The sequence below is a fragment of the Oryctolagus cuniculus genome, chromosome 12, assembly GCF_964237555.1.
Source record: "Oryctolagus cuniculus chromosome 12, mOryCun1.1, whole genome shotgun sequence".
Taxonomy (NCBI): domain Eukaryota; kingdom Metazoa; phylum Chordata; class Mammalia; order Lagomorpha; family Leporidae; genus Oryctolagus; species Oryctolagus cuniculus.
Genome location: NC_091443.1, coordinates 51,562,230 through 51,695,718, shown reverse-complemented (window position 1 = coordinate 51,695,718; position 133,489 = coordinate 51,562,230). Strand labels below are relative to the sequence as shown.

Sequence of the window (133,489 nt, the reverse complement as noted above, 5' to 3'; positions counted from 1 at the left end):
GTGATAGGGGCACAGGAGGGAGTGCCGGGACTTTGATCTCGGAGAGAGGGTTGCTGGTCAGCAGGCATGAGGCCAGTAGTTGGCACAGATGGAGCCATCCCCTTGTGCGGAAGAGGTATGGAAGGTGTAGTTCTTGTTGGGGGGTGAGGCTGAGGCTAGCCTAGCTCACTAGACAGAAGTCCAGAGAAGCCTGCAGGGTCCAGCGAATGGTCCTCCGCCCCCCGCGGGACCCAGCTGCTTGGGCCAGCTTCCCTGGGACCTCCTGGTCCACCAGCCCTGCCCCTCAACAGCCCTCACCTGTCTGCGGGGTAACCCAGGAACAGGTAGCCGGAGGCAAAGCCCAAGATGAAGAGGATCTGCTCCAGGATCACCTGCCAGCCCAGGTCACACACCAGATCCCACTGGGGATGGGAGAAGGGTGCAGAGGGCATGAGGCTCCGCCTCGCGGCGCTCAGCCCGCCCCGGACCCGCGGCCCGCCCGCGGCCTCACCTGGCCGATGGCGTTGGTGGTGAGCACGGGCAGGCCGTTATAGTCCCAGTCTTTGAGGCAGTGGTTGAAGTCCGGCGGGGCGAAGCCGCTACACGCAGGGTCTGTGCTGGTGGCGACGCGGCTGGCGGCGCTGGCTGCTAGGGCCGCGCTGGCGACGCCGACGCCGCTGGCATTGGGGGGCTGTTCCCAGCCAGTGGCATTGGGGGGGAAGCCGCCGTAGTGGCAATGCAGCGGGGGCGCCAGCGTGAAGATGGGGTCCGAGGCCATCCCCAGCGCCACGAAGAGCACGGGCAGGCAGCAGAGGCCGAGCTGGAGCTGCTGGCCGCCGCCCAGCGCCCCCACCTGGGCCAGCAGCGCCTCGAAGCTGAGGGGGCCCGGGGGCACGGCCAGGGACAGGCTGCTGCCCAGCCCGCCGCCGCCGCCCGCCGCGCCCTCCCCCTCCCGCTCGCGCTCGCGCTCACCCTGCAGCTGCTCCGCGGGCACCGCATCTCCCAGGGTCCCGACCTGCTGGGGCGGGGGCAGGAGGCTGAAGCGCAGACACCCGCAGAGCACGGGGAGGGGGCGGAGGGCCGCGGGGGGCTTCGGGGGCTGGGGGGCGCGGAAGGAGGGAGCCGGGAGCGCCGGCGCGGGCACTCACTCCGTTGGAGCCGGGGGTGATCTCTACAGAGCTGTCGATCTTGCTGCTGCCCCCGCCATTCGGCTCGGGGGTCCCGGTGGCCACCCGGGGAGCCAGCTTGCCGACCGCAGGGGCCCTGCCGGCCCGCGCCGAAAGGATGGGCTGTCCTCTGGCCCAGCTGCGCGCCGGGGCCGGACGCGAAGAGCGCGGAGAGACCCCAGTCCGCAGCTCTGCAGCTCGGTCTCCGCGATCTCTGCGCTGCTTTCCCCTCCCCTTCCTCCAGACTCTCCTCCCCTTCCCACGTCAGCAGAACCTTCGGTCCAGACTCTTCGTCAGAGGGGGAGGGGCTGGGGGCTCGGCCGTCGGTTCCGTGGGTCTGCGGGCCATTGCGGTAAAAACGAGAAAAAAAGCTGAAGGATAGCAGTCAGCCCAGACCGATGCCAGAGATTCCTCCTTTGCTGCCGGTTCTTCCCCGTCATTCATTCATTCGCCTCTCCATCCACCAACTCATTTCTTCATCAGTGAAATCTTTCTTCTTTTTAAAAGCATATTGTATTTTTTTGAGCTAATGTGTGTGTGTGTGTTTTAGATTTATTTATTTCTAAGGCAGAATTACAGAGAGACAGAGGTCTTCCTTCTGCTGGTTCACTCCCGAAATGGCCACAGTGGCTGTTGCTGTGATGATCCAAAGCCAGGAGCCAGGAACTCCTTCCGGGTCTCCCATTTGGGTTCAGGGGTGCAAGGACTTGGGCCATCTTCCACTGCTTTCCCGGCACATTTGCAGGGACCTGGATCAGAAGTGGAGCAGCTGGCGCTAGAACCAGTGCCCTCATTGGATTCTGTTGTCACAGGCAGCGCCTTTACCCGCCGTGCCACACAACACTGGCCTCTTCATCCGTGAAGTTTCCTAAATGCCCACTCTGTCCCAGGCCTTGTGCTAGGCTTTGGGGCTAGGCCTGGAGGAGGTTCTGGGAGACGTAGGCACGTATACCCGCGTTTCCAGGCAGCTGATGCACACGGAGACTGGGTAGGCATCGCATGCGACTTTAGTTTCGGGTCTCTGCAAGGAGACTTCTTTGGGTCCCACCACCTCCGTGTCGAGTGACTCTTCATCAGTTCTCCGCGGCATTGGGCACGGTTGACCACCCCTCCCCCTAAACACTTTCTGCCTTGGCTGCCAGGTCTCATGTGCTCCTGGCTTGCTTCCTCCATTTCAGACTCCCTCTGCCCTTCCTCACTGCCTTCATTGTCCGCAGCCCTCAGAGGCTTGGTCCCAGGCCCTCCTCTCACCACACACTTTGTCTTCACCTTGGGACTTGGCCCTCGCCCACAACTGCCACCACGATGCAAAGCCGGCTCCTAGATTGACATCTGCAGCTCCCACCTCTCTCCTGAGCTCCATGAAAGAACAAGCTCTTGTTGGTTTCAGCGTTGCTGACCCACAGGGGCCTCAAACTCAGTATGTGCAAGACCCAACTCACGCTCTTGCTCTCTGCAACCTGCTGCTCATGCTTCCTTCTACGGTGCTGCTACCTGCATCATCCAGTTGTGGGCAGAGCCTCAAGCAAGAGCCCCGGAAACGCCTTCCTTACTCCACGTTGAGTCCTGCCCATTTGAACCCCCAGCTCTCGGTTTGTTCCTCTCCATCCTGACCACTTTCTCAGGCTGCGTTGGGCTTCTGATTCCTAACAGGTGTTCCGCGTCCACTTCCCATCATCTGTTATTTATAGTGCAGTGCAAGTGGAACAGTCTTTTCACGATGCAGATCGGATCACGTCCCTTTCCTGCTTCCCTGCCTGCAGCGGCTTCTCCTCACCATCAAGCTAAATATTAACATTCAAGAGGCTGCACACGTGGTCCTGCACACCTGGGCACAGGCTCTCTGCAGCTCCATCTCACTCTTCTAGTTCTCTACACTAGAGCCACACTGACCTTTCCCCCAGTCTTTCCTACGTTACAGGACCTTTGCAAGACCTGGTTCTTTAAAAAAAAAAATACTTTATTTGAAGGGCAGAGAGAAAGAAGTATTTTCCACCCACTGGTTTACTCCCCAAATGCCTGCAACAGCCAGGGATGGGCCAGGCTGAAGCCAGGAGCCCAGAACTCAAACCAGGTCTCCCACATGGGTGGCAGGTACATGTACTTGTGCCATCGCCTGATGCCTCCCAGGGTGTGCCCTATCAGGAATCAGGAGTTGGAGCCGGAGCTGAGATTGGAACCCAGGTATTCTCACTGGGGATATGGGCACCCTGAGTGATATCTTCGGTGCTGTGCCAAACGCCCATCCTCACCTAGCTCTTATGCCTACCAGGCTTCTTGGCCAAATCTTCCTCATCCTTCAGCTGTCAGCTCAAGCATCTTCACTGCAGAGAATCTATCCATAACCCTTCGAATTGCTGCTCACAGTTGGCTCATGGCCGGCAGCATCTTTATGACCTTGTTGGAAGTGCAGAACACTCCCCTGAGACTCGGGTGCAGTGTTCATGGGTGCGTGTACGCACTTCTCTGGGGGACCTGGTACCTGAGAGGTACATTCTGCTCTCATGCCAGGTGAGGGCTGGCAATGGGAGTCGTGTCAATCTAAGCCGAGCAGTCCACCCAGCTCTTCTACACTGACCCACAGCATCAGCTTGTCTCCTCTGTTGAGAAGTTTCCCGAATAGGAGAAACTTTTTTTTTTCTCCTAATGCATCAAACTGCCTCCCAGCATTTCCCCTCCTTGAATGCATTGCAGCATCTCTTTGGGATTTATTTCAGTAACGTTCCCTGGGAATTCGTTTTTCTGCATCATTCTACCTGTCCTGGAAGATAATCCCTGACTTTTACGTGGTACCAGGTGGCTCATATGCAGTATTGTGTTAAGTCTTTGTACCAACCGTGTAAAACCATATTAAAAAATATTTTATTGGGCACGGCGCTGTCGTGTAGTAGGTTAAGCCTTTGCCTGTGGCGCCAGTTCATGTCTTGGCTGCTCCTCTTCCGATCCAGCTCTCTGCTAATGGACTGGGAAAGCAATGGGAGACAGTCCAAATGCTTGGGTCCCTGCACCCACATGGGAGACCCAGAAGAAGCTCTTGGCTCCTGGCTTTGGGTTGGTCCAGCTGCAGCTGTTGCTGTATTTAGGGAGTGAACCAGCTTTCTCCGTTACTCTACCTCTTAAATAAATAAATAAATAGATTTTATGGAAAGGCAGATCAACAGAGAGATTTCTTCACTGGTTCACTCCCCAAAGAGCTGCAAAAGCTAGGGCTGGGTCACCCATGTGGGTGGCAAGGGTCCAAGTATTCAGGCCACCTTCTGCTTTCCCAGGTGCATTAGCAGGAAGCTACACCAGAAACAGAACAGCTAGGACTCAACTGGGCTGTGCCATGCCAGCCCCTGAAAACCATTATTAAAGCTGAGACCAGGACATGGATGGACCGGCACAATCATCCACAGATACAGAAGTACACGGCAGACCTGAGATGTGAACTGAGACCTGACTCCAAGCTAAGTGCTTGAAATTGTTTGGAAGATGATGGAGGATGGCCTTCAACGCATAGCCACGAATTCTGTTGGCCCCAGGGTATGGCAAATGGGTTTTCCTTTGCCAGGGAAATGAGAAAGGAGATGCATCAGGCTGCCCAGAGACTAAGACTGGGATTGAAATTGGGGTGCCCCTAATCTGTTTATCTAGGGAAGACAAAGAGTGGGTCCATGGCTTAGACCTTGTTCCTCTTGGAGTGGCCCTCCTCCCCCGCCCAGCTAAGCCATAGATTCACCAATGTCACCCAAGTCCTGAGGCCCCTGGACAGCTGACACCTTGCACGGGTCTCCTGCCTCAGCCCCTCTGAAAGATGGTTTGTCTGAGACGGCCAGCAGGAAGTGGCCACTAAGGGGCTAGTTTCTCCTGGGCCAGCTGAGGAGGCAGCCGGGTTGCCTACAGTGTGGAGCTAAGAGGCTGTTGGTGCAGGTGACCTCTGCAGGGCAGCATTTTTGGAGGGTCTTGTGTGTGCAGCCTGTCCCCATCTGCACCTAAAACAAGAAGTCCTGGGGGAAGGCCTCCATGTCAGCCAGCGGTGTCTGCTTCCTGGGACCCTAGTCCTCGGCCGCTCTGGGCTGTGTCCCCTCTGAGTCAGCATCCACAGTCTGAAGTCTCCCTCACTGGCCTCCGTCCTCCCCGAGGTGGTCTCTTCACTTCATCCTATTGCTCCCAGTCACCAGTGCCGCTCCAATCTGGGGTCGGTTGAGTTTTCATGTGCTTCTTTTAACAGACTTATTGCTATCTAGGCCATCCTCACCAGCATGGCCCACTCACCACACACCTGAGAACCAGGCCTGGTGCATCACGGGAATGAAAAGTTGCTGAAGAAGCAAGCCAAAGTCCCCCAGGTTTGTGTGTCCTACAGGCATGGCTGAGGGCTGCCGGGCCCACCTCCCAGGCTCCCAAGAAGCAGAGTCAGGGAGTCAGACAGCAGAGTTTATTGAAGAGCATCCGCCAGAGGCCCGGTCCTCCTGCCTTCAGCAGGGAGGGGCGCTGGGATCTCTCCCAGACTTTCATTCTGGGGACTCCGCGTCCAGCCCTTGCTCCCTAACCCGGAGGCACCGATGCTGGACAGCTGAGTAGCCACGGGTTTCGGCCACGAGACTGTGTGGCCTGCTGAACTTCCAGAGGCAGGTGGCAGGACAGCAACCTCCACCGCCGGCTGAGGGCTCGAGAGGCCAGCTCCTCCCTGCCCATAGGGCCTGGTGCCTGCCCCTGACGAAGCAGGGGATCATATTAAATATAAATAATTTATACAAAATGGCTCGTACAAAAAGCTGCAGGTGAGGGGAGCAACAGACGCCTTTGAGAGGCTGAGATGGCGAGAAGGGGCAGGAAAGATACCTCCACTCTCCTGGCCCCTAGCACAGAGCACCCCCCCCAGGACCTGGAGGAGCTCTGCAGGCCGGGAGGTGCCGAGGGGTCCTCAGGGGGCCAGGCTGGTGAGCAGAGTGGTGAATCGCAGGGCCTGCCCTGCCAGCTCTGCCACGCACTGCGCCATCTCTTGGACGGCAGGGCCAGAGGGGTAGCCCAGGGCAGCCCCCTTGACGGCCAGGACGGTGGCCCGCAAGGCCTGGCCCAGCGCTGTACCTGCAGCCCCAACCTGTCCTCGCAGAGGTGCAGAGGCCGCCAGGCGGCCCAGGGTGTCCCCCACAAACACCAGGCGGTGGGCGGCCACCAGCACCCGCTTGCTGTGAGGCACGAAGAGGCGCGGCGGCTGGTTGGCCTGGGTGCTGCGCATCAGGGCCGCCACCGCCGTCTGCAGCGCGGAGAAGTGGCTCTGGCACTGGCCTGCGTAGAACTGCAGCAGCTGGAGATCTGCAGGGGACAGAGCCAGTGGCTCCCCTGGGCACGGGGCCTCCTGCGGGGTGAGAGGCGTGGTCAGTGCCTGTTCTCTCCGCTGCTCCCTTTCTCCTTCCCTCTTCCCTTTCTTCCTTCCTGTCTCCCATAGGGTATCCCTTTAGCTCGTAGCTCAGCCCATCAGGAAACTTAGATTCTTAGAATCCAGGCTTGATGTCAGAGAGAGCTGTGTTCAAAGAACCTCAACCTGAACTTCAGACAAAACCTCTGAGCTTGTTTCCTTCTCTCCTGGGAGTCGAGTCCTGCACTGCTCAATGTAACATGAAGCACGGAGACACTGCGAACTTCCTAGCAGCCCCTTTAAGAAAACTGAAAAGAAATGAGCGTGTTTTATCCAACTCCAAGTGTAAGGAAATGCTCTCCTTTTTTTTTTTTTTTTTTTAATTTTACAGGTAGAGTTATAGACAGTGAGAGAGAGAGACAGAGAGAAAGGTCTTCCTTCCGTTGGTTCATCCCCTAAATGGTTGCTACTGCCGGCGCACTGCGCCGATCCGAAGCCAGGAGCCAGGTGCTTCCTCCTGGTCTCCCATGCAGGTGCAGGACCCAAGGACTTGGGCCAACCTCCACTGCCCTCCCGGGCCATAGCAGAGAGCTGGACTGGAAGAGGAGCAACCGGGACAGAATCTGGCGCCCCAACTGGGACTAGAACCCGGGCTGCTGGCGCCACAGGTGGAGGATTAGCCAAGTGAGCCATGGCGCCGGCCAGAAAATGCTCTCCTTTCAACATGCAACCAAAATGAAAATTAGGGGGTCTTCCCCATAGGGAAGCTCATAATCTGGTGTGCGTTTTCCATTCACAGCCCTACTGCAATGAGATAATACGCAGCAAGAGTTCAGCGCTTGCCACTGCACACAGCACACACCACAGGAGGGATCGCTATCAATCTGTGCTGGTGCGCACCATCGGTAAATACCCGGTCAATGGCAGCTGTTGTGTTCCGACCACTGGACACAGGGTCAAGGAATGCACCTCGCTTTCCCGAGGCCCAGCAAAATTAACTGACAGCTCCAGAGCCGCAGGCTTCTCAGCGGTGGAGCCGGGATTAGGAGCCAGGTCTCTTAGGAACCCAAGAATCCACACTGAAACGAGCCCGGCTCTGACCCGCAGCCCAGAAAGTCTTTCAGCTCCCCTGGCTGCCTGGTCTCCTGACTCCTCTCCAGCGCATTCTTTCCCCTCTTTCTGAATTCCTGATATCCTTTTCCAAGTTCCAGCTCTTTCCTGTCGGATTCTGACTCCTCTCCACTCCCTGCTTCACGCGAACGCTCACCTCCAGTCTAATCAACTCCCTGATGGCTCAGCTGCAGACGCTCCTCCCAAGTGCCTGCTTCTCCTTCCCCGTCTCCCCAGCCCCCCACTCCACCTCGCCCCCCAGGGTTACCTGCTTCTCCGGCAGCTCCCTCTCCAGCAGTTCAGGCTCCCCTGGGAAGGCCTTATCTTGGGGCCTGGATCCCTGAGCTTTATCCATGCCCTGCAGAGGGGAGCCGGCCTCAGTGCAGAAGTGGGGAGCAGGGCAGTGTGGCCTGCATGGCCTCTCCACCCCTCTGCCTTCCTGCCAGTGCTTTGTCCCTGGACTCCAGGTTTGTGAGCCCTGGTGGCCCCAGGCTAGGTTTAGGGAAGGAGTGGGGCACCAGGCCAAGCAGCAGGGTCCCAGGGCTGGGGGACAGGGAGGCAGGGAGGCTCTGCCTCCGTGGCTGGCCCGCTTCTCTCTGCACAAGTCACCTGGGGCTCTCATGGGGCTGCCTAAGAGCTCACCTTCAGGTGGACGTAGTCATACTCCTCGGCCATCGGGATGCCCTCATACTCGTTGTGGGGTCCTGTGGGGTCGTCCTCCACCTCCCCACCCTCTGGGTCCCCCTCCATCTTGGGGCCCCCGTAGCCAGGCAGGCGGGGTGGGGGTGGAGGCAGGGGCCGGTCCTGGATGCTGCCCTTGCGGCCTGGGGCAGGAGAGGGAGCTGGAGAGGGGCTGGGGGCCTCTGGGACAGGCAGGGCGGGCAGAGGGCGGCGGGACAAGCTCTCGGCGGAGGGCAGCCGGGGCCTGTGTTGGGGTGGGGGGCTTCTGGGCAGAAGCTGGGACAAGGTGTCCAGGTCTTTGGAGGCCGAGGCTCCTGGGGGCTCTGGAGAAGGAGGTGGCTCGGGCCCCAGCAGGGGCACATCATAAATGCCCTCATCGGTGCCTCCGCCCTCCCCGTCTGTCAGCAGTTCCTCGGGTGCTTCGTACAGGTTGAGGAGCGCTGAGGCCCGCTTCAGGTTGGACGGTGCAGTGTAGAGGGGGGGCCCGGGTTCTCGGCCCCCCTCCCACTCTAGGTCGGGCTCCAGCTCTGTTGGTGACTTCGGGGCCAGCGGCACATCATAGGGGGCTTCCTCCTCTCCAGTGGGCTGGGGGGCACCCCGGGCCAGAAGGCGGGAGAAAGAGGCCGGCGAGTCGTAGGGGCTGCTGGAAGGCACACGGAGGGCGGTGGGGGGCACATCATAGACCTGCAGGGAGGAAGCCGGGAGTCACTCTCCAGCTTAGGGAGGGACCGCTCCCCCCAGGACACACCCCATCCCAATACACGTGGGCCCTGGCTCTCACCTCCAAGGCGTCTCCTGGGGCGGCCAGCTGGGTTGCGCTGCCTCTGGGGACCTTGTAGATGGAGTCAGGGGAAGGTGGGCAAGGTGCAGTCAGAGGCCCCGGGGCAGGACAGGGTCGGGCTGGGGGTGGCACCACGTACACCTGGGGATGAGGAAAAGTGGGTGGGAGAGGAAGAGTTTCGGATGAGGGAACTCCGACAGCAGTGGCTCAGAGAGGGTGGGGACAGACTCCAGGCAACACAGAGCCGGGGAGAGAACAGGGCTGTCCTGGCTGGGGCTGGGATGGCTCCCCACTCTCACCTCCTGGTCCTCTTTGCTGGGCTGTGGGGCTTGGGGTGCTGCGGAGAGGCTGGGCTTGGGTGCTGGCCCGGCAGGAAGGAGCTTCACTCTGTTGGCAGGCACGATGCCCTGCTGGCCGTGCAGGGAGCAGAGGCACCAGCCGTCCAGCCCGCCGGCGCCCTCCCTCTGCAGCACTCGCAGAACGTCCCCTCGGCGGAAGGACAGCTCCTGGGGGGACTCGGCCGTGTTGTCGTATAATGCCCTGGCCAGCTGGGCCTGGGGGATGAGGGCGGAATGAGGAGAGGGGTCTTCTCACACACAGCGGCTTATGTCACCCCCTGCTCAAGACCCTGCAAATTTCGAATTCCCCATTCCCCTCCAGCTAAAAATATGAACTCCCGACTGGGCCTGCCCTGTCTCTGGTTCATCACCTGTGTCCTTCCTCTTGCTTTCTATTCCTTCAACTACACAAGGTTTTTTCCTGCCTCAGGGCCTTTGCACTTGATGTTTCCTGTACCCAGAATATTCTTCCATTGGCTGTTGATCTGGCTTTTTGTCATCCTCCTGTTCTGTTTAGGATGTCTCCTTCTCCAAGAGCCCTTTTCTCCACTCTTGTCTCTATTCCAGCTGTGTCTGCCTCCACCCCTCGTTTCCTTCATAACGTGTCACATTGTTCATCGACTGACTTTTTCACCATCAGTCTCTGCTCCTACGTAGGACTGCTGTCTTTCTCGGCTTCTGCCACAGAGACCCACCCCGGACACTTCTGCTGAGTGAATTTCTTCCAAAGCACATGATCAAGTCCTGCCAAGTCCCCTCCGTGCCCTGAATCTCCTCTGCCTTCCCCGAGTCCCCCAGCCATCATGCCTCCCAAACAAAAGGGTTCCTGAAGCAGCTGCAGAGACCCCTTGGAGACTGGGAAGCCCGGTGCAGACGTAGTGCTGAGGCATAATAAGAAAGAAAACAGAAAGCGAAGCAAGTGTTTTGTTGTCAGTCTCAGCGAATAGGGCTCTACCAGAAGAGGCGGAGGTTGCCATGGAGAGAAGTGTGTGCTTGTGTGAGTATATGGGCATGTGTGCAGGGACTGGCAGACTGAGCATGCCACATGCTCATGAGCCTGCTTCGTCTGGCCAGAGCAGCTGAGCGTTCTCCACTGAGGACTCCAGCCTGGGGAATAAGTCACAGATGCAAAGTGGAAAAGATTTCTTTAGACACCGTGCAAGTCTTGGCATTGCTCAGCTCATCCCATTTCATTCTCACAATGGCCACTGTGGGACGAGCCATCACTACCCCACCCTGGGAAATGGCATACAGCTGGCACAGCTGGCAATGCACGATTCGAACCTCAGGCTGTTTAACTGCGAACCTGCACTCTCTCAGTCTCTCACTCTAGGGCCTCCCCGCAATGACAGATGTACCAGGGTATAGAGAGGGCGTGGCGCAAAGCTGAGCCAAGTGCATGCGAAGCCTGCCTTCGATCCAGCTTCCTTTTGCTGTCACCCTTCCCAGCGCTCTGTCCAGGGGGTCCTTGTATAGACTCAAGCTGAAAGGACTCAGCGCGTCAACTCAGCGTCAGCTGCAGTTATGCCTGCTGAACGGCCGAGCCTGCTGGGAGCACCCCTGGCAGTGGCGGCTTCCACAGCGGGGCTAGAGGGCACTGCCGGCCAGCAGCTGCATGGACTCATTCAGTAAAAAATCTCAAGCTAGGGATCTCGGCAGGCTGCCCCAGGCAGGGGCGCCTGTTCCTCCTGGCCACTGCCTCCCTCTGGTGGACGGTTTAACCCCCGGCTCTTGATGGGGGTTTTACCATCAAACTGACTGCTCCTGACTGGTTCCAAACTCACCAAAGCCCCTTCTCGCAGTCTCTTGGTGTTGTCCCACTGCAAAAAGGCGTGCTAACCAGATGACACAAATTCCCGGTTTGCTCTGCACTTTTCCAACTAATTATAAATCAGGGCTTTTGGCTCTAGTCAAGGGGTTAAAAACACAGTTCTCGAGGCAGGCAGACCCGGGGTTGAGTCCCAGCTCTGCCCCTGTTGAGCTGGGTGCCTTTGGCCAGGTTGTGTAACCTTTCTGAGCACCAGTGTCCTCTGTAGGATCCCGTATCCATCTCCATCCCCGAGCATCTATTGTTGGCGAGGAACGGCACTAGCCTCATGAGGCTGTCAGGCCTGGACGAGGTGATGTGTCCAAAATCACAACAAAGCTTAGCACGAGCCCATCACGAATGCTCAAGAAATACTAGATGGGGCCGGCGCCGCGGCTCACTAGGCTAATCCTCCACCTAGCAGCGCCAGCACACCGGGTTCTAGTCCCGGTCGGGGCGCCGGATTCTGTCCCGGTTGCCCCTCTTCCAGGCCAGCTCTCTGCTGTGGCCAGGGAGTGCAGTGGAGGATGGCCCAGGTGCTTGGGCCCTGCACCCCATGGGAGACCAGGAAAAGCACCTGGCTCCTGGCTCCTGCCATCGGATCAGCGCGGTGCGCCGGCCGCGGCGGCCATTGGAGGGTGAACCAACGGCAAAGGAAGACCTTTCTCTCTGTCTCTCTCTCTCACTGTCCACTCTGCCTGTCAAAAAAAAAAAAAAAAAAAAAAAAAAAAAAAAAGAAGAAGAAATACTAGATGCTATCAGGATTCTGTAAGTTGGATTAACAGAGTCCCTGCCTTTAAAAAAGAAAAAATAGAAAGAAAGAGGGAGCTGCCTTCTGGGACTGCAGAGCTGACTAGCTGACCCCTGAGCCTACGTCTCCAGGTCAGAGGCCCCCAGAGGGCCACCCCTTCACAGCCCTGAGCCATCACACAGACTGAGGAACTAAACAGAGCCCGGTCTGAGGAGGGGCCACGGGAGGCACTGGGGGCGGCTCCGTGCTTTCTCACAAGTCTCCTTCTGAGTCCCTGCACAGAGGCGGGCAGAGAGCAGGTGGCAGCCTCCCTTCCCTGGGAATTCCCAGTGGGGCCTAGGGAAGACTGCCGAGGGGCCAGCGTTGCCCGGGTTCAGACGGCAGAGCGCCGAGGTGTGGCTGTGGGGAGCTCCTCCCTGCGCTAGGTTTGAATTCTGTCCAATGGGGCCACACCTCTGGGCCTTGCAGGAGCCCAGACCAGAGCTGCTGATAGACTGATTGATGATGGGTGTGGCCACCCTTGCTCCACCCCATCCTGGGGCCCCAGCTGACTTAAGCCGGGAAAGCTGGCTTCATGTGGGGTGGCAGCGGGCCACAGCCGCCTTGGGAGTCCTCCGCCCACTGTCCCATCATGCCAGCTGTCTCCTCCCTTTGTCCCCAGTCCCCGGAAAGTGGCCTGAGGCTGGCTGACATCACCTCCCCTGTTTTCTCCTTCTCCCTGCCCGGGTCACCCTCTTGCACTCTGTTCCTCCCTTTCCTCCTCCTCTGGAGGTGGGCTCCTTGGGTCCTGTCCTTTCCCGGAAATGCTCCCAGCCACTTCGGCCTTTCGGCCCCCTCCCAACCTTTTGCTTGCCTCCCAATCACAAGCCCCTGCCAACCACCAGTGGCCATCTGTTCTTGTCCAGAAAGAGTAGAGAGGACTCCGACTCCACACACCCCCTCCCCTCCAGGCAGGCGCAGCCTTTAGAAAGAAAAAGGAGAAAGGAGGGTGGGGGAGGAGAGGAGGGGCGAATTGAGCATCGGGAGGAGCAGGGGCTAAGGAGTGAGAGGGAGAAGGGAACAAAAGTGAGAGGAGGGGGGCACAGTTTTCCTAAAGACAGGGGCCAGCCACAGGGACAAAGAAAGAGCAGAAATAAAAGTGACAGCAGCGCAGGGCAGGCGTGCAGGTCTCCGCACCCAGCCTGCTCTCGCTGGTGGACTCACCGACGTGGCAATGGCCATGGCCTTGGCCTCCCGCGCAGCCTGCTTCAGGCTAGGCTGGGTTTTGCTGACTTCAGCGGTGGCTGCCTCGCACCATGGTCCGCGGCCTCCAGGCGAGGAGGCCGCCCCTGGCTGTGCCGCTTGAGCAGTGGCCTCCGCCAAGGTCGGAGGAGGAGAAAAGAAAACCCAAAAAACTTCCCAAATGGGAGGCAGCCTGGCCAGGCAGGAGGAGGAGCGGGGCGGGCCGGGGCGTCACTGCGGGACCTCATCCAAGGGTGCGCTCTCTGTGCTGTCCCCGCGGCCCCCCGGGGGCCGCCGCTTTGGCCCGGCCCCCGGAGCTGCCCCACCTAGGCCGCCCAGGCTCTCTGGGCCCGCATGGTCCGAAAGCTGCCTCCCAGGGCGAGCGCGGGGGCGGGAGCTGAGGTTGCGCTCGACGCCTCTCCAGGCCGCTCGGGGCAGCCCCTAGGGCTGGCAGAAGCCGCTGAGGCGGTTGGGCCGGACGAGCGAGTTTTGGGGCCCAGCCTTTCCTCCCGGCCCGCACGATGCGCCGGAGAGCGGTGATCCCGAGACCGTGGTCCCGTGGTCGCGGTAGCCCGGGACACTGCGGCGGGACCCCTGAGATGGAGGAAGAGCGAGCCCTGAGTCTCTCTTCGAATTCGCCCAAAGTTGGCGAAAGGGGGCCAGGCTGACGCCAAAGGTCTGGGACAGCGTGGCTGTTGGGGCGAGGGTGGCCGGAGTGGTTGCTTTCTGTGCAGGCGCCCGCACCCCTGGCGGTGAGGCGGTTTCGCGCTCAAGCACGAGGGCGCAGCGTGTTCCCGGGGCCTCGCGGCGGGCAGGGGCCCTGCCGTAGGCGTCACCCAGGCACCACTGTAAGAGGCGCGCGGCCTTCCCCACGCGCCGCCCTCTCCCAGGCGGCAGGGGAACCCAGTCCCCCTTCCAGCCCTCGGCCCTGGGGCGCTGAGCCCCAAGCTGGCTCCCACGCTCGGCCCTCGAGTCCCGCACCGGCCCCGCCGCCCCCGCTCACTTGCACCCTTGGCAGGGCCCCTCGGCGCGCCCCAGAGCTTGGGGGAGACTCAGGTGCCTCTGGGAACGAAGAGAAAGGCCACAACGCCGAGGAAGGAGCCAAGAGAAGGCGAAGGAGGCGCAGGGGCCCGGGTCCGGAGGGCTTGCCTGGGGTGGGGGCACAGAGCGCGCTGGGAAGGCGCCCAGGTTCCCCCCAGCTCGCGGCTCCCTTTCCCGCCCCTTCCCGGGCTCCCGCTGCCCCACCGCCGCGCAGCTCCTGCCTCCCCTCGAGCCCTCTCCTCTCCGGCGCGGGGCTCGGTCCTGGGGATTAAGAGAAAGGAGGGAGGGGAGGGGAGAGGGGAGGGGCAGGGGCGGAGGAGAAAGGGGGACGGCCCTTCCCGAGGCGGGTGTTGAGTTTCAGCCCTGGACCCTCGGGCCGAGCGGCTCGGCCCCGGCCGGCGCCTTCTTCCTCTGGACTTCGCAGAGACCTCGGGCGCTGGGGTCCGCCCCCGCCTGGGAGCTCACCTCTCCCCGCGCCGGCCCGCGCGTCTCCCTGCCTCCCTCTCAGTAGCCCCACGGCTGGCTCTCCGCAGGAGGGAGTGCGCGCCTCTGGCCGGCTTGGTGCTGCGGCTTCAGGGGTGGCGGGGCCGCTAGCCGGGCCGGTCTTGCGGGGGACTGGCGCGGAGTCTGGCGCTGGTCGTGCTTCTGGCTCTGGGGAGGCAGCTTGAAGCCGGAGTGTCTGGCCTGGGAGCTGCTGGCGGGCGGACGGGCGGGGCGGCCTCTTACCCACCTCTGCCAGTCTGGGCCTGCTCCTCTTCCTGGCCTGGCTCACTCCCTGCTGCAAGGAGCAAGCTTGGGGACCGTGGACAAAAAGGGGAGCACTTCTTTCGGAGGGAGTGGCGTGCAGCCCCCCCCCCCCCGATTTCAACGGGAGCACTGGACTCTGCCTCCCCCACCCTTCTGGCCCTATTGCAACGCCTTGGTTACCCTGCCTCCCTCCAGGCACCCCGCCTCCCAGGATCTTCCTTTGGGGGACACACAACAGAGCCTGTTAGAGACGTGAGGGACTCCTGTGGCCTTCCGCTTCTGAGGTGTTGGGAAGCACCATGCGGCACCGGGTTGAAAAGCTGTAGTAGATTCTCAAGGTTAATATTGAGCAAATGAATGCTTCAGCATATAAAGTAGGCAGTACAACTCTGCATAAACTCATTGGGAGATGACAGCAGATGTCCCACTGAAATCTCTTAGTGAGTCTGAGACCTCAGACAGGGACTAAGCCCCCCTCCCTCCCTGGAAGGCCCTGAAGACCCCCTTGGGGGGATGTGGTGCAGGTCTTGGCCCTGGGCTTGGCTCTGAGTCAGGGAGTGCAGACTGGGTGTGAGGCTGGCGTTCCTCAGTAGACGCAGACTCTGCTGGGACCACAGAGGAGGTTTTACATGTCCAGATTCATCCCAGTTCCTGTCTGGTGGGTGGGGACCACCGTGGAGACTTTCCATCCTCCTCCAGCCCCCAGCCCCGGGGCTGTGTGTGTGTGTGTGTGTGTGTGCTTGGCTGCCTAGCACACAGACGTCCTGCTGCTGGGGACCTGCCGTGGTGTGATCTTCGCTCAGGGGACTGCCAAGGCAAATGGGGGACCAAGGTGGAGGTGGGCAAGAAACACTGTCCCCAAGATGAATGATCTGACCGCCATAAGGCAAATAGATGAGGCCAGAAAAGGCTGAGCAGGACAGCAGCTGTTGGGGCCAGGCGAGATGGTGGGGCTTGGGACATGGACAGTGGGGCTCCGGTCCTCGGCTCAGAGCCTGGGAAAGCTCTGTGAGAGACAGCAGAGCCCAGAGCAGCAGCAAAACAAGGCTGTGCTGCTGGAATTCCCGGGCCTGGCAGACGCAGGCGGGAACCCTGGCTCTGAGTGTCACTGCCTCTTCTGGGACAGGAACTCTGCTGAGCAAGAAATACACTCAAAGCATCTGGCACACTGCTCTAACGCCTTTCCTCTTTTCCTGGGCTCCTTTCTTATGCTTTCTTGAAAGCTCAAAGTGGTTTTGCTGTTTTTGTTGTTGGGGTCAGGAGGAGCCTTTCCTGTGTCCCTATGCCCCTGCCTGTGCCCTCTCCTTTGCAAGCAGAGGTTTAAGGGGGTTCTGAGTGGTTCAGGGAGAGATCCAGGCTCCAGCACGGATGGAGAAAGCCAGGCTGAGCAGGGAGCTGAGACCCAAGTTGTGCCCTTGTGTATTCAGGCAGTGGAAACCAAGGGACCTTTCCATTGGCTCCCAGGTTCCCATCTTCTCTGCTGCCCTTTTCTTCCCAGCACTGTCCAATTGGCTGTTCTCTTTCACACTCCAACCTGTGACTTCCCAGACCCACCTTCTGTCCGCTACCCCAGACTTCTCCAGCGCCCACTAAATGTTTCCAGCTCACTTCTCTTTGGACTCACAGCACCCTGACTACCTGGGTTCTAACCAAGGTCCCAGCACTAGCTCCTGAGCTTGGCCGGCCACATGGCCTCTGCATAGGTTTCCTGTCTGGCCTATCATAAGGGATAAGGGAATCCTGAGAACAATGTCTGGCTCATGATGCGTGTGTCAGTGTTGGGCCAAAGCAAGTGTTAGTATTGCTATTGGGTGCCAACTCTGTGGAGGCCCCAGGAAGTCAAGGACATGATGCCTTCCCTTGAGAAACTCATATCAGTCATGTTCGAATCCAGTCAGTGCCTTCCCAATGACCTTGGATGAAATCCCAAAGCTGCATCATAGCCTGTCAGATCCTGGCTGATCTGGTCCCTGCCTGCCTCTTCCATCTTCTCTCACCCCACTCTCTCATTTATCCTCTGTTGTATGTCCACCCTCTGCTTCCTGTGTTCCACCTTGGGGGCTTTGCATGTCCTGCTCCCTCTGCTTGTGATACTCTTCCCCCAGACCCTCTCCAGCATCAAGTCAAACATTGCATCCTCAGGAAGACCTGGCCCGGCTTCCCAATGTAGAATGGCCCTCCCATTCTCCCCACTTGCCGGCATCTACAGCCACTCCCTGTCTCCCAATACGGTTTCTTTTTCTTCAGTAGCACTTCTCATGATCCCAAATGATCTTGATCCCTTGTTGATCATGCCTTTTCCTAAAACCTAAGCTTTGGGGCTGGTGTGGTGTAGTAGGTTGAGCCTCCTGCAGCACCAGCAATCCATATGGGTGCTGGTTTGAATCCCGGCTGCTCCACTTCTAATCCAGTATCCCTGCTGATGGCCTGGGAAGGCAGCGGAGGATGACCCAAAAGCTTGGGCCCCTGCATCCACATGGGAGATCTGGAAGAGGCTCCTAGCTTCTGGCTTTGGATCAGCCCAGCTCCAGCTTTTGCAGCCATATGGGGAGTGAACCCGCGGATGGAAGATCTCTCTCTCTCTCTGTCTCTCCCTCTCTCTGCCTCTCAAATAAATAGACAAATAAATCTTTATAAATGAGGAAACTAAAACCTAAGCTTCATGAGGCAGAGGCTTCTTCTGACTTGTCCTCCTCTGCTTTCCTGGCAGTTAGAACAGTAGTGCCTGGTGAATAGCAGGCACTCAATAAATATTTGGTGAGTGGACAAATGAACAAAGACAGCCATGACTGCAGGACAAAGCCCTGTAGCTGAGGGCCCCACTTGGGGAGGCCTCAGTCTTGGGGGCTGGGGGTAAGGGGTTGTTGGTCTCTTTGTCTTGCTAATTCTGATTTTCCATGTGTCTGTGTATGTGTGTGTGTGTGTCTCAGGCCAGACTGGGTTCTCCTTGAAGTCAGGCCCTTGAGCCTAAAGCATTTTTTATAGCTAAAGATGAAACTGAAAATTATTTCCAGCCAGTCTCATCATCACTTCCCAGTCAGAACTTGGGAGCAATGTCCTGGAGGCTTCCGTCTGGTCCAGGCATTCACCTTCTAGTTATTGGGCACGGGAGGTGGGGGCACTCTGAGCTGAGAGCAGCATCTAAGTTAGCAGCAGGTGCAGAAGCGCTGCCGCATCTCTATATCATGGCATGTTCCTGTCTTAGACAAAGGCAGTGCACGTGAGCTTTGACAGACCCTGCTGAGTCCTGGGGAGCAGGCATCAGTCCAGCAGCTGAGGGCCAGAGCACCTAAGCCCTTTGGCACCTTGTGGCCATCCAGGCCCTCTCCACTCCCACCTGTCCACACACCCTTCTACAAACGTGGAGGGAAGAGCAGAAAGAAGGCCCAAGGCCAAGAGCTGCTCAGAGGCTGGACCAAGACCTGGAAGCAGCAGGTACGAACTTTCTGTTCTTACATCTTTCTGAGAAGGGACAGGGCAGCCATGGCCTGACCCTCTGCAAGCCCAAGAGCATGTCCACATTAAGGGAGGGAGAAATGTTCCATCATACCTTCCCTGTCCCTCCCTGGGAGGTACTGACCTCTTTTTCTAGGGGCACAGGGGTCGGAATATCCCAGCCCTGCTCGGCTGCCAGGTCAGGCCCAAACAGGAAAAATAAGTGTTGGGAGGGCACCCTTGATGCCAGGTGCTAGGCAGACTTTCCTTTGCTCCCACCTCCAGCATTCTCCCCATTGCCACCACCGGCTCTCACACCCCCAGGGATTCCCTGGAAGCTAGAATGACTCAGGGATTCCAAAACTAGCCAGCCCAGGAGGAAATCCCTCTGGAAAATGTTTCTCATGGAAAGGAGTAACCTGAAGGAATCCCACAAAGCCGCTGCTGAGATAAGGGCAGAGGCTGAGCAAATAGGGCATGGGTGGGGGGGTAGGACATGTGACTCAGAGCCCAGGTTCTCAGGTCAAGCCTGGTCATCATTGGAGGCAGGGCAGTCGGGGGACTGTGTGCTCAGAGGGGCCCTCCCTGTGGCTTTCAGGGGTTTCCTTTGCCTTGAGATGCAGAAGTAGGGATACCCCAAAGGGCAACATCTCGAGTAACCCAGGTTGGGTCCACTCTGTAGCTGCAGCAAGGGGAACAAGTAGCTAGGATCACTTCTGGCTCCTTTGAGTACCCCCTCCTGCACAGGGCTAGAGATCGGGAGATCTGGCCAAGGTCAGACTCCAGTTCTGCTCCCTTGGCCCAGGTTTAGGGGGAGATCGTTAGGATTTTAAGTCTTCTGGAAGAGCACTGCCCTCTTAAGAGCCTGCTCTGGGGTTGGAGGTAGCTGAGGAACCCCAGAAACCACCTGGAGGCTTTGCAAAAGGCCAAAAGCTGCGGAACAGGAAGCTGGAGCAATGAATCCCAACCAGCAGGGCTGATGCCTAAGTAGGAAGGAATGCCCTGTGACCTCGGGCAGGTGTAGCTGAGACCTGTCTAGCCCAAGCCCAGATGAAAGGGAAGCAGACAGTGTGGGGGCTTCCTTTCCATGCACAGCCAACTGGGGGCCATCACAGTGTGGTACCTCCCCGCCAGGAGCTTAGATTTGGAGTTGTTCAGGAATATATTGGGAAACCAGCTCAGCTTCTCTCTAGCTGTGGGAACTTGGGTGGGTTTCTACATTTTGTCTGGTTTTGGTTTCCTCATTCATAGGATGGGGATAATGGCCTCCAAGTCTGGTTTTATTGTCAGGGTAAAGATGAGACCGGTGCATGGCTCAGCACGATGCCTGGCTCTTGCAGGTACACAGGAGCTGAGGCCAGCAGTGTACAGATCGAGCGGCTGTTCAGGGGTTCCGGGGCCAGAGGTGGGCAGTGAGAGCTGGGTGATGATGCTACTGGCCTCATTGCTTGCTTGCTTTCTTTGAAAGATTAATGAATTTATTTGAAAGGCAGATTGGCAGATTGGCAGAGAGGGAGAGGCAGAGAAAGAGATCTTCTATCTACTGATTCACTCCCCACTGATGGCTGGGGCTGGGCCAGGCTGAAGTCAGGAGCCTGAAACTCTAGCTGGGTCTCCTGCTTGAATGGCAGGGGCCCAAGTATTTGGTCCAATTTCCACTGCCTTCCTAGGAGCATTAGCTGGGAGCTGGATCGGAAGCAGAACAGCCGGGACTTGAACCGCTGAGCCACTATGCCAACTCTATGGCCTCAGTGTTCCACTATTGTCTCCTGTGCGGTCTCCCTTCACCCCAAATCCCATAGCTCCAGGACTTCAGGGTCTCACTGGAGCTGCACTACCCCATCAGTCCTCTCCTTTGGGGTTGCTTGGCCCCAAAGCATCGAGGATTCCCCTTGCTCTGCTGTCAGGGTTATTCCTGGTTCCCTCTGTTTGTTGACTGAGTCCTTGGTTACTAGAGTAGTATTTTCGGAGGGTAAGCATATGCAAATCAGGAAGCTATATCTTAAAGAATATCTGTGTGCAGGGATGGGGATGGAGGGAGAGAGGCACCCAGGGGCCAGGACAGAGAAAGACTCAGAGGGAAGTGGGCTCTGGCCTGCTGCCAGTCCAGTGCCTCCCAGCAGACTCTTCCCGGCTGGCCCATGTCTTTGAGGATAGGCCCAACTCTGGGCCATCCTGGGGCTGACAGCTGAGGCCGCATGGCCCAGGGGCTGCAGCTGTCCCTGCCGCAGGGCCGCTGGCCACTGCCCTGTGGGCGGGGTGGCGCAGGTGGGTCCTCGGTGTTAGCTTGACCCCTGGTGCTTCCTCAACCCCTTTCTGTGTGCAGTGGGAGCAGTCACCTACCACTGCTTCCATCAGGCCTGGCCCGTCCACCACCAGACTCGGGATCAGAGCTTGCCTGGCTGTAGCATGAGGAGGAGGTGAGGGGAGGCGTGGTGAGGAAGACGGGATGGCAATGGGACAGAGGGGAGAAGTCACCCAGGGTGGGGGTCTCAGACCTCAAAGCTGGGGTGGGATCGAAGGTGCTGGAGGGGAAGGGAAGTGCTCACTGATATGGAGAAAAGGGAGCAGAGGAGACCACGCTTGTGGTGGATAGGAGACCTCTTGAAAGGATGCCAGAGGCGGCAGCACCATGGCACAGTAGGTTAATCCTGCGCCTGATGCACTGGCATCCATATGGGCACTGGTTCTAGTCCCAGCTGCTCCTCTTCCAATCCAGCTCTCTGCTGTGGCATGGGAAGGCAGTGGAGGATGGCCCAAGTGCTTGGGCCCCAGTGGGAGACCTGGAGGAAGCTCCTGGATCCTGGCTTTGGATCGGCACAGCTCTGGCCATTGCAGCCATCTGGGGAGTGAATCAACAGATGGAAGACCTTTCTCTCTGTCTCTCTCTCTTACTGTCTGTAACTCTACCTCTCAAATAAATAAATAAAATCTTAAAAAAAAAAAAAGAAATAAAAGATGCCAGAGGACAGGCCCTAATTTCCGTAGTACCAGTTCACAAAGACACAAAATAATAGAACTGATTGCTGTGACCTCATGTGCCTCCCACCCCCCTCCAGGGGGCAGGGGGCAGAGTTGGGTGGGGAGAGGAAAGAGCAAATGTACCCAATCAGCCACCAGGCTTGTAACGCTGTCATCCCGACTTCTCTGAGTCCAGCATCTTCAACAGTGTTTGGAAAGGTGGTCAGGTTTTTTTGGTTTGGTATTTTTATTTTTTATTTAAATTTTAATTTTTTTGATTTTTTAAGGAATACAAATTTCAAAAGTACAACTTCAGGAATATAGTTATTCTTCCCACCACACCTGCCCTCCCACCCACACTCCCACCCCTCCTCCTCCTCCCTCTCCCCTTGCCAGTCCAATTCTACAATAAGATTCATTTTCGGGGCCAGTGCTGTGGCGCAGCAGGTTAAAGCCCTGGCCTGAAGCGCTGTCATCCCATATGGGCACTAGTTCTAGAGCCGCTGCTCTTCTGATCCAGCTCTCTGCTGTGGCCTGGGAAAGCAGTAGAAGATGGCCCAAGTGCTTGGGCCCCTGCACCCACGTGGGAGATCTGGAAGAAGTGCCTAGCTCCTGGCTTCAGATCGGCACAGCTCCGGCCATTGCGGCCATCTGGGGAGTGAACCAGCGGATGGAAGACCTCTCTCTCTGTCTCTACCTCTCTCTGTAACTCTTTCAAATACATTAAATAAATATAAAAAAAAGATTCATTTTCAGTTAACTTTGTACACAAAAGACCAACTCTATACTCAGTAAAGATTTCAATAATTTGCACACATACACACACACACACAACAGTTTGAGAACTAGTTTTTCAGTTAACTCTCATAATACAACTCATTGAGGACAGAGGTCCTTCATGGGGAGTTAGTGCACAGTGACTCCTGTTGTTAATTTAACAATTAACACCCTTATGTATGACATCAGTGACCTCCCGAGGCTCTTGACATGGTTTGGTATTTTAAATTTCCAGTTCCTCCCTACAAGAGATAGTGGAAATCAATTTGAATAAACAAAACAGGTTTGCTGAGAATAAAACCAGGACTCCTGACCTGAGGCAGGCAGGCTGCTCCGAGGGCCCTGTCAACCAGCACAGCAGCTGCGGAGAGGGCGAAAGGGCCAGCATGCACCAGGTGAGTGCTCCGTGCTCAGCGGAGCAGAGCTGCCTCAGGTGTGGGGCTGGGGTAGCCAGTGGGATCTTGGTGAGCTGCTGGGGGCAGGGCAGTTCTGTGGGAGCAAAGGCCCAGGCAAAGTGAGAGCTGTTCTCTCTCTGGCCTTTGCCCACAGGTGGTGGCGTTCCTGGCAATGGTCGTGGGGACCCACACCCTCTGTTTGGAGCTTTGGAAGGACTGCAGTCACAGGTCTACCTGCTGCACCAGTAAAGGGCAGGCCCTCCCTGAGGAGTGGCTGCAGTGGACTCCTGTGCCCGTGACTCCCCCAGAGCTGGAGCTCACCCACCCCCAAGAATCCTGCAGGGCCAGCGAAGACGGACCCCTCAATAGCAGGGCCATCTCCCCCTGGAGATACGAGTGAGTCTGCTGTCGCCTCCCCAGTGTCTGCCTGTGCCCCGCCCTGGTGTGTGTGTGAAACCCCACCCCCAATTCCAGCACACCTCCCCCTTCCCATCTCAGACAGGTCTCAGAGCGTTTGGGGCTTCAACAAGACCGGAATCTGAGTCCCAGCTCTGACTCATTGGATGTGTGTGGACCAATAACTCAAGTTTTCAAAGCTCAGGGTTGGTTAGTTTGTTTCAATTCCAGTAGGCTAATATGCAGATCAAATGAAATAATGGATGTAAAAGTCTATTCCTCTTCTTCACTTTTGATCCCTACAATGGCCCCTGCTTTTCTAACTAAAACATTGGGGAGTAATGGCGTGATGCGGGCACAGAACAGCCCAGCCTAATGCTCCTGGCCTGGGCCATGTTAGGTTGCAGGTGCACTAAGACAGCCAAGGCCTCAGCTCTTGGGGGCAGCTTCGTGGCTGGAGCCCTGGGCTGGTTCTCTTTGATCATGATTGTGGCCATTTTATTTTCCACTCTGTGTGCTACAGGAATATTCTAATTCTCTGTGCCAGGATGTGAATATTATTAGGAAGCACTGAAAAAGGGATGGCAAAGCAAAACATTAGAAAGGAGGGCTTTGGGGATCCCGCACATCTTGTGTGTGTGTGTGTGTGTGTGTGTGTGTTTTAAGATTTATTTTTTTACTCGAGAGGCAGAGTTACAGACACAGAGAGGGAAAGGCAGAGAGAGGTTTTCCACTGCTGGCTCATTCCCCAAATGCCTGCAAAGGCCGGAGCTGTGAAAATCTGAAGCCAGGAGCCAAGAGCTTCTTCTGGATCTCTTCTCTGGGTCTCCCATGCGGGTGCAGGGGCCCAAGCACTTGGGCCATCCTCCACTGCCTTCTCAGGCCATCAGCAGTGTGCTGAATCAGAAGTGGAACAGCCGGGACTAGAACCAGCGCCCTTATGAGATGCCGGCACCACAGGCAGATACTTAACCTACAGCGCTGGCCCCAACACATCTTGTTTTGTGAACTCAGCAGCCGTCTCTGTCCCCCAATGCCCCCCACACCATAAGCCCAGTTCTACTTCACCTGGGCTTTGGGGACGGGTAGAGACATTTACTGGGGTAGGGAAGGGGTCAGCTTTAGTGGAGATTAGACCTAGGGTGGACATGGCAGGTCACGATGCGTGGGGGCTGTCCCAGAAGGCTGGCTGGGGGACCTCTGGCCTGAGCTTGGCTGACTCAGCTGCGGTCCAGACCCCTCACGGGGAGGTTGTGGACCCCCACATAATCACTCAGCTGGCCTTCCCCAAAGTGCGTCCCATGGAGCACTCAGAAAAAATGATGGGTGGGTTTGGGAAAGGCTGCTCCAGCCCCTGCCCCGTAGATTCATAACATCTCAGCGTGGGAAATTCCGTGGTCCAAACTCATGGGACCACGGAACCCTTTGCTTGCAGGGTGTTTATCTGGGAACTGCGCTGGCTGCACCCCAGAGAATTGGGTTTCACAGGGGGCATAGTCCTCCAACCTGGCAATACAGTCTAGAATGCAATAATTACAAGAAAGCTCGGGCAGAGGCCAGCGGATGTGTCACAGGGCAGCAGAGCTAAGGCAGGAGCCCGCTGCCTTCCCCACCTCCCTAATGGACCAGCTGGGAAACCTCTCTTCACCCCTTACTCCCATTTCCAGTGGGAAGATGAATTCCGGGGTGTGTGTGCGTGCGTGCGTGTGTGTGTGTGTGCAGGGGACTTGCTCCAAGTCACACAGCAAGGGGGGGTGTCTCAGGACTGAGGAGCAGCCAGGCCTCCAGCGGCCGTTCGCTCCTCCCCCGCCCCGCCCTCCCTGATCCGGCCCCTCCCTCCCGCACAGGTTGGACCGGGACCTGAACCGGCTCCCCCAGGACCTGTACCACGCCCGCTGCCTGTGCCCGCACTGCGTCAGTCTCCAGACGGGCTCCCACATGGACCCCCTGGGCAATTCGGAGCTGCTCTACCACAACCAGACCGTCTTCTACCGGAGGCCGTGCCGCGGCGAGCGCGGGCTCCGCCAGGGATACTGCCTGGAGCGCCGGCTCTACCGCGTCTCCTTGGCTTGCGTGTGCGTGAGGCCCCGGGTGATGGCTTAGTCGTGTGTCTGCCTGAGGCCGACCCTTGGCGGGAAAACTGGAGCTAGGTGTCCCGTCACCTGCCACGGTGGCCAGGACCCCTGAGCGCTCGTCCTCTCCAAAGCACCCCGGGGACCAGCAGGTCCTTGGCTCGGCGTGGGGGGCTTTGGCGCCCTTTTGCACTTTGGGAAGCACTTTGTGAAGGCAGCAGCTGCGGGAAGCTGGCGTCCTGGCCTTGCTGGAGATGAGCACTCCTGTCTCTGCCTTCCGCCCTTCCCCCAGCTGCCCTGGCCCAGCACAGGCACTTTCTTGATAATCACCCCTTTGCCAGGGGAAGGCCCTCATTTCATTTGTTCATTCTCTCGCTCACTCACTCGTTCACGGGGGCATCAAGCATTCGGTGGACGTAGATCACTGCACATGGGCAGATTCATCCAAATAAACATCTGTATTTAAAAATGATCTAGTTTGTCTCTGGCATGCATCGTGGCCCCCCACCTGGGTGCCTTCTCCACCCGCCCCCCACAATGCTCCCCTACCACCCACTCTCTGGCCCCCCAGAGTTTCTGCTGCACCCTCCCACCCCTCCGCTCTCGGGACCAGGGTGGGGGTCAGGCTGCGCTCCCAGCATGCTGGAGACACAGAGGCCCATTGAGGCACCACAGCAGGCACACAGCGCCCCCTTGTCCCTCAACAATCCGCCTTTGTCTCTGGTCCTGGCTACGGCTTTGCCTGGGTCCTGGGGGGTGCAGCCTGAGCCGGGCTCTGGTCCCACCCTCTCTAAAAGGAAAAGGGAGACGGGACTGGCATAGGAAGGGGGTTAAGGTTAGGGGAAGCGGACACATACAGCACACATACAGCTTCAGGCTTAGGTCGCCGGGCACTCCTCGTCCAGCCCCCACCTCCTTATCTCCTGGCTCCTCCCATTTGTTTCGGGACCTCCCCTTCTCCCCCATTCCTTCTGCCCCTCTCCAGGCTGGGTTGGGCTCTGAGTGAGGGGAGGGGCTAGCCACTCCGCCCTCCTCCCTCCCCTTCCCTGCCCTCCCCTATGCCTCCCAGGGTGCTGGTTCTGCCACAGTGAGGCTCCGGCACAGTGGGGTGAAGGCTCGCCTCTTCACTTGCAGGTTTCTCAAAGTGCCTTCTCCCTCCGGCCTGCTTCCCTAGCCTGCCAGGTCTCCTGGGCTGGTGGCGGTGGGGGGCCGTGCCCCGTGGGCCCCACGGAGAGATGCTGGGTGCCTGGGACCGCCGAGACCGGCCCTCCGAGGAGGGGGCAGCTGCCGCGCTCCAGGGCTTCGCCGTGGACAAGAGCTTCCTCTCTTCCCTCAAAGGCATCCTGCTGGAGACCGAGCTGGTAACAGCTGCCTCCCCCACCTGGTGCCTCCGTCCCCCCTCCCACCTATGCCCCAGGCTCAGCTGTCAGCAGCCCCCTGCCCAGGCTCCCTGCACACCCCTCTGTCCTGGCTGCCCCGCTCTCATCTTCAGAGTTCCGTTGCAGCAGGAAGGATTGAAGTTAGACTGAGGACAGCCTTTGGGGACATTGGGGGAGTGGGAGACAGTGGGGTCGGGCCAGCCTGCCTTTCCCTGGCTGTAACATGGCCACTTCTCACCTTGTCCCTGGAGTCCACCTATTAGAAAGGACGGACTTCCTGCCAGCTGCAGTTGATGTGGCATCTGCTGCCCTTGACCATCAGTCCTCAGTTACTTAGTGAGACCACAAGGCCTCCATAGAGCTGCCACCCCGTACCGCCAGAGCTGAAGGCTCACCCAGAGCCCACTGGGTGGCACCTGTCTTCACTGGCCCTTGTCAGGGGAGTTTTGGGCATCTGGGAGCAGGGAACACGTTCTATAGGATATAGGACTGGGGTGGCTTCTGGGCTGTGGGGCACATGGCACTCTCCGCTCCTGGGGACATGTCCTGGTGGATCATCATAGGCCAGCCCCCTCCCCCCACCCCAGTCATGCAGCTTGGATGCACTGCTGGCTCTGCTGGGACCCTTGAATGGTGGCTCCTGACCCTGGGGAGCAGGGGTGGGGTGGGGGTGGGGACTCTCCAGGCTCTTCCTTCTCTCCGAGGACGGGGCAGCTCCTGATGAGTGTGAGGCCTAGGCTGGCCAGTGCCCGTGTCCCCTTCCTGGCAGGCGCCCCCTGCTCCGTCCCGCAGGTCCTGGTTTTCATCATCTTCATCTGCTTCACGGCCTCCATCTCTGCCTACATGGCCGCGGCACTGCTGGAGTTCTTCATCACGCTCGCCTTCCTCTTCCTCTACGCCACCCAGTACTACCAGCGCTTCGACCGGCTCAACTGGCCCTGTCTGGTGAGGAGCCTGCCTTCCCAGGACCTTCCTCTCCTCACCCCCACTGCCCGCCTTTTCCGCACTCCTTGTGCTCAGAACTGTGCCGGGACTCACACTGACTTCTCAGCCATGGGGTCCCGGCATCGGGGAAGAGGCACACCCTTGGGTCCTCTCAGCAGGGGCCCAGCCCCAGCCAGCCCTGCCCTACCCGGCCCCCCTGGCTGCTCTGCGTGGGTCTGTCTCAGCTTCTCATCCTCGTGGCTTGTGGGTCCCCCTGCTTCCACACCCCGGGTGGCCATGTGGGTTCTCGCTCTCAAAAGCGCTTCGTGGTGTGTCGTGTCCAGGGTGTGTCCCCACACAGGGATTCAGAATGCCTCAGAGCCAGGCCGCTGACTCCCTGCCTTGGGACGTCCCTGTGACCCTGCCCCCGCCCCTCCCACTCCCCCAGGACTTCCTCCGCTGCATCAGCGCCATCATCATCTTCCTGGTGGTCTCCTTTGCTGCTGTGACCTCCCGGGATGGAGCTGCCATTGCTGCTTTTGTGAGTCCAGCTTGGCAGGGCTCGGCCACCCCGCAGGGCTCTGGCTGGCGTTTGCACACTTTGTGCAGCGCCTGCCTCGAACCTCACCCTGTACCACCCACCCCACCTCTCCCCTAACCCAGTGGCCCAGCAGCCTCTGTTGTACCGTCCCTCAGGTTTTTGGCATCATTCTGGTTTCTGTCTTTGCCTATGATGCTTTCAAGATCTACCGGACTGAGATGGCGCCCAGGGCCTCCCAGGGTGAGTGCCTGTGCTCCGAGTGCCCATGTCCCCTCCCCTGCCCCAGCCACGTTGGCCTGATGTGGCTTCCCTCCCTGGTTTCTTCTCCACAGGGGACCCGCAGTGACTCTGGGGCTAACTGGCTCCTAGCTGCCGCCGGACCTGCACTAGTGGGGCCCAGCCACGTCTCCTTTGGGTTCATAGCTCCTGGCCCAGGCCTACAGAGACATCTGCCTGAGAAGTCACTGGAGACGCGTCTGTGGAGCCTGACTCTTGATGAAGCCCTGGCCAGGAGAGGGGGACTTAGGGAAGGAGGGGGTGGGCAGAGGAAGCTGGCCCTCCAAGGGCCCCCAAATTAAAAGATTGGAATCTGACCGCTGAGTCTTTTCTTCCCCAGAAAGCAGGCAGACCAGGGATGCCAAGAAGCGTCCTTGGCAAAAGTGCCCAGGACACACTGTCCCTCCCTGGGGCTGGGTCTGAGCAGTGACGATGAAGACATCCTTCCACGCAACACAGAACTTGGCTGTGTGCAGAGGTTAAGCTGCTGCCTGTGACACCCGCATCTCATAGGAGTGCGGGTTCAAGTCCCAGCTGTTCCACTTCTGATGCAGCCCCTGCCACCCATGTGGGAGAGCTGGGTGGAGCTCTTGGATTCTGGTTTCAGCCTGGCCCAGTCCCGGCTGTTGCAAGCCCTTTGGAGAATGAATCAAATGTAGTAGATGGAAGATCTGTCTGCCTCTCTCTGTCACTGCATTTCAAATAAATAAAAAATACATCTTTAAAAAAATATAAAAAGTAAAAACCTTGGCCACTCTGACATATCCTGGTGGCTGGGTGCCTGGAGTTCTGTCTGGAACAGCGCAAGTCTTCCAAACATCATGTCCCACCCTGCACTGGGCACGCAGGTTTGTCCATGAGCTTGTGTGGAGGCGCCTGCCTGGGGTGTGTGTGTAGAGCTCCCCCTGGTGTTGTGGAGGAGGCTTTGGCCTGCAGGCCGCAGGGGTGGCAGAGAGGAGAGATTCCCAAAACGCTGGTGCCAGCAGGGCCCTTGGTGACCAGCTGGGCCGATGCCCTCATTCCCTCCAGCGGTTATGGGACGTGACCTTCCTATACCTGTGACATGGCTAGGGCTGGCACCCAGCTCTCCTGACACCTGGACAGGTGTTCTGGGTACTGTACTGGCCCAGCCTCAGCCACAGGCCCATGGCAGTACAATGCAGCCAGCAGCTCCTTCAAGCTGACTTGCTAACCCTTCCCCCCAACACTGCTTCTTCCTGCTCTGAAAGACCTTCCTTCCTCTTCCTCTGGGGACCTCCTGCCAGGTATCGCCCAAGCCTCTTGGTAGTGTGAACATTTCTCCCTTGATCTGAACTTTCCTGCCTCTGGTTTCCTTTCTTAAAAAAAAAAAAAAAAAGTTTATTTATTTGAGATGCAAAATGACTTCCATTTGCTGGTTCACTCTCCAAATTCCTGCAAGAGCCAGAGCTGGGCCAGGCTGGAGCCAGGAGCCCGGAACTCCATCTAGATCTCCCACATGGGGGTCAGGGTCCCAGGCACTTCAGCCATCATCTGATGCCTCCAAGGCACAATAGCAGGAAGCTGAATCAGAAGTGTGGAGCAGCAGGGACTTGAACTAGGAACTCTGATATGGCATGTGGTTGTCCTAACCCCCATGCCACAATGCCCACCCGCTGCCCTGGTTTTCTGCCCTCAATCCTGGCTCTGCTTCAGCGCTGGCAGTTCTCCCGGGCTAGAACCAGTTGGACTGTTTGTTTCTCAGAAGGTGTCTGCTTGTGGTTCTTAGGGTTGTATGCACAGTCTATTTGCAGGACTAGCAGGCTGGCTTTGGTTGGGGCAGGGGTGGGTACAGCCTCAGAGGAGGCAAAGAAGAGGTTCAGCTAGGGGAGTTGCCAGAAGGCTGCCAGGTAAAGGGATGAGATGGTACGAAGTCCAGCCCAGTCCCCTGAGCGGCTGTGTACCCTGGGCTGGACTGTCCCAGTAGCTCAAAGAGAGCAGAAATGTGATGGGTGGTGTGAACCTGTCTGTGCTCCCAGGCTTGTCTGTGTCTGGGTGGGAGACTAGCAAAGCCCAGGCTTGCCCCACGCTGCACGTGGACTCCAGGAGCCCTCATGGTGAGACCCCGGCCCACAGAGGTGAGAACTGACAGCAGGAGCTGACAGCCAGGCTGGGACCTGTCCCCCACTTCCTTGTATCCTGGTCCTCATGCAGCTCCAAACCTCTCCTGGCATCAGTGGGAAATTAATTGCGCAGAGAACAGGGGTCCCAGAATAACTTCAAGCCCTGCAGCCTTGAGGTGCAGCAGGTGCAGGGCAGCTTCAGCCTCGGCACCAAAATCTGCCTCTTGGCATCTGGAATTGGAGCCTTGCTGTTCTCCACTTTGGAAACGCCCCCTTCTCTTTGCTTGGGTGCATACTGAGCAGAGCTGGGTCTCACAGCTGTGCTGCCGCAGGTGGGACACCTCACTTCTCTGGGCCTTGGTTCCCTCCTCTACAGCTGTGGGAGCTTTGGCTGCCTTGGCTTGCTCACAGGGGCTGGGGCCACCCCCTTTCCTGGGGCAGCAGCCTTCCTGCTGCAGGCTGGACAGCTGGTGGGAAAGACAGATGGGCGCAGGCGGAGTCAGGCACTCGTGTTTATTGCGGGTTAACAAGAGCGGGGTTCCGGAGGCGGCGTCACTCCTCGTCGTGCATTTTTTGCTGAGAAAGGAAGGAGAGATGTGAGTGGCAGCTGGCAAGAGAGATGGGGTGTGGGGAGCATCCCTAGGGTTTCCAGTGGCTGAAGGGAGATGCCCACAGCATGGGACTGGCTGGGCCGCTGGGACCTTGGGGTCCCTTGCTAGGGGTGCTGTGGTTTAGGGGAAAGACGGGGCATCCAGCAGAGACTCCAGTCTTTGGGGGCTGCCCTAAGCAGCTGCTGTAGGACCCTCAGGGCTGTGAGGGCTGCCCACCCCGAGGGGCACTCATGTCAGGGGGTGTGCTGATTCGGGTGGCTACTGGAGCCCCTGGGGGAGGGACCCACCTTGGCGCCGATGTCGCGGCTCTTGGCCCGCAGCTTGTTGACCTGGGACTCCGCGATGTCTGCCCGCTCCTCCGCCTCGTCCAGCTCGTGCTGCACCTTGCGGAACTTGGACAGGTTGGTGTTGGCCTGCTCCTCCTGTGGGGGTGGGGCGCGGGAGGAACCTCCTCAATCGTGTCCTGCATGGCCACCACCCACTTCCCAAAGTGAATCCCATGCTGCTTGGTAGGGAGCCCCCCAGAACGTCATCCCATCTGTCCCAGCATGCCTCGGAGGGACGCCCCCCAGCCCAGGTTCTCCATTAGCACCTCACATGCACTTTCCTGTCTGCTTGGAAGTCTTCCTCCACTGGGAAGGAAGTCACCTGCTAAGCCCAATGTCAAGGCCGCTGGCCTGCCTTAAGCGTCATCTGCCCCCTGTCCTGCATCAGTGTCCCCACTGCCTTCACGTGGACTTATGGTGCATAGGTTATATGCGTGGGGGCAGGTGCCTTGCTTCTGCTGAGTCAGAGTGCCTGACATAGCTCTGACCGTACCAGCTATTATAATAAATGTTCACATTTAGAGCAATCCTTTGTCCGAGCCCCACCATGCGTGGTGGACATGCATCGATTCTCGCACATAATAAGTGCGTTGATGAACGGCGAGAGAGAAAATCATGAACTCACCGCCTCCTCGGCCTGGCGCTTGTAGGCCTTGACCTTCAGCTGCAGCTTGTCCACCAGGTCCTGCAGCCGCAGCAGGTTCTTCTTGTCCTCCTCCGTCTGCAGGGGGAGAAGGAGGTTTCAGGGAGGAGTAAGCGCCATCGCCTTTCTGTTCCCCATTGTTCTAGCTCCTCGCCATGCCTCAGCTGCCGCCTTCCAGGCGCCCAGGGTAGAGCGCGGTGGGGGAGATTCCATCTCTGACGCAAAGAGGGCAAGGCAATGTTCTCAGTCCAGGATCCACCAAGCTCTGGGGGCTGGGTGTGTTGGGGGGGGGGTGCGGCTCTGAACTTCCTGAGCAGGTAAGAAAGAGGCACTGGCTCTGTTCCAGCCCCAGCGTGGGGAGCAGAGCAACACACGTGCTCTCGGCCAGTGGCTCAGGAGTGACCAGGGCTAAGGAGGAATGCAGAAAGAAGGCGCACCCTCATGGCTCACGTTATTCTGATCTATGATAGCCCAGTACTCTAACACGACAGTACTGCAGTGGGCCAGGAACACTGGCTGCAATACCTAACCAGTCATCCCCCTATCAGCTCCTGGTGCGTGCTTCTGTCCGTGCCAAATCCACGGTTCTAGCACTGCACCCTGTCTTGTCTCTGGGATCCATCTGTCAAATGGGCCAGTTCCCCTGTCTCCTTGGTCTCTCCCCCGACAGGCACACTGTGATGAGTACAGAGTACAGGCAGAAGCTCTGACCTAAGCACACGGAGGTCTTGGAACATGCTGGGATCTTCTTTCTCTAAAGCCTTCCCTTGGCCGTGGGGAAGTTCTCTGCCATTTCCCACCCCCTGACTCTCCTCCCTAACGCGCCCCACAAAGGTGGAAGGGGCCTCTGGACCGCTCTGAAGCTGTCCTGGTGGAGCTCTTAGTTCTTGAAAAACAACTTTGAGGAAGTAGTAGGTTCTCCACTTGCTAGAAAAATCCACAGACTCAAGCCACACGGACTCCCGAGAAAGAAAACGAATCTACGGACAGCGTCTCAAGGCGCAGGTGGCCTGGGGTCCCGGAAGGCAGCCAGGGCACAGCGCGCGCACCTGGTAGGTGAGCTCCTTGATGCGCCGCTCGCTCTTCCTCATGCCCTTCACCGACTCCGCGTTGCGCTTCTGCTCGGCCTCCAGCTCATTCTCCAGCTCCCGCACCCGCGCCTCCAGCTTCTGCAGCTGCTTCTTGCCGCCCTTGAGGGCGATCTGCTCGGCCTCGTCCAGCCGGTGCTGCAGGTCCTTAATGGTCTGCTCCATGTTCTTCTTCATGCGCTCCAGGTGGGCGCTGGTGTCCTGCTCCTTCTTCAGCTCCTCCGCCATCATGGCGGCCTGCGCGCGGGGGCGGGGCGGCACACGCTGGGGTCAGGCCCTCACACACCGGCCAGCCCCTTGGCGCGGGAGGGCGGGGTGGGGGACTCACGTCCGTGATGGCCTTCTTGGCCTTCTCCTCGGCGTTCCTGCATTCCTGCACCGCCTCCTCCACTTCCGTCTGCAGCTGGGTCAGGTCCGACTCCATCTTCTTCTTCTGGTTGATGAGGCTGGTGTTCTGGGGCGGGAGGAGAGCAAAGGGTCACACCCACTCGTGGACTTGTTACCTCGGTCCACTTCAGAGAGCATAAGTGGTTGTTTAGGGGCCAGCGCTGTGTGTAGTAGGCTAAGCCTTCGCCTACGGAGCCAGTTCCAGTCCTGGCTGCTCCTCTTATGATCCAGCTCTCTGTTAATGGCCTGGGAAAACAGCAGAAGATGGCCCAAGTGCCTGGGCTCCTGCACCTGTGTGGGAGACCCGGAAGAAGCTTCTGACTCCTGGCTTCAGATTGGCCCAGCTCTGGCCATTGTGGCCATTTGGAGAGTGAACCAGTGGGTAGAAGACCTCTCTCTCTGTCTGCCCCTCTCTGTAACTTTGCTTCTCAAAGAAATAAATCTTTTTTTAAGTGACTGTTTAGTCTTAAGTTCCAAGCCCCGCTTCTGAGAGAGCCCTCGTTTTGTGCCAGTGTTCCCTTTTCCTAAGAGAACAACAATGTCCCGGATGTTCTTTGTGCAACCACTCAGCCTTGAAGACAGACTTCAAGCACCAAAGGCTGTCGGGCTCTTCAATCACAAGTTGATGCAGGGGCATGGAAATGGAAACAACTTGTTTCCCAGAACAACGTTCTGGAAATGAATATGGTTCTAGAAAGAATGCTGAGTGGTAAGGAAGAGGGGACGAGGTCAGTGGATGACGGCACTCTCACACAGCCTAGGTTACACAACCCACCAGGCACTGCAATCAGTGGGCACAAGAGCTCGTGGCAGAGTGTGGCTGAAAACAGTCTGGGTGGGACTGCAAAACAAGCGGTGCTCTCCCAGTCTGGTGCACAAGCAGATGTGGCTGTGCTTCTTTAAGGTCCCCGACTCTCATCTTTACAGAGCAAGCGGAAGCCTGTCTTCTGGATCAAGGCTATCAATGACAGCAGGCATTCCACTGCCCCCAGATTTAGCAGGCACCACCCATGAATCACCACCCTCTTCACTTTTAAGTCTGGACTTCCTTCTCAAGACAGCAGAGATGAGAGGTGGCCCAAGAGATGAACTGATCTGTGATCCTGGGCGGACACGCTCATTCAGACACCTGGTTTCAGTGGATGTACTGGGCTCTGATGCTTCCCCGCGGAGGCCCCTGGCGCCCTCACCTGGGAGTGCAGCAGCTGCACCCGCTCGCTGGTCTCGATCAGCTCCTGCTCTGCCAGCTTCCGAGACCGCTCCGTCTGCTCCACCACGGCCCGCAGCTCCTCCAGCTCGGCCTGCAGCAGCGCGTTGCGCCGCTCCACGATGGCGATGTTCTCCTTCAGGTCGTCATTGGCCCGGACCGCGTCATCCAGCTGGATCTGGGTGTCCTGCCAGGGGAGGGATGACGCTGGGATACCTGACCCCATACCATCAGGGCCTTTCATCTGCGGTCTGACACACACCTCACCTAGCGTTCAGTATCCTCATCAGTGGGAAGCAGGGAGGCACACCCCTCATCGACACGCTAGGCTGGAGGCTGGAGACTGGCCCAGGACACACGCACACCGTAGGGCCCGGCCAATGCTCCATCCCTCCGGCCTCCAGCCACTTTCTCCCATGTGTTGCCCCAGTGCCATGCTCTGGCCTTCATCATTCCTCTGAGCCCAGCCCATCCCGCCCACCCACAGATTCTGCCCACCCACCGGCTCCCAAGAGCCTCTGCTTCTGTTACCTTCAGGTGGGCTTGGGCGTTCTTCAGGTGCTTCTGGGCCTCGGAGGCCGTCCTGTTGGCCTGGCTGAGCTGGATCTCCATCTCGTTGAGGTCGCCCTCCATCTTCTTCTTCACCCGCAGGGCCTCGTTGCGGCTGCGCGTCTCTGCATCCAGGGAGGTCTGCAGTGAGTCCACCACCCGCAGGTGGTTGCGCTTGGCCTGTTCCATCTCCTCGTCCTTCTCCACCAGCTTCCGCTCGATCTCCGCCTTGATCTGGTTGAACTCCAGCTGGGCCCGGAGGATCTTGCCTTCCTCGTGCTCCAGGGAGGCCTGGCAGGGGTGGGGAGAGGAGGGTGAGGCTGACCGTCAGGGCCCAGGGAAGGAAGGGGTGAGACAGGCCCAGAGGGTGCAGAGTGTCGGCCAGGACTGTGGCCGGGAGAAGCAGGGTCGAAAAGAGGCAGGGAGGTGGTACTGTTCCCCAGGCCCTCGGGCTGTTGGACTCCCTGGGCTTCCGGAATCCCTGGGCTATCTCTGTCCGGGAGTGGATTTGGACCTCACACCTGCCAGACCCTCCAGCATCTACATCGTACCTATGTTTGACCCATCGAAAATACTATGGAGAAAAGGAGGAATTTTCATAGCCACAAATGCAACTATGTCTTTGTTTCCCAGGACTTCACTCTTTAGTGGGAAAAGTCAGAAGCCCCCAACCACAGGGCTATTCCTGGGTTCTTAAAAGTGAACAGAAGGGGCCACTGTTGTGGCATAGCAGACTAAGCCTCCACCTGCAGTGCCGGCATCCCATAAGGGTGCTGGTTTGAGACTTGGCTGCTTCACTTCCGAGCCAGCTCCCTGCTAATGCGCCTGGGAAAGCAGTGGAAGATGGCCCAACTCCTTGGGCCCCTGCACCCACATGGAAGGCCCGGAAGAAGCTTCAGGATCCTGGCTTTGGATCAGTGCAGCTCAGGCCATTGCGACCATCTGGGGAGTGAACCAGTGGATGGAAGACCTCTCTCTCTGCCTCTGCCTCTCTGTAACTCTACCTTTCAAATAAATAATAATAAATAAATCTTTTAAAAAAGAAGTGAACAGAAATAATGAGCTCACATGCTTATTTTACCTTCATTCGATCTTATTGGGTATGCACAGTTAATCCCATCTTACAGATGAGAAAGCCGAGGCACAGGGAGCTTAAGGACCTTGTCCAGCCACACATTGGAGGTCCTCAAATCAAGCTTGTGCCCCAGGGCTGTTTGATCCTGGGCCAACATGCCCCTCTCCCATCTGAGCAGTGTTGGGGTGCCAGGTTGCAGCTTTGACAACCTAGTGGGAACCAAGGCCTCTGGCTTACAATCTGACTGTGACATTTCCCCTCCTGCCAACTCTGGCTTTGGACGTGGTCACAGGTAGTGGGTATATGACCTTGAACTAAGAAAAAGCAGCTAAGAGTGAACGCCAGGGGTCTGGCTGGTCGGGAGTGGCAGATTTCACTGCAAACTCTATAAGTGCAAGATTTTTGTCTTTGTATAATTTGTATTTTTCAATGGAATAAGAGCATTTTATACCATCAGGGAAAAAAAGAAAAAAGGAAAGAAAAAGAAAAAGGAGTGAAAAGATCTTGTCGTGGGGCCAGGGCCCCTGCCAGGTGAGACAGCCGGGCAGACTGGGCGGCTGCGGGCCTCACCTCGGCCTCCTCCAGGGCCGACTGCAGCTCCAGCTTCTCGGCCTCCAGCTGCTTGCGGACCTTCTCCAGCTCGTGCAGATTCTTGCCTCCTTCTCCCAGCTGCTCCGTCAGGTCAGAGATCTCCTCTGGGGATCAGAGGGCCGGAAAGCTCAAAGCCTGCGTTCCCCTGACCCAGCCTGGCCGTCCCTGCCACCACCCCTCCCTGGCCCCTCGGCCCCCAGCGCACCCTGCAGGTTCTTGTTCTCCCGCTTGAAGGTCTCCAGGTGCTCCAGGGACTCCTCGTAGGCGTTCTTGAGCTTGAAGAGCTCGGTGCTGAGGGAGCGCGCCTCCTTCTGCGAGGACTCCAGCTCCGACTGCGACTCCTCGTACTTCTGCTTCCACTCGGCCAGGATCTGCCCCAGACCAGGCTCATAGTGCGGGACCCCCAGCCCCTGGTCCCAGCCCCGCCTCCAGGGAGGACGGGCCTGGCCTGGCCCCGATGCCCAGCGCCCGCCCGGGCCTGTGCGCTGGCTGCGGCCCCACCCCGGGGCCCACCTTGTCGAAGTTCCTCTGCTTCTTGTCCAGGGCGGCGGCGGCAGCGTTGGAGCGCTCCACGTCCACCATGAGGTCCTCGATCTCGTTCTGCAGCCGGTGCTTGGTCTTCTCCAGTGAGGAGCACTTGGCGTTGACGGCCTCCACGGCCTCCTCGGCGTCCTGCAGCCGCTGGGCCAGCTTCTTCCTGCCGGGGGAAGGGGGTGTGCGTGACTCCACTTGGCAACAATGGGGCCCCGGGATGACCACTCCCCACCCCCAACTGCTGAGGCCTCCTGCCTCCCCATAGCTCTTGGGGGGTGCTAGAATCCCAAGCTGGAGGAAGCCTAGGCTTTGAGGGCCTGGAGCAGAGCCCCCAGCACAGATCACCCAGGCCTGTTCCCTACGGGTAGCCGCAGCTGGGGGACCCTTCCCCCAAGCCAGGCTCATCGACGGTAGCTCCTCTGACCAACAAGCTTTTTGCTCGTCTTATACGTGAGCATCAGGTATAACCCGGGCTAAAAGCTCGCCTGTCACAGGAAGTGGGTCAGGGCCAGCCAGGACTCAAAGAGTTCGGGATCCAGACTTTCTTCCCATCACCTCTCTCTCTCTCTCTCAACCCCAGCTGCTTTCCTACAGGCCCTCTGCCTGTCCCCACCGCAGGTCCTTTTGCTTCTCCTTCCGAGAGTCACGGCGGGAGCTGCGGGGCACTCACTTGGCCTCCTCCAGCTCCTCGGTGCGCTGGATGGCGTCCGTCTCATATTTGGTCCTCCACTGTGCCACCTCCGAGTTGGCCTTGGACAGGACGCGCTGCAGCTCCGCCTTGGCCTCCATCTCCTCCTCGTACTGCTCCCGCAGCAGGTCACAGTCATGGCGGGCCGACTGCAGCGCGTGGGCCAGGGCGTTCTTGGCCTGGGGAGAGGCGGGCGCCAGATCAGAGGGCATCCCTGTCCCCCATTCTCTGCACCCTTCCTACATCCACTGCCTTTGGCCGAGCATCCAGGAGGAATCTCCAGGTCTGTGAGTAGCTCCCCGGTTTGCCCAACCAGGATCCTTACAAAGAAGGACAGAGGCATTAACTGACTTTGGGGTGTCACAGAGCCAAAGGCAGCAAGCCTACATGGAGCGGGGGGCTTCCCTCCAGCGTCCAGGCCACCGCCAAGCCTTCTGCACTGTCCCCCGGCCGGGCCCTCACCTTGCCTTCCTCCTCCAGCTGCCTCTTGAGGTCCTCCATCTGCTGGGTGTAGGACAGCTTGCCCCGGGTCAGCTGGGAGATCAGCGCCTCCTTCTCCTCCAGCTGCCGGGCTAGCTCTCCTGGAGGTGGGAATGCAGGAGTTGTGGGTCTCCACGCCCCCTCCCACAGGGAGCAATCAATGCCCTTCCCAGGGGCAGGCAAGCGCTGGTCGGGCACGCACCGTTCTCGGTTTGCAGCTTGGCTCGCTGGGTGGTGAAGTCGTTGAGGGAGCGCTGGGCTTCCTCCAGCTTCATGCGGTACTCGTTGGCCTGGTCTTCCAGCGTGCGGGACACTTTCTCCAGGTTTGCCTTCAGGCAGGAAGGGACGCAGGGAGGGTGAGTGGGGGCAGGGGCTGGGTCGATCAGAGAGGGAGGAGTAGAGGGCAGAGGTGGGGGAACTCAGGGACAGGGAAGTGGCCTGGGCAGTGTGGGAGGGGCATAGTTCCAAGGAAGGACATGAATTATAGGAGGGAAGACGTCTGGGAGACAGACGTAGGCGACGGTCAGGGCAGAGAGGAAGAGAAGGCCACCGAGGGTGGGGCCCACCTTGGCCTTGATGATCTGCTCCATGTTGGAGGTGACGTCATCCAGCTCCAGCTTGAACTCGCTCTTCTCCTTTTCCAGCTTCTGCTTCACCCGCTGCAGGTTGTCGATCTGCTCGCCCAGCTCGGCCACGCTGTCCGCGTGCTTCTTGCGCAGGGCGGCGGCCGTGGCCTCGTGTTGCAGCGTGGCCTCCTCCAGGTCCCGTCGCATCTTCTGGAACTCGGCCTCGCGCTTCTTGTTCATCTCAATCTGCACGGACGTGGCCCCGCCGGCCTCCTCCAGCCGCTCGCTGATCTCCTCCAGCTCCCGGGACAGGTCGGAGCGCAGCTTCTCCACCTTGGCCCTGGCAGTGCGCTCGGCCTCCAGCTCCTCCTCCAGCTCCTCGATGCGGGCCTGGGCCGGGGCACAGAGGGCTCAGGACCCCACTGCCCCCACCCCTCTGCCGGAGTCCCCCCACCTCCAGGGCACTGAAGGACATCCTGGCCGTCAGGTTCCTCATGGGCAGTGGCTCTCAGTTAGGGCAATGTCTAGACACAATTCTGATGACCACGACTTGTTGGGGAGTTGCATCTTGTGCGTAGAGGCCAGGGATGCCGCTGTACATCCCACAGTGCCTAGGCCACCGAGTGGAATCTGATGGAAACCAAACCTTCAAGGCATTTCCTGAGGGCATCCCAGATCCAGTCTAAGCATGTGCAGCCCTGGATCCTGGGAATCTATGCTGGAGGGGGACCCTGAGATCTCGTGAGACCGCGAACCTCAGAGTCTACAGACTCGCTAGGCCCTGCTCTGCTCTCTGTAAGGTAGGAGTGTGGGTGTTTGCATTTTATCAGTATTGGCAACAATATGCCTGGAAACAAATATCTTCGAGAGTTTCTGAGTGAGCCGCCAAGTTCAGTCCGCTCTTTCCTCACTTTCCAGGGCCTGATTTGCTTATGCCTAGGACTGGGTCCCAGCTCGACTGCTCCATTCCAGGCCAGGTGAGTGCTGGCAGAGCGTCCTCCTCTTCCTCACCTTTCTGGCTTTAGCCTTGGTCTTGACTAAACCTGGAGAATTTCTGACTACCATTTTTGAGCTGTTGCCTGGCTAGCCAGGAACAAAGGGGGGCTCCCAGGATCCCCTTCATCTGGGGTTATGGCCATTTCCCCTGTACTGTGCATGGTGGAAGCTGTAAGCAGGAAGACCCCCATGCCTCTGCTCCCAGGATGGAGAAGGTGGGACTTGTGTTGCAAGGCTTGGGCTGGAAGAGGGAGGACCAATGCCAACACCGCTGTGTTGTTTTGGGTCCAAGAGGCCAAAGATTCAGGGCAGAAGAACCTGAGAATGGCTCATTATTCTCAAAACCAAGAAAAGGCATCCAAGAAATGGGAAGGCGAATTTTCACGGGACACGGGCCAGCCCCTGGGCAGAGGAATCCTGCTAAATGTTACTGGCAGCCTGGGCCTTGGTGACAGGGAGACTGGTTCCTTCTTCTGTCCACAGTCTGTCTGGAAAATGAGAGCTCCTGCCCCCAGTAGCTGAGAGCCTGTTGCCCTTGGGGTCTCTACATCCAGACCTGGCCATGCAGCCTCTGCAGCCAGAAAGTGGGGATGACAGTACCTGCCTTAGTGCTCCCAGGGCTGTGTAACCCAAGACTAAAAGCATGTTAAAGTCCGAAGTACAGCGGCTGGCACTGTGGTGCAGCAGGTTAAGCTGCCACCTGTGACGCGGGCATCCCATATGGGTACTGGTTCGAGTTCTGCCTGCTCTACTTCTGATCCAGCTCCTGGCTAATGTGCCTGGGAAAGCAGCCAAAGACAGTCCAAGTGCTTGGGCCCATGCCACATAAGCTCCTGGCTCCTGGCTTCATTGTGGCCATTTGGGGAGTGACCTAGCAAATGAAAGATCTCTTTCTCTGTCTCTGCCTTACTTTTTTTTTTTTTTTTAAGTTTGAAGCACACTCAAGGTAAGGAAGACTATGGTGTTCATTTAATCTCATCTTGCAGAGAGACAAGAGGTGTGTGGAATACAAAGAGAGTCCCACCTGGTTGAGGTCTCCAACCCGAACTACATTAAAGCAACCTTTATAGAACGTTTCCTAACACAAACATTGTCACACACGCTATCTCCTCTGGGCCTGTCACTCCCATTTTACAGATGAGGAGAGAACCTGAGATTCAGAGCCTGGCTAAAGGCTGTAGGTATTGACTGCTTGGCCACAGGGGGACCGCATGCCCATGGGGTGCCCCGGGGGCTTCAGTCTGGGTTGGTGGCTGGAGTCAGCACCAGGAAAACCATGAGCAGAGCGGCCCATTAGGAAGGCACTGCAAGAAGGTTCTTTTACTCCCCCCACGCCAAGGGCAGCAGTGGCCAAGGAAGGAGACCCCCTCCTTTGTCCCAGCACATAAAGCTGTGAGGCAGGGTATTATCTCAGAAAGAGAGGCCCCTCTAGTAGGTAGGATTCTCCCCCAACTATAATTTTTCTGAAATAATACATTCTTGCTCTCTAGGGGGAAGTTGGTGTTCACACGTGCCTGGGAGTCACAGAGGGCTGGGTCTCTGAGTCTGCCTGGAGTTCAGATGGCATGCAGAACCCAAGCGGCCCCCGCAGCCTGGGTCACCTCAGGGCCCCTGGGCTCCAGTCTCCCCTCCTGCCTGCCCTGGGCTGCGCTGGGAAGAGCATCACCTGGTTTTCCTTCAGCTTCTTCTGCAGCTGGAGGGCCAGTGCCTGCTCATCCTCGATCTTGCTGTTCAGCTGACTGATGTCAAACTCCTTCCTGGAAAAGAATGGGGGCAACAGTGGTCCTCCTCCCTCTGGGGTCATCCTCTTCTCTAGCCTCAGAATGCCAGAACCAGCTCCCTCCCCTGGCCCAGAGAGCCAACAGGGAGGGCCGTGGTGGACCTCATTTCCCGTGTGTCCAGGGCAGCTGTGACCAGTGGTGCTTAGCCCCCGGCACTCCAGCTACGAAGCCAGACACTCTCATGAGCGCCCGCTGCAGCCCCAGGCTCTTACTTCTTGAGCCTCTCCTCCAGCTGCAGCTTGTCATTCTCCAGGTCCATGATGCTCTCCTGGGTCAGCTTCAGGTCACCCTCCAGCTTCCGCTTGGCTCGCTCCAGGTCCATGCGCACCTTCTTCTCCTGCTCCAGGGATCCCTCCAGCTATGGGAGAGAAGACAATAGACAAAGCGTGGAAAACCTGAGATCCACAGTGCATGCTCTTCCGCTCCGTTCACTCGAAGGCTACAGGGATTGGAAGTCAACCCAGCAGAGAAATCCTGAAAACACAAAGGATTTAGAGACCCAGCCTGGAGAGGAACTGCAGAGAGCAGGGAGGCTAGAGGGATTGTAAAAGCTAATTTCAGGGATCAGGAACCCCTTGGCTATTGCTGTTGGCTGAGAGACGGAGCATGGTTCTTACTACTCACATCGTCCACCTGCTGCTCCAGCTTGAGCTTGGCCTTGGTCAGAGTATTGACTTTGTCCTCCTCAGCCTGAAGGTCATCTAGGGCCTGCTGGTGGGCCTCTTGCAGAGCTTTCTTCTCCTTGGTGAGCTTGGCGATGATCTCGTCCAGCCCAGCCATCTCCTCTGTCAGGTTCTTCACCTGCCAACCCGAAGACCCATCCCCGTTAGGGCCCAAGGTCACCAGCCCAGGGACATCCCTGTGCCAAGGATCAGGACCACATTCTGGTCTGGGAATCCTGCAGAGCCCCCGGCTGGAGGCAGCGGGTGCTGCCCTCACCTTGTTCTCGGTTGCGTGCTTCTCCTTCTCCACCTTGGCCAGCGTCAGCTCCAGGTCGTCAATGTCCTTCTTGAGCTCGGAGCACTCGTCTTCCAGCTTGCGCTTCTTGGCGGTGAGCTCGGCGTTCATCTCCTCCTCGTCCTCCAGCCTCTCGTTCATCTCCTTCACCTTGGCCTCCAGCTGGATCTTGTTCTTGATCAGCTGGTCGCAGCGCTCCTCGGCATCATTGAGGTTGTCTTGTTCCTGGAAGAAGAAGAAGAGAGGAGAGGTTCAGGGACTGCAGCATGGCTGGAGCTCCTGGGCTCCCCGCCCCTGGAGACGAGGTGGGCTGGAATCTGCGGGAGGAGGGCAGAGAGCTGAGGGGTGAGCAGGTGGCCTCACCGCCTGCACTTGGAGCTGCAGGTCATTCTTCTCCTGCAGCAGCGACACCATCTTCTCCTCCAGCTCCTTGCGGCGGGCCTCCGACTTCTCCAGGGACTCTTTGATGCGCCCAAACTCCTCCTTCATGGTGGCCATCTCCTTCTCCGTCTCTGCACTCTTCAGCAGGGGCTTGATCTTGAAGTAGAGCTTCATCCAGGGCCAGTTCTTGACCCCCATGAAGGCCCGGATGTTCCACTGGATGACCAGCAGGGCATCCCTGACGGGGGAACAGGGGGCCAGGGAGGGGCACTGTGTGAGAGCATTTCCCAGCCATGGGACCAACTGCACCCAGCTTACCCCCCATCTCCGTGGCTTGTGGGCCCTGGAGGGCAGCCTCAGCCTCTGTGTGCACTCCCACTCCCAACTTCTCTCCAATGAGCATGGAGATGGGAGTTGTTTAATTAATCAGTTCAATTGAATGGCAGTTCTTATCATTCCTGCTGGGGCTACAACAGTAGCGGAAGCTACCACTTACACAGCCAGCTAGGGTCAGTATTTCCACGCTCATACGAACCTAAGATATGTTAAAATCATGTAGCGTGCTACATGTCAGAATGTCTACTATGCATGTAAGTTATGAAGCATGAAAACAAAACAACTCTCAAAGAACCCACAGCCTCAGCAGGGGCCACTCCCAGCCTTTGGATCCACCTGTGGGCTCCTCCCTGAACCCCTTCTGCAGGCACCCGCCAGAAGCAGCCACTAATCTGGTTTTCTGCATCCTTATGTTTACAGGAAACACTTTAACCATACATGTGTGCATCTTTAACGAACATATTGCTGGGTTTTATTAATTCTGAGCTTCATAAAAATTGTACCAAAGTATACAAACACTTGTGTGACTTGCTTTTTGTTCACTCAACAATTTGCTTTTCTAGTTCAAACATACTGTATCGTGCAGTTGTAGCTCATTCATGTTCCTGCTTTCTAATATCCCACTGACTGACCACACCAGTATCTCTCCATTCCCCTGTGGATACGCATTCGGTTTGTTCCCAGATGTTTGCTATGATGATCAGTGCTGCTCTGAAGATCCTTTCTCGTCTCATGGTGTGCATGTGTAGGAGTTCTTCTGTGGGAATGCACTCAACAATGGATTGGAAAGCATGTCGTTGTTCAACTTTTTTTTTTTTTTTTTTGACAGGCAGAGTGACAGTGAGAGAGAGAGACAGAGAGAAAGGTCTTCCTTTGCCGTTGGTTCACCCTCCAATGGCCGCTGTGGCCGGTGCACTGCGGCTGGTACACCGCGCTGATCCGAAGGCAGGAGCCAGGTACTTATCCTGGTCTCCCATGGGGTGCAGGGCCTAAGGACTTGGGCCATCCTCCACTGCACTCCTGGGCCACAGCAGAGAGCTGGCCTGGAAGAGGGGCAACCGGGACAGAATCTCCAGCGCCCCGACCGGGATTAGAACCCGGTGTGCTGGCGCCACAAGGAGGAGGATTAGCCTAGTGAGCCGTGGCGCTGGCCCTCATTGTTCAACTTTAATGATAAATTGCTGTCCATAGAGGTTGTGTTAATTTATACTCCCCTAAGCAGTGGGTCAGACTTCTTAATTTTTATCAACCCAGAGTGTTAAGTGGTATCTCACTGGAGTCGTCATTTTAAAGAATTCCAAATGAGGCCCAGAAGTAGCTTGTGAAGGGCAGAACCAGGGCCTGCAGCCGCATCTTCAGATCCACACTGGTTGGCACTGCTGTCTGCCTCGGGTCACATCCTGGGGCGCCTGTTCCTTTCCTCCCTGACTCACCTGCGCTCCAGGATCTTCTTGAACTCAGCACGCATGAGCTGGCCCCGGGACTGGGCCTGGATGCGCGTGATGATGCGGCTCAGCCTCTCGTCTCGCATCTCCTCCAGCAGCCCCAGCAGCCCGGCCTTGAAGAACACCTGCAAAGGGCAGGGGGTGGGGCGCAGCCTCAGAGAGGGGTGCCCTCGGGAGAAGCAGGAGTGGCTCCCAGGGACCTGTCACCCATGCCTTCTAGACTTGACTGTGAAAATGCAAAAAAATAATACAGAAGCAAAGCTGGGGTTCCTGTCCTTGGGTTGAGAGAGGAAGTCAGGAGCCTGGGTTCAGTGTCCTGTGCTCCCAGCTGCTCCCCTCATCATGGCCATCCGCCCTGGAGCCATCCAGTGTGGCTCCAGACTCACCTTGGTGTGGCCGAACTTGTACTGGTTGTGGTCAATGTCCAGGGAGCCCAGCAGCTTCTCCGCCCCCTTCCTGCTGTCAATGAACTGGCCCTCAGGGATGGCCGCTGGGTTCAGGATGCGGTACCTGCAGAGGGAAATGCCTGGAGTCACCCCTCTCCCCTGCCTACAGGATTTTCCAGGCCCACCTGCAGACGCCCCTCCCCTACCCCAGCCCACCCCTGTCCCCTGAGCCCTGCTGCGCCCCGGTGGTGCCCACCTCTGCCGGAAGTCCCCGTAGAGGATGCGGTTGGGGAAGCCCTTCCTGCAGATGCGAATGCCCTCCAGCACGCCGTTGCAACGCAGCTGGTGCATGACCAGGGGGTTGTCCATCACCCCTGCGGCAGGAGAGGATGGGGAGGGTCAGCCTCGGGGCAAGTGAATGTCAGGCATCCTCCCCAAACCCAAGCCTCCCCATGGCTCACCTGGAGCCTTCCGCTCATTGGGGATGATGCAGCGCACGAAGTGAGGGTGGGTGGTCCTCAGGTTGGTCATCAGCTTGTTCAGATTTTCCTGTGCGTGCATGAGGCAGGGGAATTAGCAGACACAAGGAGCATCCTTTAGGTCCCTGAGCCCTGGGCCCCAGACACCCTGGGGCCCCTGGAACCAGCCAAGGGACAAGAGCTTGATACATAACTCATGATATAAGCGCAAGCCCAGATAGACTTTACACCAAAAATGATCATGAAGCTCTAGCGTCTCTCCTACCCGGCTTGGAGCATCAGGAAAGATTCTGGCCTGCGGCACCTGCAACAGGGCCCCTGCTTACCCGGTGGAGAGCTGACACTGTCTGGAAGGACGAGCCCTTTTTCTTGCCTCCTTTGCCTTTGCCAGTGTCCGCTAATAACAAGAGAAAGGACAATGAGCATGGGCTCAACATCTGAGGAGCCTACGGATGGGCAGGGCTGAGCCATGCAGCAGCTGGGTGACTTTGGGCAGGTCACTGCCCAGGTAAAGGCGGGTGGATCAGGGCAGGCACGAGGGTAGCTCACCAGTGCTTGCTACACAGTAGGGACTGAGGTCATGTCAGAGTCCTTACCCCCACCCCTCCTATCTTCTAAGCCTGCCCTCCACTTCTCTTCTTACACTTCATCCTCTCCAACTCACATCTTTTCTCTCTCTTCTCTGAACTGGAGGCTCCCTTGTTCTATCATTTGTTGGGGAACCCTCTCAGTGTTCATTGAGAACTCCTGCACGTACAGCTCCCTGCTGGATGTGGCACTGCCATGCAGGTGTCACCCTCATTGACCACTAGTTGTTCACAACTGGACATGCGCACCAACATACATAGAAAAAGGTGGAAATGGCAGGTATGACAGGAGAGATACAGGAGGACTGCCTGACTCTGCACCCTAACTCTTTGCACTCCCAGAAGCTCCCTGGCCCAATGCAGTGTGCCCCTTACCAGTGTCGGCAGAAGCATAGGTGGCGAAGAGGGTGGCCATCAGCTTGAGGGAGGACTTCTGGTACAGGCCCACCACCGTCTCATTGAGAGGGTCCTTGTTCTTCTCCAGCCAGCCCAGGATGTTGTAGTCCACGGTGCCGGCGTAGTGGACCAGGGAGAAGTGGGCTTCCTGCTTCCCCTTGACGTTGCGTGGCTTCTGGAAGTTGTTGGACTTGCCCAGGTGGTTGTCGTATAGCTTGGCCTTGAAGGTCATGTCAGTGGCCTTGGGGAACATGCACTCCTCCTCCAGGATGGACATGATGCCCATGGGCTGCAGGTGGGGCAGGGAGGTGGAGTGAGAGTCACTGAGCACACTCGCGGCTTTTCAGGGTCCCACGCTTTGACAGAGAGAAGACTCTGCAGCCCAGTACCGCAGAGGTGCCAGAGGCAGCCTGTGCCGGCTCCTCCCACCCCAAGATAGCAGGCCCATACTCCTTCAGTTCATCGAAATCCTCTCGTGTCTGACCTTTCTGCCCCAATGGACCCAGCAACAAACTATGCACTCCTAGACACCCCTGAAGGCCCGCAGTGCCTAGCAATAGAATCCCTTCTTCCTGACGGCCCAGGGCCCCAGGGCCCGACAGATGTGTGTTGGGGGCAGCAGACTACAGGAGCTGGCTACACCCTGTTAAAGGAGACTGACAATTTTTCAAAGCACAGTTGGAGGGATCCAAGTTTGGCACAACACTCTGCCCTCCAGAGCTCGGGGACAGGAATCCTTCTGTGCGTCTGATTAAGCCACGGGCCGTCTCTTTAGGAAAGCACAGGTGCATGCACACACACATGTACACTTTTCCCTATAGAGTTTCAGGGGAGTCTGAGGTCTCTGGGAGCTGAGGATCCTGGTTGAGAATCTCTGAATAATGATCCAAAGCTCATGGGTCATTTTCTGAATGCAGGGGTGGCCTGGGTGAAGGTCAGATCCTGAGGGCCCTGCACCGGCAGCAGTCTGCACTGGCACGAGGGGGAGCTCCCATCAGCCCCCTCCCCCATCCCTTCTAAGGAATGCCTGCAGACAAACGGGGCTGGACACTGGCTTATTTCTCAGCAAAGAGGAAGGGGATGGGAAGCCAAACGTCTCTACTTTCAGCCTGGGAGTGTTTCCATGAGTGACACCTCTCACAGGTGCTCAGAGGGGCCAAGAGTCCTCTCCTTCCCTGCACCTTGTTCTGTATGACGGGAGGTGACTGTCACACAGGGGACAAGGTGCAAGGCGCTAGCCCTCACAGAGGGTAGAAGGTGGGTCTATAGAGGGGCTTGGGATTCTCGGGGATGGAAGGAATGGGGTCGCCCCTGTGACTGGGATGGGGCAGAGGAGGGAGACCCGGGCGGTGGGGCCAAGTGGCACCTTCTCAATGAGGTCGATGCAGGCCTGCAGGTCCATGCCGAAGTCGATGAACTCCCACTCGATGCCCTCCTTCTTGTACTCCTCCTGCTCCAGCACGAACATGTGGTGGTTGAAGAACTGCTGCAGCTTCTCGTTGGTGAAGTTGATGCAAAGCTGCTCAAAGCTGTTGAACTGCAGAGGGAGGGGGTGAGGGAGCCGGTCAGGGGGTGGGTGTCCCTGTGGCACGGAGCTGAGCTGTACCCGAGCCACGCAGGGGTGTGGTTTGTCCCCTCCCAGCAGATCCGCCCCTGAAGACAGGGATGCCGACCGCCTCTGTCACTGCTCCATCTGCACTGCCTACCGGTGCCCGGCCCACAGCTGGGCCTCCCTAAGTGGCAGGTAAATCCTTCCCACTCCCAGGGCTGCCCCGACTCACGTCAAAGATCTCGAAGCCCGCGATGTCGAGGACGCCTATGAAGTACTGGCGCGGCAGCTTGGTCTCCAGCGTGGCGTTGATGCGCATCACCATCCAGTTGAACATCTTCTCGTACACGGCCTTGGCCAGAGCCCCGATGGAGTAGTACACCTGCTGCACGTTCTGCCCCTTGGTGACGTACTCGTTGCCCACTTTCACCCGAGGGTGGCACAGCCCCTTGAGCAGGTCAGCGGAGTTCAGCCCCATGAGGTAGGCGGACTTGTCAGCATCTGGTTGTGAAGGAAAGGAAGAAATGGGCACTTAAACCACCTCTGCACCAACCCCTCTCATTAAAGAGGAGGGCTTGGAGAACAGGAAGGCCACCAGGCTTGCCACAGTCACTCAGCCACTGCATGCTGGAGCCAGGCTGGACCCCGGGCCCCTTCATCCAGCAGCTCCCCCGCAGCTCTGCCTCTCTTTGCTGGGCGTCTCCAGGCTTGTCCTCCACCAGCACATCTGTGAGCACCCGTGCCCACCCTCAGCCAGCCCCTCCTCACCTCCTCAGGGCAGGGGTGTGGCTGATGGACTAGGAGTCCCCTGCTCCTGTCCCCCACCCCAGTACCTAGCCGGGGCCTGGGCGTGTCCTGCTTTCAATGCATCTGCTGACCTCTAGGACTGGCTGGGAAATTCAGGCCTCAGCATCAGAAGGACAGTTCCCCCAACCCCTCAATGCGCCATCCAGTATGGAGATTTCTCTATTTAGAGGGGGATTTATTGGGTGTAATTTCAAGACTTCGTGAAACCCAGGCTTGGTTCTTATCTGGACAGACTTGGAGAAGGGGTGCCAGTCTGGGAATGGTGAGCGGTCAGAGACCTGGCGAGGCTCTGAGGAGAGTCTGGGGGCGGGGCCAGACGGCTGGGGGCGGGGTCTGCCCCGGAAACCAGCGCAGCTCTCTGACCGGCTGCTCCTCCTACTTTTCTGGTTTCTTTCGCTTTCTCTGTTGCGGTCCAAGCAACACTGTTGTCGACCTAACTCATGAAGAACTATTGAATGGCACCACTTTGGATGCTTCTTGGGAGTCCTCCGCAACCGGGCGAGTGTCTCCGGCACAAAGCCGGGGACAGGTCCAGTCAGCCCAGCTGGCCCCTCAGGTCTTTCCCCCACGGCTGCCTGCCCTGCGCACCTTCGGTGCCGTCCGGCTCCGCCTGCTCCTCACGCTGCTTCTGCTTGAACTTCATGTTTCCGTAGTGCATGATGGCGCCCGTCAGCTTGTAGATGCCGACTTTCTCCTCAGAACTGAAGCCCAGCACGTCGAAGGCGTTCTGGGACAGAGCCAGAGGCCACGAGGGGGGTTGGCAGCGGCCTCTCGGAGCTCCCAGGGCCTCCCACCCACTCACCCAGACCCGTCTCCTCGCTCACATCGGTGGCCATGAGCTCCTCGGAGTCGTCGATGGAGGCCACGGACACCTCTCCCTGGGACACGAAGGCGTAGTCGTAGGGGTTGTTTGTGATCAGCAGCATGTCTGCGCCAGACAAGGGCCGGGCCGGGCCAACGGGGCAGGGAGAGGGCAGGGGGAGGGGAAGGAGAGCAGGTGGAGGATGGAGGAGGAGGAGGAGAGGGAGCAGGAGGAGAGGAGGATGAGGAGAGTCAGCACCAGGAGAGACTCCAGCGGAAGTGAAAGAGGAGAAGGGGCCCTGGCAGGAAAGACCCCAGGTCCCCCGGGAAAGCAAGAGGGCACATGGTGGGGGAATGACGCCAGGGGGAAGCTGAGGCAAAGGAAGAGCAGGAGGAAGTCGGACAGGAAGAGGAGAAGCGAGTGAGGAGTCAGGCGCGTGGCAGAGCCTGGCGGAGGCAAGAGGCCAGTGTGAGCAGTCCCAAGTGGGGAAGGGGAGAGCAAGGGAAGCAGGGGTGGGGTGGGGAGGGCAGCGCGGCTCACCCAGCAGCTCCGGTTTCTTGTTGGACAGGATCTGGTAGAAGATGTGGTAGTTCCTCTCAGCCTTCAGCTGGAAGATCACCCGGGACTTCTCCAGCAGGTCTGAGGGGGAGAGGGGGACGAGGGAAAGAGGGTGGAGATTGGGGAGACAGGATCCCCTGCATGGGGAGAGGGGAGAGCCAGGGAGAAGGGGAGCTTTGAAGGCCAGATGCCAGTGTGGATGAAGACAGAAGACGAAGGAAATGACGAGACCCGGCCACCCAGATGCTGGAGGAGACGGAGCAGAGGGCCCCGGGGAGCGAGGGTTGCGTGTGGCACTCACAGGTCTCTATGTCCGCAGAAGCCAGCTTTCCAGTGGCTCCAAAGTGGATCCTGATGAATTTTCCCTGGGGGTGGGTGGGACAGAGTGAGGAACCTGGCCTGAAGGGACAGGATGAAATCTGGGGCCTCAAGTCAACCCAGAATGCCCTGGAAGGTTCTGGAAAATGTCCATGACCTACTTGGTATCAGTGAAACGGAACAGGGTGCCCATCCCCACATACACCGGGGATCTTAGAGTGGAAGCCCAGGGGAAGGCTTCTCGCGGCATGTCAAGCAGTCCTCCCAGCACCCTGAGCAAGGCGGGTTTTATCACCCCTGCGTCACAGCTGGAGGAGCTGGGCTCCAAGTCTGGGACTCGGGGAGCCAGTCGGGTCTCTGGCTCCAGAGCCTGTGCTTTCTTCCCACTTCTGGTGTGGAAGAGCTCTGGAAACACTCTTAAGACAAACCCGAAACAGCAGCAAAACCAGAACCAGCCTGTCACTTGGCCATGGGGACTGCCGGAGCTCAGGACGCCAGTCGGGTTGGGAGGGTTTGGGGTGTGTGCATGCGCGTTGTTAACCCAAAGCCACACAGAGTACAGTCAGCACCCCCTTTTCTCATCAGGGCTGGAGGAGACCAGTGGGCAGCAGCCGAGGGCACTCACGAAGCGCGAGGAGTTGTCGTTCCGGACGGTCTTGGCGTTGCCGAAGGCCTCCAGGGCGGGGTTGGCCTGGATGATCTGGTCCTCCAGGGTGCCCTGCAGTAGGGGGAGCAGGGTGGGGGTTTATCCTGCATCCCCTTCTTGGAGGTGGAGGGGGACAGGGAGTTGCCCTGAGCCCGGGGAAGGAGGGGGGGTGGATGAACCCCTGGTGAGTGTGTAGCTCCCAAGGGCTGTGCCCAGGCCCCACACTCAGGAACCCCGCCGGGTGGCGCTGGTGCACTGCTCCCCCGGACTGGGTTGGGGAGAGCTGGGTCCGCCTGCCCCCAGGCCTTCTCTCTGTGGAGCCTGCAGCCCACACGGCACCTTGTTGGCATTGACGTTGTCCTTCTTGCCCCGGTCACCAATGGCTGCAATACTGGCAAAGTACTGGATGACACGCTTGGTGTTCACTGTCTTCCCCGCCCCGGATTCTCCGCTGTGGGACCAACCAGGGTTCAGGATCCCAGCATTCCCCAAGGCACACAGCCCTGCCCACTCCTCCCGTCTCTCTCAGGCCCAGCAACCAGGGCCTAGCACCTCACAACCCACTGTTTGTGGACAGTGCTCACTCACGTGATGAGGATGGACTGGTTCTCCCGATCTGGAAGAGAAAGGAGGCGAGGCAGTGAGGTCAGGGCCAAGGGCATAGCTGGGTGATGGGGTCAGGGGGCGGGTCACAGGGCCGGGGCCTCCGGGCTCACCTGTCAGCATGTACTGATAGGCATTGTCAGAGATGGAGAAGATGTGGGGCGGGGCCTCGCTCCTCTTCTTGCCCCGGTAGGCGGCCACCACCTCTGCATTGTACACCGGCAGCCACTTGTAGGGGTTGACGGTGACGCAGAAGAGGCCCGAGTAGGTCTGGAGCAGAAGACAGGGCTGGGTGTAAGGTGGGCAGGGAGAGTCCAGGAGGGCAGCGGGCAGGCAGGGGCTTCCCTGCAGCCGACCAGGGACAGGGAGAGGGGGAGAGGAGGTTGGCGTCCCTTGGGAGAATACCTGCCCCTCTCCTTGGGAAAGTCCCCCTGGTCTCTGGCCTCCCTCCCGGAGGGGAGACCCTGTGTGTGTGGGGGGGGGGGGGGACAGGAGCACTCACGTAAATCATCCAGGCCGCGTAGCGCTCCTTGAGGTTGTAGAGTACAGCGGGCTCGTGCAGGAAGGTCAGCATGGCCATGTCCTCGATCTTGTCGAACTTGGGTGGGTTCTGCTGCAACACCTGGTCCTCCTTCACGGTCACCGTCTGGAGAGGAAGCCCGGGCAGCAGGACGGGGCTGAGCACGTGTCGCCTGGGGCCTCTGCCTGCGTGCACCTGTCAGCCTTGCGGCTCACCTCCTCCCAGGACACAGCCTTGGCCTTGCTCTTGCAAGCCTCTGCTCAAGCCCCTACCCCAGAGCTCCCCAGATGGTGCACCTGCTGCTGTCTTTCCCAGGCTAGAGACTATGCTCGACTCCCTTCCTCTTGCCACTTCCCCAGACCTGTGCCCGTGGTCACCCTCCGGTGTCTAGGGGCAAGCCTGGGAACCAGAGGCTCTCCGATCTGTGCACGCACACACTTCCCCAACCCCCAGGCCGTCCCCTAGGGCTGGTGTTGAGGAAGGCAGTTGTTCAGAGCAGACCGCCAACCGTCCACCCTGCACTCCCCATTCATCACTGTCATGTGGTTTGATTGGCAGTTGTCATCATGTCATGGTGTCATGAGATCCTGCCGGTTGGAAGTAGAGGAAGCTGTGGCTCTAACTGATCAAATGGTTTGCCTGCAGTGACTAGCTAGTGGCAGAGCTGGCATCAGCGTCAAAGCCCCCAGTGAGTTGTGGCCCATCCCACACCTCAATGGGATGCCGCATCCGGCCGGTGAGTGTGAGGCACACAGCTTGGAGTGACTTACTGCTGATTCTCATGACTGGCAACGCAGGGCCAGGGGCTTCTGAGTGCCATACACCAGCCCCAGGATTGAGGGTTAAGCTCACACATTCCTGTTGTTTGTGTTCATTTGGGTCTGAGAGTTTGTCCTTGATGTGGGGATGTGGATCCACGGGGGAAATCCGAGGCAGAGGAGGGATGCAAGTGCAAGGAAGGGAGTGTCCTTCAGTGCTGTGTCTCTGCTCTGTTTATCTGCAAGGCTCTTTTGCGGGGTAAAACAGCTGGGGCTCCCCCGGCCAGCCTCCTGTCCGGCAAGGGGGATGTGTGTCTGGTGGCGGCATCCTGCTGCACTGGCCCAGATCTGTCTGTGAAGGTGCCGATGCTGCCCATCTGGCATCCTCTACCCTGCCTTGGAGCTCTTCCCCAGCTCTGCACCTTCACCCTGGCTCCTTCCCTACCCCCAACCCCCGCCCCGCCTCGGCACTGAGCTCCACACACCTTGCCGTTCTCGGTTTCGGCGGTGACCTTGCCTCCCTCCCGAGACACGATCTTGGCCTTGACGAACTCCTCTTTGTCATCGGGCACAAAGCACTCAGTGCGGATGTCGAAAGGCCGTGTCTGGGCCTCCAGACGCTCTTTCTCAGACTTGCGGAGGTACTGGGCTGCCGCCCCAAAGTCGGCCATCTGGGAGTCATCCATCTTGCCTCTCCCCTGGGGCCAAGACAGGGGGTCCTGTGACTCCCGAGGCAGACTCAGGCTTTCGTGGGTGACCCTGTCTTTCCCATTCCCATTCCTTGCCCCACCACCTCCTTTCCAGGACCTATTGCTCTCCTCTCATTACCCAGTGAAAGGATCTGCCTGGGGCCACCCACCCCATTCAGCTGGGGCTGAGGGGGGATCTTTGTAAGAGGTCGGCATGGGGGGAAGGAGTGCCTGGGGTTGCCGGGGGAGGGGTGGGCACAGCGGACCTGGCTCCTGGAGAAAGCCTGCTCTGCTGTCTGCAGAGGAGACTGGGTGCCGCTCACCTGACTCTCTCCTCACAGGGAATCCCGGAGAATCTGAACCACTGGAGGAGCAGGAGCCACAAAGTGCAGAGAAGAGAACCATGGAGACAAGTGATGGGACGAGGAGGCCCAGCCCAGAGAGCCGACAGACACCAGCAGGGTGGGCCGGCAGGGAGTAGGAAGAAAGGAAGGGATGCAGAGTGAGTGAATGTGGGAGGGCAGGGGTGTGGAAGCAGAGACAGAAACAGAGAAAGGCAGGGAGAAAAGAACACACAGGCACGAAGGGAGGGCAAGGAAGGAGGGAGACGGAGATTGAGGACTGGGACAAGTGCTGACCAAGACAGGGAGGCAAAGCAGCACAGGGCCAACGGGCAGGAAGCCACCCAAAGGAGGGAGAAAGTGCTGAGAACCGGGCAGGGAACCAGAGAGACAGGAGACAGGAGTCGCGCTCCTCATGGACCTGCCACAGGGCTGGAGAAGGGCGCTTCCAGCAGAACCCGTGGGCCCCCGCCTGCCCTGCAGCTCACTCCCAGGAAGGCAGGGTCCCTGTGCACAGCTGCCCAGCGCCCCTGCACAAACCACACTTACCTGGGCTGCAGGAGTCTGGCTGCCCTCAACGCTGCAGCTCCTTTATATGCCACTTCCCCCACCCCCTTGCCTAAATTTGGAGCCCTTCCGGAGGGACCCCCTCCCACCTCTCTCCCTGCCTGGCTCCTCCTCCCTTGATCCCTTGGCTCTGGAGGTGACAAGAGGACGGCAGGGCCCCCAGATTTGCCCATGAAAGGTCTGCTGCCCCAGCCCCTCGGGCTCCAGGGCCTTTTTTTAGTCCTTGAGCACATTCCGCCCCTCCAGAGCGCTGATGGGCAGATAGTGGGAAGACAGGACCTTCTCCACCACCTCCCCCGCCCCACCATGGCCTTTACCTCGGTTATTTTTAACCTGAAGGGTGAGTTGAGCACACTGGGGTGAGGGTCACCTTTTCATATAGGACGAATGCTTGTCCCCTGCCCCCCAGCTGCAGTTTCCCTTCCTTGTCCCCTACCCTCTCCCATTTACCCAGGCCTGTCTTCACACAGCCCAGGCTGCAAGTGTCTCCCGACACTCTCAGACCTGGACCTGTGAGCTGGAGCAGGCGTCTACTAGCCAGCTCCAGACTCAGTTTCCCTCTCTGTCCTGCCCCAACTCTGCACACACGCTGTGCCTGGGCTTCTATTCCCAGGCAGGTGTCTGACAGAGGACTCAAGGCTGCTTTGCTTGGGAATGCATCTGGAGCCCCAGCACTTCCCCGGTGCTCCCCATACAGTGGCCCTCATGCAAACCCATCACCCAGTGGAAGGAATTCTCCACGCTGCCTCAGGCACACCTGCGCACAGACCCTTGGTCCAGCACCCTCGCGTGCAGACTTGACCAGACACACATGCAGATTTCACACTTCAGCTTACAGAGATCCCTGCGTGCTTTCCAGCAGGCCGATGCTCACATCTGCACGCAAAGGCTTTTACCCTCCTGCTGCCACCTTCTGCACTAATCCCCGGGCCTGAGGGAGCAGGGGTGGGGGTGGGGGCCGCTCCCTTCCGCCTCTCCAGGCTGCCAGAGGGTGCAGGTGCTGCCGAGGATGGCTGGGGCGCCAGACAGGCCTGGGGATTTACACCAATTGGGCTCTGGCTCTGCGTTCCACAGGGCTGCAGGGGGGTGCAGGGTTGGGGGGAGGGGGCTCTGTAGTCTGCCCCCTTCCCAGATAGAAGCCTGCTATCCCCTCCTGAGGCTCACACTCCCATGCCTGTCTTTGGGGGGGGGTCCTCAAGCACCCCAGCCCTCAAGGTACTCCTCCTCCATCCTGCAGGCTGTCCCCTCTCAGAGGCGGTAGGTGTCGGGTCTTCAACAGGCCGTGCCTGTTGTGACTAAGTGGACATTGTGTTCAGAAGACAAAGCCAGACTCTCCTGCCCTGGCTTTCCCCCACACCCTCACACCCAAGAATACTGCCTCAGCTCCCCTCCCACCCCTATCCACTGACACCTCTCGATATAGCTCCAGGGTGTGGAGGTGGGTAGGACAGGCAGGGGTCAGCTTCTCTGGGTGGGAGCACTTGCCGTGAAGATGGGGTTCCCCCCAAGGTTGTCAGCCCCCTAGGATGCTGGCTGCCTATTACGGGGCTCAGAGACACATCTCTCTCTGGGGGACTTGGACCCCAGACTCAGTGTCCTTGGAGGGACCTGAGTTGACCGGCCATTCCCATCTCCTGCAGGTGCACATGCCAAACCGTTGCCCTCAGGGGATGCAGGCCACCTGTCTCTAGCTCTAGGTCACTTGAGGCCCCAGTGCACAAGCTGGGGGTTATCCCGTGGCCTGGTGCGTCACTGCCTGGTTCCCATCCCCCTGGGGACCTGATAAGGGGCTGGAATACCAGGTCAGCCTGGGTAAGGTCCAGGTGACAAAGACCAGGCTTTGTCCTCGGGAGAACCCTGCGCCCTGAGCAGACCAAACTTGGGAGAGGTGGTAGGGGGCGGGGCTGAGGGGTGGGCAGGCAGTGCCTGCCCTCCTAGGGAAGGAGGTAGAAGGAAGGGGTTAGCCTGGCTCTGGGCTCGGGCCCGGTCTGGCCTGGTTTGCCCTCTTCCTTCCCTGGGCCCCCTCCTCTGTCCTGGCGTTCCCATACACCTCTGCTGTCCACGCTGTCTCCACTGCCACCCAAATCAGCTCCGCATTCTGCTGGAGGCCCTGGAGTGTGAGGGCACGGGACGGATACTCTGGCCAAAGGTAGGGGGACAGGGAGGCAGGGCTTGCCGCCCCTCTCCTGCTTGCCTCCCCATGTCTCTGTCTCTGTGTCCTCTCCCCCTGCCTGGTTCCCGGTCTCAAAGGCAGACTTGGCCTCGGATTCTCCTGGGTCTGCCTGAGCCTGGGTCTGGGTCTGACTTAAGGCTCTGTCTCCTCTGAGCTCTCTGCCTCCTCATCCTGCCCCGGGCTCCTTGGCCACCTCCCTTCCACCCCCTGGTTCCTCTGCTTTCCAGACTCTCCTGACCTCTGAAGGTGACTCGGGTCCTTTCCCCTACTGTCACCTCCCTCTGCTCTGCAGGTGCCTCTGTCCCAGGCTCCCTCTCAAGGGCTCCCTGGCCAGGCCTCTCCTTCTCTCTCCTTCTCCTGGGCCCGGCTCTCCAGGCCTCTCCTGACACTGCTGTCCACTCTCCCAGCACCTCCCTCTCTTGCTGTCTTGCACACTGTGGTTGCTCAGACCCCTGGGCTTCCCTACAAGTGTGTCCTCTCTGACCTCCACCTCTTCCTTCATCTCCGAACCTGCTCCTGGGAAGGGGAATGATGTGGGGAGGGAGAAGGGAGGAGAGGCGTGCAGGGAGGTGGGTGTGAGGGCTTGTGTGTCTAGGAGGCCTCTTCATTCCCGGCGGCTTCCTCCCGTGTGCTTGTCACCCCACGCCTGCTCGTCCTTTGCATCTGCCCTGGGTATCTCCTTCCTTCCCTGTTTCCTTTCTCTTCCCCTCACCTCTCCTGCTGTGCTCGGCCACTGGTATCCCCTCCTGCCTGGCCTAGGCCCTTGTTCTGGCTGCCACTCAGAGTAGGGTGTGCAGCAGGAACAGGGCTGTGCGTCGGTGTGTGTGGCAGGTTTGGACGAGCTTCAGACGGGGGCTGAATAGGGGCCACTCAGGTTCTTGGGATGGGGTGTGGGGGACAGTCCCACAGTCTCCCAAGGCCCTGCCCTCCACATCCCACTGCCCCAGTCCTACCCTTGGCAGCCCAGCTGTGGCAGCCACTCCAAGGGGCTGAGTTGTCACTGCAGGGGGGGGGGGGGCGGTTAACCTGCCCTTTCTTCCACCCCACCCCAGCTGCTGCTGCCCCGGCTTCAGCCCTCTGGGGACATGTCTTTCCTCTCCTGCCCAGAGTCCTGCTCACATGTGACCCTCCCCAGGCTCTCTTCTGCCCGTCTGAGATGGCTTTCCATAAATGGGCCAAAGAATGCCATCCTCCTACATGTCCAGAGGAGGAAAGTCTTGGGAATGGAAGCTACAGTGGAAGATGTGGGGAGGAGGGAGGGACACCTGCTTGGAGGGCTGCAGGCTCTGGAGGGAGCCGAGGGTGACAGGAAGGTGTGCACGGGGTGCCCGGCTCCTAGCTGTGGCGGGGGGAGCCACTGGCTGCATCTGGAAGGGCTTGTGTCCTCTGAGACTGTTGGGGCTGGGGCTCAGGACACCTTTGCCTCACCTGCCCTCGTGGGTCATACCCCAGAGGTTGCAGAAAGGGTACTGTTCAGCCCCCTTCATACCAGACCTCCCCATGCCCTGGCGCTGGGTGTTATCAGTGAGGTGGGGGTGGATGTCCATGGTAGATAGGCCCAGGTTTGCCTAAATCTTGAACTCTGATAAACTCTGAGCCAGGAGAGGGCTGTGAGGAGACGGGTCACCTCTGTGTTATGTTGGGCCGGAGCAGGTAAAGAGAGTCCACAAGACCATGGCTGCTCCCCAGAGGGCTCAGACCCTACAGGATCCCGGGAAGCTCCTAGGTCTGGCCCTTGCAGCTGCCCCTCATGCCCTAAAGACCCACCCTCCACCAATTTCTCCCACCTTTCCCACTCCAAGGCCCCACCCACTGGACCCCCACCCCCACAGGGCTGACAGGCAGTGAAGAAGAGTCTGGAGGCAGGATCTCAGCTTCGAGGAAAACTGATTTATTCTGCTTCTTCCCAAGGGGCTGCTGCTATGTGAGCTCCCAGACAAGGGACTTCACTGGCGTCGTCCTCAGGGCTGGGCGGATCAAGGCGTCACCAGGCTATTCCTCATTCAAGCTCTGGGAAGGAAATAGAGCACGGTTAGTTTTGGGAAGGTGGGCGGGTGCTGGGACAGAAGACAGAGTTGAGCTGGGGCACCTGGTGGGGTGAAGCCCAGTTGTGTGGACTACTGGGAACCCCGTGGTGATGGCAGGGTCTGGAAAGGATGGGCAAGTTCTAGAGGGCAGGGCTCTGGGCTGGCCAGAGAGAAGCTGCCTGGGTGAGGACAAGGGATCCTCTGGGGGGGGGGGGGTCCACTCTAGAATTGAGTTACGATCATGCAGGCCAAAATTGGGTAGGCCAGAAGTGGAAGCTAGCAGTTGGAGGGACAGTGGGACACACAGGGTGGAGACACTCCAGGGTCTTCTAGCGTTGCTGACCACCCTAGGCTGGAGAGATCTCAGCAACCAGAGAGCACCATGAGCTTGCTCCCTAGGGCGCTGGGGGTCATCGATGGGGTATAAGTGAGAAGGAGACATCCCTGGTGCTGGGTGCCAGGACTGAGGCCGACAGAGCAGGTGTGACTGCTGTGGGGGTGACAAGCGAAGCCCACCTTGGTGCCGATGTCGCGGCTCTTGGCCCGCAGCTTGTTGACCTGGGACTCTGCAATGTCTGCCCGCTCCTCTGCCTCATCCAGCTCGTGCTGCACCTTGCGGAACTTGGACAGGTTGGTGTTGGCCTGCTCCTCCTGTCAGGGAGAGGGTGGGAGCATGAAGTAAGAGGGGCCCCTGGCGCTCAGCACTGGCTCTCCTCTGTCCGGCTCCAGGCCTCGTCCTCAGTAGGGTCACTCACCGCCTCCTCGGCCTGGCGCTTGTAGGCCTTGACCTTCAGCTGCAGCTTGTCCACCAGGTCCTGTAGCCGCAGCAGGTTCTTCCTGTCCTCCTCCGTCTGGGGGTCAGGGGTAGGAGGGAGTGAACACAGCCCAGTCATGGGGCTGTTTTCTGCCCCTTAGCTTCTCCTGTCTTTACACTGCATCTCATATCCTGACCCAGTTTGAATTTATGATCCTCAACCAATACTTGATCTCTGTATTTCAAACCCCCAGAAGTGTAGTATTTTAGATAATGTGTACCAGGAATGAGTCCAAGGAGCTGATGGCACTCCTGGAATTAGGTACAGAATGGTGTGTGAGTGTGTGTGTGTGTGTGTGTGTGCGCGCGCGCGCTCTTGCAGGGGGTAGTCCCTTGAGGATCTGAGGCCCAGGGAGGATAAACTCCCATGATCTGGAGCCCAACACGTGCTGGGAGTGACTTTGGGGCTGTGAGCTTGATGGAATTTCCTGGACTACAATGGAGACTGCATGAACTTGATCTGGATGAGGGACAAAGTGTGCTTAGGGGGACGGTGACATCCTGGGACAGTCTGATTCTAGAAGACACCACAGAAAACTCAAGTCAACACTGCCCTGGCCAGCTGGCATGTTCTGAGATTTGTTTGAATGGCTCTGGTGTCTTTGGGGGCTGAGCGTGGCTGCACGTTTGCCTGCTGGTGGCCTGTGCTGGGTGAGCACCGTCTGGAGCCCCGGGTGTGTCCTCAGGGAGGACCAAGGCTGAGGGTGGACATTGAGGTGGAGCCTGAAGGTCAGGGTCAGAGGTCAACGGCCACACTCCCACCTTCGCCCCAGGAGACACTAACAGCAGACGCTTCATTCCCCTGGGGTGGAGGTGGTCTCTCTGGCTCCAGCCACGCTGCAAGGGTCCTGGCCAGAGGGAGCCACCGCGCCGCGCGCACCTGGTAGGTGAGCTCCTTGATGCGCCGCTCGCTCTTCCTCATGCCCTTCACCGACTCCGCGTTGCGCTTCTGCTCGGCCTCCAGCTCGTTCTCCAGCTCCCGCACCCGCGCCTCCAGCTTCTGCAGCTGCTTCTTGCCGCCCTTGAGGGCGATCTGCTCGGCCTCGTCCAGCCGGTGCTGCAGGTCCTTAATGGTCTGCTCCATGTTCTTCTTCATGCGCTCCAGGTGGGCGCTGGTGTCCTGCTCCTTCTTCAGCTCCTCCGCCATCATGGCGGCCTGCGCGCGGGGGCGGGGCGGCACACGCTGGGGTCAGGCCCTCACACACCGGCCAGCCCCTTGGCGCGGGAGGGCGGGGTGGGGGACTCACGTCCGTGATGGCCTTCTTGGCCTTCTCCTCGGCGTTCCTGCATTCCTGCACCGCCTCCTCCACTTCCGTCTGCAGCTGGGACAGGTCCGCGTCCATCTTCTTCTTCTGGTTGATGAGGCTGGTGTTCTGGGGCGAGAGGAGCAGGCAAAGCACTGAGCACCCCAGAGTGGCTCCCAAACCTCACCTGCTGCGGCCTCCAGGAAGGCGCAGGGGAGCTGCTCACCTGGGAGTGCAGCAGCTGCACCCGCTCGCTGGTCTCGATCAGCTCCTGCTCCGCCAGCTTCCGAGACCGCTCCGTCTGCTCCACCACGGCCCGCAGCTCCTCCAGCTCGGCCTGCAGCAGGTTGTTGCGCCGCTCCACGATGGCGATGTTCTCCTTCAGGTCGTCGTTCACCCGGACTGCGTCATCCAGCTGGATCTGGGTGTCCTGAGGGCCGGGAGAATGGGCGTGAGGTAGGGAGCTGGCCTTCACAGCGCCGTTTTATGGACGGCGATGTGGGAGGAAACCCCTCCGCGCTGGTTCAGGGGGCCCTCTGGCGGTGTCTGCTAAGGCTCTGGGCCAGGACAGGTCTGGTGCCTGTTGTGGGACGCTGCCACTCAGCCAGGCCGCGTGCAGGCCACTTCCCTCTCTGGCCCCGAGTCTCCATACCTTCAGCAGGCTCTGGAGGCTCTTGACTTGCTTCTGGGCCTCGGCAGCCATGCGGTTGGCATGGCTGAGCTGAATCTCCATCTCGTTGAGGTCGCCCTCCATCTTCTTCTTCACCCGCAGGGCCTCGTTGCGGCTGCGCGTCTCTGCGTCCAGGGAGGTCTGCAGCGAGTCCACCACCCGCAGGTGGTTGCGCTTGGCCTGCTCCATCTCCTCGTCCTTCTCCGCCAGCTTCCGCTCGATCTCTGCCTTGATCTGGTTGAACTCCAGCTGGGCCCGGAGGATCTTGCCTTCCTCGTGCTCCAGGGAGGCCTGGCAGGGGTGGGGAGAGGAGGGTGAGGCTGACTGACCGTCAGGGCATAGCACAGTGGCAGGGGTCTGTCCATGAGCCAAGGATGCAGAGAGTTGGAGCTTGGTGCAAATGGCTCCAAGATGCAGAAGGAGGAGGAGCATTGAAAAGGAAAATAAACACAACCTAAGAGAAGGTGATTCAGGCCCTCAGGGGGGAGAACCAGTTACAAAGACAAAGAGGAAAATGCAGAGAGAGGTGTTGCCAAGGAAACAGGGGCATCGGAGACGGCCGAAACAGGCAGAGACAGAGCAGGAGAGCGGACAGCTCATTCATTCACTCCCACAAGTGTTTGTTGAGCGACTATGAGGTACCAGGCACTGTCCTAGGTTCTCAGGATGGGACAGCAAATAGAACAAAGGGGAGATGAGAACCAGGACCCCAAGCCTAGAGCTGAGCTTCACGGGCCCCTGCTCCTCCCCCACTCCCCCAGACCCCCATGCATTGCACACACCTCAGCCTCCTCCAGGGCCGACTGCAGCTCCAGCTTCTCGGCCTCCAGCTGCTTGCGGATCTTCTCCAGCTCGTGGATGCTCTTCCCGCTGGAGCCCAGCTGCTCCGTCAGGTCGGAGATCTCCTCTGCGTGGGGGACGTGGGGACTCGGTCAGGGAGGCTTGGTCCAGCAGGGTAGGGGAGCAAGCCTCTTCTCCCACACCGCTCTGAGTGCCACCACATGGGGCCACTGCCACCACCCCTCCCTGGCCCCTCGGCCCCCAGCGCACCCTGCAGGTTCTTGTTCTCCCGCTTGAAGGTCTCCAGGTGCTCCAGGGACTCCTCGTAGGCGTTCTTGAGCTTGAAGAGCTCGGTGCTGAGGGAGCGCGCCTCCTTCTGCGAGGACTCCAGCTCCGACTGCGACTCCTCGTACTTCTGCTTCCACTCGGCCAGGATCTGCCCCAGACCAGGCTCATAGTGCGGGACCCCCAGCCCCTGGTCCCAGCCCCGCCTCCAGGGAGGACGGGCCTGGCCTGGCCCCGATGCCCAGCGCCCGCCCGGGCCTGTGCGCTGGCTGCAGCCCCACCCCGGGGCCCACCTTGTCGAAGTTCCTCTGCTTCTTGTCCAGGGCGGCGGCGGCAGCGTTGGAGCGCTCCACGTCCACCATGAGGTCCTCGATCTCGTTCTGCAGCCGGTGCTTGGTCTTCTCCAGTGAGGAGCACTTGGCGTTGACGGCCTCCACGGCCTCCTCGGCGTCTTGCAGCCGCTGGGCCAGCTTCTTCCTGCCCAGGAGGAGGGTGGGAGAGGGTGGGGAGGATGGAGGGTGTGGAGTTGGACAAGAGGAGGCACTGTAAGCCTTGCAGAAAACAAGCCTTGGAAACCCAGAAACATCTTTGGGGAAGCCAGGAGGGCTGTCGGTGGCCCCCTGCAGCCCCTGGGCCAGCCTCTTGGCTGTGGCCGTGGACAAGACGTGGGCTTCTGTGTTGCCCCTCCCCCTGCCACAGTGCCCTGCCCCAGGTGGGAGCTCTCTGCTCTCAGACAAACCTTTTGTTCGTCTTATATTCGGATGAGAAACATAATGCGAGCAAAAAGCTTCCCTGAGAGGAGAAGGAAGTGGGGCCAGGGCGGGGCATTGGCTGGCACTAGCTAAGCATCCTGCGCGCATGGGATCCACTGAGCACGGGGCGGGGCCCACTGCTACTTGGAGGGTCTCCGCTAGAGGCAGTGCCTGGGACTCACTTGGCCTCCTCCAGTTCCTCGGTGCGCTGGATGGCGTCCGTCTCATATTTGGTCCTCCACTGTGCCACCTCCGAGTTGGCCTTGGACAGGGCACGTTGCAGCTCCGCCTTGGCCTCCGTTTCCTCCTCGTACTGCTCCCGCAGCAGGTCACAGTCATGGCGGGCCGACTGCAGCGCGTGGGCCAGGGCGTTCTTGGCCTGGGGAGAGGCGGGCGCCAGGGGCTGGGTCAGCTGTCTCCATAGGCAGTCCTAAGCCTTGGCATCCCCTCAGCCTGATCTCAACAGCCTCCTGTGGCCTCACCTACATCCAGGTCCCCAGTGGGATGGCTTACTGGGTATGAAACACAAAGAATGCCACTACAGTGCTGCCCAATGGTCCCCACTGCCGCAGTTATTATCATCACTGCCATTTTACAGTGGGGAACAGAGGTCAGAGAGCCAAAGGTCCCCAAGGCCACCAGTCTGTAAGGGGTGAGCTGGTGTTGAGGGGTGGTGTATTGGTTTTGTTTTACTTATTTATTTACTTGCGACACACAGAGAGATCCCATCTGCTGGATTATTTCCCTAAATGCCTGCATTGGTCAGGACTGGGTTGGGACGAAGCTGGAGCTGGGAACTCAACCCAGGTCTCCCACATGAGTGGCAGGAACCCACCTATCCGGGCCACCACTGTGGCCTGCCAGGGTATGAACTAGCAGGAAGCTGGAGTCAAGAGCCTGAGCCGGGAACCAAATCCAGGTAGTCTGACCTGAGACCAAAGTGTTTTAAACTTCTAGGCTAAATACCTGCTTCAGTGGCAATATTTTAAGTTCAAGTTTTTTTCTGTTTTTTTCAGGAGCCCAGCCATGTGCTGGAACTAGACTCGAGTTTAGTCTCTGTCTCTGGTTTTCAGGCTGACCTGCTAATCCCAGGAGCCACGTGTGCAGTCCCTGTGTCCCATACCTGTGCCCAGCCGAAGCCTTCCTAGTGTGTGTCCTCTCCCCCCTCCCCCTCGGCCTCCCACTCAGGGATGGCAGCAGTAAGGTATCTACAGAGCAGATTTCGGAGGCATGTGGTAGGGCTTGGGCTATTATTCTTCCTGGAATTCCTGGAGAACCACGGATGACAAGCAGGCTCAATCTTAGGAGAGGAAGTGATGAAGGCGCAAAGCCAGCGGGTGTCCTTCCTGTGCGGGCCAACTGTCCCAAGTCCGGGCCTCACCTTCACCTCCTCCTCCAGCTGCCTCTTGAGGTCCTCCAGCTGCTGGGTGTAGGTGAGCTTGCCCCGGGTCAGCTGTGAGATCAGCGCCTCCTTCTCATCCAGCTGCCTGGACAGCTCGCCTGGGGAAGCACCAAGGAACATTCAACCCTTGGAGGTCAGTCCCTCCTCTCCACCCCCAACCCCAGCGCTGACGATCTGGCCCCATTCTCTGGGAGAGAGAGAGAGAGTGTGTTTGTGTGTGTGTGTGTGTGTGTGTGCGCGCGCACGTGCAGGCCAGCACTCAAGGCTGAGGGGATGGCTTCGAGGATCAGGGGAACCAGAGTGGGCCCAAGGAGCCCCAGCTGTAGGCGCACCATTCTCGGTTTGCAGCTTGGCGCGCTGGCTGGTGAGGTCATTGACAGAACGCTGGGTTTCCTCCGCCTTGCTCCGGTGCTCATTCATCTGGTCCTCGAGCGTCCGGCACATCTTCTCCAGGTTGGCCTGAGAGAGGAGGGAGGAGGGTTTTACACTGGTGGCAGGAGGGACAATTACAGTAGAAAGGAAGAGGGGTTGTAGGACCTGGTCGAGGAAGGGCAGTGGGAAAATGAGCCACCAAGGCAGAGATGTGAACAGGAAGTGGAGGTGGGTGGAGGTGGGTGGAGGGGGTTGAGGAGGGGCGGGGCCGCGCCTGGCCCACCTTGGCCTTGATGATCTGCTCCATGTTGGAGGTGACGTCATCCAGCTCCAGCTTGAACTCGCTCTTCTCCTTCTCCAGCTTCTGCTTCACCCGCTGCAGGTTGTCGATCTGCTCGCCCAGCTCGGCCACGCTGTCCGCGTGCTTCTTGCGCAGGGCGGCGGCCGTGGCCTCGTGCTGCAGCGTGGCCTCCTCCAGGTCCCGCCGCATCTTCTGGAACTCGGCCTCGCGCTTCTTGTTCATCTCGATCTGCACGGACGTGGCCCCGCCGGCCTCCTCCAGCCGCTCGCTGATCTCCTCCAGCTCCCGGGACAGGTCGGAGCGCAGCTTCTCCACCTTGGCCCTGGCAGTGCGCTCGGCCTCCAGCTCCTCCTCCAGCTCCTCGATGCGGGCCTGGGCCGGGGCACAGAGGGCTCAGGACCCCACTGCCCACCCTCCTCCCTTGGAGCTCCCAGGCCAGGGCTCTACAGGATTGCTGGCCTGTTTGCAGCATGGGTCCATTTACTTCTACCAGTGGAGAGGGGAAATGAAAGCACTTGGGGAAGGTGGGTCAAACAGCCAAGGCAGCCTTCCCGTAGGCAGGATTATTATCCATTCTCTGTCTTGGCAGGAGAGTGGATGAAGCTTACTTTTGAAGAGGGACAAACAGACCTGTGGTCTAGGCATATTTTAAGCAGCTTCATGGTAAAAATTAACAAAGCAAAAACATAAAAAAGCATACGATGACAAGACCGTGTCCATCTAACTGGACAGCTAACGCCTGGAGGACCTACCACAGTGTCCAGTGATAAGAACTGAATTACCATCAGCACTGAAGGGACCTTGCAAGCCACCAGAGGACAGGGGAGGTACGGAGACCCCCTAAATCTGGCGTGGGCTCCTTGTGGTCCCCCAGCTGAAGCAGACCTGAGATAAGAAACTGGAATTTCTGCCCTCTGGACCTATAACCTCTCAATGCCTCTTTCTATGTCATCCTTGGATCACCTGACGCCTCTTGGAGGTTAGGGTCAGATACTGTGCTAGTTTTGCTTCTCCCTGCATGTACACACAGCAAGCTCTTGCAATGCTGGGGACAAAGTGCTCCAGAGGAGGGGTCAGGGCAGCCGAGAACCCTCCAGGGACTCCGGTGCCCAGGCTGGGACTCCTGGACCTTACCTGAAGCTCTTTGAGCTTCTTCTGCAGCTGGCTTCCCAGGGCTTGCTCATCCTCAATCCTTGCATTGAGGGCATTCAGTTCAAAGTCTTTCCTGTGGGGAAGGAGGGAGGCTGAGGCAGGGGAGGCTGGGCGGGTTCAGAGGTGCACCAGCAGTTGGAAATGGTAATAGAGCAAAGAGCAGGATTTTATCAGAAAAGCAGCTTGTGGGGTATAGGAGGATCCCAGAGGGTGTCACTACTGCCCTAGCATTGCTGTCCAAGAAGAAGGTAGAGTGGTGGGATCTGAGCTCTGTAGGACTTCCCCCTCCTGGGTCCCTGTTTTCTCATCTGTAAAATGAGGGCATTGGACTAGATCACTGCAGAGGCCCAGGAGATCCTCGATGGTCAAAACAGGTTCTGGGAGCTCACCGCTCACCAAGTCTGGAAGGCGGGTGTATGTGGTTTGGAGGAAGTGCACTAAGAAGGGGGATCTCTGGTGAAGCAGAACAAAGACGAGGCCTGACCCCTCCACTTTGGGAGCATAAGGGCAAGCCGGTTTCTCTGTGGTCCTCTGAGCTGTCTGTGAAAAACCCAAAAGGCCCTTTTCCCAGAGGCCTGTGTGCACCATTTCAGCCTCGCCTTACGGAGGCTGGTGGGGCGCCTGCCGTGGGCGTGTCTTGGGTCAGCTTGTACCGTCATGGGCAGGACAGGCTGCTGGCTGGGGAGGAGGAGGGCGCCAGGCAGGGGATGCTATACTTTTTCAGCCGCTCATCCAGCTGCTGCTTGTCGTTCTCCAGGTCCATGATGCTCTCCTGGGTCAGCTTCAGGTCGCCCTCCAGCTTCCGCTTGGCTCGCTCCAGGTCCATGCGCACCTTCTTCTCCTGCTCCAGGGATCCCTCCAGCTGGCAGAGAAAGGGGCCGGTCATGCCCAGTGGGGCCAAGTATCTGACTTGGTGACTTTATACTCAGTGACTCCAGGGCTGAGGAATCCCAGGAGAGTCCTAGCCAGGGTGGAACCTGCCCCAGAGTGGACCCAATGTCACCAGGGACTGCGACAGAGCCCAGCGTGGAGAGAGTGCTCAGCAAATATCTGATACGTGAGTAAATGATTGTGGGATGAAACCCCAAAGCTGCACTTGTTCATTCATTCATTCAGCATCCTCTAAGCACCTACTGGTACCAGGCTCTATGCCAAGCACTGCAGACACAAAATCGCATAAATCCAAGGTCCCGTCTAAAAGGAGCACCCAGGCTTATGGCTGAGACAGTTCCTAAGTAACGACAACGCAGAGTGCTAAGTGGTTCAGTGGAGATGGCTACTTCTGGGAGAACGAGGATCATGCAGGACCAGATCCTGTCGAAAACACCGGAAGTTCAAAGGTCCTTGTGGAAGAGCCTCATGCAGTTCCCACAGCAGTGTCTCCTGTTCTTAGGGTGTGACCCTCTAAATCCTGTGATCAGTGGCAGAAATACATCCTGGCTGGAACCTAAATTGAATAAGCAAGCCCGTGTCCACTGTGAATCGTACCCACGAGGTTAGAAACAATGCAGAATGGACCATCCTTCCCCTTTCTTTTTGCTCAGCTTCCTTCTAGGAAGCCATCAGGAAAGTGAACACCCACTTCCAACACACACACACACACGCACACCCACACAGATACTCATACACACATGCACACACGCACACACACACACATACCTGCATGCAGACATCCACCTCCGAGCACAGCTGGACACAGGAGAGCTAGATCCCATAACTCTCAGTCTACTCACATCGTCCACTTGCTGTTCCAGCTTGACCTTGGCCTTGGTCAGGGTGTTGACCTTGTCCTCCTCAGCCTGAAGGTCATCTAGGGCCTGCTGGTGGGCCTCTTGCAGAGCTTTCTTTTCCTTGGTGAGCTTGGCGATGATCTCGTCCAGCCCAGCCATCTCCTCTGTCAGGTTCTTCACCTGCCAACCCGAAGACCCATCCGCTTTAGGCCCAAAGGTCACCAGCCCAGAGATATCATCTGTGAGGACCTCCATGCCAAGGACCATGCTCCTTCGAGGATCCTGAGAGGGCTGGCCTGGGGCAAGGTCACTGTGGTCTGGGAATCCTGCAGAGCCCCCGTCTGGAGGCAGAGGGTGCTGCCCTCACCTTGTTCTCGGTTGCGTGCTTCTCCTTCTCCACCTTGGCCAGCGTCAGCTCCAGGTCATCAATGTCCCTCTTGAGCTCGGAGCACTCGTCTTCCAGCTTGCGCTTCTTGGCGGTGAGCTCGGCGTTCATCTCCTCCTCGTCCTCCAGCCTCTCGTTCATCTCCTTCACCTTGGCCTCCAGCTGGATCTTGTTCTTGATCAGCTGGTCGCAGCGCTCCTCGGCATCAGCCAGATTGTCTTGTTCCTGGTGGGGAGGGGCTGTTCAGGGGGCTGGGTCCTGGGCCTTGCAGGTAGAGAGAGGGAGAAGAGCATCCTGTCCAACAGGACCGGAGCTCCAGGACACTGCAGGTGGGAAGAGCCTTGAAGGATGGGGTGGGGGGTGCATCCGAGGGCGGAGTGACTTGGGAGCATTGTGGGGAGGGGCAGAGGGGACCCGATGTCTCTATTTGGGCCTCTCCCTCATGCTCCTCCGTTGACCAAAGAGAACTGCATTCTCTGCTGCCAAGCACTTTGTATATTTACCATCTAGTAAGATGAGTGACTTTTTTTTGACAGGCAGAGTGGACAGTGAGAGAGAGAGACAGAGAGAAAGGTCTTCCTTTGCCGTTGGTTCACCCTCCAATGGCCGCCACGGCCGGCGCACTGCACTGATCCGATGGCAGGAGCCAGGAGCCAGGTGCTTTTCCTGGTCTCCCATGGGGTGCAGGGCCCAAGCACTTGGGCCATCCTCCACTGCACTCCCTGGCCACAGCAGAGAGCTGGCCTGGAAGAGGGGCAACCGGGACAGAATCCGGCGCCCCGACCGGGACTAGAACCCGGTGTGCCGGCGCCGCGGAGGATTAGCCTAGTGAGCCGCGGCGCCGGCCAAGATGAGTGACTTTTAAAACATTGTATTTATTTGTTGGGGAGGAAGAGATCTTCCAACTGTTGCTTCACTCCCCAAATGCCTGCAACAGCCAGGGCTGGGCCAGGCCGAAGCCAGGAGCCCAGAACTCCACCTGGGGTCTACCACATGGGCGGCAGGGAGCCAAGGACTAGGCCACTTTATTCCCCGTCTGGAGATGAGAAAATGCGGGCTCCAAGATGATGCCTGGTTCTCCCAAGGTCAGGAAATGATTGAGCTGCGGAACCAGGTTGGACCCAGGTGGGAAGCTTGTGCCTTAAAAAGCTAATTCTTCCACGCTTCCCTTTCCTCCATGGGAGGGGACCATTGGTGGGCCCTGAGTGGGGGAGGTGCGGGAGCAGCCCCGGCGCTGGGAGCCACTGGGAGCCTCACCGCCTGCACTTGGAGCTGCAGGTCATTCTTCTCCTGCAGCAGCGACACCATCTTCTCCTCCAGCTCCTTGCGGCGGGCCTCCGACTTCTCCAGCGCCTCCTTCACGCGCGCGAACTCCTCCTTCATGGTGGCCATCTCCTTCTCTGTCTCTGCACTCTTCAGCAGGGGCTTGATCTTGAAGTAGAGCTTCATCCAGGGCCAGTTCTTGACCCCCATGAAGGCCCGGATGTTCCACTGGATGATCAGCAAGGAGTCCCTGCGGGGGCCCGGCAGGAGGAGCGGCGGTGAGAGAGCCTGCTGGGGCGGGGGAGCCCTCCGACCTCCAGCCCCACCCCCACGTCCTCCTGAGCCCCTGCCAGCGGCTCTCTCTGTTTGAAAAGCTGTTTCCGCTGAGGCTGGGAACCTCCTCACGAGCCCTCTCACCTGCGTTCCAGCAACTTCTTGTACTCCATTCTGGAGAGCACTCCCCGGGACTGGGCCTGGATGCGTGTGATGATGCGGCTCAGCCTCTCGTCCCGCATCTCCTCCAGCAGCCCCAGCAGCCCGGCCTTGAAGAACACCTGCAGACAAGGTGCGTGTGGGGCGTGGCTGGAAGGGGCAGTAGGGAGGGTGATGGTGGGAGGGCACAGGTCCAAGCAGTGGGGGCTAGGATGGGAGGGGAGAGGAGGGTGCTGCCTGTTCCACGGGGAGGGCAGCACGTGGTTCCACCATCTCCAGAGATAACCATTAAAAGGAGAGGCAGAGCGAGGTGAACAGTCCAGGACAAGAGATGTTTTCCTTTTATCACTCATTTGTCGCCTGCCTTTCCTCACCTTGGTGTGGCCGAACTTGTACTGGTTGTGGTCAATGTCCAGGGAGCTCAGCAGCTTCTCCGCCCCCTTCCTGCTGTCAATGAACTGGCCCTCGGGGATGGCCGCTGGGTTCAGGATGCGGTACCTGCAGAGGGAAATGCCTGGAGTCACCCCTCTCCCCTGCCTACAGGATTTTCCAGGCCCACCTGCAGACGCCCCTCCCCCACCCCAGCCCACCCCTGTCCCCTGAGCCCTGCTGCGCCCCGGTGGTGCCCACCTCTGCCGGAAGTCCCCGTAGAGGATGCGGTTGGGGAAGCCCTTCCTGCAGATGCGAATGCCCTCCAGCACGCCGTTGCAACGCAGCTGGTGCATGACCAGGGGGTTGTCGATCACCCCTGCAGCAGGAGGGGGGGTGAGTAAGGAGAGCACTAGGCTGAGAGCCAAAGGTTCTGGGTTCGGATCCAGGATCCACTGCCTTTTAGCCTGTAACCTCAGCAAGTGAGCACTCACCCTCTATTTGTTTCATTTTTTCCCCCTTAGCCACAGGAGTAACCCAAAGGCTTTCCACATGCCTTATTTTATATAGTTTATACCTATTATTGTAAGTGGTAGCCAGGACAGGGTCACTAGGCTGACCAAGATCAAAGCTGAGCCTTGGACCCAGGTCTCTGAACCTCTGCCCCCTCAGTCTGGAATGTGTGGACAATCCAGATATGTCTTATTGAGGGATGTAAGTCGCTGATGAGGTGACGCCATCACAGTGCCCTACAAGTCCCTGAGTGCCACATTCCAGTGTTAGGCAGGAGGTATATGGGAGAGCTCCTTGGGGACAGGAGGACAAGAATGTCATCGAATGAGGGGGTATGTCAAGAGATGAGCTCGAAGGCGTGCCTGGGAAAGTGGCCCCGTGGTGGTGGCGTCTCGGAGTGTGGGCTCACCTGGGGACTTGGTCTCATTGGGGATGATGCAGCGCACAAAGTGAGGGTGGGTGGAACGCAAGTTGGTCATCAGCTTGTTCAGGTTTTCCTGCAGCCAGAAAAGGAAGAGGGAGACGTAAGGAACAGTGAAGGGAAGAGAAGTCAGCAAACGAGAAGAGAGGGAGGTGGAGGGGGGTGGGGAGAGCGCCGAGGGCTAAGGAGATGAAGGAAGGCTGGGGTGGGGGGACAGGGCCGAGGACAGAGGTCAGATAGCGGGCGGGGAAACGGAAGGGAGATGAGGTGGGCAGGAGGTGAGGGGAGACTGTGAGAGGGAGGAGTCAGGGATGAGCCGGGCTGGCCAGGAGCGCACACTCACCCTGTGCAGCGCTGACACGGTCTGAAAGGATGAGCCTTTCTTGGCCTTGCCTTTGCCCTTCTCCACAGCTGTGGGGAGGGGAGGGAGTCAAGACAGGAAGCATCAGCGGGGCCCAAGGCGCGGAGTCACAGCCTCTCTGGACACCTGGCTGGCTTTGGCCTCTAGATGGGAACCTTCAAGGTGGCTGTCTCAACTCCTCCCCTGACCCCATCCTGTGGACTCCACAAGCCTCGGGGTGCCGCCTGGCATGCAAGTGGTGGGGTGCAGCCTCAGAGCCATGGCAGAGACCCCGCTGTAGGGTGCCCTGGGCCCTGTCTCTACTTACGGGCATCGGCCCCAGCGTAGTTGGCAAATAAGTTGCTGAGCAGCTTGAGGGAGGACTTCTGGTACAGGGCCACCACCGTCTCGTTGAGAGGGTCCTTGTTCTTCTGCAGCCAGCCCAAGATGTTGTAGTCCACAGTACCAGCGTAGTGGATCAGGGCGAAGTGGGCTTCTGGCTTCCCCTTGATGTTCCGTGGCTTCTGGAAGTTGTTGGACTTGCCCAGGTGGTTGTCATACAGCTTGGCCTTGAAGGTCATGTCGGTGGCCTTGGGGAACATGCACTCCTCCTCCAGGATGGACATGATGCCCATGGGCTGAGGGTGAGAGGACAGTGTCACCGAGTGTGATCCCCCAGGTGGATGTGAGTGGGGTCTGCTCGAGGGTCCAGCTTTGCTCATGGAGATACCCTTTGGGCATAAGTGTATGAAGCTCAGCTCTGAGTGTGGTTATCTGCTGACTGGCATCTGTTCAAGCCTTCCCAAGGTAGAAGACTATGTCGGCCTGAGAATGTGGCTGGTGTGAGATGCTGAGGTTGAAAACCTAACCACCTACACCACTAATCACACTTCCCACTCCTTGAATACATAAGCCAGGGCCAGCAGTCGCTGCTGGGGGAATTATCCTGCAGGCATCCACAGTCCTCATCCATGTGTCCCCTCTCCAGCTGTTCCACAGCCTGCCCTGTCCTGGGTGGTCAGGAAAACATAGGGTTCTCGAAACTAGGATTGGGACTCTTTAATTGCACCTCTGTTATCCAGATCCTTCTTCCTGGAAGGGAGAGGGGCTGCTCTTTTGTCTGGGGAATCCATGGAAGATGTGATAGAGAGTTTGGGGGCCGAGGTGGCACCTTCTCAATGAGGTCGATGCAGGCCTGCAGGTCCATGCCGAAGTCAATGAACGTCCACTCGATGCCCTCCTTCTTGTACTCCTCCTGCTCCAGCACGAACATGTGGTGGTTGAAGAACTGCTGCAGCTTCTCGTTGGTGAAGTTGATGCAAAGCTGCTCAAAGCTGTTGAACTGCAGAGGGAGGGGGTGAGGGAGCCGGTCAGGGGGTGGGTGTCCCTGTGGCATGGAGCTGAGCTGTACCCGAGCCATGCAGGGGTGTGGTTTGTCCCCTCCCAGCAGATCCGCCCCTGAAGACAGGGATGCCGACCGCCTCTGTCACTGCTCCATCTGCACTGCCTTCCAGTGCCCGGCCCACAGCTGGGCCTCCCTAAGTGGTGGTTGAATCCTCCCCACTCCCAGGGCTCCCTCGACTCACGTCAAAGATCTCAAAGCCCGCGATGTCAAGGACGCCTATGAAGTACTGGCGCGGCTGCTTAGTCTCCAGCGTGGCATTGATGCGTGTCACCATCCAGTTGAACATCTTCTCATATACGGCCTTGGCCAGCGCACCAGTGGCATATGCCACCTGAAAGATAAGGGGGCGACCCAGCTGAGTGGGGCTGTTGGGAAGAATGACTAAGCTCTATCCCACCACCTGCCACTTATTTCCTGGAGATGACCCACCTGCTGCACGTTCTGCCCCTTGGTGACATACTCATTGCCCACTTTCACCCGAGGGTGGCACAGCCCCTTGAGCAGGTCAGCGGAGTTCAGCCCCATGAGGTAGGCGGACTTGTCGGCCTCTGGAAGCAAAGAGCAGAAGGCACCGTTGGTGAAGGAATGACCGCTTGGCAGAGGTGGCCCTCGGGGACTTCACGGCTGCCCCACGCACCTTCGGTGCCGTCTGGCTCCGCCTGCTCCTCCCGCTGCTTCTGTTTGAACTTCATGTTTCCAAAGTGCATGATGGCGCCCGTCAGCTTGTACATGGAGTTCTTCTCCTCGGGAGTGAAGCCCAGCACGTCGAAGGCGTTCTGTGGGCAAGCCCCGAGTTGGAGGATCCCAGAAAAGGAAGAGTGACAGGTGAGTGAGACCGCTTGCAAGCTGGAGAGAGAACTTGTCTCCTTAGTGCCCAAGGGCTCCGAGAGGCACTCTGAAACCAAGACAGGAGCTGCGAGCACAGGGTGGGGTGCAGGCTGCCTCAGCCCTGCTGTCAGCGGCCGCGCAGTCCCCGCGGCTGCTCTGGCTGACCGCTTATCTTCCCAGCCTGGCTTTACTCACCTGCCTGTGTCTGGTCTTCACCTAAATGCCTGCCCCCACCCCAGGGCATCTGCATGGCCCCAGCCCCTCTTCTCCCTTGGTGGTGCCTTGCGTGCTTCTCTGATATGTAGCTTGTAGGTCTCTCCAGTTAGACTGAACACGGAATACTGGTCAGGCCTCTCTTGTCTCCCCCACGTCCCAGCACACCCTGGTCACGGGGCATACACTGGCCCTTAAGTGAGGCCATGGTACTTGGCACACAACAGGCACCCAGGGCCTTAGCTGCGCTCCTGGAGGGGTGAGCTGGCCCTGTGCCCCGCGTGCCCTCCTGACAGGTCGCACACACTCACGTCGGTGGCCATGAGCTCCTCGGAGTCATCAATGGATGCCACCGTGGTCTCTCCTTGGGAGATGAACGCGTAATCGTAGGGGTTGTTGGTGATCAGCAGCATGTCTGTTGGGGAGGGGAAATGGGATTGGGATTTGACACACATGGGGCCTGCCTGCCACAGCCCCTGGCCCAGGGCAGAGCCCAGGGCAGAACACCGGGCAGGGCGGGACCTGGGTCCACATCCCACAGGGCTGAGAGCAGTAGGGCCGTAAACGCAGGGCTTGCCAGCAGCATCCAGCCGCAGGTGGAGGGGCCCGGTTGCCATGGAGACAGCTGGTCTCAGTTGGTGGCTCTGACTCACCCAGTAGCTCAGGCTTTTTGTTAGACAGGATTTGGTAGAAAATATGATAATCTCTCTCTGCTTTCAGCTGGAAAATAACTCTGGATTTTTCCAGAAGATCTGTGAACAGGAGGTGAGAAAGGAAAGGAAGAAAAGGTTAGGATTTAGGAAATGAAGGAAAATGAATGATAAGTGTAGCAATCAAAGGCAGAAGGAGGAGAGGAGGCACAGAGAGGGAGACGGAGACCTGGAAGCAGAGGAGACACACAGCCGTGCAGGGACAGAGGTGGAGAAAGACCCAGAGAGAGACAAATAGCAGATCTGGAGGCAGAGACACAGAGACAGAGGTGGGAAGAGAGGAGAAAAACAGAGGGAGGGGGAGGAGGAAGGGCGGCTGGGGCCGAGGGTGAGCTCAGGGCCTGCACATTCATGTTCACGGCACTCACAGGTCTCTATGTCTGCGGACGCCAACTTTCCGGTCGCCCCAAAATGGATCCGAATGAACTTGCCCTGGAGAGGTGGGCGACGGTGGGGATGAGTAGGGGGAGGCTCCCCTTGGAGGCCACCCCTTAGCCAGCCCGGATCCCAAGCCCAGGTCAGGGACCACTCACGAAGCGCGAGGAGTTGTCGTTCCGGACGGTCTTGGCGTTGCCGAAGGCCTCCAAGGCAGGGTTGGCCTGGATGATCTGGTCCTCCAGGGTACCCTGAAGGGGTCCAGAGGATGGCAGGTGAGACACGTCCCTCCCTTTCTGCAGGGCAGGCCCCTGGAGGACAGCAGGCCTACCTTGCCTGGGGTCTGATCCTTCTTGCTGCGGTCACCAATGGCGGCGATGACGGCAAAGTACTGGATGACACGCTTGGTGTTCACTGTCTTCCCCGCCCCGGATTCTCCGCTGTTGGGGCAGCCATGGGCTCATGAGGCAGTGAACGACACTGCTTGAGAATGCTTGGTCCCACCTGACAGCAGGAGCCCTCAGCAAGGAGCTGCCAGGTAACATGCACCCCAAAGCTGCATCTGTCTTATATGGCACACCCAGGGGTACTGCCCAGGAAGGAGCCCAGGGGGAGACACTGCATTGGGGCAGGTTGAGCCTGTGCATGACTGGGCAAGGTCAGTTGCAGGAGATGGGCCTGGGGTTTTGGGAAAGAACAGGTGGGGCTGGAAGAATGGGAAAGGTTCCCCAAAGACATGGGCACTCAGGAGAATGAGTGGTGAATTAAAGGACAGGGAGTGAGGTGAGGGAGAGGAGAAATAAGAGAGTGGGAAGCAGAAAAAAGCAGAGTGAAGGTAACGGTCAGAGAAGCAGAGACAGGCGGGGAGGCGGAGAGGGAAGCGGACCCCTGTGCTGCAGCCTGGGGTCCTGCTGAGGGCTGGGGGCGAGGCAGGGAGATTCTGGAAAGGAACAGGGCAGGAGCCACACTCACGTGATGAGGATGGACTGGTTCTCCCGATCTGGAAGAGAAAGGAGGAGAGGCAGTGAGGTCAGGGCCAAGGGCATAGCTGGGTGATGGGGTCAGGGGGCGGGTCACAGGGCCGGGGGCTCCGGGCTCACCCGTCAGCATGTACTGATAGGCGTTGTCAGAGATGGAGAAGATGTGGGGCGGGGCCTCGCTCCTCTTCTTGCCCCGGTAGGCGGCCACCACCTCTGCATTGTACACCGGCAGCCACTTGTAGGGGTTGATGGTGACGCAGAAGAGGCCCGAGTAGGTCTGGAGGGGCAAAGGAGCAGTGAGTGGACAGGGATGCAGGTGAAGGGGTGGCGACGTTCAGAGTTAGAGAGAACCCAGGAGAGGAAGAAGGGAAAGGAAAACACCAAATCACTCAGTGTGTTTGGCCAGCCCCTTGGGTGTTGGAACCGAGTGGAAGCCTCAGGCCTGGAGCGCCTGGGTTCAGAACGAGAGCCCGTGCAGGCACTCACGCAGCTCATCCTGGAGGGGAGGCCCTGTGGTGGGCAGGAGCACTCACGTAGATCATCCAGGAGGCGTAGCGCTCCTTGAGGTTGTAGAGTACAGCAGGCTCATGCAGGAAGGTCAGCATGGCCATGTCCTCGATCTTGTCGAACTTGGGTGGGTTCTGCTGCATCACCTGGTCCTCCTTCACGGTCACCGTCTGCAACAGCCCCCACAGGGGGTCCCCCCCGTCAGCCTCTGCTCTCCTTCCTCCCTCAGCGGGGACAGGAATTGAGAGATTTGCAAGGCAATGATGTTCCAGAGAGAGGGAGCCAGGATCTCAGGGGAGAGATTGGCTGTTGGGAATTGGAAGGGTCTTTGGAGAGGTTGGATCTCTATCAGAAAGTACAGGAGGGCTGGACCATCCTCAGGTCTCTGTGGGGTGGGTCCTGCGTGTACCCCTGTCTGGGTGCCCCAGGGGTGGGAGGTGTCTGGGGTGGTCTCACACCAGCCCTGCCACCCACCTTGCCATGCTCGGTCTCAGCAGTGACTTTGCCACCCTCTCGAGACATGATCTTGGCCTTGACGAACTCCTCTTTGTCATCAGGCACAAAGACATCTTTCTTGAGGTCAAAAGGCCTGGTCTGGGCTTCCAGCCGTTCCTTCTCTGACTTGCGCAGGTAGGGGGCGGCAGCCCCAAACACGGCCATCTCCGCGTCCCCCATGGCTGTACCTGTAGTGAGCGGAAGAAGCTGGTTCCTCCCATCTGTCCACTCTGCCTTCCCCTCCCTGAGCTCTTCCCTTCGGTGGGAGCCCCAAAACCTAGCTCTGCATTCAGGGGTCACCCGTGTCCCCAGCAAGTCCCCGTTGTCTGAGCTTGTCCTATTACTGGAAGAGCAGTTTTGCGAGCCCACCATGGAGGAAGGAGCAACTAACTGGTTCTGGCTGAGGCTCCCCAAGGCGGGGGCGGGGGTGGGAGTGGGGGTTGGGGGGAGAACCCTCTGAGCTTCTGGGAGGAGCAAGAGTCTGCTCACATCCACCTCTGACCCTTGCCTGCCCCTGCATCCCTCACTAGTCACAGTGAGGGGCTCCTGGTACCTAGGATGTCCCCACCAAGGCAGGACGGAAGCCAGGGTTCCACAGCCTGGCCTCAGGACTCACACGCCCAGTCTTTGCAGCTCTCCCTTCAGCTTCTCTTACCTTGGCTTCTCGAATGTGTCTACAGATGAGGAAGGGGACTCAGGCCTGCGGGGGACCTGGGGAGAGGGAAGAGGCCGTGTCAGAGCAGGCTGCGGCCCATCCTAGCCCGTGCCACCTCCCGCTTCCCCCGACTGTCTCCCAGCATCTGCTCTCCCCCAGACCTAAACAGCAGCTGGAACTGGAAGTCAGCTTCCCGGCTCCCATCTTGTTTTCCCAGCTCTGTTCCCTGCTGCCCCAAGGACCAGTTCTAACAGGTTTCCGCACTCCTGGGAGACGCTCATAGCCTTCTAGTGAGACTTGCTTTGAACTATCTGGGACACAGCTAATGGTCACACTTGCTCAGTGCTGTGCAGTCCACAAACTCTCCTCTCAGTTCTCATCCCATGCATCAGACGGGGAAACCAAGGTGACAGGATTTGCTTGTTCAAGAGCATAAATGGTAAGTGGTAGAGCTGAGCCTCAAGCCCCTCTCTCCCCACTCCAAAGCCAGTTGTTTTCTGGCCCATTCATTGTCAGACTTTGTGGACACGACAGGTGTCCTCTCTTAGACACACCCACCACACAGCTGAGCACCCTGCACCTCCCCCATGACCATGCGTGCCTGCTCTTGCACACGTCTCACACACACAGAGGCCGCCTCCTGGGCCACAGAACCCGCCCCCTAAGGTACCCTATGGAGCCGCATGTTTATGTGCCTGGGTGGGGGGACGCAGGCTCATGTGGCTGCCTATGCTTTAGTGTAGAAGGACCCAAGCCCCACACCCACATGCCTGGGAGCGCCTTCTGCAGGGGGCACGCACACGACAGCGGTCGTGACTCCCGACGCACAGGCAAGCCCCTCCATGTGCATGGACAGATGGTTCTCAGGACTAGCTTGGAAGCGTCCACACTTCCTGTACAATCATTCTACACCATTCCCCCCCACTCCCAAAAGATTCTGCTCGTACTCAGGCACGATCATCAATACTCGCTGCGTCAGACAGTGAGGCACACCCCTCCCTCACCTGCCGACTGCACATGCTTGTACACACACAAACACACACACACATACTCATTCATTTGGTTCCCACACTCTCAGACCCAGACACCTTCCCCAGGGAATACAGGAGCGTCACACTCAGTGGCACATCCACGGGTGTGTAACCTGCACACGTGTGCTCAACAACCGGACCTGGGACTCTGCACAAAGCCCTGATGAAGCTTGCTGTTCCTGGGGGAGCCCCTTCCTAACCTGGAGCCCCCTTCTCCCCGCTCCTACCTGAGAACATCAAGGAAAGACACAGAGAGCAGGAGAGAGCTGAGAGCCAGACCTGGCCTCAGGGGTTGTATATATGGGGCAGCAGGGCGCCCCCACCCCCACCTGCACCCAGTCCCTAGCCGGATTTAGAAAGGGCTGTTGTCACTGGAAGCATTTCCCCCAGGGCCCCCCCTCCCAGAGAGCTCCCCTCCCCCTCGGGCCAGGAAACAATTGGAAGTGGTCGTCATTGTTATGGCATGGGGTGTGCAGGGTCTGAGTTCCAGGGGGCGGGGTGGCTCAACGTGCAGCAGAAAATATCTCCTCGCATTCCACTGCCTGTGGTAGAGGGAACTGACCAGGACCACCAGTGTGACCTCAGGCAGGCAGGCCCTGGCTCTCCCACAGGGCACTGTGGGCCCCTCATGCTGCTGCCCCTTAGGCCCCCAGCCTCCAAGGCTGACCTGGCCTCGTTTCTGCAACGGGAAATTTCCCTGCTTTCCTGGCCTGGAGCCTGCATCCAACTGTGAGATGGAAAAGGGACTAAGTCTCAGCTCCAGGGAGGGCAGGGCAGAACCAGGGGCTGGAGGGGGGCAGCTGGAGGGAGAGTGCTTCGCTAAGGGGCGCGGACGATGACCAGGGAGCTAAGACATGGGGCCTCTGGCTCAGGCCCTGATTTCCTTGGATCAGCAGGCGATGTGTTGAGATCACTGAGTCCCAGAGCCAGACAGGTCTTTATCCGTCCAAGCTTTTCGTTTTATGGAGAGGGGAAGTATGGGTTTAAGGTCACCCAGCTAATCAGGGCGGGGAAATAGCAGCAGCCTGTGGAGGGAGTCCTGGGAAGGAGGGAGGACATACTGTGTGCAGAGCTCGGGGCCCAGTGCTGGATGGTCCTAGTCAGCGCAGGACTAGGATGCACAGTCAGCCCCGCGCCTGACTTGTCTTCCCAATTCTGCGCCCCCAGCTACTAGGTGACCCCCCGCCCCAGGAGTGGGAGATCGCACAGCTGCCCTAAGCTAGGAGACCCTGAACCAGGACAGCTGTTCTTCCAGCGGTGTGACCTCTTCCCAGACCTGGATGCGACTGGTGTTCTACAGTGAGGCTGAGAGGCGGGCAGGGCAAGGGAATGGAGGAGCGGGAGCCGGAGCGCAGGCTCTGAGCAGAGCACAGCCTGGCTCTTGCAGGCAAGCCTGACTGGCTTCGTGTCCAGGCAACCGCTGCGTGGTTTGGTTTTGAAATCCACCCCCCTCCCCTTCTTCCCAGGAGGCTCTTGGGCGCGTGCGGATTAATCCATCTGATTGGCTGTCAGCTTGGAAGGAGAGGCAGGCCTGGGGGATGGGGTGCGGAGCAGGTACATGTTGAAGGTGGGGTGGGCACAGCTGGGGAGAGAAACTCCAGGAGGGAGCTTCTGTGGGGGCTGCGTGGTAACCAAGGCGAGGTCTGAGAACCACAAGCGACTGTGTGTTCAGGGTGCAGACGGGCGGGGGTGGGGTGGACCATGACCCGTGGGCCTGCAGCTGCTGAAGCTGAGCCTGCACCAGTGAAAGCCCTGACTGCAGACGCTGAGGGTCCTGGCCAGGCCCTGCAGGTGCCGAGGACTCAGGGGCCTCAGGGACTGGTGATGGACAGCAAGCCCTTGCGTCCGTCCCTTCTGGTTACCTAAGCAAAGAGGGGGGCTGCCCCCTTCCCCGAGTTCCCAGGACTCAGGAGCAGGTGCAGGCAATGAAGACACACAGAAGATGCTTGAGCCTCGGTTGAGCCCTTTGCAGGGGCTGTTTTTGCACCTAGTAAAGGATCATGCTTCATGTGCTTCCTTTTAGGTCTGGAGGGCTCTGGGTCATCGGTGTTTCAGCATTGGTGTTCAGTCTCCAAGCCCTCTTGCACAATAGAACTCACTCCCCTAACTCCAGGCTTAGGTGGTGGTAGTGGTGGCAGTGGGGTCTGACGTCCCAGCCCCTCCAGCACCTGCCCTTGGCTCCACGGTGCTTCTCTTGCTTCTGCCTGCTGCCATCTGGGGACAGCAGCCTGCAGACTTCCTCACTCAGCGAGTGCTTCTGGAAGCCTGCTGTGCACTGGGCATTGTTCTAGCCAGAGCGACCAGAGAAAGACCCCTCCCGTGAGAAGCTCCATTCAGCAGTTGAGAGAAGTGGAGTTCGGGCCTGAGCTTGGAGCTGGTGCCCTGTGTACACACCCACATTCCTAGAGGGAGAGTGAGGGGCCAGGGCCCCATGGAGGGGAGGGGGGAGGAGGGGGGTTGTGCAGAGGGCACTGCAGAGTGATAGCCGACAAGACAAAGGAGAGCAGAGCAAAAGGCTATAAATAAAAGGGGCTGGAGGGAGGGCAGCTTCACCAAGGTAGACCAAATAAGGCCTGGAGTGGAAGGAAGGTGATCTGTCTCCTGTCCCCCCTCCCCGGGCTCTGTGCCTGCTTTGTCTGGGCTCTGTCACCACCCTGATCGAGTGTCAGGCCCAAACAGGGGCCATTTGCTGTGACCATGCCAGCGGCAGTTCAGAGGAAAAGTTGCTAAAATTACTCCCAGGAATTGGGGAGGGGGTGAAGTAGGGCACACTAAAAGGGACCCCGCACAGAAAGAAGGAAGCTGGAAGGGACCCCCGAAACCCAAAGGGAAGAGAGCAGAGTGGGGCACTAGAGGAAGGGGACTTAACCCGGAAAGGACAATGGGGCCCCAGTTGTTCGTGCACATGGGAGTGGGGTCCCACCCGGGCCTGGAGGCCGACTCTGCCATCTGCCTGCCCCTAGGATCCCTGACCTTGGGGGCCCGCCCTGGCTCCACGGGAGCCTGGGATTAGGGAGCTGGGCTTTGTGCCGGTCTCAAGTTTCCCTTACAAACAGCTGCTCCTTCTTGTCATGCTTTTGTCTTCCTGCGGCCTCTAAGATCTTTTGTACCTCGGCCCTCCACCCCACACTCGCTTCCCTGCTCCACAATGTCGACAGTGGACAGTTGCAGGGATGGCTCGGTTTAGCTTGCAGTGGTTTGGGAAGACAGAGCTTCCCCATCTTAGAGTGTTTGGAGGAGCTTTGTGGGGAGTGGTCAGTCTGGACACCAGGGCTGCAGGCCTCAGGACCGTGTGAGGGGCAGCCTGGGAGCTTCGGTCAGTTGTTTTGAAAGCCAGCCCCTCCGTTTTCTGGCCATGTGCTCTGGGTTAGTCACAGGGCCTCTCTGAGACAGTCTTGTCATCTGTAGTGTGGCCATGGTCCATTTACCTCCCAGGGTTGTTGTGACCATTGTGTGGGTACAGGGTGTAGTGCACACGTGACACGTGGTAGGCACTCACCAAATGGCTCCTCTCACCCTCAGGAGCACGAACCCACTGAAGTCAGACTGCAGTTGGCGGGTGGGGGCAGTTCTTTGTCCCCCAGCCTCACTAAGTCCATCTGGCTCAAGGGATGGTCTGGGCCGGGGCCGGTCAGGTATTCTGCAGTCCTATGGTCTCCTGTACCCAGCCCGTGGCTGCCAGTGGGAACATCAAGAGCCCAAGTTACGCAGGCCCTCCAAGACCCAGCCCTAAGCCAGGAGGGCCACCACTGCCTGACTGAGACCCACAGAACGGCCCTCCCCACAGGCCAGTGCTGTCCTGGGGCCCACCAGGAGTTGGCCCAGGTCCAATGGTGACATCCACCAGGACACCAGTTGGGAACCTAGGGCCACTCACCAGCTAACTGGTTTTCATGTCCTGCCTGAAGGTCTTAGGGACCCTAGTGGTGCACCCTGGTAGAGCTGGCTGGCCCTAGGGTCTGGGAATCGGGCTGTAGAGCGGAGGCAGACTAAGCCAGGCCCCCAGGAGAGGGGCAGATCCAGCCCTGAGTCGATCGTGCTCCTTCAGCAGTCACATCCACACCTGCGCTGGAGCCAGCCCAATCGTAGGCTGCAGGGGTCTAGAAACTCTGTGGGGAGAATGGCCAAGGTGTTATGATGTGAAATCATCGGGCAAATGGAAAATCAGCATCCTTGGGTCACCTGCCAGATGCATTTGTGTCCAAGCCAGGATCCCTGCACACTGCTGTCTCTGTGCTGGGCACACAGAGCAGATGTCTGCTCCCTCTGCTCCTCCTGAGAACCTGTGCTCTGTCCACAGGTGTTCTTGGGGCAGCATCCTGTGGCCGCCACACCTGGACCAGCACAGGATATGGAGACCATGGGATTTACTCAGAGCTGAAGGTAATTGCTTTGTGAGGAGCCCAAGTGGCTGAGAAATCATCAGTCTTCTCCCCTGGGAAAGGGATTACAGGACTTCATTTTTTTTTAAAGATTTATTTATTTGAAAGTCAGAGTTATACAGAGAGAAGGAGAGGCAGAGAGAGAGAGAGAGAGAGAGAGAGAGAGAGAGAGAGGTCTTCCACCCATTGATTCACTCCCCGATTGGCCACAACGGCCAGAGCTGCGCCGATCCAAAGCCAGGAGCCAGGAGCTTCTTCCAGGTCTCTCACGTGGGTGCATGGTCCCAAGGACTTGGGCCATCTTCCACTGCTTTCCCAGGCCATGGCAGAAAGCTGGATCGGAAGTGGAGCGGCCAGGACTCGAACTGGCGCCCACATGGGTTGCCAGCATGGCAGGTGGCAGCTTTTACCCACTATGCCACAGTGCCAGCCCCCAGTACTTCATTTCTTTGGTAAGGGCTCTACCTCCTTAAGCAGACCTCCCCAGAGCCACTGCCTGTCCCCCACCCCCAGCTCTACCCTACCCCTTAAATGCATTTGAGTGCACGCAAGCACACATGCCTACCTTTGCAGACACATATGTGTATGCATATATCTCTGTGCAAACAGATTGCACAGAGCCCAAGCTACCTTCCATAGCCAGTTCTGAGACAGACCATGGGTGTCTGATGGACTTGCCAGGAGTGACACTATTCCAGCCCCCAGCTCAGCCTGTCTCATCCTCCTCCCTCCCTGCAGAGGGGTTCCGATTGGTCAGCCCACCAGATGCCATACTGACCCCTGCTGTAGCCAGGCTCTATGGCAGCTACAGTGGGATCTCATGGCCCCTGACTCACAGGCATTCCCCTCATCCAGGGGTGCCAAAGGCAACACACCAGGAACCAGGGGAGACTGGTTCAGGACAACACAGCATGATCCATTGTTGTTCTGTCCTGGGAGCAAGCTGGGGGCCGAGGAGCTCGCGCTCACCATGGTGTGGGACAGTCAAAGGCTTCAAGGTGGGGACATGAAACGGGCTGGAAGGGAGAACGGAGCTTTGAGCAGCTTGGGGTGTCAGGGTGGGTTCTAGAAGGGAGAGTCGCCGCATGACCGAAGGCTAGGAGTGGCAAGGTGTGGTGGGCTAGCAAGGACTCAGAGGACGCCCGCCCGGTCAGACTACACCATTGGGATCTGGAGACATGGAAGGGAATGAAGAAAAGGCAGGGTTATGTATGTGTTGAGCGCCCACCTGTTTCAGGTACCAGGCAGAGTGTTATAGGCACACTAGTTCGCTGAATACTCATACTCGCTCGTCACTTCAATTGCATTTTATGGATGAGTAGCAGTGTTTAGAGAGGCTAAGTTGTTTGCGCAAGGTCCCACAGCAAACGTGGCCCTGAAATTTAAACGCAGGTCCATCTTGCTGCGAAGCAATTCCTATTGACTCCACCACATTTCACAGACCAGTCAGATAGTATCCGGGAAGCGGTAAAAAACAACTCCAACTCTAGACCGTGGCAGTCACTGTGATGTCTTGAAAGCAGAGTGTGAGGGGCCTCGCACGGATACTGTGGGTACTTTAGGAGAGAAGAGGCTGTAGGCACGAGGACCCAAGAGGAAGCTACCGTGGGAGAGTGGGGCCAGCACACTCGAAGGGCAAGCCGAGAAGGCATTTTGAAGGAAGGAATAGAATGCCTTGCGGCAGAGTGGCAGCAGGAGACAGGAGGAGCCTTGGTGCCGTGGGAATGGGGCGAAAGAGAGCAAGCTCCCGCACAGGCAGGACAGAGGACGGAGGGTTTGATGGGGGGAGCTGCAGGTGAGCGTGGGGAAACTCACAGAAGATATTTTGCATCCCTGTTGGAAGCTGGAGTTATGGAACCTGCAGGCAGGGCTGGGAAAGGAGAGGTGACTGCCTCAGGAGATGGTGGAAGGAGCTGTGGGGTCAGAAGGAAGAGGGGCGGCCCCAGGAGATACCCCCCACCCCACTGCTGCAAACAAGTGGGAGACGGCGGCTCAGAGCGAGCCACGGAGATGGAGAAAAGGGCAGTTTCCTAGAAGTCGTGAGAAGTGTTTCAAGAGGAGCAGGTGCCAGTCGCGTCAGATGCCAAAGAAAGGCCAAGTGTCAGGAAGACTGAGAAGGGGACTTGGATGCTCTTGGAGCAAGTGACTTCTGCAGAGTGACAGGGCAGAGCCGGGCTGCAGAGTGACAGGGCAGGGCCGGGCCGCAGTGAGTTTATTAAGAAAAGGGTGAGTGGGACGGAAGTGGAGGCAATGGGTGTACACCCTGCATTTGAGGAGTTTGGCAGTGAAATGAATGAGATTAGACAGCAACGAGAAGGGAACAGGGCCAAGGAGCATGGTTTGTTTTGTTTTGAAGATAGGGCAATCCTGAACGTGTGAGGAGTGGGTGGTGAAAGGTTCCCTTGTTTTGTTCCCCACTCCGTTTTGCGTATTCTGGTTCTGTTTTTTTGTTCCCATCTCTCCATCTGGAAGCCAAGGGGGTGGTTTGGGAAGACCGGAAGGGTTGTATGCCCACCACCGTAACGTGGGCATGCAAACATGCGGCTCATTGGCTCATCTCCAGATATGCACGCAGGGAGCCCTCAGAGCAGGGAGCTCAGAGCAGACTGGCTGCAGCCACAGCTCTCACCCTTTGACCCTTAACCAGCAGGCCTGAGAAGGGTCTTAGCCTTCTGAGTCCTGTGTGGGTTGAAACGGGGCTGGATGGCAGGAGGCAGCCCTCCCAGGGACCTGGAGACACAGGCAGCGCCCGGGGACTCAGTGTCTTTGGCTTGCTTATGTCTCACATTGTGATTTTCTTTTCTTATTTTAAGATTTATTTTTTTAGGGGCCAGTGCCGTGGCTCACTTGGTTATTCCTCCACCTGTGGTGCCGGCATCCCATATAGGCCCTGGGTTCTAGTCCCGGTTGCTCTTCTTCCAGTCCAGCTCTCTGCTGTGGCCTGGGAGGGCAGTGGAGGATGGCCTAAGTGCTTGGGCACCTGCACTCGCGTGGGAGACCAGGAGAAGCACCTGGCTCCTGGCTTTGGATCGGCACAGCACGCCAGCTGTAGCAGCCATTTGGGGGGTGAACCAACGGAAAGAAGACCTTTCTCTCTGTCTCTCTCTCTCTCTCCCTGTCTAACTCTCCCTGTCTAATAAAAAAAAAGATTTATTTTTTTACTTGAAAGACAGAGTTATAGAGAGATGGGGAGAGGTAGAGAGAGAGAGAGGTCTTCCCTCCCCTGGTTCACTCCCCAGATGGCCAGGGCTGGGCCAGGCCAAAGCCAGGAGTCTGGAACTTCATCCATGTCTCCCACATGGGTGCAGGGACCTAAGGACTTAGGTCATCTTCCTCTGCTTTCCCAGGCGCATTAGCAGGAATCTGGATCAGAAGTGAACCATCTGGGACTCGAATTTGTGCCCATATGGGTTGCTGGTGTTGCATGTGGCAGCTTCACCTGCTGCACCACAACGCTGTCCCCTGCATGGTGGTCTTCACCAGAAAGGTGATGCTCATGGTTACAAGGTACAGGCGCTTCCATTGAGCCTGGAATAACTTCCCAGGCTCTCCAGGCAGGGCTCTGGCTGGAGATCTGACAGCCCGAGGGAACCATGTTGCTGTGCAGGTTCCCTGCTGCTGGGCGCACAACCTCAGATTTCAGGTAGAACCTTAGGATCAATCCTTGGCTACTCATGCCCTGAGGTTTGCCATGAAAGTTCAGAGCTGGCTAAACAGATGCACAGGTTATGCCAGTCCTCTTGGGCATGAGGGGCCCGGGTGCTTTTCCCCCAAGGGAGCCTTTCCTGGGCGGGGGGCAGCGAGTGGCCACAGCAGGGACTGAGGGCTGGTCAGGTCCCCAGCATCTGAGGGGACCAGTGCAGGGGTCTTCACTTCCCTCCCTGAAGTAAGGAAAGAAGGGTCCCTATCAAGGGGGCTTTGAATACACTAGATTAACAGAGCTGACGCATCTGAGCAGGAGGGGTGGGAAGGCAGCAGGAGGCACAGTAGTTGGTTTCCTGGGAGGAGGGAAGAGTCCAAAAAAGGAGGTGGGGGGATCTGAGGAGAGCCTGAGCCAGAGGCAGGTGTGGAGGTCCACAGTGTAGCCGGGACTGAGGTACCCCCCAAGCCCGCCGCCCCGGGAACAGGCGGGGAGTGAATAGGTGGAGACTGCAGAGAGTAGAGTTAGGCATCCGTGTCCTTGCCCAAGGACGTCTCTGAGATGACAGCCTCGGCTGCTGGTGATGGTGTGAAACAAGACCCAGGCCGCGGGTGCTGGGTTCCTAAGAACAGCAGGGGTAGGCCCCCCACGTCCAGGCTTGCTCTCAGACCTGTCAGGATGCTGACAGCCAGCAGCCGAGGGAGGGGAGGCCACCAGCCCACCCCTGCCTCTCTGGTCCGTGTTGTCCAACCCAGCTTTGGGGCACAGGAGGAGCGGACACCGGCCTGGCCCAAACACCTCAGCCGAGGGGCCCGCAAGGCTGCAGGTGCCTGCTGCTGAAGGCAGTGAGGCCCCCAGGAAGAGAGGACGTGGGACACAGGGGCCAGAAGTGGGGATGAGGGCTATGTGGAAGGAATTGAGGGAAGCCGTGGAAGGAAGCCAGTCAAGGCAGAGAAGTAGGAGAAACAGAGGCTGGAGTGTAGACGGTGGCGAGCGGTGGAGAGAGGAGGGACAGGCAGAGGATGAGGGGATGGATTGGGGGTGACAGAGAAGGGCAGGAGAAGGAGAGATGGTGAAAGACTGTGGGTCCGCTGGAGGTGTGGCTCTCGGCTCCTGGTGGAAAAAAGGCCCTCACAGGCCATTCCAGTGAGATAACAATGCTGTTCAAATCCTCCCTAATCTCCTCTCCTATTATTAGCCCTGCGTGCTCTCCGGGAAGGGGCCACAGGTCCCCGGGCTCTGTCCTGTCCCCATGCCCTTGGCTAGAATTAGACAGCCGTGCCTGCGTGGTCATCTGCTAACCACGGTCCTCTGGCTTCTGGGCAATGTCACTGGAACGGAGCACGGAGAGGCAGCAGGCAGGGGAGGGAAGGTCACCGCACGCACTTTGTGGACTCCTGCCCAGGGCCTTTGTGCTCAAAGAATTTTCCGATCCCAACAATAAACACACAACCAACAGCACTGTGGGGTTCAGAGTGTACGAAGCCACGGAAAACCCGGGCACCGACAAAGGGCAGGGCGGAGAGGAGGGCAAGGTGCACCCGCTGGTGGGTCTGAAAGGCCAGGTCCTGAGCAGCCACATCCCGAGCTGCTGGCCAGCGCTGTGGGCTCCAGGAGGCTTCATGGAATCAGGGAGCCCCTGTGTCTGCCCTCTGGGCCCAAGCCCAGGGCACAAGGCTGTCCTAGGCTTGAACACGGAGCGCTGAACGCCTGCGTTCTTAAAGCAGGCAGGCGTTCGGTGTGATTTCCGTGAACCTACTGTTTTCTTTCTCGCCCACTTTGTTCCTGTTGTATTTTCCCCTCAGCCTTCCTCTTGCCTCCAGTCTCCCTGAGTATTGCTCACTGTGTCGATTTTAAAGGGGCCGAAAGTCATGTGTATTTTTATCAGGAGCTCTCTTGACTCTGACAAATCCAAATAAAATAAGTAGATGATGAATAATGTACCAATGAGGGGGAACAGCTGCTGTCCTCTGTGCCTACGATGGTTCCAACTGCTCCTGCCGGGGAAGGGACATAGATGAGATTCCCTGGATCACGGTCAGGAGGAGGGGAGGCGGGGGGAGGGGGAGAGGAGGCAGCAGGCTCGCTCTCTACCCCCTCCCTCTCTGTCTCTCTGTCTTTTCTTCTCTTTATCTTTCCTCCCAAATCATAAAAGAGCCAGGCTTATTACTTAAACATTCAAGCAATGAACCTTCCATAAAGCAAAAGAAGTGAAGCTCCTTCTGCTGTTCCAAGTCCACCCCCAAAGGTAACCACGGGTAATAGCTGAAGTGACCCAACCAGAGCCCTTTATGGACATGCATTAAAGACACATTGGGGTGCTCCAAGCTGGGATACACAAGAATGACATGGCTGCGGTTTTTGAAGCCCTCGTGTCATGGATGTTTCCAAGGTCCCCTTTGAGTGACTTTTGGACAATTACTAGAGTCTCCAGAGCCTAAAGAGCTTTCAGAAATGCATCAAAAGGGTCAGCGCTGTGGCACAACAGGTTAAGCCACTGCCTGCAGTGCCAGCATCCCATATGGATGCAGGTTCGAGTCCCGGCTGTTCCACTTCCCACCCAGCTCCCTGCAAATGCGCCTGGGAAAGCAGCTGAACATGGCCCAAGTCCTTGGGCCCCTGCCACCCATGTGGGAGACTGGAGGAAGCTTCTGGCTCCTGGCTTTGGCCTGACTCAATCCTGGCTGTTTGGGGGAGTGAACCAGCAAATGGAAGATCTCCAATGCAGTGTCTCCTTCTCTGTACTCTGCCTTTCAAATAATCTTTTAAAAAAAGCATCAAAATGAATTTGAAAATAGTCAAAGAGGCCAAGGAAGGCTATGTAAGAGGATTCGGACAAACACCTCCCTGCCTCAGCTGGTCCTTCCCCCTCAACATCGTTCCCCTTGGGAGAAGGAGCCACTTAGACAGAGGGGCTGTGCCTGGGGCCGAGGTGGCAGCAGGCACAGGGTGAGCTCTTGGGTCATGAGAAATTATCCTCATGCAGTGAAGACATTCTTACCCATGTCTGCGAATGACAAAGACGGGGTCCTTTCTTTTTCATGCTAGTGACATGCACACAATGATGTCCCAGCGTTTCTTCTCCAAAGCCGGTCTGAAACGTCCCATCTCTCACGCTCAGGACATCCATCCGCTCGTCTTTCTATTCTGAACCCTCCCTGGAGGTCACAGTCGTACCTGTCCTTCCTCATGGAAGCTCTGAAGAGGCCTTCAGCCGAAAGTCACTCAGAAGTTCTCACCAAGCTCCTAACACAGTTGACTGCGGCGCAGGCCTTGAGTTGACGGCTGGCAGGGGCTCAGACGGTGGATTCCTGATGTGGAAGTGGGAGGCCAGAAGCTGCTGAAAATCTCCACTCTGTGCCCTCGTCCTGCGCTGGCTGCCTCGCTGCTGACCCACGCTGAGCCAATGCTAGTTCCTCTGCTCTGCCACCTCCCCGAGACCCAGCCTGGGCCCTGGCCGCTCCAAGGGAGCCAGGCAGGGTGGAAGAGAAAGGAGAGGAAAATACAAGATGGTTATTGTGGGTCCGGGGGCATGAGAAAATGCTTAGAGTCGATCTGAGCAAACAACAATTCCTGAATCAGACAGCTGCAAACCGAAAGTGGACCAGGAGCGCCACTGAGGGAATGCAAGGGGGAAGCTTCTACAGGATGAACACAGAAAGCCAAGCAAACACGTGGGTCTCTGCAGTTACACAGCCACCTTATTTGGTCCATCCCATTGGAAGGTCCCTAGCCACGTAACTGTAAGTTTGCTAGCTGGCTCTGATTTATTCAGATTAATTTCTTTTTTAAAAATATAGGCACTAGAGGTCGGCACTGTGGCACAGAAAGTAAAGCTGCCGCCTATAGTGCCAGCATCCCATATGGGCAACGGTTCAGGTCCTGGCCACTCCTCTTCCAATCCAGCTCTCTGCTATGGCCTGGGAAAGCAGTGGAAGATGGCCCAAGTCTTAGGTCCCTGCACCCAGGTGGGAACCCAGCTCCTGGCTTCGGGTTGGCACAGCTCTGGCCATTGCAGCCATCTTGGGAGTGAACCAGTGGATGGAAGACCTCTCTCTCTCTGCCTCTCTGCCTTTCAAATAAAAAAATATATTTTTTTAAATACAGGCACTAGTCCCCAAAATACCCTGTTAAGTTTTGCATTTTTAAAAAAAAAAATTTATTTATTTATTTGAAAGACAGAGTTGTAGAGTGAATGAGAGAGACAAAGGGAGAGAGAGGTCTTCCATCTGCTGGTTCACTCCCCAGATGGCCACAACAGCTGGAGCTGGGCTGATTGAAGCCAGGAGCCAGGAGCTTCTTCAGGTCTGCCACATGGGTGTAGGGGCCCAGGTACTTGGGCCATCTTCTGCTGCTTTCCTAGGTGCATTAGCAGGGAGCTGGATTGGAAGAGGAGGGGCTGGGAGTTGAACCAGTGCCCATATGGGATGCCAGCACTGCAGGCAGCAACTTAACCTGCTACTGTAGTGGCGCATTCAGGCAGTGACAATAGCAGTGGTCTTCAAAAGCTCACAGAAAATGAAAAAATTATGGGTAGACTTCAAATTTTTTGCACCAAAATGAACTTTTGAAAGTACCTTCGTATCTTCATATCTTTAACAAAGACATACAAATGGCTATAAAGCACACGAGTAGATGCCATACACCAGTCATTACAGAAACTCAGCTCAAAGCCTCATTGAGATACCACTTCATACTCAAATGAATGATTGTGATAAAAAGATGGGTGGGGCAGGCATTTGGCACAGCCGTTGCGACATCCTTGGAGGTGCATGGGTTCCAGTCCCAGCGGTGCTCCTGATTCCAGTTTCCTGGTAATGCAAACCCTGGGAGGTAGAGAGCGATGGCTCAAGCGTTGTAAAGTATAATAAAATAACAGACATGGAGACCAGTGTTCCCCAGCACGGCTGGGATAGGGCCCACAGACAGCTCCATGGGAAAGCACTGGCTTCAGCCAGGAGGCAGAAGGAAGGAAGGCAAAGCACAGATACAGCTTTTCTAGAGGTTTCCACGGGAAAGGCCAGGCAGGGCAAATACAGAGGACGGGTTAGTTTGAATAGTTCTGGGAGGTTCTGAGTTACAGGGGTGATCTCTGGCTATCTGGCACTGGCCCTGGGATTATTTATTGGCTTGGTGTGTGAGAGTTAGGTAAAAGAGGTAACTGGGACTATGGGTTTTGGATTGGTAGGTTTGCTTATGAAAGATGTGCTCCAAGGCTGTTTCCTATCTCTAGAAATTAGCTAGCTCTGGGAGGGGCAGTCTTTCCAGGATTAGCAAAGTCCCTAAGATGCCAAAGCCTCTTAAAATACATAAAATAAAAAAATCATGATTAATACTATTGGACTGGGAATTTAAAATGACTATGATTAATATACTAAGGACTCTAATGGAAAAAGTGGACAATATTCAAGAACTGATGGGTGGGGCTGACATTGTGGTGTAGCAGGTAAAGCACATAGGGGTACCAGTTCTAGTCCTGGCTGCTCCACTTCTGATCCAGCTCTCTGCTGTGGCCTGGGAAAGCAGTGGAGGATGGCCCAAGTCCCTGGGACTCTGCAACCACATGGGAGACCTGAAGAGAAGCTCCTGGCAACTGACTTTGGCCTGGCCCAGCCCTGGCTGTTATGGACATTTGGGGAGTGAACCAGTGGATGGCAGATCTCTCTCTCTCTCTCTCTCTCTCTCTCTCTCTCTCTACCTGTGCCTTTCAAATAAATGAAATGAATCTTTAAAAAAAGAAATTGAAGGATAATGTAAACAGAGAGATGGAAACCCTGGGAAAGACTCAAAAGTTAATGTTAGATGTCAAAAATACAGTAACAAAAAGGAAGAATGACTCTGATGGATCAAGTAGGCTGGGCAGAGATGATGAAAGAATCAGTGAGCTCCAAGACACATCGATAGAAACTTCTCAAACCAAAATGAAGAGAGAGTGGGGGGTGGGGGAAGGAACAGAATATCCAAGAACCGCTGGGCAATTACAAAAGTTGGAAATGTGTGTAATGGAAACACCAGAAGGAGAAGTGAATATTTGAAGAAATAATGTCTGAAAATTTTTCAAAATTAATGACAGAAACCAAACCACAAGACCAGGAAGATCAGAGATAAATACCAAAGTAGGATAAATACAAAAACAAACAAACAAACAAAAAACTACACCTAAACATAACATTTTCAAACTGCAAAAACGAAAGAAAAAGAGAAACTCTGGAAAGAAGGGAGAAATCTTAGCAATAGATGAATGAACAGAACATTACATCCAACTTGTTAGAAACAATGCAGGCAGGAAAGGAGTACGGTGAAATAGTCCAAATGCTGAAAGAAAAAAATCCACCCACCTAGAAATCTGTATCCAGTGAAATTAGCCTCCAAAAATGAAGGAAAGACTTTCTCAGACAAACAAGGTTGCGGCGATCTCTCACCAACAGACCTAACTAATAAGAAATGTTAAAGAAGTTCTTTAGAAAAAAGCAAAATGATGTAGATCCAAAACTTGAATCTATATAAAGAAGTGTATCAGAGAAGGTAAAATGAAGATAAAACATATTGTGTTTTCTCATTCCTATCCGATCTAGTGGAAAACTGTGCAGATTAGTAATAGCAGCAATATATTGGGTAGTTACAGAAGATGGGTAAGTGGTGACGTGGATAGCAGTGAGGCTGTGTGGGGTGGGAGGGAAGAACTGATGATATTCTGTCACAAGGCACCCACACCCACCACTAAGCAGGAGAGTGCTACTGCAAAAGAACTTAAATTGCTTGTAAAAGTGTATTGATTTTAGGGGAGGAGGAGCCACAAGCTGACAACATTGCTTTGTAAATTTAGAAATCCTTTGATACAAAAGGAAACCTAGAAGTCATAGCAGTTAAGCCACCACTCGGGACGTCCCGTAGCCCACGGTAGAGTATCTTGGTTAGAGCCCTTGCCTGCTTCAAGGTTCAGCTTCCTGCTAATGCGTCCCCAGGGGGGCAGCGGCTGATGACTCCAGTACTTGGATTTCTGACACCCATGTGAGAGACCCAGGTTGAGATCCAGGGTCATGGCTTTTGGTTTAGTGCCGCTACTGGCAGCCCAGGCTGTTGGAGGTGTTTGGGGGTGTGAACCAGCAGACGAAAGCTCTCTTTCTCTCCAACTCTCTCTCTCTCTCTCTCTTTCTCTCTCTCTCTCTCTCTCTCCACACACACACGAAAATACAACTTATCAAAATCTATGGAATGTAGAATACAGGGGAGATTCAGAAGTTAGTAAAATTTTTTTCAGAAGTAAAGGAAAAAGTATGTTGTAAATTTCACCATGAATGACAACAGCAAAAACAAACCAAAATAAGGAAAAAAGTTGTTTGCTGTGAAAGAAAAATTTAAAGTTGTACAGTATTAAAAGATATTTTAAACAAATACATAGTGAACTTGATAAGAAGCTTCCACTTAAAATAGTCAAAAAGAATTGATGGGAGTTGGCGGTGTGGTGTAGTGGGTAAAGCCTCCACCTGCATCACAGGAATCCCACATGGGCGCCGGTTCGAGTCCTGGCTGCTCTACTTCTGGTCCAGCTTCCTGTTAATGTGCCTGGGAAAGCAGCGGAGGATGGCTCAAATGTTTGGGCCCCTGCACCCACATGGGAGACCCAGGAGAAACTCCTGGCTCCTGGCTTCTGTCCAACCTAGCCCTGGTCACTGCGGCCATTTAGGGAGTGAACCAGTGGATAGAAGATTTCTTTCTCTGTCTCTCCCTCTCTCTGTAACCTTGTATTTCAAATAAATAAAATAAATCTTTAAAAAATTTGATGCAGTTAGTCTTCTAAAAATCAAAATGGAAAGTTAAAAACTAATTCAGGGACAGGCATGTGGCCTGGTGATTAAGATACAGGCCAGGACACCTGTATCCCACATGAAATGCTTGGGTTCAGTTCCCACCTCTGCGTCCGATCCCAGCCACCTGCTAATGTGCACCCTGGAAGGCAGCAGTGGTGGCTCAAGCAGTTGGGTTCCTGCCACCCACATGGGAGACCTGGGCTGAGTCCCCAGCTCCCTGTTTTGGTTTGGCCCAGTCCTGGATGACGAGCATTTAGGGAATGAACGAGTAGATGGAGCTCTCTGTCTCTGTGACTCTCACTTACTTATTGATTTATTTGAAAGGCAAAGTTACGGAGACAGGGATCCTTCATCTTCTGGTTCACACCCCAAAATGGCCACAATGGTCAGGGCTGGGCAGCCCGAGGCCAGGAGCCTGAAACTCCATCCAGGTCTCCCACATGGGCGGCGGGGGCCATCCTCGGCTGCTCTCCCAGGTGCATTAGGAGGGAAGTGGGGCAGCCAGGACCCAAACCAGTGCCCACGCAGTATGCGGGCGTCCCCGGTGGCAGCTTAGCTTGCTGTGCCACAACACTGGCCCACGTGACTCTTAAAAGAATAAATTAGAATTTGAAAAAATTAAACAGAATTTGAGATTGTAACTTTTTCCAGCTATAAAATGGCTTAGATTCTTACACAAAAAAAATTTTTTTAAATGAATATATAGGAAAACAAATAAACAAACAAAAAATTATTTCAGTTACAGAAATTTTGTCAGAAAATTGTGAGGCAAGGCTAGAAAAAAGAAGATACTTCTTTGTTGTTGTTATTTTAAAGATTTATTTATTTATTTGAAAGTCAGTGTTATACAGAGAGAGAACGAGGGGCAGAGAGAGAGGTCTTGCATCTGCTGGTTCACTCCCCAGATGGCCGCAACAGCTGGAGCTGCGCCGATCCAAAGCCAGGAACCAGGAGCTTCCTCTGGGTCTCCCACACAGGTGCAGGGGCCCAAGGACTTGGGCCATCTTCTACTGCTTTCCCAGGCCATAGCAGAGAGCTGGATTGGAAGTAGAGCAGCTGGGACTCGAACTGGCGCCCTATGGGCTGCTGGCACTGCAGGCAGTGGCTTTACTTGCTATGCCACGGCACCAGCCCCTTAAAAACTTTTGTGCTTCAAATAATACTGTCAAGAAAATGAAAAAACAACTCAGGAGAAAATGTTGCAAATCATATTTATAACAAAGGACTCATATTCAGAATATGTAAAAAAAAAACCCTCTTAAACCAATAATAAAAATAAAACTCAATTAAAAAGGGGGAAAAATCTGACTAGATATTTCTTCAAAGATCTATACAGGCCTCACTGTGGCATAGCGGGCAAAGCCGTTGCCTGCAGTGCCCACATCTCATTTGGGTGCCAGTTTGAGTCCTGGCTGCTCCACTTCCCATCTAACTCTCTGCTATGGCCTGGAGAAGCAGTGGAAGATGGCCCAAGACCTTGGGTCCCTGCACCTGTGTGGGAGACCCAGAGGAAGCTCTTGGTTCCTGGCTTTGGATTGGTGCAGCTCCGGCTGTTGCAGCCACCTGGGGAGTGAACCAGTGGATAGAAGAACTCTCTCTCTGCCTCTGCCTCTCTGTAACTCTGCTTTTCAAATAAAAGAATCTTTAAAAAAAAAAATCTATACAAAGGGTTCACAAGCATAAGAAAGTTGTTCAACATCATTAGCCATTAGGGAGATGCAAATTAAAACCACAATAAGAGACTACTCATACTTAGCATGGTGACTATAATTAAAAGACAGATTCTAGCAAGTGTTGGCAAGGATATGGAATCACTGGAACCGTTTTATTAGTGGTGGGCACGTAAAAGGCTGCAATACTTTGGGCGCCTGTCTGGCAGTCCTCATAAACAACATTACCGTGTGTGTGACCCAGCAACTCCACACCCAGGGAGACACCCAAAGAAAATGAAAATCTATACCCCAGAAAAACGTGTATGCACACGTTCAGAGCAGCACTGCTCATAAAAGTGAAGCACTGGCAACTACTCAAATGTCCACCAACTGATGAAGGAAGAAGCCAAAGGTGGTACAGTCACAAAATGAAATAGTAGTCCGCAACAAAAAGAAATGCTGATACAGGCTACACTATGGGTGACCCCTGAACGCATTGTGCTAAGTGAAAGCAACCAGTCGCATCCGGCGATATATAGCCTGATTCCATATTAACGAAACATCAGAATAGACAACTCTACAAGCACATACAGTAGGATTGGAGGTGTGTTGCGAAAAGAGGAGAGGGGTGACTACAAACAGGTACTGTATTCCCTTGGAGTGGTAAGAATGTTCTAAGATTGATTACGAGGGAACCAGCAGATGGAATAGCTCTTTCTCTCGCTCTCCTTCTCGCTCTAGCTCTAGTTTTCCTCTGTCTTGCCTTCTCGCTGTGTAACTGCCTTTCAAATAAATAATCCCTCCCTCCCCCCCAAAAAAAAAGATTATGGTGATATCTGAACAGCTCTGTGAAGACACCAGGAACCACTGAACTGTATCCTTTAAATGATGAATTGTTTAGTATGTGAATTAAATCTCAATAAAACTGTAAAAAATGAGCTCAACTTCTACTTGCAGATGTTACGAATGATGGCCAGTTTATGGAATTGTTGAAAGAAAGAGAAGACAATAAATATAATGCTCCTTTGTTCTTGGCCAGCGCTGGTTGGTTGAATCCAGAAGACATTTGCAAAGATTTATTGTGCAGTTGACGCCAAGATTTTCTTGTTAACAAAAGGAATGGCTGACAAGTACTTTAATAATCAGAAACAAAAACAAGGCAGTGTAATTTGTTTCCTCATTGACATCCTAACGCACAGGAACAAACTAAATTTCAAGTTCCAAGGAAAGAAGTTTGTGTCTAACTGGCCAGGGCCGAGAATGCAGAGAAACCTGCTCAGGAACAGAGCCGAGGCTTTGGCTAAGTGAGGCATCCTGGGGGCAGAGGCCGGGACCCCAAGTCTTAGAAACCAGCATTTCCCGCCCTGGCTGCCCAGCCACGGGGTTTTTCTTTCCCGGATCCCAGAAGGCAGCTCCCAGTCAAGTCCCTAGGGCGGCTCTGCGGCTGCAGGAAAAATTCAAGCCCATCGCTGGCTCCTAACGAGCTTTATTTTCTAATGCAAACGATCCGAACAGTTGACACCCATCGACTACACCGCACCAGCCTTCGAGAAGCCAGCGCGAGCTGACGGAGCTGGGTACTGAGGAAAGATGGGCTGCGCTCCGCCTGCCTCTGCACCTGTGTGACCAGGGGCAAGTCCTCCCATGCCCGCTCCTGTTCCCAAACTGCGAGGAGGGGGCAGCGTCCGGGCCATGTCTGCAGCCTTCCCGCAGCGCCCTGGGCGCGCACCACGAGGTCAGTCGGCTCCCAAACCCCGGCCCTGAGCTGCTTTGGCCCAACTCTCTCATCTACGGATGGAAAAAGACTCAGAGGCCGAGTGACTTGTTCGCACCAGCAGTACTGTCACAGATCGAGCCAAGAGGTTCGTGAGTTACCGCGCGGGGGCCACATTGGAGAAGCAGGCGGCCATGACTGCCTCGCAACGTGGCCATCCTGGAGCGAGGCCGAGGACGCCACCTAGCGGCCGGTTCCGGCACTACGCGGAAAGCGCCGTGAGAAAGACTGCGGCATCCCGTAGCCAATAAGCTCTCAATTCTCTCGGCTAACTCCTTTTGTCCATTGGGCTCTTCTACCTTTCAATCAATCATTTCCTCAGCTTTTATTGGTTTAGCGCTAATCATTCTCTCCAACCTACCAATCACATGCTTCTCTCCAAGAACGTCTCACGTCATTCTATCTTCAGTGAATCTGACGGAATTGCCAGTTCCTCTTTTCCATTGGCCAGAACAGGCTCCGCCTCTTGTTCATTCTGTTCGGGGCGGAAGTGAGGCAGCCCGTATTCCGATTGGCCGCGGTAGTCTCTCTCAAGTCCAGCGTGACGACATTGGCGCTTAGGAAGTGTGTTTCCGGAAGGGGCGGGCTTTGCGAAGATGGCGGCGCCGGTGAGTGCAGTGTGGGTTTCTCTTCGTGGAGCGTTTGTGGACGTTTCCTTTCACCTCCCGGGATCGAGGCAGTTTACTGGCACCAGGGAAGGGGGTGGCCTCCTTGGCACAGTAGGTCAAAAGGAGCCCCGCTGCCCCGGGGCCTGGGGTGCCTTCGGCTCCTGTCGGGTAACCCGAGTGCTGGCTGGTTTACCAGAGTGAGAAGGCCGAGTCTAGGTGTCCGAAGGGGAAGGCGGTTCTCTCCGAGACGTGCTGCCCTCTAACCCTGTGTACTCTCTGCCTTGCGTAGGGGGTGTTGGAGGCGGACCTGCCGGCCGCCGTGACCCTCCTGAAGAACCTGCAGGAGCAGGTGAGTGGCGTCGCCCCTTCGGAATGGGGTACTCACGCACTGGCTGTGGCTGGCCGTGCCTCACCCTCAGTCTTTGCCGGTGATTTGAGGGCAGGTTTTGAATGCTCCCGAATGCCAGTAGAGTTAAATGATTTGATGAAAACTCTCTCTGGCCAAAATTCAAAGTGATTGTTTTCTGTACCCGAAGGAATACTGAGAACTCCAAAAAGAGGTCACCTGAGTCGGTTTCCTTTATTCCTACAGCACAGGGAGCCGATGCTGGGAAAGGCATGATTTGCCTTTTGGGTGCCCAACTAACACACATTTATATGGTCTCTGCATTGTAAGTTGTCAGTCCAGATAAAGTGACGGTGCCCTTCCACCACTGCTCCAGTGCCTATCCCCTCCCCTTGGTTTGGTAAAGGTAGTTTATGTAGCTTTAAGAAGAAATGGTGATTTTCCCCCTAAATTTATTTATTTTTAAAGAGTTGTTTATTTATTAGAGAGGGGAAGACACGTTTTCCATCCGCTGGTTCACTTCCCATATGTCCATAACAGCTGGGCCGATTCGAATCCAGAAGCTTTCTATGGGTCTCCCATAAGGATGCAGGGGCCCAAACACTTGGGCCGTCTTCCACTGCTTTCCCAGGCCTTTAGTAGGGCATTGGATTGGAAGTGGAGCAGCCAGGACTCAAAGTGGTGCCCGTATGGGATGCCAGTGCCACAAGCAAAGGCTTAGCCTGCTACACCGCAGCGCCAGCCCCCTGCCTTTTGAATGGCTGTTGGAAACGTCTCTCCCCACCTGCCCAGAACTGAGAAGATGCTAGTCCCTTACTGTAGACAGTGTGTGAGGTCATTTTTCGGTGGCATTGTTTGGTGTTTGCCCTTCGCCCTTCCCAGACGTGAGTTGATGTAGACCAGCTGTTTTCTTTGGGCTGATTTCAGGTGATGGCTGTAACTGCACAGGTGCAAGCACTGACCAAAAAAGTTAAAGCTGGAGCCTACCCTACAGAGAAGGTAAGGCGTAGCCAAGGGGCAGCCCTGACGTGATGTCCTCAGTAGTTCTTCCAGCGTAGACACACTGTGTTGTGTGACCTAAGTGCCAGAGCTTCAGAGAGGAATTAAGATCCAGTGGCTGTGCTGGGGTCTAGTGAGGACAGAGCAAAGCAGCAGGAACAAGTGCAGCAGTACGAGAGGCAGGAGGAGAGAACTGTGGGAGGAGTGGGAAGTAACGCTGGAACAGTCGTCTGCCAAGAGCCTGGTAGGCCGACGGAGGAGTTGTTGTGCTTTATCTAAATACTTATTTTATATGTTAAGAAAAAATGCTGGCTGGCGCCGCGGCTTAATAGGCTAATCCTCTGCCTGCAGTGCCGGCACACCGGGTTCTGGTCCCGGTCGGGGTACCGGATTCTGTCCCGGTTGCTCCTCTTCCAGGCCAGCTCTCTGCTGTGGCCCGGGAGTGCAGTGGAGGATGGCCCAAGTGCTTGGGCCCTGCACCCCATGGGAGACCAGAGAGAGGCACCTGGCTCCTGGCTTCAGATCAGCGCGGTGCGCTGGCCACAGCGGTCATTGAGGGGTGAACCAACGGAAAAGGAAGACCTCTCTTTCTGCCTCTGCCTCTCTGTAACTCTGCCTTTCAAATAAATAAATAAGTATTAAAAAAAGAAAAAATGCTTCCTATTATGACATAATGCTTAGAAGCCATTGATTGAAAGATGCAGGGGAAAGGGAGGGAGGAAGAGTGAGAAGGAGATTGATCTTCCATCCACTGGTTCATTCCCCAAATGGCTGCAATGATCAGGGCTGGACCAGGTCGAAACCAGGATTCTGGAATGCCAACCTGGTCTCCCATATGGGTGGCAGGAGCCCAGGTACTTGGGCAATTATCCTCCGCTTTCCCAGGTGCACTAGCAGAGAGCTGGATTGGAGGTGGAGCAGCTGGGACTTGAACTGGCACTCATAAAGGTTGCTGGCATTGCGGGTGGTAGCTTAACCCACTGCCCCACAGCACTGGCCCCTGTCATCATGTACTTTTGTTCTTATGATCTGCTTTCATCTCTTCTGATTTTTAAATCTTTTTCTCTCATACCTGTAACCCAGTTTGAAGTTGGCAGTGCCCTAGCATGTCAGAAGAGCATACTTCTCAGACTCTGATGTAGCTCTGTCCCGGGGATCATGCTTTGCTCCATTTCATTGCTTTTCTGAGATAGATGGGCTGCCGGCATGCTTCTTAGGTCACTATCTATTTGTTTATCTGTTGGACAGCTACTTATTTTTATTACCAAAGCCTTTTTTACTGGGTGCTTTTCAGATTACAAAGTAGCATTTGGTTGATTTTTCTACCTATAAATACATTGCATTTTTAGTTTTCGAAAGTTTAGAAGGTAAGTAAAAGCACGAGGAAGAAAATGAAAAATCATGATAATCACCACTGTAAGATGACTGCTGGCAGTTTTTTGAGGTTTTTGTTTCATTATAAGAATAATATGTACTTGTTGGAAGAACATTTCTCAATAAAAGCACTCAATTTCTTCCATTTCCTCATCTTACTCCTCAAAGATAGCAGTTAATTGTATAGCAGGGCCGGCGCCTCGGCTCAGTAGGCTAATCCTCTGCCTTGCAGCACCGGCACACCGGGTTCTAGTCCCGGTCGGGGCACCAGATTCTGTCCTGGTTGCCCCTCTTCCAGGCCAGCTCTCTGCTGTGGCCAGGGAGTGCAGTGGAGGATGGCCCAAGTGCTTGGGCCCTGCACCCCATGGGAGACCAGGATAAGCACCTGGCTCCTGCCATCGGATTGGCGTGGCACGCCGGCCATTGGAGGGTGAACCAATGGCAAAGGAAGACCTTTCTCTCTGTCTCTCTCTCTCACTGTCCACTATGCCTGTCAAAAATAATAATAATAATAATAATAATTGTATAGCAGATATTTTTCTGTGCATATAAAACTTGTGTTATACTATACAGTTGGAACTATGTTCTATACCCTTGCAATGACTTGTGCTGACATGGTTTTAATTCCGTGTCAGCTTAGGTAAATCAATGCTTTTTTAATCTGTAGCATGTAATTCCATCATATAGAAATAAAACCAGTGTTACTTTGATCAAATTAAATTAAGGTTTGGGAGTGTGTGGAGACTTCTTGTTCAACTTGGGAGGGGACTTAGTGGGTTGATGCCAGGTTTGCTGTAGAAAACCTCTTAATCCCCATGATAGCCCCCCGCCAGAAGAATTCTCTAGCCCCACATGTCTGCAGCCCTGAGATTGAGCAACCCTGCGGTCGTCTTTTTGGGGGAAGACTGTGCTGATTTTCCTGCGTTTAGTGTCTCAGCAATTCCGAGCTTTGCTTCCCTAGTGTTAGACTGAGTTTTCTCTGTTGCTCATCTTAGGTCTAGCTGCTTCTTGGGACTACTGTAGTCCCCTCATATCTGGGGCGGACTCTCAGTGGGCGCGTGAAACCTTGCAGAACTGACCCTTATCAACCCTGCGTTTCTTTCATATCTACCCTGCTGCGTCGTCACAGGATCCTTTCACAAGACCGTGACAGAAAGTCTGATACCGGGTCGTGTGCACAGCGCGGGTCACAGTTCACTTGCAGAGGGGATGGAGTAGGACAGCGCAAGGTGTCGTGCTGCTCAGAACCACGTGCCGTTTAAAACTTGCAGTGTTTACTAATTAAATGAATTTCCCATTTAATCTTTTTGGATTGCAGCTGACTTTGGGCGACCAAAACCTTGGGAACGCAAGACTGTAAATAAGGGAGGGGGGAGGTATTTCTGAATTCTAGATACCCTATAGAAACTGGTTAGGAAGAAGCTGAGCTTGCAAAAACACTCCCCTGTTTGCCCCTGTCTGTCCTGATTCTTTAGGTAAACTGAATCTGTGTCTCTTACCATTTTATTCAACTTAGGGACTCAGCTTCCTAGAAGTGAAAGACCAGCTGCTGCTCATGTACCTCATGGATCTGAGCCACCTCCTCCTGGACAAGGCATCGGGAGGGTCTCTGCAGGGGCACGCTGCAGTTCTGAGACTGGTGGAGATTCGCACGGTATGGAGTGTTTGGCTTTGAGCAGTTCTAGGTTCCTAAATCCTGAACCCTGAGGCCACAACGCAGTAGCTCGTGTTTAAGCAGGCGTTGTAATATCTAAGTAAAGAGCTCAAATAGAAAAAAAATAGTTTTTCTCTCCATTTTGCCGACTTTGTACATATTTAGGTGCCTTATTTGGCAGATTATATGAATGCTGGTACGTACTTGATTTGGGAAGGGCATGTAATCCTGTTTAACTGCCATGTTGTAGGTTTTGGAAAAACTTCGTCCTTTGGACCAAAAACTGAAGTATCAAATCGACAAACTGGTGAGGACCGCAGTGACAGGCAGCCTCAGTAAGTGGGGGACCACCATCAATTTGTGGGGGCCAGCATAAAATTCCAAACCACATGACATCTCTTGCATTTTTTACTTTAGGTGAGAATGACCCACTTCGTTTTAAGCCTCATCCCAGCAGTATGATGAGCAAGGTAAGGGGCTGCATCCTCCTGGCGTTCGTGAGGGATCTGTTCCTGCGTGAGCCTCTGGTGCTCTGGGGTCTGCTGGGGTTCTCTGCGATTGCATTTCCAGCTCGCGCCTTTGAGTGTTGGGTGTGCACTGCCCTCTTCTCTGTTTTGTCCAGATGCTCCCCTCCCTGGATACTCCAGCTGCGGGTTTTCCTCTCACGTGTTTGCCTAATGCTTCCGAGGTTTGCAGTCATGTTCCTCTTGCAGTTGAGCTCTGAGGATGAAGAGGAAGATGAAGTGGAGGATGGGCAGTCGTCAGGGAAGAAATCTGCAAAAGGAGCGTCTAAGAAATACGTCCCACCGCGCCTGGTTCCAGTGCACTACGGTATGGATTGCTGCTGCCTCCGCGCCACACACCGTGTTCTGTCCTTTTCTCTGTTCTGCAGTAACCCTGGCTGCTTTCTGTCACGCAGATGAAACAGAGGCCGAGCGGGAGAGAAAGCGGCTGGAACGAGCCAAGAGGCGGGCATTGAGCAGCTCCGTCATCCGCGAACTGAAGGAGCAGTACTCAGACGCGCCTGAGGAAATCCGCGATGCTCGCCATCCTCATGTTACGCGCCAGAGTCAGGAGGACCAGCACAGGTCAGCCCTGGCCTTTAGAAACGACCTGTCTCCCGTGTGCACTGGAGACCTGGGGCTCAGGATGAGGAGCCAGGGGATACAGAAAGTGGAGTGAAAAGCTTAGGATGAGAGCTGTCCAGGTGTGAAGAGTACAGAATAAGAACTAGGAGAAAATTGTTTTTCTGTCTGTTTAGGCCAAATCCCATGCTGTGTGATGGGAGGTATATGGAGTTTCACGTCTTAGGGCTTTACAATTCTGCATTTCTGCGGGACAGCTCTCACTTTTGTACTGAAGACAATATAGGCAGGTCTTTTTTTTTTTTTTAAAGATTTTTATTTATTTGAAAGGCAGATTTACAAGACGGGGTTGGGGAGAGGGAGGGATCTTCCATTTGCTGGTTCACTGTCCAGTGGCTATGATGACCAGAGCTGGGCCAGGCCAAAGCCGAGCGCTCAGAACTCCATCTGGGTGTTCCATATGGAGCACATCCTCGGCTGCCTTCCAAGGCTCATTAGCAGGGAGCTGGATCAGAAGTAGAGCAGCTGGGACTTGAACTGGCACTCATATGGAAAGCCAGTGTCACAGGCTGTGGCCTAACCCACTGTACCACATCACTGGCCCCACATAGGCAGGTTTTTATAATGGCATTGGAGGTGAGGGAAGAAAAGTAGAAAAGGAATTTATTTAAAACAGAAGCATGGACTCTGCCTAGATGTAGTCTCTGCAGTTGGAAGTTTGTGTGAAAGGTCCTATCCAGAGAATCCTGTTTATGGAGCTAAAATGTAAGAGTTTTCTGGTAAAATATTTTAAATTATTCTAAGGATGGGCTCTAGGTTGATCTCTAAAGATGAAGAAAGTTCTAGCACAAAGACCATTGCATTGAGGGACGTACCGCAGTATTAAGCATTCAGTTAAGTCCTTACTAAGTGTTACGTTGAACTGTCATGAGAACTCTTGAGAACTGAACAAAGACGAGTAAGTACCCAGGCCCAGGTTCTGGGCCACAGCTTCTGTTGCCGTAGTCTGAGCCTGCTGCAAACTGTCTTTCTCTGGCAGGATTAACTATGAGGAGAGCATGATGGTGCGCTTAAGCGTCAGCAAGCGAGAGAAGGGACGGCGAAAGCGCGCGAGTGTCATGAGCTCACAGCTTCATTCCCTCACGCACTTCAGTGACATCAGTGCCTTGACCGGAGGAGCTGCTCACCTTGATGAGGTAGGGTTGACGGGTCGCAGGCAGCCTGGCGCTTTCAGCCTGATGTGGGACTCGTTGCCATGAGGAACTTGGGGAGGGACGCTGGCACTGGAAAGCGCACCACCGTTCCTTCTCTTTCCCATCTGTCTCCAGGATCAGAATCCTGTCAAGAAGCAGAAGAGGATACCTAAGAAAGGGCGGAAGAAAAAAGGTCAGTGAACCGTAGGACTTAGGTGATCAGGTGCAGGGTGGGGGTATGAACTGGGACGTGGGCCGTCAGCACTTGCTGTCCTGAGTCACCAACCCCTGAGGTTTGTCTTTCATACTGGATGTTCATCTCTAGGTGGGCTTTTGTTCTTTCCAACCCGAAAATCCGCATCGTTCACAAAAGGGACCCCCTGGATTCCATCTCTTAAAGTTCCTACAGCTTCTGTTCGGAGTTCCTTAAATGGGACTGTAGGTGTAACTTGAAGGAACCGTTATCCTATTTGAGTTTCACTCCCACTTGTAGTCTTGTCCTGGGAAGACACAGGAAGTACTGCCGAGGACTGCCCTGTTGCACCCTTCTTGCTGGATGCTCCCCTTTTCCTGTTTCTTCAGCTTTTCCAACTGACCTTGGCCTCATTCTTGGTTTCCCTTCCTTTCAGGTTTTCGGAGGCGGCGGTGATTGTGGGTGTACATATTTCTGTATTTTTTGTCACCCTGGAACACTTCTAATTTCACTGTATGTAGGTTTTGTTTCCTTGAAATTCATTGTTTTGGCCATGTGGGAAGAACTTTCCTAATAAAATTGATTTTTCTTACAATTAAAAACCCCTTTTGCACATGTATTTTATGACTGAATTCACTGGGTGTTGGGTATTTTTGGTGACTGGTGGTGAAAAGGGAAAGGTGTTGTTTGTTTTTTTTTTAATGAGAGAAGTTTGATTTTATAAAATTTTTTTATAATATACTTTCCTAAGAAGCTAGAAATTGATTATTTTGCAAAAAAATAGTTTAGTATAATCTTTTTAAGATTTATTTATTTGATAGAGCTATAGACAGAGGGAGAGACAGAGGAGTCTTCTGTCCACTAGTTCATTTCTCCAGATGACCACAATGGCCAGGACTGGACCAGCTCAAAGCTAGGAGCTAGAAGCTTCTGGGTCTCCCACGTGGGTAGCAGGGGCCCAAGCACTTGGGCCATCTTCTGCTGCTTTTCCCAGGCCATTAGCAGAGAGCTGGATCCGAGGTGGAATAGCCAGACATGAACCAATATCCGTATGGGATTTCGGCATAGCAGACGGTTGCTTTATCTGCTCTGCCACAGTTCTGGTCCCTACTCAACTCTTCTAATTCACGGTGTCCCAGCTTCCTGAAATATGTGGATTTTAGGTTTCATTCATGTATCTGGCCTGGCCACCAGGTGGCATTAGTGGTTCAGGAAACCTTTGCTGCTTGCTACTACTAAGAAGCAAGATAGAACCTTTCCGCATCAGCAAGGCTTATTCTTACCCTCACTTCTCTCTTTTTCTTTTGTTTCTAAGATAGCCTCAACATAGGTTTATAGCCTCAACCAAGGTCAGTTATTGAGAGAGTTTACAGAGGATAGCAGAGTAGAGTCTGTATAGTCTTGTGTGTTTCAGCCCCTTTCACCCTCTTCAACTAAGATTTACCAGAGTCGGGAAAGGCCTGCCCTTTTCAAAGGGCTTGCAAAAGAACACCAGCAAACAGATATTCCAAGCTTGGCAGCCAAAAGTGTGAAAAATCTCACAGAAATAACAGCCAAACTCAAATTGGGAGACCAATAGGAGTTAGACATCTGAGCTTTTTAAGATGTTACCTTGTGTTACGTTCTATCCAGGGAATGTGACCTGTTGGTGAGTGATCTCACGGGCCGTGGATGATACAGAAAGTGAACAGAAGGATAAATAGGTAGGTAGAGTCAGTGGGATAAGAATGGGCTTAGGGACATGGGATTTTAGTGGCTGGCTTTCCAGGCCAGTGTCATGGCAGGAATATAATTTGGGTCATTATATCACTAGCACCTTGTTGATTCTGAGTCTATGAATTTGGATCTATACTGGTCTGACTAACTGGGGCAGCCTGGTAGAAAGTAGTTCCAAGACTAGACTGTGACTGTCTTTTGCTGACTCTTATCCTGTGCAGATCACTTAATATCTCTGGTCTTTAGTTCTCTTCAGATGAAAACTGAATCTCTGAGATTGTGTCCAGATAAAAGGACCTAGAGCTTTTGTGGATGACACCAAGATGGGCTTGCTTCTAAGGCCTCTTAACTTTCAAGTCCTTGGCAGATCTGAGGGATCCCAACAGGCCCTGGGCTCTCAGACTCCTCTTGCTCAAATGAATCCAAACAAAGAACCATAAGAACAAATTTAGAAATTCTTTTCCTTTCCTAGCTGAGCTGACTGGGTAAGTAGCTCAGCACAAAAAATGCTTTACTTAGGACCAGCAAACTTGCTTCTAATTTATTAAGATTTTTGGATTATAGGATGTGCTCCTCTTTTTTAAGATCTTACCTTGTGTTACACACTAAATCCTTTACACTTAGCCCTTACAAAATATATGACATCTCCATTTTACTAGCAAAGAAAGTCTTTGCTCAGAGTAAACAATTTGTCCAACATCACATGGCTTGTCCATTGGAGAACCAGTGCTTGAGGAACACAGGATAGAGAACTCAAGCATCCTGCAGATCAGGGTTTTTTTCTTTTAAAAATATTCATAGGTAGTTTTTTGTTTTTGTTTTTAAAAATATTTACTTATTTGAAAAAAGGAGTTACAGAGAGTCAGAGGCAGAGAGAGAGAGAGAGGTCTTCCATCTGCTGGTTCACTCCGTAGATGGCCGCAACAGCCAAAGCCAGGAAGCCAGAAGCTTCTTCTGGGTCTCCCACGCAGGTGCAGGGGCCCAAGGACTTGGGCCATCTTCTGCTCCTTTCCCAGGCCACAGCAGAGAGCTGGATGGGAAGTGGAGTAGCCAGGACTTGAATCAGCGCCCATATGGGATGCTGGTGCTTCAGGCAGTGGCTTTACCCACTACACCACAGCGCCCACTCCCATAGATAGTTTTTAACCTCTAACGCCCACCTCCCTACTGCCCCATTCTATTCCAGGCTTTGCCTTCAAATAAACCACAAGTGCCAGACACTATTAAAGTCCCTTGGGGCTGGCGCAGCAGCTCACTTGGCTAATCCTCTGCCTGCGGCGCCGGCACCCCAGGTTCTAGTCCCGATTGGGGCGCCACATTGTGTCTCGGTTGCTCTTCTTCCAGTCCAGCTCTCTGCTGTGGCCTGGGAAGGCAGTGGAGAATGGCCCAAGTGCTTGGGCCCTGCACCCGCATGGGAGACCAGGAGGAAGCACCTGGCTCCTGGCTTCCGATCGGCACAGCACCGGCCGTAGTGGCCATTTGGGGGGTGAACCAATGGAAAGAAGACCTTTCTCTCTGCCTCTCTCTAACTCTGCCTGTCAAAAAAAAAAAAAAAAAAAAAAAAAAAAAAAAAAAAAAAAAAAGTCCCTTGGAGGTATAGCAGTATACAGAAAAATTCCTGCCTCTCTGGGCCCTGTATTCAATTAAGTCTTTAATCTCAGGACATCTTGTTTTCCTTGACCTTTGAGCATTACTTGAAAGATTTCCAGCAACAAGGTGACTTGTTTTTGAGAATACTTACCAGAGTCATCAATGTTTGCAGTACATTTGACAGAATTTTATGTAGATTCTTAATCTATAAAACAGGCAAAACAGGTTATTTTGATTGGAGTGGGTTGAGAAGTTTTGGAATTCCATGTTCTCATGACTCTGTTTCCCCAAGACTCCTGAGGAACTCCAGGGAACCTTTAGAACTCCATAGAACCCAGATAGAGAACCACTGTTAGGCTGTTAAGCAAGGAGACTAAGAATTGGAACTGGAGGGTTTCTCTACGTCTGTTCTGTCATGCACTTTTCCCAGATTGGGTTCTGTGATCATTTGACCACGTGCTTATCAGACTTCCCCAGAGCAGTGGCTGACAGCGGATCGTTTCTGGTGTCCGTAAGTGATCTGCTGTTAGAGCGCATGTGCGCTGCTCAGTTCTGTCTTGTGACGATGGTAAGGAAGCACTGACTGGTGCTGTGCAAGGCGTTTATCCTGACTGCCTTTGTGTTTTCACCTTGGAGGGTGGGGAAGACAATTTGTTTTTACCTCAGAAGCTTTGTTTTGTGAGGGTTTTATGGAGACTTGGGAAGATGGCATGAATTCCCGAGTCTTCGTGGATACCTTTATTAGGAAAACATGTTTTCTATGTGAACGGGATGACTTGTTCTCAGGACTGAGCTAGAATGTTTCAGTACCATGGAGAGTTCACACCCATTTCTTTGGCCTTGGGTTGGTGAAAGGTGGGTAGCCAAGCCAGTACACAGAACTGCGTGGTGTAGGCCCGCCCTTTTCCAGAGCCCCGTCCACCTGCCCAGTCTCCAGCTCTGATTGGTACAGATTGGGTGAGAATCGGCCACACTCCCGAATGTCCCCTGCCTTCCCTGGAATCTGTTAGATCCATAAATCCCAGACTCACACCAAAGGTTTGGCCAACTTGATGAAGGGAGGCATCTGGGTAAAATTTACTTTCTGTTTTACTGGTAACATTATATTGTTGTGCATACGATTTTTACTAGCACTTGAGAAAAGCATTGCTTCCACTCTTTTTTTGCCTACAGACTCTTGAGGAGACTTAAAGTTGCTTTTTTATTCCTTGGGCCTCTCTTGCTGCCTCTGCATAGAGAAAGGCATCATTGCTCTGGCTCTCTGCCCAGTCTTGCTTTGTATTTCTTTGATCTCATTGTTCAGAGGGTCTCAGAGAAGCCCCAAGAGCCATGCCTTCGCATGTTTAAGCTATTGATGCTTTTGAATAACAGAGCGTTGCTGTGTAAGAAGCGTATTAAAGGTCTATCTTGAACAAATTTGGGTCAATAGGTGGCAGTAGTCACTGAGTCCTGAGGCCCCGACACCCTGCTAACACAAGCACCTCTGATGGCCATTGCATTTAAGGTGCTGAGCAAGGAGGTCACATTGAGAGGAAAATGGGGAGAAAAGCAGTCCCTTTAGTGGAGTTCGGGAAATACTGAAGTGTGCTGGGTTCCTTCTGGGGGTGGGGGGGTGCCGTCAGCTAGTGAGGGACATGGGTGAGAAGCAGCAGGGCCTCAGGCTTGCAGGAGCAGATCTAAGATGTGAGTAGCAGGGCTTCTTGGAGCTAGAATAAGCCTGTGTTAAATGAGAACCAGTGCTGAAAGGAGAAGAGTAGGGTTGGGGGGAGTAGAGAGAGGTAGGGGAGGGAGGAGCAGAGCTATGTGAAGGGACCATGGGAAGGGTGGGCTGTGAAGGGGAGGACTGCGGTTGGAGGGGGAGGGGGTAGCCACTGCAACACCAAGCCTGTCTAATGGGGGAGGGGAGGGGGATACTGGCCTGTGCTGCAGCTGCATTGGCTCCCCTCCCCCACCTTTCCCAAGGAGCCAGAACGGTGCTGGCGAATCTGTCTTCATGTATTTATTATTATTAAAAATGTGACGGATCCTTCCTCCCTGAAAGCACAACAAATACTACTGATCGCACTCCCCTCTCCCCTCCCTCTGCAGAGCTTTGGCGTTTTCTTTCATCCTCTCCTTCACTCTCTCACCGCCCCCCCAGGTCTGTTTGGCTGGTGGGGGACCCTTCTCCCCTTTCCTCTTGGAGCTGGGCTCCCTGGGGGTTCCTAATGGTGGCTGGGAGGAAGCAGCTGAGTGAGGGGCATCCATTGCCCCTGGCCCCCCCCACCCAGGGGATGGAGCTGTAGTCTCAACGTCCACTGGAGAAAGGAAATCACTTGGGAATAAAGAGAAAGCCCTTTGTAAGCAGCTAATGAGAAGAGAAGCCGGTGCCCACTTTCTTTCAGTATCCGGCGTGCTTCCTCTCGCATGCTTTTCTGCTGCCCGAGTTTGCAGGGGAAACCCCCTGGAATGGAAAAAGCCAGTTCTCTGCCCTCCCTTACCTTGTTAAGTCCCTCTCTTCCCAGGAGAGCCACATACAATTTACTCCTCTAGCCTGCGTGTGGTGTGACTGGGAGGGTCGGAGGGCAGAAGCCATGGCTTTTCCCTCCACCCGCCTGTGGACTCCTGTGCCCAGGCGGGGGCCTCTTTTGTTGCGGTCTGTAACCCTTCACCATTCCTGTAGGTGGTGCTGCTGTGGCTCCGCAGGCCAGACCCTCCTCCCCATCCGGCTGCCCGCCCCTTCCCCAGCCCTCGGCTGCCTGATTGTTATTCCACCAACGTCTGCTCTACTGTTCCCTTCCTCAAATTAATTTTGTGGCGCTCTTCTTTCCGCAGTGCCATCTTCCTCCCCTCCCCCCGCTCCAGCTCTCTCACTCTCTGTCTCTCTCTCCCTGCCTGCCCCCCAACCAGGATCTCCATTCCACTCCCCCATCTAAAGTCTACACTCGTCCTTACCCCCTTTCTGTTTGGTTATCTCTCCTGCCGTTGGCGTTTAACAGATGACCCCTAAGAAAAGGGGACTGAAGGTGAGAGTGGTTTAAGAGAGAACGTGGCGAGGGGAAGTAAGCCGGTCAGAGTATCAGAGACCAAGCTGGGAGAACAAGGAGCTCCGTCAGGGAGACGGCTGGGGCGGGAGAGGAAAGGTATCCTTTGCTGTCCAAATTGGTTTCTGGATTTGGCTAGAGTTCAGCTGGCACGTTGTGCTGTTATCTAAGTCTATGGAATTTGGTTCCACATACTGGGAAAAATGGGAGAAGGGGAGAGCAAGAATTTAGATGTTAAGAGCTTCATCCAAAAACTTGTGGTTTAGATTGTCAGGGATAGCTGTACTTTTTTTTTTTTTTTTTAATCCTGTATTTTGAAAACTGAAGGAATACCATTCTCTAAGTGCTGTTCTCTGGCCCTCTGGGAGATGGGCTGTTATTGATCTTTCGAGTCCTCAGAAGGTCCTTGCCAAGGCAGCTGTGACACCTACGTGATGGGCACCCTGGCTGTCTGGTCATTGCTGCACACGCAGCGTGCTCTTGTCATCTGCTTCCTCTTTCTGTCATTTCATGTCTGTCCTTTATCTCAGCTGAATGTGGGTGGTTGTCCCACTCAGTGCACAGCTCCCTTTGTTGTGTAACCTTTCCAGAAGATAGCACAAACTCACCAGCCGTTACCCCAGCTCTCACCTCCCTTTGCGTCTTAAATTTATCTGGAGACTTCTCATTGTGCGACCGCTACCCCAGACCTCTCAGCTAATTCAGCAGTGTTATTGATTGTAAAGTTATCCAATTTCTAGGATGGCTAATTTTCCCCTTACTGAATTATTCCTTATGAATGAATAACATCCCAGTAACTCCCTGGACAGTAGTCCCCAGCCTTTGCCTTGTATATGTCCCAAAAATCGTCCACACTATGGTTGGAATGGCTTCTTCGCGACGGCCTGGTGGGAGCAGATGCTCCTGAGCGTATGTGGCAGTCCCAGGATGTTTGGTTTCTGCTGTTGGGCTCAAACACCACGAGTTTTTCTTTATTATCTGAGCCTTGGAAGTGCCCGTGGGCGCTTGTCTCTTTTGCCTGCTTCTCCTGCCTGGCTAAGGTGTATTTGAGGAGGCAGCTGAGCCAGTGGCCTCTGTTTTCCCAGCTGACTGTCCTACTGCCCTTGTGAGATCTCTCTTTTGTTCAGGGGATTGTGTTTAAGGTCACAGACAATGAAGGTTCTTCTCTTAAAAACAAGTTTCAGTATATACTTATGTGTTTGTTGTAGGAAATGTTAGAGACTTTTCAGCTTTGGTATTCTTTGGAAGACTTAAGGTGTCATAGCTAAAATTGGCTGATTTTTGTTTTCTGCCTCTCATAGGCCCTATGGGGGGAGTGATTTGTCCAAGACCAGACAGATACTCATTAGCAGAGCTGGCATTAGAACCTGTATCCTTTGACATCTACTCTGACTTTTCCTTTACTCCCTCTTGGAAACCAATGTCAGTTTCATCCCAAGTTAGTGACAGCCTTGAAGCCAGCAGGATAGAGTGGTTTTGTATCTAAGCCAGTCTTGGGCAGAGAGAGAGCTGGGGGTGCAGGCTGGGCTGGGTGATGGACTGGCTCACCGGGAAGGGGCTAGCATTCCTCCAGGCCTCCTACAGCCCAACCTATTGGAAGGGCCTCGAGAGTGCCAAGGTAGGGAGTGAAGTGCTCTGCAGGCTTGGCTTGACCATATGGCCAACTGGCACACCCTTTCTGCTTAGCCTTCTGCCCTGCACCTTCCCCTTGGAGCTCAGTGCCACGTGGTGGTGGACACTGCCACTCTTGAATCTCGGTTCTGTCCTTGCTGTTCATTTGCAGCAAGCTCTTCATGACCACTTAAATGACAAAAGGCTCAGTGGGCCACCTTCTCCTTCCCGTCTGCACTGCTAATCCTGTTCTGGAGGATTTGTCTTTGGTGTGAAGTGATCATCATGGCTGTATTAATAGATGTTCTTGTAATTTTTATTGGTAACTAAAACCTACACTAGAAAATAGGCTTAGGAAGCATGCATGTGTTCCCACTTTGAGCCCACAGCAACTCGCTCTGAGAACTACTTTATTTCATCTGCCAGCCTCAGGTTTAACCTCATGGGTGTGCTATGGAGAATAGAAAGCCCCCGAGTCTAATTCCTCTCTCCCAGTTTTGATTCACTCCCTCCTGGCTCTTACAGGAAGCCCTAGGTGGTAAAGAGATCAAATTGGAATTCCTAGCCAAGAAAACCCTGTCTCTTAGCTACAGTGACCCTTCCCTGCCACTGCATTTAGCTTTATGGCAGCTAACACCTGAAAACCTTCATCTGGCTTCACACGCTCCTGCTCAGTTTCCTTCAGCTGAATCTTAGGTAGTCTGTCGCTGATGGCAGACCACCTCCTGGCCCTTCTTAACTAGTCCCTCCCAAGGCTCTAAGCCCAAAGCTTTTTAAACACCTCCCAACAAAGGGGTGCTTTTCTCTCTCATTCCTCAAATCAGTCCCCTCATGGAAGTAGTTTCCCTCCAAGTGTCAGATGACTCCCTCCAGAGCCAGCCGGGTACTGCTCAAAGCCCCGTTCCTCACCCACCTCCCTGCTGGAGCTCCTGGGATCGGATTCTGCAGCCTCCTCCTGTCCTTCTAGCCTCCTTTTCTGTTCACTTGGAAGCTCTTTTCCATTGCCTTTGACAAATCCCTGGTGTGGCAGAGATGTCCAGTATTTGGGGAGATCCTGCAGGATGGGCTCCCTGGTTGACCCTTGGAAGGATCTGCTCCTGCCCCTTCCTGCAGGGCCGCCACGCCCCTCTGCCTGGCCTAGGCTGGACTATGTGGAAGTGCTCTGCACAGGATTCCGTCCCTCTTTGTCCTTCTTGGCAAACGAAGCATGGCTCTGCCCCCGGTTTCCTCCTCTTCCTCCTCCATTATTTAGTTCTTCCTTGCCTTCCCCCACCTCTTCCTTCCCTTCATTCTTCTTCCTTGTCCATTTGCTCACCGGTGCCCATTGGTGCCCGTGCCCCCTCCCCACCCCCTCTTCCATTTGCGGTAGCTGTCTTCCTCTGCCTGCTCCTGCTGAGAAACAGCTGGCACGGGAAGAATGGCAGCGGGTGGCTTCCTATTGCGAGAGTGAGCTAGCCCTTTTTCTCCAGAGGATCAGGGGCTGCATCTTCCCATCTTGTCCTCAGTGGTCCTTAGGAACCGAGGAACCCCAAGACGCTGGCTGCCTCTGGGGATGAGCAGACTCTCCCCTTGGCTCCTTCTGGTGTTGAAGTGGAGAGGAGTTTTCGGCTTGGATGCACCCTGCGTTGAATCTTTCTGAGTGCGGGTCTGTCCGTGCCTCTTCCCTTCCTTGGGTTCTCCCTCTGTCTGTCTTCCCAGCACAAAGCAGCGGCAGGACTGAATGAGTCTGGAGACTCTACCAGCCTATGCCCCTCACTTTCGCCCCTCCCCCCTCGCTGTACGTGCAGTAGGGTGGGGGGTTGGAGGGCGGTGGCATGGTGCCAGCCAACCCAGAACCATCTGCGGTGCCTTCTGCACTGAAGCGGGCTCCAGCTCTCCCGCCCTCCTCCTCTCCCACTCTTCCTCTCCCATTTCTAATTAGCTGCTGAATTAATTAAATCCCACATCCTAATTAACATTCCTACAGGGAAGAATGCCAGGTCAGAAAAATGGGGGAGGGAGGGCGGGGTAGGCAAAGCAAGGCTTCTGTCCATTTAGGAGGGGAGATTTAGAGATGGAAGATGGGGGAAGGGGAGTAACGGGATGACGAGGATAGGAAATCTAAGAGTGGAAGGAAACCTGGGAGAGAGATGAAGAGGCAGAGAGGGAATCTTGGAGCCTACTGGAAAGGAAACTCATTAGAATTATGAACACAGGAGAGATGAGGGTGTCTGGAAGCCTCTAGCGGTTAGGAGGTAGAGCTGTGCGTCTCAAACGTTAGCATGCACGAAGTACCTGCGAAAAATGCCACAGAGGATGCTCCTTTGCTGCCTTGATATAACTTTCAATTTTAGTAGGAGTGCCTTAGGTTAGAAAGGAGGGGGAACTTCCTCCTTCCGGGGCAGCGGGGTGCTCTATGGAAGGAGAGCACCCTAAGCAGGTGCATCCTACTACTTAGAATGATTGCAGTTCACTCAGGGCTAGGGGAAGTGATGAACTTTGAAGTTTTTTTTTTTTCTAGATAGACAAATATTAATCCTGTAGTGTGTACTATGTCCCAGAGAACCAAGAAAATCCAGGATGGGAAAATGCAGGATTCAGGCTCAGTTGCCTTTCCTCACTGCATCCAGGGTGAACTTGGAGTTTGCTCTCTGTGTCCTATCAACTTTTCAGGGATAAACCCTCTCTTCAGATCAGATCATTGCTCACCCGGGAGAGAGAACACAAACGCCCAGCGTGGACTCAGGAAGAAGGCTGTCCCGTGGCTGGTGTGGGGAGCCGGGAGGATGGCTGGAGTTCTGTATGGGGCCAGAAGAAGGGACAGTGCGGGGTGTGGCCTGACAAGGGCATGGCTGGTGCAGAGGATTCCACTAGGGTCACCACTGTGGCCCAGCCTGAAAAAAGTAGGAGCAGCTTGCCGTCATTGCTTTCTCCTCTGAAAATAAAAGTAGATTCGTACAGGTCTAAATCCCTCACTGCCTAGCTACCCCTCCCCCAGAACTGAAGTCCTCGAGGCGTCCCGAGCATAGCGGAGCTGCCTCTGTGACTCTGATGTAGGCCAGGGGAAGTTCCATCTTCGTCCTCCCCTTACCCCCGTTCACTGAAATGCCTCCTCCCCGCCCCCGGTTATTCCTGCTGTGGTAAATAGTTCACTCAGAACTAGTTGTGTATTAACTGTGGAGAATATAGACCACCCTGAGTTTATTAAGCATCTACTGTCTGCCACACATGTTAGGTATTAGGGTTACATACAAAAATGAGGAATGAAATAGAACTACTCTATAAGGGGTTTATATTCTACTTTGGGGATAAAAGATAACACACAATGAGGTGCATTGTGTGTGTACACACATATACATGTATATGCACATATATTCGCCTGTATTTCTTTTGTATTATCTTATGTCGTTCCTTACTCTTTCTTAGATATATATGTCTTATCCGTCCACAGAGCCAGTTAGCTCCTTGAGGGCAGAAACCCAAGGCCTCTTTTTTTTTAAGATTTATTTATTTGAAAGGCGAGTTTCAGAGAGAGAGAAAGAGGAAGAGACAGAGAGAGAGGGACCTTCTGTCTGCTGGTTCGCTCTCTAGATGGCCACAACAGCCGGGGCTGGGCCAGACTAAAGGCAGGAACTGGAAGCTTCTTCTGGATCTCCCTCATAGTCAGGGGCCCAACCACTTGGGCCATCCTCTGCTGCTTTCTCAGGTGTATTAGCAGGGAGCTGTATCGGAAGTGGACTGGCCAGATCTTGAACTGATGCCCATATGTGATGCCGGTGTTGCAGGCGGCAGCTTTACCAGCTCCACCACAATACCAGCCCATTTTTAATAAACATTTCCTACTATCTTCCTACTCCAAAATTGTGATTAGACCATATATGCACAATTATATCCTGTCCTGCCCATTTAACGTTGTGGTATTTTCTTGGGCTCTTAAAAATAAATTTTTTAAAAAGATTTATTTATTTTTTACTTGAGAGTCTGTGGGGAGCAACTCGGACTAGACTAAGTTACTGGAATTAAGACTTATTCTATGCATCTGCTCTTCCACAATATGGCAGAGAAAGAGACCAAACAACTTCTACGCAGCTGCCTCATCAGTTTGACAAGCTGCAGGAGCTGATCCTGCTCCTGATTGGAGGAGAGCAGCGTGCTCGGCGTGTGGGTAGCAGAGTTGGGATTGGTGGAAGAGGACTATAAAGGAGGAGAGAGACAACATGCACCAGGAACACCTGAGGAACACCTGTGCAGCCCCCGAGAGAGCCGGCCGGCGGTGTGCCGCTCCTCCGCGGAAGTGGGGAAAGTGGCAGGGGCAGCCGCCCCTCCACGGAGGTGGAGGGGTCGGCAGCCAACCCGGGAAGGACCAGCAGCAAACCCGGGGAGGGCCGAGCAGACAAAAGAACAGCGCAGGGTCCTGTGTCGTTCCTCCACGAAGACGGGGAGCGACAAGAGTCAGAGTTACACATAGAAGAGAGAGAGAGAGAGGTCTTCCATCCGCTGGTTCACTCCCCAATTGGCCGCAATAGCCAGAACTGCGCCGGTCCGAAGCCAGGAGCTTCCTCTGGGTCTCCCATGTGGGTGCAGGGGCCCAAGGACTTGGGCCATCCTCTACTGCTTTCCCAGGCCATGGCAGAGAGCTGGATTGGAAGTGGAGCAACTGGGACTTGAACTGGTGCCCATATGGGATGCTGGTGCTTCAGGCCAGGGCATTAACCTGCTGTGTCACAGCGCTGGCCCCAAAAAATAAAATATTCTCAAACATGATATTCCATTGTAGATGTAACATGATTTGTAAAATCTTTTCCTACTTGTTAAACATTTAAAATGTTTCCCTGTTTTCTGTTGCTGTTCGGGATTTTTTTTTTTCCTTCTTTGATAGACATACACTTCTTTATACCTAAAATTTTGTAGTTTTCTATATTGGGATTTCTGGGACAAAGCATAAAGACACCCCCCCCCCCCTTCTGGTGTGTGGCTTGACTGCCATAGATTCCCCCAGACAATCTTATCGTTATTATTACCACTTTTTTTTAAGGATTTCTTTTTTGAATGGGTAAAAATTGAAGCTCTACAAAAGGGACTACAATGACAGTTCCTCTGTCTTTAGCCCTAAATTCCCTCTGCAGGGGCGTTCTGTACATGCAGATATAGAAAGGCTGGGCGAAGTAGAGGTCATGTGATCTCACCAGCCGGAAATCCTGTTCCAGTCTGAAGTGGAGCCTCGGAACATCTCCTTCCCCACTGCAGTCTTCCTGACTGATTCTTGGTGGCCACACTTGGGAACCACTACGTTAGATGAGCCCTTGAAATCCTTTCCAGCTCTAAAACTTAACGACTAAAATTCACAGAATTAGTCATTCTTTAAAGGAAACATGATGAATATAAAGGCTAAATCATAATCAAATGTTGTAAAGATTCTCTTTGAAATGATCTCAGGATCTGATTTTTGATACTGAATTTATTCGGTATTATTAATACAAATAATGGCTACCATTTATTGAGTGCTTGGCTGCGGTGGGCTCTGTGGAAAGTGCACTGCACATTCTCACCTAACCTCATGCGCCCTGTGAGCCAGCTAGATCTCTTTGGATTAGACCAAGGCTTTGGAGACATGAAGCAGCTTGCCAGTGATCTGGGACGAGTGAGGGGCGGGGTGAGCATCTGAACTCAGGTCCTCACTCCAGGCTGGTGTGGATCCTGCCCTTCCCCCGCCCCCAGCCACAAGATTTAAACTTGGTCTGGCATTTGATGACAAATGGTGAACACCTTCAATTTCGTATACAGAGGTGGTCTCATATTTAGTCCATTTTCCATCTTTTTTTTAAGATTTATTTATTTATTTGAAAGTCAGTTACACAGAGAGGAGAGGCAAAGAGAAAGAGAGGTCAGGTTTCCATCCACGGGTTCACTCCCCAGTTGGCTGTAATGACCGGAGCTGCGCTGATCTAAGAGCTTCTTCCGGGTCTCCCACGTGAGTGCAGGGGCCCAAGGACTTGGCCCATCTTCTGCTTTCCCAGGCCATAGCAGAGAGCTGGATCGGAAGAGGAGCAACTGGGACTTGAACTGGAGCCCATATGGGATGCTGGCATTGCAGGTGGCAGCTTTACCTATGCCGCAGCGCCAGCCCCTCATTTTCCATCTTATTTGTGATTATTCTCTATCCATGAATATGTTTTAAACAAATTTCAAATAATACAGCTAAAGTAAGACCCTCTGACCCTTATTCCTCAAATTCTCGTAATCACTGTTATCAAATCCATGTATGTCTTTCTGGACCCTTTTCTGTGCATTTCTGTGTGTATAGGGACTTATGATTCTGCCCTTTTTTAGTTATTTAATATTACATAAATGGGAGCACATTATAGGAAGAGTTTGTAACTTGCCTTTTTTTTTCCTTAATATAAGAAATCTACAACAAATTCATGGAAAATGTGTATCATGAAAACCTATACATAGATTTCAAAAAAAACTCACTTTTTAATTCCTTTTTTCCACAAACTTTTTGAAGTACCCAGTATATCTTGGAAAATTTTCTGTGTCTGTTTCTGAAGATTTTCCTCAATTTAAAAAAAATTAATTTAGTTTTTATTTATTTGAGAAAGAAAGAGAACTCCCCTTTGCTGATTCACTCCCCAGATGCCTGCAGTGGTCAGGGCTGGGTCGGGCTGGGAGAACAGGGAACTCAATCCAGGCTTCCCATGTAGGAGCAGGGACCCAACTACGTGAGCCATCACCTGCTACCTGGTAGGATGCGCATTAGCAGGAAGCTGGAATCAGAAACAGAGCCAGGACTTGAATTCAGGAACTGTGGTACCATGGGGTGCGGGCATCCCACAGGGCTTCTTCACTGCTCCACCAAATACCTGCCCCTTTCCATAATATCCATAGTTCATGTAATGATTTCCCTAATGTTGGGAATTATTATAAACACACAATGCTGTTATTAAGAATGCTGAGTTGTATCTTAATGCTGAGACGTGGAATTGCTGGCTAGCGGTTGTGAATGTTAATAGGTGGCAGCTGCCCGTCTGAAAAGGCTTCCGTCGGCAGTGTGTGAGCCTGCCAGGTCCCTTGCCCGCATGGGACACACTGCCGCCTCCCCTGAATTTGTTTTATGTTAATTGCTTCTGCTGGATGGTCTCTTGCAGAAAAAGCTAAATATTGACAGACCTCTTGTGATTAAACTCCAGGGTAACTTTTCCCCTATTATTTCTGACCTCGGTCTGGGCCTGTCCACTGAGAAACAGACTTTTTTTTTTTTTTTTTAAGGAGCGTAAGTGTCTTAATTTTTCAGAACATTCTCACGCCTGTTTGCATCTGCCTTTTGTAGGTGCCAATACACTTGAGATCGTTTGAGTGTAACTTTGCTTACGGTCCAAATGACTTCTCAAAAAAAAGACTTCTCTCACCTGCCTGTGGGCAGAGGAGAGGCTGGGGAGGGGTGTACGGGACACTCCATTCCCAACATGCCGCTGTTTTCTGTTGTAACATTTTCTTTGTTTGCTGTTGCTTTGCCCTGTGTGTGATCTTAGAATATGAGAGTTGGGCTGCCCTGGAATGGGAGCCCCTAAAGGGTGGGATCAGACTCAGTCTTGAGCATGGTGCCACATTGCAGGTGCAAATGAAAGCGGGCCTGTCCCACAGGGGGTCACACACAGGAATAAATATGGCACCCTGACAATAAATAAGTCATGAACAGTGTTTGCTGCATTATGAAATTCAGCTGTTTTAGTGGTTATTACAGAAAACAAAAATGAAAGAACTGGGTGAATTTGGAAAGCCTTCTCTTTGCTCCTTGATTTTCCTCCTGTGAGTATGGAAAAGCCGGGGGAGGGGGTGAGACACCTCTTCCAGCCCTGGGATCTGGGACCCTTGAATAATTGGGGATGTTTGCGTCTGTGGCCGTAAACAGTGCAGGTTGAGCAGTTTAGCGTCTGCGTCTTGTTGCTATGAACAGATCCGTGAAGAAACACTGACACTGAGAGACCATACAAGAAATTTCAGAGCATTAGAGCTGAAAGGGAGTTTGGAGGTCATTTACAATGGTGAACGGCTTAATGGGTTTGAGGCTATGAAAACCTGACCTTGAAACTTAACCACTTCCCAGCTGCGTTGCTTTTGGCAAATCACTCATCCCCTCAGCCTCAGTTTCTTCCTTTGCAAAATGAAGACAATAACTACTTCGCAGGGTGCTTGTGGGGAATAAAAAGAAGAATACAGCATGCCTCAAAGCACCTGGGCTGGGCCGGCGCCGCAGCTCACTAGGCTAATCCTCAGCCTGCGGCGCCGACACACCAGGTTCTAGTCCCCGTCGGGGTGCCGGATTCTGTCCCGGTTGCTCCTCTTCCAGTCCAGCCCTCTGCTGGACTCACTGTCCACTCTGCCTGTCAAAAAAAAAAAATGCACCTGGGCTCAATACCTGGGCTTAACATCTGGGCAAGTACCTTCATTTGCAGGAAAGCGGCTCAGAGAAGCGAAGTGCCCAGCTTGAGCTCACAGAACTTGTGAGCAGCAGAGCCTCCTGGAGTCCGGATTTTCTTAACTTTTAGTCCAGTTTCCTCTCTGCTACCCCACAATGCAGTCCTGTTTTCATTAATTCGTTATTTTTTTTATTTTTATTTTATTTTTTTTGACAGGCAGAGTGGACAGTGAGAGAGAGAGACAGAGAGAAAGGTCTTCCTTTGCCGTTGCTTCACCCTCCAATGGCTGGCGCAGCCGGCGCGCTGCGGCCGGCGCACCGCGCTGATCCGATGGCAGGAGCCAGGAGCCAGGTGCTTTTCCTGGTCTCCCATGGGGTGCAGGGCCCAAGCACCTGGGCCATCCTCCACTGCACTCCCTGGCCACAGCAGAGGGCTGGCCTGGAAGAGGGGCAACCGGGACAGAATCCGGCGCCCCGACCGGGACTAGAACCCGGTGTGCCGGCGCCGCTAGGCGGAGGATTAGCCTAGTGAGCCGCGGCGCCGGCCCATTAATTCGTTATTTAAAAAATAAAACAAAACCTACTCTTACCACCACTGCCTCTAACCCCAACACACACACACACCCTTCTTGTCTTGCCATGTGCACAGGGAGGTGATCAGGACAGGAATCTTAGATAGGTGCTGAGCAGAAGGGAGTGTTCCACTTAACTGGCCTGCTTATCAACATGTCCTGCCAGGCTGGCAGTACACCCGTGACCTGGGATCCAGCTCTGGCAGGAAGCAGTGTGGTTCCAGCCACGCTCAAATGTTCTTGTTGGCAGGGTCTTCTAAGTGGATGAGGGCTGAGAGGAGCCCACAGCCTCCTGGCCAACTCCGATGCATCCTAGTCAGGAGCTGCTGAGAGGAAAAGGGCTGGCCGGCCTTGGGGAGCTTTCCCCGCAGTCTGCAGAGGGAAGGGAGGGAAAGGCGAAACTGCAAAGCCCAGGCTGAGCGTCTAGCCCCCACAAAAGGATGCAGCTGGGACCCCAGTGGCTCCCTGATTGCTAAATCCTGTGCAGAAGTGGTCCTGGCTGGCTGACCCTGGCGACACTTACCCATTCTCCTTTCAGAGCTCTCTTGGGGGACTGCTGCGTTCTGTGTAACCAGCATGGCTGCCAGCTCCTTCGCTGCGGCTCCCAGTGCTTCGGGCCTTTACCTTCCTCTCTTGATTGTATTTCCTCCTTTCCTCCTCCCATTCCCAAAGGGCCTTATGTTAGGAGACAGTGAACAAATGGCATCAGCGGTTCACTCCCTGCTAATGAACTTGATTGCTCAGGGTACCTTTCTCAGGTGACTTAGTGAGCCTAAGGCCCTAAGGGAATGGCTGCAGGCCTGGGTAACTTGGGCGGCATGGGGTCTGGAACAGGAAGCCTGGCTGGGCGTGCGCTAGTTCTCAGCACTGCCTTTTAGGCACTGTGCTATGTGCTGGGAAAAGCCCCAAGCCCTCTCACAGAGGACTTCACAGTTTGGAAGGCATGTTCCAATCATCATAACCAAATATAGGCTGTGCCATAGAGTGGATCATTTGTGTAAAGTACTGTGTAGGATCAACTGAGCGGATCTGTTGGACCCGTCAGAAACTTGGGAGCCTCAGTCCAGGCCTACGTGATAGTGGCGGTAGGCCTGCACTTCAGTTGTCTGCGGACTCAGGATCCTGAGAAATCGAGGCAGCTTATTGGGTCGGAAGTGTTGATGGCATTGCATGGGCGCACCTGTGGGCAGACGCGTCACATGATGTCATCCAGTCTGGTGTGGTGAAGTGACAAGAACCCTTAGGAATAAGACAGCCTGGGTCAAGTCCCAGTTCTTTTCCCTGAGCCAGGCCAGTTAATAAATGTGTTGAGCACCTTCCACATGCAATGAAGATATGGGAACCAGGCCTACAGGACTCTTCTCCTGACCCTGAGGGCCCTGAGTCCAAGTTCAGGGGAAAGCTAACAGTTTAAAAGGAGGAAGGATTCATAGTTTAGTAACTGCTAATAATATTGGCAGGAATTGACATACATACAATTCTCTGTCTCATTTATTTTTTAAGATTTATTTATTTGAAAAACGGAGTTACACTTATCTATATCTATAAACAAACATTTATCAAGGCTTTGCTAAGAACCTATCTCCAAGTAAGCAGCTATTTTTTTTTAAAGATTTATTTATTTGAAAGTCAGAGTTACACAGAGAGAGGAGAGGCAGAGAGAGAGAGAGAGAGAGGTCTTCCATCCGATGGTTCACTCCCCAATTGGCTGCAACGGCTGGAGCTACGCCGATCCAAAGCCAGGAGCCTCCTCCGGGTCTCCCATGCAGGTGCAGGGGTCCTTGGGCCATCCTCTACTGCTTTTCCAGGCCATAGCAGAGAGCTGGATCGGAAGTGGAACAGCCGGGTCTTAACCAGCACCCATATGGGATGCCGGTGCTTCAGGCCAGGGCGTTAACCCACTGCACCACAGTGCCAGCCCTCCAAGCAGCTATTTAGTACCTATTTTAAGAGAGTGAGAAGCCAGCATTGTGGCACATTGGGTAAAGCCTGCACCTGTGATGCCAGCATCCCATATAAGGGCCAGTTTAAATCCCAGCTGCTCCATTTCCAAACCAGCTCCCTGCTAATGTGCCTAGGAAAGCAGTGGAACATGGTCCAGGTGCTTGGGCCCCTTACCCACATGGGAGACCCAGAGAAGCTCCTGGCTCCTGTCTTGCCTAGCCTTGGCCATTGTGGCCATTTGGGGCATGAACCAACAGATGGAAGACCTCTCTCTCTCTCACTCTCTCACTTTGTCTTTCAAATAAGTAAAATAAATCTTAAAAAAGATACCTTCCTCAGGGGCATTCACTGTCCTGCTTTTTGGTAGGTCCTAAAGTTTCTACTGATAAAGTCACTGAGGCCTACATGGATTATGTCGTGAACCAATTCTGTCCGTGCTTCAGAGAACTTTCTCTAAACATCCCATTTGAATCTTTACTCTGTGACCGCATCCTTTTTTTTTTTTTTTTTTTTTTTTGACAGGCAGAGTTAGCCAGTGAGAGAGACAGAGAAAAGTCTTCCTTCTGTTGGTTCACCCCCCAAATGGCCGCTATGGCTGGCACACTGCGCCAATCTGAAACCAGGAGCCAGGCACTTCCTCCCAGTCTCCCATGCGGGTGCAGGGCCCAAGCACTTGGGCCATCCTCCACTGTACTCCCGGGCCACAGCAGAGAGCTGGACTGGAAGAGGAGCAACTGGGACAGAACCGGCACCCCAGCCAGGATTAGAACCTGGGGTGCCAGCACCGCAGGCGGAGGATTAGCCAAGTGAGCCGCGGCGCTGGCCTATGACCGCATCTTGTTTTTTTGTTTGTTTGTTTGTTTGTTTTTAAGATTGATTTTATATTTGAAAGGCAGTGATAGGGGGTGGGAGAAGAAAGAGATTCATCTGCTGATTGACTTCCCAAATGGCTGCAATGGCTGGCTCTGGGCCAGGTTGAAGCCAGGAGCCTGGGACTCCGTCGGTGTCTCTCATGTGGGTGCAGGGGCCCAAGTATTTGGGCCATGTTCTGTGGCTTTCCCAAATGCATTAGCAGGGAGCTGGAGCAGAAGTCGACACTGAACCAGTCCTCCAATGTGGGATGCTGGTGTCCCAGATGGAATCAAGGTCAAGGTGTCACTTGAACTGGGACTTGACCCAGGCTGTCTTATTCCTAAGGGTTCTTGTCACTTCACCACACCAGACTGGATGACATCACGTGACAGCACTGTGCCACAACACCAGCCTCTCTGTGACCACCTTCTGTGACCCCTGTTTCTCCCTCTACACACCCCACCCCCTCGCCACTCTGTTTTTCTCTATGGCACTATCCCATGCTGACGGCTTCCCTCCTGAACGTGGCCTTGTGGTACGCTGTCTGATGGCATTTCAGAAGCAGGGCAGTGGAGCATAGTGACCAGAGTGACACCTTGACCTTGTGCATCTTGGGCATTATCTCCTAGCTGAGAGGGAATTCTGCCAAGCAGAAGGGCTTGGAAGTTTGCTTAGCTTCAGCTGAGGTCAAGGGTAAGGCTAACAGTACCTTAAAATAGGTACTGCTTGGAAGAAGAGATCTGGGCAGCATTCCTTTGCTGCTGGGCCTGTTCATGGACTCTGCCATGTTGGTGGAGGCCGGGGGCTTCTAAGGACACAGGTTCCCTGGAATTCTCCCTGGATTGGTCTGAATACTAATATGGTTACTATATTAAAAATTCAGATTTGTGCAAAATATAATGGTTAATGAAAGAGGGATCATTTACTCAGAAAAAGCTTTGGGCATTTGTGTGCTATAGATGACGCAACCCTGGACTGAGACTTGGCAGTTCTGCAGTCCAGCCTTGGTTTTGCAGCGGACTTTCTTTGTGGCTTTTGATAGAGGACTTGACTTCTCTGATGCCATGTTTAAACTGTTAAAACTTACAGAGGGCGAGACGGAATTAACATATGTTAGCACTATGGGGTAACTCCTCATTGCCAACTATGGTGTAAGATGTTTTCCTCAGGAAAAGGAGTTTGTTCCATCTTTTTTTTTTTAAGATTTATTTTTATTTATTTGAAAGGCAGAGTTACAGAGAGAGGGAGAGACAGAGAGTGAAGACTTCTATCTGCTCATTCACTCCCCAAAAGGTCACAACAGCCATGGCTGGGCCACACTCAAACCAGGAGCTTCTTCCAGATCTCCCTGGTAGCAGGGACCCAAGCACTTGGGCTATTTTCCACTGCTTTCCCAGGCCATTAACAGGGAGCCAGATGGGATGTGGAGCAGCCAGGACTCGAACCGGCGCTCATAAGGGATGCTGGTGTCACAGGTGGTGGCTTTACCCGCTAAGCTACTACATGGGCCCCTGGTTTCATCTTTACAGCCAGTTCTGTGCTATCAGTGAGGGCACTGAGACTTAAGGGAATCTGTCCTGAGAGTCGTAACTTTCTCAGGGCTCTGGGTCTGCTGAGTGAGCTCCTTCCTTAGATGTGGGTCTCGACACTCAGAAAGCTTCCAGATGACACCTGCCCCAGCTGCTCTCCTGGAGCACTGCTGCCTGTCCTGACCTGGCCTCTGCTGAGCTCCAGCCAGAGTAAATAAATTAAAATACCAGTCATCGAGCAGAGCAGCTCTGAGCGGTGTTTGGTGTCCGTAGCCTGGATGGGGCAGAGCAGTATGGTCACAGCTCTTTGGCCTTGCCCAAACCCAGTGGACCTCAGCACTTGACCTGCGACTTCTCTTTCTTGAAGCCCTCCCACCTTGGCTTCTGTGACACACCCTCTCTGTTCATTTTTTATCTTTTTTGGTATCTTTGTCTTCTGTCTGCACATCTAACTCCACATTTTCTTTTTTTTCCCTTTTTTTAAAAAAATAACTCCACATTTTCTCACTGGGTCATGCCATTCACTCCCATGGTTTCAGACACATCAATTTCCTATTATTTTCTTTTCTTTCTTTCTTTCTTTTTTTTTTTTTTTTTTTTTTTTTGACAGGCAGAGTGGACAGTGAGAGAGAGACAGAGAGAAAGGTCTTCCTTTTGCCGTTTTACTAATTTCTGAATCTTCTCTATCATCAGCCCAGAATTCTTCGTTGAGCTCCAACTCCTAAACTCCTACATTGATCTGCTTCATGGATTTTTTTTTTTAAGGATTTATTTATTTATTTGAAAGGCAGAGTGAGAGAGAGAGAGGGAGGTCCTCCATTCACTGGTTCATTCCCCAGATGCCTGCAATGGCCAGAGCTGCGCCAATCCAAAGCCAGGAGCCAGGAGCTTCTTCAGGGTCTCCCACGTGGGTGCAGGGGCCCAAGGACTTGGCCATCTTCTACTGCTTTCCCAGGCCACAGCAGAGAGCTGCAGCGCGAGGAGGGGAAAGGGAACTCAAACTGGTGCCTATAGGGAATACAGGCACTGCAGCCAGTGGCTTTTACCTGCTAAGCCACAGTGCAGGCCCCCACCAGCCCCCTCTTCATGGATTCTTACAGTGGGGTGATCTAAACAAACTTTAGCTTAACAATTCTAAAGCCAACTCCATCATTTTCCCAGTGGGTGGTTCCATTATCTTCCTGATCACCCCAGCACAGAAGCTGAGAGTCATTCTGGATTCCCCCTCCACACGCACACACTCCTGTATACCAGCAGCTTAAGGAAAGCTGATGCTACTTCCTATAGCCCGTTACCACTGTTTTTGTTTAGTTCCTAATTAACTCAGACCTCAACCAGCTGCAGCCTCCTGTTATCCCTGCCGCTGGTTTTGACCTGTTCAAATCTAGCCTCCAATTAACTACCGGAGTCATCTGTCTGAAGCATAAATCGTAGCTTCATTCCCCTGCCTGCAGTCCTTCAGTTGCTCACTTTCACAGTGACACTGAATTTTCTTAATGTGCCACCCACAGGAGGCCCTTGCTGACCTCTCTCCTGCATATCTCTGCTTTGTACTTCCTTAAAAATAAACTTGAATTTATTTACCAGTGCTATTAAGTTTCTTTTCAAAAAAAAAGTTATTTACTTTTATTTGAAAGGCAGGGAGAGACAGACAGAAATAGAGAGATCTGTCACTGGTCTACTTCCCAAATGCCCACAACAGCCAGGGCTGGGCGAGACTGAAGCCAGGAGCCTGGAACTCAATCTGGATCTCCCATGTGACCCAGGGAGCCAACTAGTTGAGCCTTCAGCTGCTGGTTTTCAGGGTACACATTAGCAGGAACCTGAATCAGGCAGAGCTGGGACTGAAACCCAGGCACTCCAAAATGGGATGCAGGTGTCCCGAGCGGCACTGTAGCTGCTGCACCAAACTTCTGCTGCTTTATCCTGTACTCTGTGCTGCAAATACAATTTGCTTGTGGCTCCCGGTTCTCACCATTGCTCTTCTGCAGGCCTGGTGTAGGCCTGGCGGTTCCTTCGCTGTGCATTGAATGATAGTGAAATACATAAACAGGAGACCCACTGGACTGGAAGTGCTCCAGGTTCAGAGCTCCTGGAATACGGTACTAGGGACTTCACTCACCTCAGAGCCTAAAAAACTGAAGGTGTATACAAACCTGCCAACCTTTCTGCTGTTGATCTTAGGGTGGGAGGGGACTGAGACCCAGCACTTTCCCGGAACTGGGGAGACTTAATTACTTAGCAGAGCTGAGTGAGTAAGCCATGTGGTTAAGAGTGGGCTCTGGAGTTCTGGCAGCCTGGTTAGAATCCTCGCTGTTCTTCTCACTAATTAGCCTCTCCTCACTTTATCCATCTGCAAAATAGGTGTAATATTAGTCCCTATTTCACAGAGCCATTAAATAGATGAGTCAGTGTAGCACCTGATACAAATACTGAGTAAAAGTTGTTTGCTATTATTACCGAAGGAAAGGAAGCTGACTTTTGGTCACCTGCAGGTGACAAACAGTTATAAATTTAACCTAGTAGATGTGGAAGAAACTCAAAACGCTTATTTCAGTCCCTAGTCCTGGGTTCTTACCTATCTGTATTACATCTGAGTGACTTAGTCATTCCTGTCTGTAGAATGGGCAGGAATATGGCTGCCTTTAGCAAGTTACTGCACCATGAAGGAGCCAAAGAAGAAAGAACAGGGGGGCCGGTGTTGTGGCCCCCATATGGGTGCCGGGTTCTAGTCCCGGTTGTTCCTCTTCCAGTCCAGCTCTCTGCTGTGGCCCGGGAAGGCAGTGGAGAATGGCCCAAGTGCTTGGGCCCCTGCACCCGCATGGGAGACCAGGAGGAAGCACCTGGTTCCTGGCTTTGGATCAGTGTAGCTCTGGCCGTAGCGGCCGTTTGAGGGATGAACCAATGGAAGGAAGACCTTTCTCTCTCTCTCTCTCTTTCACTGTCTGACTCTACCTGTCAAATAAAACTAACTAACTAACTAAATAAATAAATAAAGCCCCGGCCTGCAGCGCCGGCATCCCATATGAGTGCCTGTTTGAGTCTCAGCTGCTCTACTTCCGATCCAGCTCTCTACTGTGGCCTAGGAAAGCAGCAAAGGATGGCCCAAGTCCTTGGGCCCCTGTACCCATGTGGGAGACCCGGAAGAGGCTCCTGGCTCCTGGCTTTGGATCAGCTCAGCTCTGGCTGTTGCAGTCATTTGGGAAGTGAACCTGTGGATGGAGGACCTCTCTTTCTCTCTCTGGTTCTACTTCTCTCTATAACTCTGTCTTTAAAATAAATAAAATAAATCTTTGAAAGAAAGAGAACAGAAGGGCTGTCACTGCGGCATAGCAGGTAAAGCTGCTGCCTGCGGTGCCGGCATCTCATTGGATTCCGGTTCGAGTCCCGGCTGCCCCACTTCTTTTTTTTTTTTTTTTTTTTTTTTGGAAGATTTTATTTATTTTACTTGAAAGTCAGAGTTACACAGAGAGAGGAGAGGCAGAGAGAGAAAGAGATCTACCAGCCACTGGTTTACTCTCCAGATGGACGCAACAGAGCTGCGCCAATCCGAACCCTGGAGTCAGGAGCTTCCTCCAGGTCTTCCCGCACGGGTGCAGGGGCCCAAGGACTTGGGCCATCCTCTGCTGCTTTCCCAGGCCAGAGCAGAAAGCTGGATTGGAAGTGGAGCAGCCAAGTCTCCAACCAGCACACATATGGGATGCCGGCGCTTCAGGCCAGGGCGTTAACCCACTATGCCACAGCACTGGCCCCTGCCCCACTTCTGATCCAGCTCTCTGCTATGGCCTGGGAAAGCAGCAGAGGATGACCCAAGTCCTTGGGCCCCTGCACCTGTGTGGGAGACCCAGAAGAAGTTCCAGGCTCCTGGCTTCAGATTGGCCTAGCTCCAGCCATTGTGGCCATTTGGGGAGTGAACCAGCAGATAGAAGACCTCTCTTCCTCTCTCTCTCTCTGCCTCTGCCTCTCTGTAACTCTGCCTTTCAAATAAATAAATAAATCTTAAAAAAAAAAAAAAAAAAGAAGAAGAAGAAGAAGAAGGAGAACAGCGAGCTCTGACAGGAGGTCCCCCATGTCTCTGCATCCTTTTCCACCTGTCCCAGAGCCCTCAGGCTGCCCCAGGACCCTGGGATAGCAGTGATAATCCTCCTGCCTTGGCTTGTTTCCATCCTCCCAACTCTCAGTCTTAGAGAATCCGGGAGCCTTCGTGCCAAGGTCTGATGAAGCTCACTGTGTCATCTCTTTGGGGACATTGACTTAATGATCTCCCCTCCTGGGAAGGAACCTTGCCTCAAGGACTAGAAACCTCACGGGTGGAATGTGGGGTTCCTTCTGCTTTGTCCATGAGATGCTATCTGGGCGAGGCTCTGTGTGCACTGGGCACTTGGGAACCCGGGCTCAGGCTACTGCTCTGCTTCATGCCGGGTGTGCCCAAGTAGAATGGACAGGGGGAGATATCTCTCACCATTCCAGACACACCTCATTTTCATCTGCTTACTCTCTGAGATAAGGCATTTAAACCTAGCACTTAATTGCTGGAAAAAGGTTGTCAAAAATATTACAAGGTGCAGAGTCAAGACTCTGGGCATAGTGCTTGACCCACACATCACCTTATCTCACAGCCACGCCCTCCTCTACTTCTTCGGTTTCTTTCCATCTTTCTCCATGGCTACTGTAGTTTTCATTTTTGTAGAAAAGAAAATGGAATGTCCTCTCTTCATGTCCTAATCCTGGGCAGGGTCATGTGCTAAAGTTAGGCGGATTAGAGAAGAAATACTCATAGCATTAAGGCTTCCTTCACAGTAAGTCACCTAGTGATGTGCCTGCACCCAGATTCGTCAAGGTGTGCGACTTCATCAATGCAGATTCATCGACCTGTAACAACACCTGTTACCGCAGGCATCGTGGGGGCGGGGAGATGAGGGTCTCCCCGTTAGAGTGCAGGTCCTTCTCCGTCCTGCTGTCAGTCTCTAGAGGAGGCCTGGGAGTAAGCATTGTCCTGAAACCCATCGGGTGATTCTTACACTCACTCAGGTTAGAAAACCATGGCTCTGAGGTTGGCTCTTTAGTCTGGGACGTGTTGGAGTAGGGCAGAGAATCCTGTGGGAAACTAAGCAAGCTTTTTGAATAGGAGTTGGGAGGGTGCTTGAAGTCTAGTGGATACATCCTTGTGCAGACATCTGGGTGCTCCTGATGAACACATTTTCAAAGCTGTGGCAGAAATGGGAGGCTGTGGGGTGGCCCCCAGCATTTTGCTGGAAAGTAGAGAACACTGAAATAATGACCCTTCCTTCTCTGCCCCCACCCCAACAGATGGCACTAACCAAAATCTGCCAAAATATACCAGCTGAACTTCAGCCTCCTTCACTTAGCAAGTCCTTACTGAGTACATTCCCTGTGTTGGACACTGTAGTTAAAAAAAAAAAAAAAAAAAAAGTTTGTTTATTGAAAGGCAGAGCTACAGAGAGAGATCTTTCATCTGCTGATTCACTCCCCACGTGGCTGCAACAGCCGGGGCTGGGCCAGCCAAAGCCAGGATCCTGGAACTCCATCCAGGCTCCCACGTGGATGGCTTCTACTCAGATACTTGAGCTTCCCAGGAAGCACATTAGCAGGCAGCTGGATTGGAAGCAGAGTTGCAGAGTAGCTGACCCGCGTGTCAGACAGTATTTTAATGGTGCTTGGGGTACATCAGTGGACAAAGCAGAGATCCTTGCCTGTGTGGAGCTTACAAGCCAGAGATGAAAAATAGAAAATAAATAATGCATATAATATGTGAGTAAATTATGTAGTATGTTAGAAGGTAATAAATGCCATGGAAAAAAGAAACAGCAGAGCAGGGAGATGGGGCTGGGTGGGGGATGAACTGCAGTGTTCAATGTGGTGGTCAGCATGGCCTCAATGAGTGAAAAGCAGGAGGAGGGCAGTGAGCGGGCCAGGCAATTATCTGGGGAAATGCACCCCAGGCGTAGAACAGCCAGGCGAAGACCCCACAGGAGGAGCGGATCTGGACCAGGGAGGCTGTAACAGCGGGGGGTGCCGAGGACTGTCAACCCTCTGCCTCGCCTCCCT

The 133,489-nt window shown here is 55.2% G+C and overlaps 7 protein-coding genes, 1 long non-coding RNA gene and 2 other non-coding genes across 14 annotated transcripts in view; 4 read left to right on the top strand and 6 right to left on the bottom strand.

Moving 5' to 3' along the window:
• The window catches only part of SLC22A17 (solute carrier family 22 member 17), a 5,573-nt gene extending 4,670 nt beyond the window's left edge, over positions 1–903 (bottom strand). Inside the window, exons 1-2 of the mRNA XM_070053872.1 lie at positions 491–903; positions 298–401 (exon numbers count right to left, since the gene is read on the bottom strand). Of these exons, the coding sequence (XP_069909973.1) occupies positions 298–401; positions 491–757 (371 nt within the window). The 5' untranslated portion in view covers positions 758–903. The remainder of the gene's footprint in view (positions 1–297; positions 402–490) is intronic.
• A 4,648-nt stretch (positions 904–5,551) lies between these two features.
• Positions 5,552–14,922, bottom strand: EFS (embryonal Fyn-associated substrate). Of its 2 annotated transcripts, XM_070053871.1 has the most exons (7): positions 14,685–14,922; positions 13,161–13,772; positions 9,361–9,615; positions 9,062–9,202; positions 8,242–8,964; positions 7,868–7,957; positions 5,552–6,489 (listed from the first exon to the last, which is right to left on the bottom strand). In XM_070053871.1, the coding sequence occupies exons 2-7, from the start codon at positions 13,176–13,178 to the stop codon at positions 6,055–6,057; spliced, it is 1,662 nt and encodes a 553-aa protein (XP_069909972.1). In that variant the 5' UTR covers positions 13,179–13,772; positions 14,685–14,922; the 3' UTR covers positions 5,552–6,054. The 2 variants fall into 2 exon arrangements, with proteins under 2 accessions (XP_069909972.1, XP_002718128.1); XM_002718082.5 differs by having other exon boundaries at positions 13,161–14,922.
• A 7,460-nt stretch (positions 14,923–22,382) lies between these two features.
• On the top strand, positions 22,383–25,474 carry IL25 (interleukin 25). Its single transcript, XM_002717906.4, has 3 exons — positions 22,383–22,534; positions 22,689–22,930; positions 24,778–25,474. Exons 1-3 carry the CDS (start codon positions 22,526–22,528, stop codon positions 25,031–25,033), a joined length of 507 nt encoding a protein of 168 aa, XP_002717952.1. The 5' UTR covers positions 22,383–22,525; the 3' UTR covers positions 25,034–25,474.
• Positions 25,475–26,011: 537 nt separating this feature from the next.
• CMTM5 (CKLF like MARVEL transmembrane domain containing 5) lies at positions 26,012–28,439 on the top strand. Of its 2 annotated transcripts, none has more exons than XM_002717907.4 (5): positions 26,012–26,363; positions 27,174–27,326; positions 27,754–27,846; positions 28,002–28,086; positions 28,179–28,439. In XM_002717907.4, the coding sequence occupies exons 1-5, from the start codon at positions 26,238–26,240 to the stop codon at positions 28,190–28,192; spliced, it is 471 nt and encodes a 156-aa protein (XP_002717953.1). In that variant the 5' UTR covers positions 26,012–26,237; the 3' UTR covers positions 28,193–28,439. The 2 variants fall into 2 exon arrangements, with proteins under 2 accessions (XP_002717953.1, XP_051678638.1); XM_051822678.2 differs by having other exon boundaries at positions 26,231–26,363; positions 27,086–27,326.
• A 2,263-nt stretch (positions 28,440–30,702) lies between these two features.
• MYH6 (myosin-6) lies at positions 30,703–54,354 on the bottom strand. The gene is made up of 38 exons (XM_051822673.2): positions 54,266–54,354; positions 53,739–53,951; positions 52,478–52,621; positions 52,089–52,245; positions 51,961–51,988; positions 51,712–51,823; positions 51,352–51,444; positions 50,710–50,773; positions 50,391–50,489; positions 49,873–49,976; positions 49,637–49,775; positions 48,474–48,742; positions 48,059–48,229; positions 46,672–46,981; positions 46,036–46,106; positions 45,692–45,779; positions 45,487–45,604; positions 45,231–45,354; positions 44,833–44,969; positions 43,046–43,301; positions 42,665–42,907; positions 42,350–42,526; positions 41,938–42,083; positions 41,611–41,701; positions 38,949–39,338; positions 38,585–38,711; positions 38,365–38,483; positions 37,885–38,081; positions 37,194–37,377; positions 36,886–37,051; positions 36,660–36,784; positions 34,997–35,305; positions 34,449–34,652; positions 33,200–33,325; positions 32,833–33,108; positions 31,766–31,861; positions 31,102–31,236; positions 30,703–30,779 (listed from the first exon to the last, which is right to left on the bottom strand). The coding sequence occupies exons 2-38, from the start codon at positions 53,937–53,939 to the stop codon at positions 30,756–30,758; spliced, it is 5,820 nt and encodes a 1,939-aa protein (XP_051678633.1). The 5' UTR covers positions 53,940–53,951; positions 54,266–54,354; the 3' UTR covers positions 30,703–30,755.
• Positions 37,641–37,697, bottom strand: MIR208A (microRNA mir-208a). The gene has a single exon (NR_162580.1). It is a non-coding gene; the product is annotated as a microRNA mir-208a (primary transcript).
• A 4,539-nt stretch (positions 54,355–58,893) lies between the features above and the next one.
• Positions 58,894–79,904, bottom strand: MYH7 (myosin heavy chain 7). The gene is made up of 40 exons (XM_051822674.2): positions 79,702–79,904; positions 78,444–78,499; positions 77,768–77,976; positions 77,320–77,463; positions 76,907–77,063; positions 76,779–76,806; positions 76,138–76,246; positions 75,965–76,057; positions 75,800–75,863; positions 75,375–75,473; positions 75,033–75,136; positions 74,318–74,456; positions 74,110–74,228; positions 73,862–74,011; positions 73,447–73,617; positions 72,604–72,913; positions 72,279–72,346; positions 71,924–72,011; positions 71,263–71,380; positions 71,007–71,130; positions 70,618–70,754; positions 70,195–70,450; positions 68,920–69,162; positions 68,556–68,732; positions 67,539–67,684; positions 66,805–66,895; positions 65,653–66,042; positions 65,330–65,456; positions 64,977–65,095; positions 63,778–63,974; positions 63,137–63,320; positions 62,829–62,994; positions 62,561–62,685; positions 61,761–62,069; positions 61,335–61,538; positions 61,112–61,237; positions 60,745–61,020; positions 59,806–59,901; positions 59,567–59,701; positions 58,894–59,033 (listed from the first exon to the last, which is right to left on the bottom strand). Exons 3-40 carry the CDS (start codon positions 77,966–77,968, stop codon positions 59,016–59,018), a joined length of 5,808 nt encoding a protein of 1,935 aa, XP_051678634.1. The 5' UTR covers positions 77,969–77,976; positions 78,444–78,499; positions 79,702–79,904; the 3' UTR covers positions 58,894–59,015.
• MIR208B (microRNA mir-208b) lies at positions 63,577–63,633 on the bottom strand. The gene has a single exon (NR_162581.1). It is a non-coding gene; the product is annotated as a microRNA mir-208b (primary transcript).
• A 1,037-nt stretch (positions 79,905–80,941) lies between the features above and the next one.
• LOC138844645 (uncharacterized) lies at positions 80,942–91,239 on the top strand. The gene is made up of 3 exons (XR_011380805.1): positions 80,942–81,028; positions 83,775–83,857; positions 90,545–91,239. It is a non-coding gene; the product is annotated as an uncharacterized lncRNA (long non-coding RNA).
• Positions 91,240–97,916: 6,677 nt separating this feature from the next.
• NGDN (neuroguidin) lies at positions 97,917–106,787 on the top strand. Of its 3 annotated transcripts, XM_002718085.5 has the most exons (11): positions 97,917–99,341; positions 99,631–99,690; positions 100,615–100,686; positions 103,577–103,714; positions 103,965–104,049; positions 104,132–104,184; positions 104,428–104,545; positions 104,634–104,802; positions 105,839–105,995; positions 106,128–106,185; positions 106,622–106,787. In XM_002718085.5, the coding sequence occupies exons 1-11, from the start codon at positions 99,330–99,332 to the stop codon at positions 106,639–106,641; spliced, it is 942 nt and encodes a 313-aa protein (XP_002718131.1). In that variant the 5' UTR covers positions 97,917–99,329; the 3' UTR covers positions 106,642–106,787. The 3 variants fall into 3 exon arrangements, with proteins under 3 accessions (XP_002718131.1, XP_069909971.1, XP_051678636.1); XM_070053870.1 differs by lacking the exon at positions 104,132–104,184 and having other exon boundaries at positions 98,477–99,341; positions 103,965–104,074; positions 104,403–104,545; XM_051822676.2 differs by lacking the exon at positions 100,615–100,686 and having other exon boundaries at positions 99,245–99,341.
• Positions 106,788–133,489: the final 26,702 nt, after the last annotated feature.

What these genes read in the sequence shown, in the direction of transcription:
- NGDN (XM_002718085.5), top strand. An exon ending in GACTGGTGGAGATTCGCACG is followed by an intron (nt 103,715 to 103,964) that starts GTATGGAGTGTT and finishes GCCATGTTGTAG; the next exon opens with GTTTTGGAAAAACTTCGTCC. An exon ending in CCTGGTTCCAGTGCACTACG is followed by an intron (nt 104,546 to 104,633) that starts GTATGGATTGCT and finishes TCTGTCACGCAG; the next exon opens with ATGAAACAGAGGCCGAGCGG.
- MYH6 (XM_051822673.2), bottom strand. Translation starts at nt 53,939, where the DNA reads ATGGATGACTCCCAGATGGCCGACTTTGGGGCGGCAGCCCAGTACCTC. An exon ending in GAGGAGCTGGAGGAGGCCAA is followed by an intron (nt 37,378 to 37,884) that starts GTGAGTGCCCCG and finishes TTCCCCCGGCAG; the next exon opens with GAAGAAGCTGGCCCAGCGGC. An exon ending in TCAAGGAGCTCACCTACCAG is followed by an intron (nt 31,862 to 32,832) that starts GTGCGCGCGCTG and finishes CTCCCCCTGCAG; the next exon opens with ACGGAGGAGGACAAGAAGAA.
- EFS (XM_002718082.5), bottom strand. An exon ending in CCAGCAAAGAGGACCAGGAG is followed by an intron (nt 9,203 to 9,360) that starts GTGAGAGTGGGG and finishes CCTCATCCCCAG; the next exon opens with GTGTACGTGGTGCCACCCCC. An exon ending in ATGACTACGTCCACCTGAAG is followed by an intron (nt 7,958 to 8,241) that starts GTGAGCTCTTAG and finishes TCCCCTCTGCAG; the next exon opens with GGCATGGATAAAGCTCAGGG.
- MYH7 (XM_051822674.2), bottom strand. Translation starts at nt 77,968, where the DNA reads ATGGGGGACGCGGAGATGGCCGTGTTTGGGGCTGCCGCCCCCTACCTG. An exon ending in AGGATCAGACCCCAGGCAAG is followed by an intron (nt 76,058 to 76,137) that starts GTAGGCCTGCTG and finishes GGACCCCTTCAG; the next exon opens with GGTACCCTGGAGGACCAGAT. An exon ending in GAGGAACTGGAGGAGGCCAA is followed by an intron (nt 63,321 to 63,777) that starts GTGAGTCCCAGG and finishes CCTCCTGGGCAG; the next exon opens with GAAGAAGCTGGCCCAGCGGC.
- IL25 (XM_002717906.4), top strand. An exon ending in ATCTCCCCCTGGAGATACGA is followed by an intron (nt 22,931 to 24,777) that starts GTGAGTCTGCTG and finishes CCTCCCGCACAG; the next exon opens with GTTGGACCGGGACCTGAACC.
- CMTM5 (XM_002717907.4), top strand. Translation starts at nt 26,238, where the DNA reads ATGCTGGGTGCCTGGGACCGCCGAGACCGGCCCTCCGAGGAGGGGGCA. An exon ending in TCCTGCTGGAGACCGAGCTG is followed by an intron (nt 26,364 to 27,173) that starts GTAACAGCTGCC and finishes TCCGTCCCGCAG; the next exon opens with GTCCTGGTTTTCATCATCTT. An exon ending in GGCTCAACTGGCCCTGTCTG is followed by an intron (nt 27,327 to 27,753) that starts GTGAGGAGCCTG and finishes CCACTCCCCCAG; the next exon opens with GACTTCCTCCGCTGCATCAG.